This window comes from Melanostigma gelatinosum (genome assembly GCF_949748355.1).
Source record: "Melanostigma gelatinosum genome assembly, chromosome: 18".
Taxonomy (NCBI): domain Eukaryota; kingdom Metazoa; phylum Chordata; class Actinopteri; order Perciformes; family Zoarcidae; genus Melanostigma; species Melanostigma gelatinosum.
In genome coordinates this window covers 20619605-20763783 of record NC_136651.1, presented here as the reverse complement: position 1 = coordinate 20763783, position 144179 = coordinate 20619605, and the positions used below count along the sequence as shown (strand labels likewise).

General features: G+C 42.8%; 6 protein-coding genes across 11 annotated transcripts in view; 5 read left to right on the top strand and 1 right to left on the bottom strand.

Moving 5' to 3' along the window:
* megf10 (multiple EGF-like-domains 10) overlaps positions 1-14373 on the top strand; it is a gene marked incomplete at its 3' end in the record, with an annotated part of 68524 nt that extends 54151 nt beyond the window's left edge. For all 3 annotated transcript variants that reach the window (XM_079289094.1, XM_079289095.1, XM_079289093.1), the window contains exons 20-24: positions 10819-10934; positions 11076-11199; positions 13377-13421; positions 13521-13727; positions 14210-14373. In XM_079289094.1, the coding sequence (XP_079145220.1) occupies positions 10819-10934; positions 11076-11199; positions 13377-13421; positions 13521-13727; positions 14210-14373 (656 nt within the window). The remainder of the gene's footprint in view (positions 1-10818; positions 10935-11075; positions 11200-13376; positions 13422-13520; positions 13728-14209) is intronic.
* Positions 14374-25857: 11484 nt separating this feature from the next.
* Positions 25858-43752, top strand: LOC306791937 (long-chain fatty acid transport protein 6). The gene is made up of 10 exons (XM_079288858.1): positions 25858-26371; positions 28352-28555; positions 29987-30145; positions 30455-30579; positions 31130-31324; positions 39227-39317; positions 39400-39598; positions 40864-40961; positions 41455-41585; positions 41676-43752. The coding sequence occupies exons 1-10, from the start codon at positions 25894-25896 to the stop codon at positions 41850-41852; spliced, it is 1857 nt and encodes a 618-aa protein (XP_079144984.1). The 5' UTR covers positions 25858-25893; the 3' UTR covers positions 41853-43752.
* A 297-nt stretch (positions 43753-44049) lies between these two features.
* prrc1 (proline-rich coiled-coil 1) lies at positions 44050-55247 on the top strand. Of its 2 annotated transcripts, none has more exons than XM_079288861.1 (9): positions 44050-44088; positions 44976-45107; positions 45269-45640; positions 47688-47833; positions 48448-48550; positions 48631-48794; positions 49216-49319; positions 52943-53045; positions 53310-55247. In XM_079288861.1, the coding sequence occupies exons 2-9, from the start codon at positions 45014-45016 to the stop codon at positions 53517-53519; spliced, it is 1296 nt and encodes a 431-aa protein (XP_079144987.1). In that variant the 5' UTR covers positions 44050-44088; positions 44976-45013; the 3' UTR covers positions 53520-55247. The 2 variants fall into 2 exon arrangements, with proteins under 2 accessions (XP_079144987.1, XP_079144986.1); XM_079288860.1 differs by having other exon boundaries at positions 44064-44482.
* Positions 55248-63045: 7798 nt separating this feature from the next.
* Positions 63046-76069, top strand: lmnb1 (lamin B1). Its single transcript, XM_079288859.1, has 11 exons — positions 63046-63550; positions 69940-70096; positions 70352-70477; positions 70970-71140; positions 72167-72292; positions 73290-73510; positions 73596-73824; positions 74029-74133; positions 74363-74482; positions 74705-74806; positions 75306-76069. The coding sequence occupies exons 1-11, from the start codon at positions 63195-63197 to the stop codon at positions 75345-75347; spliced, it is 1755 nt and encodes a 584-aa protein (XP_079144985.1). The 5' UTR covers positions 63046-63194; the 3' UTR covers positions 75348-76069.
* Positions 76070-76578: 509 nt separating this feature from the next.
* LOC306791941 (E3 ubiquitin-protein ligase MARCHF3-like) lies at positions 76579-85213 on the bottom strand. Of its 3 annotated transcripts, XM_079288863.1 has the most exons (6): positions 84803-85213; positions 82860-82974; positions 79779-79979; positions 79146-79350; positions 78804-79019; positions 76579-77366 (listed from the first exon to the last, which is right to left on the bottom strand). In XM_079288863.1, exons 3-6 carry the CDS (start codon positions 79889-79891, stop codon positions 77220-77222), a joined length of 681 nt encoding a protein of 226 aa, XP_079144989.1. In that variant the 5' UTR covers positions 79892-79979; positions 82860-82974; positions 84803-85213; the 3' UTR covers positions 76579-77219. The 3 variants fall into 3 exon arrangements, with proteins under 3 accessions (XP_079144989.1, XP_079144991.1, XP_079144990.1); XM_079288865.1 differs by lacking the exon at positions 82860-82974; XM_079288864.1 differs by lacking the exon at positions 84803-85213 and having other exon boundaries at positions 82860-83090.
* Positions 85214-89702: 4489 nt separating this feature from the next.
* slc27a6 (solute carrier family 27 member 6) lies at positions 89703-127631 on the top strand (the record flags this gene model as incomplete). Its single annotated transcript, XM_079288857.1, has 10 exons — positions 89703-90189; positions 109054-109263; positions 110621-110779; positions 116173-116297; positions 118595-118789; positions 121704-121794; positions 121883-122081; positions 124096-124193; positions 124381-124511; positions 126623-127631. The coding sequence occupies 10 exons, from the start codon at positions 89703-89705 to the stop codon at positions 126797-126799; spliced, it is 1872 nt and encodes a 623-aa protein (XP_079144983.1). The 3' UTR covers positions 126800-127631.
* Between the last annotated feature and the right edge of the window lie 16548 nt (positions 127632-144179).

Below are 144179 nucleotides of genomic sequence, written 5' to 3'. Positions count from 1 at the left end.
TAGGATTATTGAACACTCTTAGTGATAAGAAAATTGAATATATTGTAGGTACGTGGAAACAAACAAGGAGGCGAGTATTCCCTTTGGCTGCACCTTGTGGCCGTTTATTTCCATCCATACAAAAACATACACACATTCACTTCCTGCCACCCTTTAACCCCCCCTGTCACCAGGGTTACGCCCCCTCGTCCCCTACATGCGCCCCCCCAGAATTCACTAACTCCCAAGATTAGTCCCAACCATTAATGTCTCGGGGCCCGGATCAACCGACCAGCCCGACTCCGTGTCTCTGGGGCCGGAAGCAGGACCACCGTTGAAGGCCCCCTCCGGGTCTTGTCGTGCTGAGGTGGGAGGGCCCGAGGCCGCCCCCGCCGTGGGGGTTCAGCCAACCGTACCGGTTGGTCCAGGTCCAGATGTGCTGGTTTCAGTGGCGGGCCGTGGATTTTATACCCGGGCCTTCAGATCTGTCCTACTACAGTTGAATTACCTCCTAATAACCTCATTATGAAGCATCAATCCAGCAAACCTGCAGCAGATCCAAGCATTCCACCACACAAGAGCACGAGCCATTCAAATATTATTTTTTAAAACGACACGATAGACAAATGAACAGTCGTAACGTTACTATGTAAAAAAACAAACGCAGTTTGTCACTTACCGAAATTAAAGAGTTTAATCCCAGTACATCGTTTCGGTTCCAGTAAGAAGTCCTTCTCGATTCATGGATACCAGTGACAGTCGAGCCTCCCCAGCTATATTTCTCCGGTCTGCTGCAGCAGGTTTGCAGCGGGCCGGATCCCACCTCCGCCGGCGCAGACCTCACGCCAGGCCGTGTTTGTGGAGCAGTTTCCCTGCGAACGTGCTCGTTGAGTTGTAGATCCACTTGAGTCTCTCCAAAAGTTTTCAAATGCTATGGCGTCCTCAGGTTAGCGTAGCTCCAAACACCAACAGCTCACTTAAAATGAAACGCATTCCCAGCCATACAATGTGCAACGCTTCTCCGACGCTGTCAGCAAGAAATACCGTTCATACAAATCCTTTTCCTGGCTGAGTCAGGCTGCTAGCTGTGGGGTTGAATCTACACCAGGCAAAACCCTAAAGATGTTATAATTTCTTCCATATCTTTCAATTTGAAGTCTTACTCCTCCAACTAAGCTCTGTTGGCAAGTTAAGTTTCGATTCACGATAGTCACGTGCCCGCCCACTGACCAATCACAGCACACTCTGCATCGCGGCAGCGCGTGCACCTGGACACGAGCGGCACGTAATGCTGGCGTCATTATAGCCAGCTAGCGGCCGCTGACACGTCAAAGAATAAGCCCAACATGTCAAACTAAAGATCTGATTGGTTGAACACTATGACAATCAACAATATCGTCCCCATGTACTTTAATCTGCACTGGCAGCAGAGCCGAGTCCGCAGGCCTCTGGCATAGACACACATAGAGGTGAGATCTGAGGCAAGGCAAGGCAAGGCAAGTTTATTTGTATAGCACATTTCAACAACAAGGTAATTCAAAGTGCTTCACATAAAACCATTAAAAGCATCAAAACATAAGGCAAAAGAAAAGGAGATTTAAAAACAATTAAAGAAACAGTGTAAGAAATAAAATTCAGTCGTAAAAAGTAAAGGAGATTTAAAACATACATTGAAACAATAATTGATGTCTCCCTGAGACATTACGCTGCACGCAATCAACCATACACTGCCGCAATTCTGCAATTACTCGCACACAAACCACGTCTCGAAAAGATCTCTGCCGATCTGCGTTTCATAGTGTACGCCTTGCACGAACGCGGTCCCGGAGGAAATGGCGATATATTGTGCAGTCCTTTTAAAACCATTAAAAGCATCAAAACATAAGGCAAAAGAAAAGGAGATTTAACAGCAATTAAGAACAGTGTAAGAAATAAAATACAGTAGTAAAATGCAGAAATGCAGGAAATTGATTAATATATTAATTGAATGTGGCTCAATTAAAGGCAGCAGCAAACAGAAAAGTCTTCAATCTTGATTTAAATGAGCTGAGGGTCTCAGCAGACCTGCAGCTTTCTGGGACTTTGTTCCAGATATGTGGAGCAGAAAAACTGAACGCTGCTTCTCCATGTTTAGTTCTGACTCTGGGAACAGATAGTAGACCGGTCCCAGACGACCTGAGGGGTCGGGATGGTTCATAAGATAGCAGCAGATCAGAGATGTATTTTGGCCCTAAACCATTCAGTGCTTTGTAAACCAACAGCAGGATTTTAAAGTCAGTTATTCTACAGGAAGCCAGTGCAAAGACATCAGAACTGGAGTGATGTGATCCACCCTCCTGGTCTTAGTGAGGACTCGAGCTGCAGCGTTCTGAATCAGCTGCAGCTTTCTGACGGACTTTTTACAGAGACCTGTAAACACACCGTTACAGTAGTCCAGTCTGCTGAAGATAAATGCGTGGACAAGTGTTTCCAAATCCTGTTGAGACATAAGTCCTCTAATCCTTGATATATTCTTCAGGTGATAGTAGGCTGATTTTGTAATTGTCTTGATATGGCTGTTCAGGTTGAGGTCTGAATCCATAACTACACCTAGATTTCTGGCTTGGTTTGTGGGTTTTAACATCAGTGACTGAAGCTGAGCGGTGATTTTCAATTGTTCATCCTTGGTACCAAAAACAATTACTTCTGTTTTATCTTTGTTTAATTGAAGAAAATTCTGGCACATCCAGTTGTTGGTTTGTTCAATGCAGTTACCCAGCCCTTGTATGGGATTATAGTCCCCTGGTGACATAGTTATGTAGATTTGTGTGTCGTCTGCATAATTATGATAACACACTTTGTTGCTTTCCATAATCTGAGCTAGTGGAAGCATGTAGATGTTGAACAGAAGAGGCCCCAGTATTGAACCTTGGGGAACACCACATGTCATTTTAGTCAGCTCTGATGTGTAATCAGCCACAGACACAAAGTATTCTCGGTCCTTCAAGTAGGATTCAAACCAGTTAAGTGCTGTGCCAGAGAGTCCCACCCAGATGTTTAGTCTTTCTAGGAGTATGGCATGGTCGACCGTGTCGAATGCAGCACTGAGATCCAGTAACACTAAGACTGAACTTCTGCCATTGTCTATGTTTAAGTGGATGTCGTTGAAAACCTTAACAAGAGCAGTTTCAGTACTGTGGTGCTGTCGAAAGCCTGACTGGAAAACATCAAAGCAGTTATTTACGGCCAAGAAGTTGGTCAGCTGTTGGAAAACCGCTTTTTCAATTATTTTACTTAAAAATGGGAGGTTTGATATTGGCCTATAATTTTTCATCGTTGCGGAGTCTAAACTAGCCTTCTTTAGGAGCGGTTTAATAACTGCAGTTTTTAGGGCTTGTGGGAAGACACCTGAGAGAAGGGATGTGTTTACAATTTGTAAAAGATCAGTGGTCATGCAGTTTGAAATATTTTTGAAAATGTGTGTTGGTAGAATATCCAAGCAGCAGGAGGATGACTTCAGATGTTGTATAATGTCTTCTAGGCTTCTACGGTCGATTGAATGAAATTGTGTCATGATATTTGAATGGATGTTATTCAGAGATCGGGACAACACATATCCTGTGGTTGGTGTGGAGGCACTGACTGCTTGTCTAATTTTCTGAATTTTGTCAGTAAAAAAGGAGGCAAATTGATTGCATGCCCAGGTGGATTGGAGCTCAGCAGCTACCGACACTGGAGGGTTTGTTAGCCTGTCGACGGTAGCAAATAAGGCGCGTGTATTGTTCTTGTTTTTGGTTATGATGTCAGAGAAGAATGACTGCCTTGCATTTCTAAGTTCCAAATTATAATTGTGAAGTCTCTCTTTATAGATGTCACAGTGAACCTGGAGATTAGTTTTTCGCCACCTGCGCTCAGCTTTCCGACACTCTCGTTTCTCTATTTTCACCAGCATAGCATTTCTCCAAGGAGATCTTTGCTTACCCGAGACAACCTTCACTTTAGTGGGTGCAATGGCATCAATAATATTTTTAACTTTAAAATTGATGCCATCTACAAGCTCATTGACAGAGAGGCAAGATAGGGCTGGTGTGGAGGAGAACTTCTGAATAAATAGTTCACTGGTGTTTTCAGAGATGTAACGCTTTGTCACAACCTTGGTTTGGACATTTGTGTGCAAGGAGATTGCACTCTCAAAGAAAACACAGAAATGATCAGAGAGTGCAACATCAGTCACAGCAACCTTGGAAATGTTTACACCTTTGGTGATGATTAGGTCCAGAGTGTACCCCCTGTTGTGGGTGGGTCCTGTCACATGCTGAGTCAGATCATAGTTATCAAGGACACCACATAGTTCTATAGACTCTCTGTCCTGGGGATTATCAACATGGATATTAAAATCACCAACAATAACAACACAGTCAAAATCAATACAGATTACAGACAGCAGTTCAGTAAACTCATCAAAGAAGGTTGCACAGTATTTAGGCGGTCTGTAAATGTTTAGGAATAAAGCTTGAGAGGAATTCAGAGCCACATATTCAAAAGAACTAAAATGACCAAAGGACATCTGCTTGCATTGAAGAGAATCATTAAATAAAACCGCAACTCCACCTCCTTTCTTATGCGCTCTTGTTTCGCTCATGAAACTGAAGTTGGGAGGTGTTGATTCAATAAGAACAGCTGCACTGTTATCTTGATTTAACCAAGTTTCAGTTAAAAACAAAATGTCCAGTTTGTGCCCAACAATAAAATCATTGATTAAAAATGTTTTTCCTGACAGAGACCTGACATTTAACAAAGCTAAGTTTAATGTGGTTAAAGCTTTCTTTGCCCAATTTATTTGGACAGGCTGACGAGGAATGTATGCTAAGTTTGATAAGTTAGCATGTTTACTATTGTTTCTTCGCAGCCTCACCGTTCTTTTTCTATAAACTTGCAGGACAGGAATTGAAGCGGCTAGCTGCATACAGGGCCCCGACTTTTCCTGGAGAGAGTCATTGGTATCATTAGCCTTGTAGCCTGGACCCAGAAGATATCAATTATTTCCGTTATCAGGTAGGGGAGACAGAAGATGGTTGTGGAACCGTCGAGGAGTGTGGCGAGGAGTGTGTTTGGTCCCAGCAATGACCAGCTCTTTCATGTGGTCAGTGAACTCCAGGTGGGGGGAGGATGGGGAGAGTGTGAGAGAGGAAAGGGACCTGGATGGAATTTGGGGGGTGGAAGTAGGTGCTGGGGAGGGAGGTAACGACTCCTCGTCTCGGAAGGGTGGGGAAAGTGGGAGATCGGAGGCGAAGGCGGTCCCTGATGATGAGGTTGGAGACTCCTCCTTTTGACTTAGGCGTTAGGCGGGGGCATCCTTCCCGTAAGGTCTCCATGGCGATGCTGTGTGGTTATCTCTTGTTTCGACTCCTCTTGTATCTTGTCCTTGGCAGTAGGGACAGACGGGTGACGCAGGGAGAAAAACAGGTTTGAGGTAAACAGTTTTACCCTGACGTGTTCAGGCGAATTCCATGCGCTGCAAAAAGATGTCTGCGCTCCCAGAAAAGGTAGAAATTGTTGATAAAATGTACTGAATGGTCAGCACATGCAGTTGACAGCCATCTGTTCAGTGCAAACAGCCTGCTGAATCCTTCATCTCCTCCTCTGACTGGTGGAAGAGGGCCACTGATAAACACCTCAGTCTTGACAGAGCTGACCGTGTTTAACAGATCAATAAAGTCTCGCTTTAGAACTTCAGACTGTTGTTTCACAATGTCACAGCTTCCTGTATGCACGATGATGTTTTTCGCTGTTGCTGAGAGCAACTGAGGAAGACAGTAGCTGTGCAATGAGAAAATAAGATAATGGGAAAAATAATTTTATAAATTACAATACATGTAGTGCATTTAAGAAAAATTATTAAATTATAAAATAAATTATACATTTTATTTTTTTATTTTTTAATATAAATAGCTTTCAATCAGGAGAGACTTGTTTTATAATTTAACAATGATTTATTATACAAGCTTCAAATATGCAAAGTGCAAAGTCTTTGGCGATTGGACTCCATCCTGAAGTACTATCACCGAGGGTAGGGATACAGAGGTCCAACAGGCCTAATCCCCCCTGGAGTCCAGACACTGGTGGTGGTGGTGAAAGGAGTTGTTGCCATCTGATGATGAATCAGGAGCCTGACTGTGCTGCTGACTGGAGGCGACTGGGGTGGAGGCGGGTCGCATCTGCTTAACGCTGAAATGACAACTGACAGCAGCAGAGAAGAGAACACTTTAAAGTTTGACAGCAACGAGCTGATTGGCTAAAGGAAACTGTGTGCCGAATCTGGTTGGTTGCTTAACGTGCACGGCCCCAATCAGCTGATAGAGTAATTACAAGGAGAGGAGAGACAGCGATCACAAGCGAATGTCTTCCTGACTGAACTTGCGCATGAGCTACATTTGTGATTCTGTTTAGGTCAGCAGAGAAGGCCTTGCAGGCCCTGACGCCCCGCCACTGGCTGGTTTAAGGCGGTCAACCGACATGTACTCCAGCTTGCCGTCCATGTCGACCTTGCAGGTTTTGTCTCCGGTCTCCAGCACCCGAAACGGCCCGACGTAGGGGGGTTGAAAGGGTCCACGGTAGCCGTCCTGGCGAACGAACACATACTCTGCTGACCTGCGGCTAGACGGGACGTATGACTGTGGAGCATTTCCCGCTGCTGGGTTGCAGACCAAGGGTCTGTGACTTTGGGGATAAACTCCCCCGGGACCCACAGTGGCTGTCCATAAACCAGCTCAGCCGATGAAGCTTGCAGATCGTCTTTGGGGGCTGTCCTAAGCCCCAACATGACCCACCGAAGCCTGTCCACCCAACTGCTGTCTTTGAGGCTGGCACGGAGAGCAGCTTTCATCGACCGGTGGAACCGCTCGCATAACCATTAGCTTGCGGGTGGTAGGCGGTAGTGCGATGGAGCTTCACCCCTAGGCTTCCTGCAACTGCATTCCACAGCTCTGATGTAAACTGTGGGCCTCGGTCCGAGGAAACGTCAGCTGGGGCTCCGAACCTGGCGACCCAAGCCTGAATAAACGCCCGAGCCACCTCATCCGCCGTTGTTGATGACAACGGGACAGCTTCTGGCCAACGAGTGATTCGGTCTACCATCGTGAGGAGATGTGTGAAACCACGGGATGGGGGCAAAGGTTCTACCAAGTCCACATTTACGTGATCGAACCTCCTTTCTGGAACCGAAAACTGTGCTAAAGGGGTCTTTATGTGACGGTGCACCTTGGAGCGCTGGCACACCACACAAGTCCCGGCCCACTTCCGTATATCCTTTTTCAGCCCACGCCAGATGAACTTTGCTGAGACCAACTTCTGCGACGCCCTCTTGCCAGGGTGTGACATACCATGAATAGCATCAAAAACCTGCTGTCTCGATTCGTCGGGAACAACCGGCCGCGGCTGGCCTGTGGAGACGTCACACAGGAACGTAACGCCAGTTTTGCCAAACGGGACCTCCTCCAACCGCAGTTCCGTAACTGCCGTCCTCAACTCCTGGACGCCCGGGTCTGTAACTTGATCCTCTGCCATCTTGTTATAGTCCAAGCCTAACTGGACAGCCCCGGTGACAGCCCTGGAGAGACAGTCTGCGACCAGGTTTTCCTTACCCGCTACATGCTGTAGATCCGTGGTAAACTGATATGAAGTTCTGAAAGTGCTGTATTTCCGCTCATTCGGCCGCAACTGTCGACTGAAGAAAGGCAGCGGTTGCCACGCCCCTTTCACCCACTGCTCGTGCAACGCGCCCACCGCATAGTCCGAAGCGTCCGTGGTGATGGCAATCAGAGCCTTAGGTGACGGGTGTGCCAGCATTGTTGCGTTTGCCAGAGCTGTTTTCGCATCAACAAACGCAAGTTCCCTCTCTTCAGTCCAGTCCACAGGCTGTTTGATGGCCTTGCCTTTCAGGGCTTCGTACAGGGGCCGCATCACTTGCGCTGCTCGGGGAATAAAGCGATGGTAAACGTTCACCATGCCTAAAAACTCCTGCAGGGCCCTCACCGTGAGTGGGCGTGTAAAGTTAGTCACTGCCTCCACCTTTGCCGAGACGGGGAGCGCCCCGTCCTTTGTGATGCGGTGTCCCAGAAAGTCAATGGTGGTCAACCCAAACTGGCACTTAGCCGGGTTGATGATCAACCCGTGCTGGCTGAGTCGCTCAAATAGAGTCCGGAGGTGAGACCTATGGCCAATGACCTATGACCTTTGGCCTTTAGGCCAAACGGCATCCTCAAGAACTCAAACAGGCCGAATGGAGTGATCAGTGCAGTCTTGGGAATGTCCAGCGGGTGAACAGGCACTTGATGGTAACCTCGTACCAGGTCCATTTTCGAAAACACCACACTATCCGACAAGTGGGTAGAAAAGTCTTGAATATGTGGAACCGGATAGTGGTCTGGGATCGTTGCATCATTGAGCCGGCGATAATCTCCACACAGACGCCACCCACCCCCAGGCTTCGGGACCATGTGCAGGGGTGAAGCCCATGGACTGTCGGAGCGGCGAATGATGCCCAGGCGCTCCATGTTTTCAAACTCTATCTTGGCGATGGTGAGCTTTGCTGGATCTAGGCGCCGGGCCCGGGCATGTACCGGTGGGCCGGTGGTAGAGATGTGATGCTCCACCCCATGCTTGACCGTGGAGGAGGAGAAGGTGGGCTGCGAGAGGTCTGGGAACTCGGCCAGCAGACGCAGAAACTCATCAGCCACTGCAAGCATGTTAGTCAACCTGGTAGAGCCCGCTCCACTTAGTGTACATGGGTAAGAGCAGAAAGTCACAGCATTTATCAGGCGGCGGCCATTGACGTCCACCAATAGTCCATAAACGCATAGGAAATCTGCGCCAAGCAGGGGAATGGCAATTTTGGCAGTAACAACGTCCCAGCTGAAACGCTGCCCCATAAAACACAGCTCCAGGCACCGTGTCCCAAAAGTGCGTATGGGGGTACTGTTCGCGGCTTCCAGCAGGGGGCCCTGTCAGCATGTCCACCCGCGATGCAGGCACAACGCTCCTCTGCGCCCCCGTGTCGCAGAGAAAGTGCCGCCCGGAAACGTCGTCCCGGATGAACAGCAGCCTGCCTTCCCAACCGACGCTCATGGCAGTCACTGAGTGCCGGCCCTGGCATTTCCCGTCCTGCCAAAACTGCATGGTGAACGGCACCTTGTAGCCCGTGGCCCAAACCTTGCGTGGTAGTAGCACAGGCCGGTAGCTCCCCGCCATTGGCTCGCTGCTGCTGCTGCCGCTGTGGCGACGATCGTTGTCTCCCCCGGCCACGCCGTGGCTTGGGCCGTCCTCAACGCGGCCGTGTAGCTTTGTTGGCCCGCCAGGAAGAACTTATCGGCCTCCTCGGCCAACTCCCGACAATCGGTAATCCTGGTGTTGGCTAAAGAGGCCGGCACCTGCAGCGGGAGCTGCTGCAGAAAAAGTTCCGTAAACAGGAACTCCGGCTCGTGTTTACCTAGCAGAGCTAACATTTTGTCCATTAGCTCCGACGGCTTGCTGTCACCGAGGCCATTCAGAGCCAGCAACCGGCGAGCCCGCTCAGAGTCCGAAAGCCCGAAAATGTTCAACAGCCGGTCTTTCAGGGTATCGTACTTATCCCTCTCTGGCGGATTTTCAAGAATGCTCACCACTCTGCCTGCTGTCGAACTGCCAAGAGCTGCCATGACATAATAATATTTTGTCGCGTCCGCTGAAATGTCTCTGAGGGCAAACTGTGCCTCAGTTTGGGCAAACCACACCGCCGCTTGCGTCTCCCAGAACTCCGGTAGTTTCAGCAAAACTGCGTGCATCGACATCTTATCTTCTGGAAACGTCCAGGAGCGTCAGGGTCACCAATCTAGGTACGTGGAAACAAACAAGGAGGCGAGTATTCCCTTTGGCTGCACCTTGTGGCCGTTTATTTCCATCAATACAAAAACATACACACATTCACTTCCTGCCACCCTTTAACCCCCCCTGTCACCAGGGTTACGCCCCTTTCCTTAAAGGGGCCACGTGAATTCGGTCATCCCCTACAATATAGTTAATATTTAGTTCTATAGTATATAAAATTATAATACAGCAATGCAACTGCTGGTTCCGAAAATCAAAATTTTGCTTGACTCAGACCATTTCAGCATCAAAATGATTAAAATAGACCTTGTAGCTGTGGACTCTCTTGAGTATGGGTATGCAATTTTCGAGCAGAGGCCTAAAAATAGGGCTAGGGCTTAAGAGGTTGACCGGCTTCAAACTGCAAGGCATGTTAGGTTGGTCTTTCCAGGTATCAGTTGTTTCTTGAATGTATTGCTTCTATAACAGCACTTAACCGGGGCTGCTAATCACTTCCCACGGTGCTGGAAAGAGTAATTAATTGATTTTACAGGAAAAAGGGGATTAATGTTCCTCAAATTTAAAGGTTGTGTCCTTGCCATGGACAGACAATTGGTGAACTGAAGACAAGATCTTTTTTTCTCTTGACCACTCAAAAACATTTCTCTCTTACCGTACCTAAGAGAAGTGCCAAAATAAGATAACATTGTTGAATCTCAGAAATCAAAGGGTACTAACAAAATAAGAACAAATCATGGATGCAAATAAAAGTAAGAGGAAATTACGTAGTTGTTATATCACTTCCTGCATGAGGCCCAATGTTGTTGAAAGTAAATATAAGAAGGTAAATCTAGTGCACTTGTACACACATGAGGATGTGCAGGGATGAAGAGGACTGCTATTAAGCAAACCCAATGAACACTTGATTGTTGGGATTGAGATGCTTATAATATTGGGTTTCATGCTCTGAAAGCACTGACGAACTTCCTGGTTTCTTGTCACCATCTCATTTTTCAGATACTCACCCACCAGCATGCGAGGCCCACCCCAGCAGCTATTTTACCAACCCCAGCTACCATACTCTGACTCAGTGCACCAGCTCTCCACATGTTAACAATGGTCCATTTGGAAAGGTATGGAAGTGTACTTTGAGTCTATATAGAGGGTCAAAGAGATGGCAAAGTAAGAATGCCATGAGAAATGTTTCTATTTATTAATTTGTATAATTATATATATTCCAACTGATGTTTGTCCTTTTCACTTTCATTTTTCAGGCCAAGAGCAGCCAGCTGTTTGTGAACTTGAAGAATGTAGATCAGAGAAAAAGGGCTCCCCTAGCTGAGCACAACAGCACACTGCCTGCGGACTGGAAACAAGAAGACTGCTTCAATGAACTGGGTGAGACATAGAATACATTAAAGTGTAGTTAATGGAATTCTTATACGTTGGTAACGTGGTGGAGAGGTTTGTATGCCCCAGTGATCCTGGGAGCTGTGTTGTCCGGGCAATAGCTCCTAGTAGGGTCTTCCAAGGCAAAGTGGTCTCATGGGATAGGCCAAACCAAGAGAGATTCACTGACCTTATATGACTTTGTCACAGAGTTGTCGCAATTCGCCCTGAAAAAAGCAGAGGGTTGTGTGCAATGTGAGCCGGGCGGCAGGCAAAGGTTGGGACAGACTGTCTCTAGGGACATGGAATGTCACCTGTCTGGTGGGGAAGGAACCGGAGCTGGTGTGGGAGCGGTACCAACTATAGATAGATTTGAGAGCACCTCCATGTATAACACTGGTTCTGGAACCAAACACCTGGAGAGGGACCGGATTCTATCCTTTTCCTGAGTTGTCAGGGTGAGCGATGCCGGGCAGGTGTGAGAATACTCACAAACCCCGACCGAGCGCCGCTGTGTTGGAGCTTTCCACGTGCAATGAGAGGGTCGCCTCTATGCAAGTGCTAGTTGTTGTGAGGATGTCTCTGACTGTTGTTCGTGCTTTTGCAAGAAACAGCAGTTCAGAGTACCCGGCCTTCTTGGAATCTGTGGTTGGCGTTCTGGAAATGAGGACTGGGGACTCTATAGTTCTTTCAGGGGGCTTCAGCACTCTCGTGGGTAACAATGAATGGTGATTGGGAGGAACGGCCTGCCTGATCTGAACCAAAGTGATGCTTTGATGTTGGACTTTTGCCCTAATCCTGGATTGGTCCTAACAAACACCATGTGCACGCATAGGACGGTGTACTTGGTACCAGAACACCCTAGGCCAAAGATTTATGATCGACTTTATGGTCGTATCATCAGATCTGCAGCTGCATGTCTTGAACTCTTATGTGGAGAGAGGAACAGAGCTGTCAACTGATCACCACCTGGTGGTGACAGACTTGGTACACCCAGGCATGTAGCAAAGATGGACTGAGAATGTCTGGCTGAGGCCCCTGTCTTCAACTCCCACCTCCAGAAGTCCATACTGGGGGAGACTGGGGACATGGAATCCGAGTGGGCTATGTTCATATTCGTCATTGTGGAAACAGCTGCTAGGAGCTGTGGTCGGAAGGTCATTAGTGCTTATCGTAGCAGCAACGTAAGAACCCTCTGGTGGACACCAGCGGGATGAAGGAGGCCGTCAAGCTGAAGGGGGATCCAGGAGGAGCAATGTGGATTCTGTCCTGGTAGTTGAACAGTGGACCAGCTCTTTACCGTTGCAGGTCAGTTTGCCAATCCAGTCTACAGTCTACATTGTGGACTTGGAGAAGGCTTATGACCGTGACCGGAGTCTTGTGTGGGTACTGCGGGAGTACAGTGTACCAGGGTCGGAGCTACGAGCCATTCAGTCCTTCTATGACCAAAGTGAGAGCTTTGTCCCTATACCCAACATAAAGTCCATCACGTTTCTAGTGCGTGTTGTCCTTCATCAGGGTTTTAACACTGCAAGCAATCATGTATGTGATTTCATGGACAGGATTTCAAACTGGTTTGTGGACCTCATAATTTCGTCTCTGCTCTTTGCAGATGATGTGGTTCGTGATTTTCAGCAGACACTGGGGCGGTTTGCAGCCGAGTACACTTATATTTCTGTTTTAACAGATGACCCATTCCTCTGGAGGCTCTTTTTCCTGTCTTATGGATCAGTGTTGTATGAGTATCTAAATATTCGGGTTTGAAATAAATAACAAAGAAATAAAGCAACAATTTAAACAAATGCATGTTTTTTATCCGAGAAACATTATCGAAGGTCAAACACTGAAATGCTGATACATTTCTTAATCACAAGCCGATTCGATTATTGCAATAAAAGACTGTTACCTGATTTTGAGAGGTTTTAGAAACTCTTTATGTGACCGAGGTATCTGTTCCACTTCAGACTATATCTATCCAACTGATTGTTCATCCTAAAAGACAATTTTTCATAAGCCACTACCATTGTGGATGGAGATGTTTAGTTATGTTCTTAATCGAGAACATACAGTTCTTAATCGATCTGAGGAACACGTTCTTTAGCCTAATCTTGCCATAATAGTCTTTCACATAACTTTTGCTTCCACCATTCACTGACCTTTCTCATTTCTATTTTTCCTCATTCCAGGAGCCTACGGAGTTGACAGGAGATACATGGGGAAATCCTTACGAGGTAGGTCCTGTAAATACACATTACATACATATGAACTACTACAAATAAATGAACTGCTGGAATTCACATCTCACTGGCTCCTCTGTCTATGTCATCCAGATCTGAAGGGCACACACTATCATGCCAGCTCCTGCTCCCTCAACAGCTCTGAAAACCCATATGCTACGATAAAGGACCCTCCCCCGCTGACAGCCAAAAACACGGAGTGTGGTTACGTAGAAATGAAGTCACCGGCCAGACGGGATTCACCATACGCTGAGATCAGCAACAACAGCCCCACCAACAACCGCAATGTCTATGAAGTTGGTGAGTATTATGTTTACATTTGTTGTTGTCATTGTCAGTGCTTTATAGAGTATGCTTCAATTGCATTAACTACATCAGAATCAGATTCAGAACCGTTTATTTTGCCAGAGTATGTTGCACATACAAGGAATTTTTCATAGTGGATGGTGCATAACATTACACAAGTCAACGTTTGCCTCAAGGGGCTTCACAATCTGAATAGCTTACAACACCCTCTGGGTTTCCTTTTAGCCCCGCCTCCAACTTCGGTCTCGGGCTCATTAACATGAAGGAAGGAAAATAATTCTGGATTCAGCTATTAGTGCATTTTGGAACCTACATTTAAATAAGGGTTATTGAAGTGTACTTGTCAGTTGATTCACCTCAACTTAAACTGAGTTCAGTGCTACAAAATCTTTCAAAATGTCGGTCTGTTCCTTTAAGTTTACAGCGTTGTACTTTATTCTTCCTGCGACTCTCAACTTGCCTGTCTTTGATTTCAGAGCCTGTAAGTGCCATCCAGCTGACTGGAGACAGCAATGGCGACGTACAGTTTGGTCAAGATCCATACGATCTACCAAAAAATAGTCACATCCCCTGTCACTACGACCTCCTGCCAGCCAGAGAGAGTCCATCCCCAGAGCACAAGGAGCTGGACAGTAAATGATGCCACAGAGACTCAATACAGAGACCAGGTCTCACCTAAAGTCTGCAGCTTCGGCACTGGCTGTTCCACTTTATACCCGCAACATGCTTTCACTTGGTTTCTTGCTGTTATACTTTGACACTATCGTTGTAATTATGTATCATGGCTTCATTCTGAACAAAGTGGGTATGTAGAGTTCTGAGGTTAGTTTTGAGGTATAGCTGTTCTTTTTTACAGCCACTTGTGTACTGCGATGAAGTCTTCGTAGGTCATTCCACATGCCTGGGAGGTACAGTCTGTAAGTATACTTTGAACGAAGCTGTTCATATGAAGTGTGACCACTGCTCACGGCAAAACCTACCTGTTCCAAATGACCACACATAAAGGCAGACTAAGAAAGCATGCTGTCACAGCCTCCTTCTGACTGCCTCACCGATCTATCTCCAAGAATTCAATGTCTTTTGAGTGTCTTGTTGTCTCAATACGACAGATCATACAAATGGCAATACCACATTCAAATGGTGGCAAAGCATTTGTGGTGTTGCACTTGGTTACACCCTTAAAAAGTGACCTTTATATACCTCTGCACACCTGGTTACACCTTCCTTCTTAAAATAGGGCGTGATTGTTGAATTATTCCACAAGGTGGTTTCAGATATGTTTCAAGTATACTGAAGCCTTTATATTGTTTGCATATAACATTCAATACCAATCAAATCTCTATTTTTGTAACAACAGTATTAGAAAATGGATAATGTGATGGAATATTAGCAATTATATCAAAGATTGGATGTGTGTTAATGGTTTTTTTCATGAAGAAGAATAGTTGTCAAGCTGCTGACAATGTTTTTAATGTTGGAATAGTCAATGTTGGATTAGCTAACCAAAGGTACAAGTTCTATTTAAATGCTATTTTATTCAGCGTAGTTCAAATCTGTCTAATTGTTTCATCCAAGACATTCTGAGCTGTGCCTCTTCACATTGTAACAAAACTTGATTTTAGGTAATTTCCCACTAATTACAGATTGTTGTAGTTAATCAGCACACCATACAGGATAATATAGTAGATAGAAGACAGTTATTTCATTTAATCTGAAACAAAAAAAAACAATAATTCATGGATACTATAATTTATGAATATCATATTAGTCGTACATAATGCTCAGTGACCATTATCACCACTCAGTCCATATTACACATATTACTTATTTGTCCTGTTGATTGATTTATCCGTCTTGCTAAGCCATTGCGGTTCATTTAAAATAACCATCAACGGTGTGGGGAGTATTACATCAGGACAGCGGAACCAAGGCTGGATTTGAATCTGAGCAACTCTCCTTAGGCCTCACGTTCAGTGAGATCCTTACCCCCTTTCCACCTTGCATTAAAATGTCTCGTATCCAGATTGTAACTAGATATGATGTGATCTGATTACATTTACACCTAGTATGTGTCTCCAGTGTCCACATTGAGATCCTAATCTGTCCATCTCAAACAACCGAACGCCACATCCTCCTATCACTCGCATTGCAGTCACGACCAGTTGTAGCTATTCTCCAACATTTGCTTAGCCATTGCTTCATAAATCGCTTGATTGTGATATGAATTGGCAAGTTTTGCTTTTATTCTTTCTTGACTCAATCCACAAATGTCTTGAATATCCATTTTGACAAGTTCAGCTCGCCAACTGGCCAATGGCTGCAATTAAGTCGCGTGCAATTAAGTTTTTCTATTCACATTTTTGTATGTGGATTGAAAACACAATTGCATTTACACTTGTGTCCAGCGTGGTCACAATGCGTCCCTGACCACCACCAATGGTGGTTTGGCCGATCGGATCACGATCTGTCCTCAATATGTTTTGGATGCCTTTACACCTGTACTTTTATGAGGTCAAGCACTATCCAAACAGAATCTAATCACTCAAAAAGCATTTTAATTCAAGGTGTAAGGGGGTCCTTGTGTTAACATGTGATCGGTGTTTGGATATCTTATCTGTATCAGGTCAAATATATTGATGCAGGTGAAATTGCAAGCACATCGCAATCTGATTGGTTTTGGATTGGCCAGACCACACCTGAAGGTCATCTGACTTACACATTGATCAAATCTCCTGCACCAGCTTGTAGGAGACTTTTGGGGGACCACTATAATGAGCAATGTGTGAATCCTGTGACCAACTTTCTTCCAGCATAAGTAATGTTAGCCTAGTTTTAAAAAGCCTGCAGTAGCCTTCATCTGTCTCTCTCTGTCCCGTCACCCTTGCCTTGCATGTAGCTGTCCTGCATAGAGTATTCATCATTGCTTCAATCAAGGGTGCCTACCTAATTTGGATTTCAACATCCAATCGCAATGTTGGCCGAATCGAGATAGAATCAAAATAACAAAAACATCCATAAGAGTCCCAAATGTTCAAGCACAGTATTTACATTGAGTTTACTTTAAGAATTTTCTCAAAATAAATGCTTCAAATTGGTATTTGTAAAATGTGTCTGACAGAATACAGGCTACGGTCTCTGCCACTGAATGAATTGGTTACTTGTACCACATATACTGTAAAATGCTCATCACAATTTCCTATATTCTGTTATTTATTCCTTTAATTTGATAATATTGAAAATAATGCATTACATTTTGTTTGTTTGCTCATTGTGTTGATGTACTGAAGAATCTTATTTTATGCACGAATGGAGTGTTATTACCTAGCCACTAGATTTCACTAGATGGCAGCAAATGTACACCCAATGAGTTGATCAGCCCAGTACTGTTCAGGAAGCATTTGAAGCCCTTTCCCACTGCAGGGACCCATACGGGCTCTGTACTGACTAACTTGAACGTTTAAGAACCTTGTGAGCTTTGGTACACAGTTGTTCCTTTTGTCTCCACTGCATTTTACAAACCGCAATGTTTTGGTTAGCAAAAGTGAGACCCACTTCATCATTATTGTGTGACAGGCAACAATGGCCTTTTACTGCAAGTACTTGACAACCCCTGACCTGGTGCTTCCTCTAATCTAAACCTTTAAGAATCTTTTCAGGCTCACATAGAAGGCTCTTCTTGCATATCCACTGTTTTTAGATATACACTTCTGAATCGTAAAGCACAGAAGTAATTGAATGTGGGACAGACAATGAACAATGGACAGCTTCAATATCGACTTTCTCTCTTGTTTATATGAAGATGAAGACTCCATGGCACTGCTAGGGCCCACACAAGCTGGTCCAAAATAGGGTCCAGTGTATTGAAGTACTTTATCTTCTTTTGTTTGCTCCCCTGTGCACATTTGATCCTGTTTTATTATTTTGATGTTTCCCTGCACTGTTTGGCTGTGTATGTCTGGACATCATTTTGTTTTCAACTGCTGACTCTTTCTCCTTCTAAATTCCCCCCTTTTACCAAATACTATTGAGGGCCAGGGCCTGATGGTTTGGTACTTAATTTTTTGGTTGTCCAACTCCATACAGTAAAACCATGGAGGTTATGACACATGGGCTTGATAACACCTGGAAGTTCCTGAACCTTGCATTTAGTGTCCTCTCCTGAGCAATGCCTACATTTCGTTCCACAACCAACCACCAAAACCTTTGACAGTGGCTACACTTAAAGTAGCGTTACTTTATGTTTTTTGTGTTAACACATGTTAACTACCTTACATCACTGACTGAAAGTACCTGGAACTTTGTATCACCTGAGCAGAGCCCACATTTACTTCCAAGGACTAGTCCCCAAATCATTCCATCTTCATCTTGTGTCATCGTACCACTTCAGTAAACATCTTCATACCAACAAATGCACCCAGTCAACTGAACAATAAGACTAGACACAGTTGCTGATCTCAACTACTGTGCAATTTAAAGGGCTTATGAAACGCAAGCTTAAGCTGGACTTTGGCTTTTTGAAAGGATATTAGCAACAGGACCAGTTCACATTATTCATCTATAATGAGCATTGACATATATTGCAGGAAATGGTTTATTTTGAATGATTGTTTCTTTCTCTGTGTTTCCTATATTTTGAATTGCCTAAATAGCAAACAGTCTTAAGCTGTTCTGAGTTGATTTGAAATGTTTGTAATATATTGTACATAGTTTGATCAGTTCTGTGAAAATATTCACATCACCCAGCGATGTCCGGAATAAAAACTGGAACAAATGTGGCTTTTGGTTAGCACTGACTCTTATCCTCTACAAATACTGCATTTCTTTTGAAATGCTTCCTTCTGTAGAGATTATTGTGTATTAAAATTACCACTAAAGTGATTGCTCTGAAAGGAATGCTTGAGATTCACCCAAGATTAACAAATACATCAAATTGATTTGTTTCTCTTTAATCGTCAAACTCTAGAAGAAGAAGAATTTACACACACGCTACCAATGCACACTTGTTCCCCAACAAGGTGACAATGATTTAGCCACAACCACAATGGATTCTGTTTTGTTATGTTTTTGGGGATTTTTATTTTTCATTATAGTGCTATTTGTGCAAATGCTTTAGAATAAATTGACATAATATGATGAAATTATTTGGCGTCTTGTGGAATTTGTGAGTTTGGAGTTTTGATACTGTTATTAATAACGTATAAAGCCCTGAGAGGCCTCCCCCAAACTTATCTATCAGATCTCTTCTGCCCCATCCCTGGGTGATGAAAGAGCCTTTGCAGTCAGGGCTCCTATGACGTACCTGAGGAGATCAGGACTTCAAACTCTGTCTCATCTGTCAAATCACTTTTAAAAGGAGAGGGACTAGATTAGATGTACACAGGGAACAGTATTATATTTAACCGTAGTTTCAAGGAATTTAGCAGTGAGATGTGAGCGGTAGGTGTCAGATCATTAGTGAACAATTTCCAGTGTCATGTGGGCTATTAATGCAAAGAAATAAGAAACAAGGGGAAATATTGGGGCGGTGGCTATTTAGCGGTGCAAAACCAAACATTTTTACATAAATATGTGCAAGAGGAATATATAAAATACACCTAAATGAAGATATTGAGGAGATTGATACAACATTTAAAAATGAATACCAGATTGCTTGAAGCGGCTAACCAGTCCATTTCTAAAGGAAGAATGAAAGCGGTCAGGTGAGTGTGGTAAAGTAGTGAAAGAAAGGAATAAAGCTCTCAGGCTATTATGAAGAAGTTCTACATTCCGTAATTCAATTAAATATAATCAAACACAAGCTAAGGATAGGAAAATCATACAAAATTGAAAACAGCAAAGCTGGCAGACCTTTTGTGGTTCAATTGGTGGATCAACACCTGTGGGAGAACATTAGAGGAATCAGAGGGGAATGGCAGTATCCAGTTCTGAATATTGGAGAGGAAGCAGCAGTGTCTGACGACAAGTTTAGACACTACTGAGTAAGTCGTGCCCAATTGACTGTCTGTCTCTCTGACTTTCTGCCTGACTCTGTCTGTCTCTTTGACTTTCTGCCTGACTCTGGTTGACTCTGTCTGTCTCTCTGACCTTCTGTCTGTCGCTCAGATTTTTTGTCAAGGAGAGATTGATAGTTGATAAAGGGTTGCATATGACTCCCTATTAAGTCCCTAGATAAACTTCTATGAGCCTCTGGTGGTGGTAGGACCTAAAGAGGACTTTTGTAACTGTTTGATAAACGACCCAATGATTACAATCTCTCTGACTTTCTGCCTGACTATCTGTCTCTCTGACTTTCTGCCTGACTCTGTCTGTCTTTCTGATTCTGTCTGTCTGACTTTCTGTCAGCCGAAAGTGTTCACGGACCGCACGGACCCTGAAGGCCGCATCTGGGCACAGAGAGAGACCTCAAAGTAACCTGAAGCTGGAAAAGTGCATTCTCCTGAAATTTGAGGTAAATCAGGAAGGTACGGGAAGACAGTTACAAACTGAATACGAACACGAGTATGTGATGTTTAATTTGGTAATCTAAACAAGGTGGTTTGATGAGTAGTAGCTCTGCATGGTGATATTTGTGTGAGTGGTTGCTCTGAATTGTGCAGTCCAGGCGAGATAACAGAGCCTTGAGTGAGCTCAAATATACGGGAGGGAGTAAATTGAATAGTTCCAGAGGGTTTTGGCTAGAGTTCGCGCTGTTACCACCCTGTGTAGTTGACCAGCTGGGCTGGCCTATTAGGTGGGCCTTGTGAGAACTCTGCCCCGCGGGACATATTGACGAGCTTAGAAAGCCGAACAGAACAGTTACACTACAGAGTCAGAGCTCCGCTGGAAGGAGGCTGACTGCTACAAAGCGCTGGATTTAACTTGAGTTCTAGGGAATATAATCTGGGGTGGGTAGACAAGAAAGAAGGGGAACATAGTACATTGTATTAACGGTGTATTTTGCGATGAACGATTGTTGCAGTGCTGAAAGTTGTGTTGTAAAAAGGGTAATGTATGGTGTGAATGAATTGTTTGAAGCCGGGAGCTAAAGGCCTGCTCCGGTGCTTACTTGAGCTAGTTAGATAAAAGAGGAGATTATAGAAAAATAACCGGTACGTTGGTGGAAGGCCAAGGCCCGGTCTAGTTAAATAAAGAGTGTGTGGATGTGGCTTGATATTGCATTAAGATTTCAGTTGATAGTGTGGTCAACTTGATGAGGTTGGCCTAGCTTCATCTGTTAGCTTAGCTGCTTTGTTGGCTACAAAGCTCATGTGGTAAGCACATGTTCTCCGCCAACTAGTGGACAGGAGGAGCAATTGCTTGATAATTGCAGTAAACTCCTTCACATAGAGTCCCAGAGGTGTAAATACTTTAATTAATTTCCATTAACAGTTTTAGTTTTGATTCAACACTTTTAGTTTCCATTAACTGTTTTAATTTTAATTCAACATTTTAATATTTTTAGTTTGTTTCGTTTTATGTTTTGTTTTTTTTGTGTCAAAGTGGGATTTAAGGGTGGATCAAATTGGGGTTCCTTGAAAAAGGCAGTTTTTGCCGATTAAAATGTGATCAACTTGGAGTGTGCTTAGAGAAGAGAGAGAAGTGGAATGTATAATGAGAGTTTGTTGGGCAAAAAATACTGCTGTCTCTGTTTCTCTGTCTCCCACACAATCTGAGTTGTAAAAGGTGGAGATTGCACAAGTGTTCTGGTACGAGGACCAGGAATGGTGTGAAAGGACATGTTTGACTGGCAGCAAGTCAGACTCAATTCACTGACTTCAAAAGCACCGAGGATCCTGGCAGCAGAGCTGGTTACACCCACTGAGACAGCGGCTGCATTAACCCCCCTTCCCCCAAACCACTCCACAACCCCCAACCGGAAAGGACAAAGGCTCTGGCAAGCTGAGCGGTGTCATGGACAGTTCTCTTCACCACCTGTGAAGGCTATATCCACACTAGTCCAGTTTTCCTACGTTTACACTGAGCAGCCACACCACGCCGGAGTTTTGGAGCAGCCTTAACGGAGGAACCTGAAAACTCCGCCGAGGTTGGAGGTATTTGAAAACTCTGGGTTTTGGTTCAGTGTAGACGTCGGATATGGATGTCTATTAGAAAAAATTAGCCCACACCCGTGCTCGCTACTGGATTGGTTATTACCAGCCATGACGTCTCCGTCCCTGATTCGTCACACTCACGATCACGTGACCCGTACCCGGAAGAAAACAAAACAGCCGGGCGACCAGCAGCGATTCATTTCAACATGGATAATGGCAAGCCTTGCTTGCTTTGTTGTCTGTAGTAGCAGCTATTGTGGAGTTAAATTCGTCATTTTACAATGCTGCTAATGCCTACATGCGGAGGAGGTGAGCTGTTCTTCGAGCGATGAGCGAGCTGCTTGACCATCGGCGATCAGCCCCCACGGAGCGGCTGTCTGAAGCTACAGTTAGCAATAAATGCTATTCAGAGCTACAGCTACAAACAGAGGAAACGAGTGAGAGACGAGTGAGAGACGCTGATTCGTTTTACTTTTTCCGTTTGGTAGCCTTGAGAGACCTTAGTCTGCAAGTATTTGTTTTTGAAAATATGTAGTAAGATATGTTATATTCGCTAATGCTAATCGCGGTTAGCATTTCCCCATTGGCGGTAATGTTAAAATTAGCTTAGAAGCTAGCGAGTCGGACCTGTTTCATGATGTTGTGCCCTAAACGATGGAGCAAATGCCCTAAAGAATTGATAGAGGGCGAAGATGATGTCCCTGTTTTTTCTGCTGGGTGACACAGCTTATCCCCTGATGCCGTATCTCATGAAGGAATACCCCAATGGAGCTAACGTTACATTCATCAGCCCCCACGACAACAACAGACTACAACACAGAGGAAGCGAGTGATCGACGTGTGTTGACCATATTTATGGACCATAATCGTGTAAACGTTTCCGTGTAAGTGTTGATTTTAAAGTAAAGTTGATGTGAGAGAGAGAGAGAGACCCGCAGCGCTGTAACTACGTCTGAAAAATAAAACTTCTAAAACTTTCCATGAACTGTGTCTGTTTGAGTTTATAGAGGTAGATCTTAAGTATCAAATATAACCTTTCATTATTAAAGACTACTTCATTACTCTGTCATATTTTTTTTAACTAAGCAAGCAATCCACTTCCTGTTTACACCATCACGCGCATGCCCAGTGTACGTTAATGGTCACGTGCTGTCCGCCTTCGAAGGCTGCCGTGTGGATGCTCCAATAATGCTGAAAACTCCTGTGTGGACGGAGATCGGTTCTATTTGAGAACTCTGCATCCAACGAGACACGGCCTAGTGTGGATGTGGCCTGAGATGGGGTTTGAGGAATGTGCTGGAGTGGGGGTGGTGTGAAAGTGGCAGGGAGAGGTGTGAAGTTTAGGACAATGGGGCATAGGCCCAGGTGGGTCTTGTTGGACTTCAGCCAATCAGTGAGCTGATCAATGAGCTGAGGAATGCAACTTGAGGGGACAAAGGGTTTGAAGCTCTGGGGGGTTTTCAGATCTTCTGCTGGCCACCGAGGAGGCAGACCAGCCTTCTGGGTGGCTCGGATTGGATCTCACATTTGATTTTATATATAGGTTTGTTTTGTTAATAATTGTGTGATTCGGTTTGTAACTGTTTGTATCTGTTTTTATGCTTCTTGGATAATAAATCCATTTGATTTTTACTTTAACCTGCTGTTGTGTTTTGGAGGCGATAGAGACAGCATGGCTGCAATTGGGGGGGGGGGGGGGGGGATTTCTCCCTGTGTCCAGAAGTTGTGGCCTTAACACTATCCATCCATCCTTTCAATCTGTCTCTCTTTCTTTCTGTGATGAGTTGCTTTGCCTCAAACTGCTCCTCTATAGAGATCACAGTGGGCTACACTTGAGGCATATTTACATGACATGAATCCGCTGATCAGCTTGAAAAATTTGTGTTCGAAAAATAACCAACAAACTGTTTATTTTTACGTGTCTTAACAATTACATTCTTGCCTCTGAAGGTGCTCAGTGGGTTTTTGTGAATGTGTGTAACTGTGTGAATGTGTACCAGGGCCCAGCATGCTCAGGCAGCTTTGTCTGGATAGATCAGGGTTAAAAACAAAACAACAAGCCATGCACCTTCATGTCTCTGTGTGCAGGAGTGCACCCCGTTCGCTGTGATCGGCAGTAACACAGTGGTGGAGGCTCGAGGGCAGAGAGTGAGAGGGAGACTGTGCCCCTGGGGAATCGTTGAAGGTATGTCTGGACGTCACCCGCCTGTTATTGGAGTTTGAACGTCGTATACGTCGGATTATTCATTCGTTCTACATTTGTCTTTCCTCAGTGGAGAACCAGTCGCACTGTGACTTTGTGAAATTGAGGAACATGCTGATTCGTTCACACATGCACAACCTCAAAGACGTGACCTGCGACATCCACTACAAGAACTACAGGACGCAGTGCATCCAGGAGATGACCAGGTATGTGAAGACGGGAGAGAGAGAGAATATTTAGGAAACATCTACTGATGTTTTCAGATTTCTGTACAGATATGTCTGCTTCACCTCTCCTCCTATTTTTCTTCTTCTTCTTCCTCCACTTCCTCCTCCTCAGTAAACTGGCTCAGGACAACCGTATGGAGCGTCCCATCCCCATCATGCTGCTGTCCACTCCAGATGTTGAGACCGAGAAACTAATCAAAATGAAAGATGAAGAGGTAAGAAGCAACTTTTGCTGTTTTGTGTTGATTTCTGTTTTTATTTTTCATGAATGTATCCCAAGAGTCAAAGATCTTTGGAGATGAAGGTGTTGTACGATGTCCCCGTCTCAGATCGTGACTAACTTCACTGAGCAACGATTGAATGAAGCGCATTCACCACTGAGAGAATATTTAATGTCACTTTAAAGTAATTTAATGGTCCAACTAGTAACACATGTTGTGTGACCAAAAGGATCTTACTTGAACTTAATGTCTGAAGTTGTTCAATGATTTATTCTTAAAAAAGAACGAAAGAAATACACTAAGTCATCATGTCCGTTTCTTACTACAACCTGCATGTATATGTACACATTTTATACAGTTCATTTACACACAATACCATACTTTCCCCATTTCAACTCTTCATCAGTAACATCCTGAATGAATTCCAGTATTTCTGAATTATTGGTCAGCTCCATATCATATATGTTTTGCCTCCACATATTTAAATCCACAGCAGTGATTTTTACCTTTTAAATTAGAGTCTTCATGATCTTTAATCTATTTTAGGATTAAACACACACCAGCACAGATTCAGGAGTTTACCCAAACGTCCTCTCTGTATGCAGCTGAAGAGGATGCAGGAGATGCTGAATAAGATACAGCAGCAGATGCACGACGAAGACCAGTGATCGTCCCCCGGAGCAGAGCTGGTCTGCAGCGCCACCTGCTGTTTCTCCCCAGAACGGCAGCGAGACCTTCAGACAACATGGGTCTCACGTGTCAAGTGGCAACTCTGGCTGTACATTTATCCTCAGTTTGGTGCTTTGTATAGTTTGTCAGCCTGGACGGTTGTTTGTATGAGACGTTTTTTGGTTTTTGGTCTCTGAAACTTTTGAATCCAGTTTGCCCACTTTGATCCCCTCGCTGTGGTCTTAACATATATAATATAAATGCATAATTTAAATTACTACTCAGTGTATCTAATTTATAAATGCAATGCTCAACTTTTTGGGGATATTTTGACAGGGTATGATGTGTGCTACCAGATGTTTTGTAAAGAGATTTAGGTTGTTGGTAATGTTAAGATTTGTGTGTGTGTGTGTGTGTGTGTGTGTGTGTGTGTGTGTGTGTGTGTGTGTGTGTGTGTGTGTGTGTGTGTGTGTGTGTGTGTGTGTGTGTGTATACATTTTTGGTTCATTTGTTTATTCATTAACTGACAGACTTATTGAACAAATGTGAAATGTGTCTATCACGTTCACCGGAACATCGCTTTTATTTTGAAGTCAGCGCTCTCAGTAACGCCAAACAACACGGGGGCGGGGCCACTCTGAGCGTATTCTGTCGGAGTGGGAGCTCGAGGCTGCACACAGTAGTGCTCATTGGCTGTCATCGCGCTACTGTGGAATTGCATAATGAGTGGGCCACCAGCTTGACCGCAGGTTTCTCTGAAGTGTCGGAGGGGTGTTGTGTGGACGCGGGCTGTGGTGGCTTCCCGTTACGATGATCACGGTGGTGTTGAGCAGCGTCCTCGCAGGACTGCTGGCTCTCGTTCTCTACCAGAGGAGGACTTATCCCTTCTTCTGGGTGGATTTGATTTATTACTTGAAACTTCGGAGCTACGGCAAGACGCTGCGGGCTCGTATGCAGCAAGGGATCGTCACGTACCTCGACTGTTTCCTCCACCAGGTGAAGAAGAACCCGAACAAACCCTTCATCGTCTTCGAAAACCAGACCCTAACGTACCGGGATGTGGACAGGAGAAGTAACCGGTTCGCGAACGCGTTCAGGACGGAGGGCTCTCTGAAACAAGGGGACATTGTTGCTCTGCTGATGTTCAACGAACCGGACTTCATTTGCGTGTGGTTGGGGCTGTGCAAACTGGGCTGCGAAGTGGCCTTTCTCAACGTCAACATTAAAGCCAAGTCTCTGCTTCACTGCTTCCACAGTTGCGGGGCCAGGACGCTTGTTGTCGGCGCAGGTATTGCACGTTTGCCCCTCACGTAAACGATCAACCCTGCTCACTGGGCTGTGATTAAGAAGCTCGAGTCCGACTACAGCATGTCTCATTATGGGGGGATTCAAATAATCACGGACACAGTTTTCTACAGCCACTCCCCACAGAAATGGAAGTAGTTTGCACACACACACACACACGTCAGAAATCTGTTGTCATTATGATACACACGGGACGTTAAACCCACGTATGGCTCTAGCAGGGCCGGACAACGACTTGGGGTCCAGTTAAGGTTCCCAGAATTAGAGCAGCACAGTGTTCTGGGTGGTTTTCTTCTTATTCAAGTACATGTGTGCGATACAAATACATAACAAATATTCCTTCCATATACCTTCTATAGTTGAACTTTAATTTATAACAAGTATTTACCATTGGCCCTTTGGTTGCATTCACACCATGTCAGTAGAACGGGAAGAGTAAAGGGAACACTCCCCATTATTTTGACTCCTTCCATCAGATAAATTGAAATAAAAAGAAATACCCCCAACATGATCATTTGTTTATCAATCCCCCTGCGTCACCTTGTATTCTTGAAGAAAGCGTAGTTTTTCTCTCATACCTCCACAGTGAACGAAGAATCTAATTAAGGAGAAACGTCCTGTTGAATGAAGTAAATAGTGGCCACAGCAGCAAAACTATATGAAAGCATCTCTTTACAAACTCTCTCACAACTCGTGCAGTACAATCACACTACTCATTTTAAACAGTGAGCATACGACTGGATCAATGAGACTCTGGTTGTACTGCAAGAGTCGCATGAGAGTGTGTGTATGGCAAAGAGAGAGAGAAAAGTTTACAGTACAGTCATTGATCCACAAATGATCATTTTGTCTGAATTAGGTCATGTTCACTGCAGTACGTAGTAGAATGTAGGTCACTAATCAGAAAGTAAATGTGGAACAACATATAAGATGAAATTGTGTGGAATAAAATGTGAATAAGACAGGGGAGGAAGAAGTACGACGAAATACCTCAAAAATACCACACTGTAAAAAGTCCTACATTTCATATTTTACTTGAGTGAAAGCACAAAACTATTATCAGCAAAATGCACTCAGTGGATCAGAAGTAGAACATACTTGCTGTGCAGGAGGCATCACTCTGCTTGTCACTTTTTCTTTTGTATCTAAATGATTTTTGAGGCGATAGTTTAAGTAAAACCAGGTACAAACAAGCAGTGGATAGCTTTTTTAAATGGATAGCATTAGCGGTAGATTTTTTTTGTATGTATTGGTGAAACAATTAGATAAATTGATGAGTCTGTCAACAGAAAACAAATTGGATCAAACCCATTTTGCCGTAACGTAATAATTAGACTAAAGTTGTTTTATGTAAATGATAATGACCAACTTACCCTTGCGTGAGCTTGTAGCTCTCATGTTCTCCGGTTTAACAGAAGTTCACCACACTAGTTTTCCCTTCCTAATTGAACGTTGAATGAATGGGATGATGGCAGCAGGATCAGTGGGTTATCTGGAGAAAGCCACTGTTGTAACATTGCTATCTGTCCTTTATTGTACAGTAAAGGTTGACATATTTCATGTTAGGCCCCCCTATGGAAGTTTCCCCACATGAGAGATGCTATCAGTGCTGATAGTTGACAGGGAGAGAGCGAAGTACCATGCCGGGACTTCTCCGTCAATAAACACGCCCACGTTTGAATCCCTGAATACCACGATTATGATTATGTTCACTATTTACCTCACTACTTTCTGTGTCGTGGAAGGTGTTATGTTGACCCCAACCTAACATCCATTATCACATCTGTGTGTAGGGAAGGACAAACTAACAGCTTAGAGTATAATTCAGTCCAATACAACACCACAAACTGGCTCTAAAATGAGCAGAGTGGAATGAACCGCTCTGCATGTGCTCGTTTGTTTACTGGCTTTGGTTGTCTGATGAATTAACAGTGAGACATCCCGTTGTGTCTGTTTTCTCCAGATTTGGTGCGTTTGGTGGAGGAGGTGTTGCCTGATCTGAAGAAGGACCACATGGCCCTGTGGGTGGTGGATCACACGTCACCTTCTGAGGAATTTAGCACTTTACTCGATAAGGTGGAACACATGTCTGGAGACAACTTAAGTGATCTTCCCAAAGTTGACAGCATGTCGAACTTCCTGTTCATTTTTACTTCAGGCACCACAGGTACTGCATGAGTGTTGTTTTCTTCAGTTATTACATATTCATTCACAACACTGCACATAGCCTGCCACAATAACAACTTTTGTTGGGCGATATATTGTCCCAGAATTTATTTCCATTAACAATATCTTTGTCATTTTAAGACCATTTAAAACCACTGATATTGATAATATAACTTATCTATAACTTATAAAACTATTGATATATAAGACATTGGAATTTGAATGTGAAAAATATGAAAATAGCCACACAGCAAAAGAAAATATAAAAATACAGTCTTGGGCTCCGTCCCATATATCGCCTGCCGATATTTTATAAATGTTCAAGGTCATGTCCATATATCGTGCAATAAGTCGTTAACGTAAAAATGATCACGTCATGTAGCGCCATATAATGTACGGTAAGTCGACAATGTACAATTATTTGAGGTCATGTCAATAAATCGTCATAAGATAAAGAAATATCGTGACAGACCTTAATGCGCCAAAATCCCAGCTTTAACTACGCTACACTAACTACAGTCGTAGAGACATTCTAACTATATATATAACCAACTATGACAAAACAATGGAGGAAGTGCTGCTTGGACCTGACAGAAGTTGACAAAACAATCTCATCACAAGGTCCATTTAGTAGCTGTTCTGGAGCTTTCAACAGCATCACATGATCTTTTTCAGCAGGTGGAGTATTCATGATATTATATTAACATTATACTTGTTCAAATGACCTGTAAGATGCAGCAGCAGACGAGGAAGATCATGTAATATGCATTATATATATCTATATATATATATATAGATATATATACACGCAATATATTTAAAACTTTTTATACTCTCAAAATGTGCATATATACTGTAAATATATATATTTCATTCAAATTGCAGCATCTCTATAACCTGTTGGATCAATATATTCTACAGATCTTAAAGGCCACAGTCTTGAATAGATTACCAACAATACTGAAATACTTACTAAATATTATAAATACAATGAAAAACTGTAAATTGAGATTGACTTGATTGTAGTGGCTGACTTATCAGTTAAAGTGAGATCTGTGCATTTTTAGCTCAACGTAAGTCACTTGGCCTCGTGCAACAACACATTCTAGCCATGTGGAACATTGGTCAGTTGTTCCGCCGCGTTGGTCCAGACTGAAATATCTGAACGGAAATTGGATGGATTTCCATTTAAATTAGTTGCAGACAAACATTCATGTTCCCCTCAGGATCAAATGTAATAACTTTGCTGATCCTCTGGTGTCTGATCCAGGGCAATCATCCTCTTTGAATTTATTCACTGTTCATGGCAGTTTGGCCATAGACTGATTTAAAAAAAAAAAAAAAAAACTGGTATAAAATGCAATTAGTGCTTTAAATATGTTGGTGATGACTCCATCAAGTGTCTTCAGTGACTGCTGCTGTTCTCTTCCAGGTCTCTCTAAGGCAGCCCGTGTAGGTCATATGAAAGCCATTGGGAGCATGGCCTTCCTTCATATGTGTGGAGCCACATCCGATGACGTCATCTACATCACTCTCCCTCTTTACCACATGTCCGCGTCCCTGTTGGGGATCGGAGGTTGCATACACCTCGGTGAGAACAGTACTTTGTGACAAATGTACACAATTCCTGGAAGATTTGTTGTTTATATGCAGTACATTGTAAGCTTCTGGAGCAAGCGCTGGAGGAAACCAACATCCTTTTCATTGGCCTGTAAGGAATTGTCACTTCCTCACATACCGGGAGAAAAGGCTGAAACAAAGCAGAGGAAATGTGTCACTCCAGCTCCAGCTATAAATAATTTGTATTGACATTGTTAGTCATGCAGTATGTTTTTGGCACGATATAGTCTTGCACTGTTTGCCCTGCCATTTTCTCTCTGCCTCCTCCTTTGGATCACAGGTGCAACGTGTGTGTTGAAAAAGAAGTTTTCTGCCAGTCAGTTTTGGAAGGACTGTGTGAAACACAATGTGACGGTGGTGCAGTACATAGGAGAGCTCTGTCGATACCTGTTCAACCATACGCCGGTAAGACTGCCAACATTCGAAACAAAGCCCATCTTGTAAGATTTGACTACTCGACATTTAAAGACACAGCAGCTGCCGTGTTCATTGCAACTAATGACAATGATATTGTGATCGCATTGGGTGGTACAAATCTTTTTTTCTATCAGTAGAGGGGCTGGGTGGGCTGGCAGCTAAAGGTAAGGTATGGGAGTCACTTCAGAGGACCATGAACACTAGTGGTGGGTGGATGTAACCTTATGAAGCTTTGGGGCTTACTTCCTATTTGTGTGTTGGTGCCTTGGTATTGTGTGTCCATCACCAAGGAATCTAAAGCTTTCTATCAGTAGATAGCTTTGGACTTGTTAAAAGTATTTTTTAACTTTTACAATCTCCGTACAGTTTCTCCATTGCTTCCAGTCTGTCCATGTCTGTACAGGACACACACACATTCATAAATCTTTGCATGTTACTCTGGAAGAGCCCGTACATAAGCATATTTTCCAAGAGGTAGGACTGTTCCTTTAAAAACGTGAAACGCTGTTTCTTAATCCACGTCTCATCCTGCCTCCAGGTTCCAGAGGAGAGGACTCACCGTGTTCGGCTGGCAGCAGGAAGTGGTCTCAGGTCAGATGTTTGGAGGGAGTTTGTCCAACGCTTCGGTAGGATCAAGATCAGAGAGGGTTACGGCTTGACTGAGGCCAGTATCGGCTTCCTCAACTACACCGATGAGGTCGGACCAATCGGGAGGGCGAGCTATTTCAACAAGGTCAGGCATCACACAGTTAGGGATGTTTTCTCTGGGCCTTGCCACACTATTCCATTAGATCTTGTGATTTTGGAGATGCAACAGAATTTAGATGCGTTGTCATGTTGGCAACATTTCATCCTTATTTACAAAGGTGGTTGTTCAGTAGGGGTGTAACGGTTCACAAAACTCACAGTTCGGTTGGGTACGATACAGTGGAGCCACGGTTCGGTACGTTTCGGTACAGTAGAAAACTATAAATGCCAGAGAAATGTACTTGATTTAAAAATATATTTATTCATTACAACTAACATCATGAAGTTATTCTTTGACTTTGAACAATGATGGAACTATACCTGAGTGACCCATCTTCTGGGGTGTCTTCTTAGCAACACATAAGCATCAAAAACAAAAACTGCTCCTTAATGTTATGTAGTATTGTTACTTACATCTTGTATTGTTACTTACATCTTGCAAAAGGGATTTTTAATCTCAATGGGACTACCTGGTTAAATAAAGGTTTTTAAAAAAAAATTTTTTATTCAAACGTATTGTTCGGTTCGTCATGCGTACCGAACCGTGAGCCTCGTACCGAACGGTTCAATACGAATACGCGTATTGTTACACCACTATTAGTGTTTTACTCGTACTAGGGACTAACAGTTGGAGAACCCCGGTTGACGATAATAAAGCCACTTGATATTTTGTCTTGTGATTAGAAAAAGTCCATAACCTACATGCTTTGCTGAAAAGATATTGCAGTCCCATCCAGATGTTATTTGGGCATCGATAGACTTTTTTTCTACTTTGGCTCCTACACAGCCCTGATGATTTAAAAAGGATGCTTTGTGAACGACGTTGATGAGAGCGCAGAGAATGGACCCAAACCGTAGAGCTGTGAGCCATAAGACCCAAACAAATATGAAACATGCACTAATAAGTATACGATTGACAATGACTCTAACAATAAGTAAGGTCAACAAATATAACATTGTAGGAAAATGTTACAAAGCGTAAGTACTAGTATTTCAAAATGGAGAAGTGACAAGGATTCAAGGATCATTTATTGTCATTTACTGCCGCATTCATCCCCTACAAGCAACAATAGCCCCCCCTGGCGGCATGGAGGGTCTCCTACTACTCTCTCCCCAGCCTCTACCGTAACTTCCACTCCACGACCCATGAGCATTCGCGTGAGAATCACAGACTCGCGCTCACGCCCTAGTTATGGTCGGGTTCGAGGTGCTGCACGAGTGATCCGTCCTATTGCACATACCCCCAAAGCTTCCTGTGCTGATGACGACACAGTGTCTTCCCCCATCAAAATGTGTCTGATTAATGCACGCTCTGTAACAAACAAGGCTCACATTTTAAATGACTTGTTCACAAGTCATAATTTGGCTTTTTTATTTCTGACCGAGACCTGGCAACGGAATATTTCTGACGGAACTTTCTGACCTCTATTATCAAGCTAGACAAAGTGCTTCTGGTTGGTGATTTTAATCTGCATATCAATGATACCACAGACTGTATTGCCACTGAGTTTCTCAATATTACTGAATCTTTTAATTTCACGCAACATGTTTCTGGCGCCACTCACAGGTAGGGTTGGGTATCGTTTGGGTTTTTTCCGATACCGGTGCTAAAACGATACTTTTAAAACGATACCGGTGCCTAAACGGTGCGTGAACCGATACTTTTTTCTTCAAATTGAACAATATATTAACTGTTTAAAGCAGGGGTGTCCAAACCTTTTTCAAAGAGGGCCAGATTTGATAATGTGAAAATGCCCAAGGGCCAACAGTCCCTGCTGACATTATTTTAAACAATACAAGTAGCCTATACATACATTGTTATTTAATCATTTTATTTGCAATGACAGCAAATAGCAATGTAACCAAATGTAAGCATTCATGTATGAACAAATCTCAACAACTATTCTGCCTTTCTTTCACATCTTGAAAGTCAGATAACAAAGAACAAGCCATCTAAAAGCTAATTACATAGGAACCGATCAATATTCTCACCTCAAGACAATCTTAAATATGACTTAGTGAGGGTGATGAAAAGTTCTCACATTTAAGTTCAACACACATGAAACAGGCTAACGAAAAAAATCAAGTTGTCTCTTAGTATCTGATGATCACTCTTCAGTGTTACGAGCCAGGCAACCATTAGCAAACTCTGTCTTCTTCTCGGGGCAATTATGTTTTCTGCTGTGTCATAACACCGTCTTTGATAAACTCACCTTCCGTAAAAGGTTTCTCATGTTTAGCAATTACCACGGCCACTTGTAGCTTACTTTGATGATGTTTTCATATGAAAAGCACCGCTCGTCGTGTCTCTTTACGTTATATTCCTTAAACAAGGCAACAGTCTCATGACAAATTAGGGAGACACAGTTGTTTTGGTTTTCGGTGAAAAAATATTGCGATCTCCACCTCCTGGAATCGGTGGCCCTCATTATCCACTTTCCTTTTTTACTTGCCGTAGCCATGACAGTTCAAGGGTCAGAGTAAATTTCAAACAGACAGACAGTTACAGAGTGGTGCTGCCACCATGAGGTAAAAAGAGGTATTGCATGTTGAATTTGTATGATTTATTCATTCCGTTTTGACTGTGCTGGCAGGCCATAAATAATGCATTTTAAGACAGACGGTGCGGGCCATATAAAATCTGACCTCGGGCCGTTATTGGCCCGCGGGCCGGACTTTGGACATGCCTGGTTTAAAGTATACTATAAATATAAATAAATACAAAACACTTGACTTCAAACTACAGCTTCAAACTTTTTAACTATGAACAATATGTTAACTGTTAACAGTTTACAGTATACTTAAATAAATATAAATAAATACAAAACACACACACACTCTGTACACACACACATTACAGCTTCGACTTCATCAATTATTTTGCAGAAATATGAGCATATTTTCCTTCTCTGGCAAAATACGACACGTCTCATGACTTATTTTATTTTACCAGTTGGTGGCGGTAATGCGCCAATTCGTCGTTTGCCAACCGCCAGTACACCGCAAAGGAGGAGAAGAAGAAGCTTTCGCGTGCCTGTGTTGTTGTGCTTATGAGCGGCAGCGCTACGTACCCCGTTGTAATAATACTATGAGTGAGGAGTCCTGCTGCCAGGACGGAGTCATCAGAGTACTGTAAAAAAAGTATTTCAATCGGCTCAAGCACCAAAAGGAGGCACCGAAATCTGCGTTACGTTTCGGTCCGGTAGATACCGGACGTATAGGAACCGGTTCCATATTGGCACAGAGTTTCGGTACCCAACCCTACTCACAGGGGTGGTCACACCTTGGACCTTGTGTTTTCTCTGGGTCTTGATATTGATAATACCCGTTGTGAGGACCTACTGATCAGTGACCATAAATGTATTTTCTTTGATCTTTCTGTCAATGCTGACCCCTTGTGTCTGAAACAAACATTCCACTCCCGCATTATTACTCAGAGTACAGCTGATCAGTTCTCTATGCACTTCTGCTGTGATATTAACACAAATCTCAATGATGTTGAACTCTTGATACAGTCATTTAATGAACATTGCACCACTTTGCTGGATAAAGTGGCACCTCTTAAGGAAAGGACCAGGGCTGCCTAGAACACTACTCTGTGGATGACAGACGCTGTGTGCAGCCTGAGACAGAAGTGTCACAGGACAGAGCAGCTCTGGAAAGCCACTGGGCTAGAAGTGCATCGCTCATATCTCAAAGACCTCAGAGTTTCATTTAATACTGGAGTAAAGGAAGCTAGAACTGCTTATTTTGCCAACCTAATCTCTTCCTCAAAGAGAAATCCCAAGATTCTGTTTGACACAATTAAGAGAATTGTTTCACCGTCTGTCTCTACATTACCATGCTGTTCTGTTGACGATTGCAACAAATTCCTTACCTATTTTAATAATAAGGTAACGGGTATTAGGTCTGGCATTCAGCCTGGGATTTGTTCATCTACATGTAGCTCCTCGCAATCTCCTGCTGTTCTGGACTCTTTCCAGCCTATCAGCCTTCAAGACCTGATGGACTTAATTAACAAAACAAAGCCATCATCTTGCCCTCTGGATATAATACCATCCTCTATTTAAGAAAGTTCTACTAACTATTGGCCCTGCAGTAACATCTATTGTCAATTCCTCATTGTCTACAGGAATTGTCCCTTCCTATTTCAAACATGCCACTATCCAGCCCTTATTAAAGAAACCTAACTTAGATCCAGCTTTGCCCATGAACTACAGGCCCATATCAAAACTGCCTTTCCTGTCCAAAATTTTAGAGAAAGTGGTGGCCAAACAACTTACTGCTGCACCGGAGAGGCACAACATGTACGACAAGTTCCAGTCTGGGTTTCGTAAGCAACACTCTCTGAAACCGCTCTCCTGAGGGTTTCAAATGACATTCTCATGTGTGCTGATGCAGGTGACTGCTCTGTGTTAGTTCTTCTGGACCTCAGTTCTGCATTTGACACTGTAGACCAGGGATTCCCAAAGTGGGGTGCGCGCACCCCTGGGGGTGCGCGAGCTGCCTCTAGGGGGTGCGCGAGAGGAAAAGTGTAATGGCGGTCTGATGGTGTAATAATATTAAATATAAAAAAAAAATGTAATTTTAATTTAAAAACTGTCAGGTGGGACATCTGAAGCTATCAGTCGTAAAAGAGGAGAGGGACAGAGAGAGAGAGAGGAATCGGAGGCGAGGGGAACGGAGAGGTGCAGCACAGACAAATCGGGAGCACATCGGCCCATCGCGGAGTCAAGGTGAAAAAAGAGGAAACGAGAGTGAGCATCAGACTGGGAAAACAAGAGGGAATATGATGAAAAGTATGTGTGTCTGGGCTTCACTTGGATTGGCAACGCAGATTGCCCAAAGCCACAGTGCGTGGTGTGCAGTGAGGTTCTGGCTAACAGTCTGAAGCCTGGTCGGGATGTAGAAGGGGGTGCGCGGCCTAAAAAGTTTGGGAACCGCTGCTGTAGACCATAACATCCTGATTAAGAGGCTACGTGATTGGGTGGGCATATCTGGCATAGCGTTAGACTGGTTTACATCTTACCTCAATGACAGAAGTTTCAATGTCTCTGTGGGTGACTTTGTGTCTGTTACCTCTCCACTGTCTTGTGGTGTACCGCAGGGCTTGATTCTGGGGCCTCTGTTATTTTCCCTTTATCTGTTACCTTTGGGGCCGATTATAAAAAGTTATAATGTGTCCTATCATTTATATGCAGATGATATCCAACTCCATCTGTCATTCAAACCCAGCGAGGCATTCACATTAACTAGGCTCCTGGACTGTGTCAATGCCATCAGAGACTGGACGGCAGAAAACTGCTTGCAACACAACGACTCTAAGACGGAGGTCCTAGTTATTACTCCAGATGGGTTTGTCCCCATGATCAGGCAGCATATTGGTCCACTCTCCTCTGCTGCCCATTGCAACCTGCGCAATCTAGGGATTTTCTTTGATCGATCCATGTCGTTTGACCCTCATGTTAAGCAGCTGTCCAGATCATGTTTCTTCCATCTAAGAAATATCAGTAAACTGAGATCTGTAGTATCAACACCTGAATTAGAGATGATCATACACACATTTATCTCTTCTCGCATTGACTACTGTAACTCACTTTTCACATCACTCAGTGTATCTGCTCTTAACCGTCTGCAGGTCATCCAAAACGCTGCCACCAGATTGCTCACCAGGACAAATCGACGGTCTCACATCACCCCCGTACTCCGATCTCTCCACTGGCTCCCTGTAGCATCTAGGATACACTTCAAAATTCTCACCATCACTTACAGAGCACTTCACGGTCAGGCTCCGACTTATGTAGCTGATCTACTTCGCCCCTATTCACCCGCCCGCACTCTCAGGTCAAACGCTCTAGGTTTTCTGTCAGTCCCACGCACACGATTTAAGACCCGTGGTGACCGAGCCTTTGAGGCAGTGGCCCCCGAGGCTCTGGAATGCTCTGCCTGCAACTCTACGCCTCGCAGATACTGTGGATACTTTTAAGAACCAGCTCAAAACCCACCTGTTTAGGTTGGCGTTTGAGTAAAAACCCATGTCCTAGACCTGCTCTTAAAATATGTTTTATTTTTATTTTTTATTATTTTTTATTTTAATTTTAATTTTTTGTTTTTCTCTGTGTATGTAATTGATTGACCCTAGGGCAGGGGTCTCCAACTGGCGGACCGCAGTCCGGATCCGGACTCAGACGCAGTTGTATCCGGACCCAGGACCTAAAGTCGATAGTTTGGAATCATATATAGCGAGTTCGTACTTTAACCGGCGCACTTTATTCAGACGTTACGGTACTTGTTCAGTGGTGCAGGTCACACCGACCAATGCGGTGTAAATCACATCACGTGATAGAGCTCAGCCAATGAGTAGTCTGACAAGTTTCCTGACTCGAGCGAGGTTTACACACACCGTGATACACTGGGGAGAGACGAGGAGATAGAAAGAAGAGCAGGAATATTGGGCCGATCAGAGAAGTTATCTCACATGACGTTCTCCAAAAAGAGAAACGTGTTCACAGAGAACAGAATTTATAAGCATGAATGAACACTCTTCTATGTTAATTCTTCCGACCAGTTAAAACCAGCATGTCTCATATGTCCAGAAACCGTAACCATTGATAAAAGCGGCAAATGAAGCGACACTGCGAGGCAAAGCACAACTCTTTTGAGCAAACGTACCCACTCACATCTAAATGAAGACAGAAAATAAACATAAGGGCCTAATATGATCAGAATCGAACACGTTAATTCACTGACTAATGATGTTACCAGAGAGTATAGAGCTGAAACAAGTGGTTTAATAACCACACATAAAGTCCATGCTCACTGATTTATCTTTTTAGATGACAAAATATAATATTGTGGCTTTTTTATTGACATCACTTCACACCTGAATGAACTGAATTTAAAGTTGCAGGACAATTCAGTGAAATTCATTTTTGTAAAATGAATTACTTTATTTTAAGATGCACATTTTTGAAAAGCGTTCTGTTATGTCAGTTATTCTTTAATCCAGCTTTACTTGAAATGAGAAGAACATTTATTTATGTATTTCTATGTATTATTTATAATCCATCCAGTTAGATTTGAAAACTGAGAATAATAATTGTTAAAATATAATTGATGTGTACTTTCTTTATTTGATTTGACAGTTGTTGACTACACAGAGACGTTGTTACTACGACTAGGCTTCTTGAATATATATGGCACTAAATAGCGCAAGTTAGATATTATTGTAATGTTTCGGACCTTTGCCCGAGGAGATTTTCTCAATCTGGACCTTTTGGAATTTTAGTTGAAGACACCTGCCCTCGGGTCACATTGTGGTTTTTATGCTTTTAAATGTCTGCTCTGTTTAGCACTTTGTGATGTTATGTCTGTGAAAAGCGCTCTATAAATGAATTTCATTCATTCATTATGCAACACAAGGATGCTCAATGAAATTCAGTTTTATTACATTTATAACACAACAAACATATGACAAACAAAACAAAACCAGCAGTACATTCCTGTTGTGAATTTTTTATTTATTTTCCTCATAAGGAACATAAACAGCATCAACAAAAACAATCCTCTGGTCAGACAATATGGCCGACATCTTCACATTAAAAACTCAACATGTGGAAAACATCGTCCATCAACTCTGACTGTTTGAGCACCAAGCATCAAGATGTAGACACAGAGTCCTCCTCCTCTGGTCCCACCTCATAAATATCTGAAATATGAAATGCATTGTACAGATCACTGAATATGGATGCAGTAAGATGAAATGAATATGAAGACGTTGCTGACTGTATGGCGTATAACAATGATTTAGTGAAGCCTATTAGTCAGACGGTCACTGCTAAATCAGTGGCTCATCAAGTCACAACTGTTGTCGTTTCCTCCTTTGCAGCTTGCTATGCCCTTTGAGCTCCTGAGATATGATCCACAAACATACGAGCCAGTCCGCACCGACTCTGGAAGATGCATACGAGCACCAATAGGTAAGTGAATAACATGACAAGTCCTTTATGATATGAACGGCTGTAGTTCATAGCTGAATGCACTTCCTGTTTCCATGCACAGGAGAGGCAGGGATCCTGGTGTCTCCTCTGACTGCTATGAACCAGTTCTTGGGTTACGCTGGGAACCAGGTCCAGTCTGAGAAGAAGCTGCTCAGGGCCGTGTTTAAAGCTGGGGATGTCTATTTCAACACAGGGGACCTCCTGCTCCACGATGACAGGGGCTTTCTGTACTTCCGTGACCGCATCGGAGACACCTTCAGGTGCCGTTGCTGTTTGTAGCTTGTAAGACTGTGCTAATGCAACCTTGCAAGGGAAGTTGTATTTCATTTAGAAAGCGTGTTGAGAATGAGGATACACAATTGAAATGTTTAGTTGGTATCTTATTCAACAGAAACCCTTTACCAGTGTTGTGAAATATCCAACACACTGTCAACACCAAACATGCTTCAGCTGTTACCGATGCTCTTGCCAAAGCCATTGAAAAGAAACAGGGATTTTACCATGCGCAACAGGGGGTTGCTGGTTAAAATCTGCCTCAATTGGTTAGTTTGTTTGTGTTATTGTGTAACTTCAGTGTTTTAAAGGGTTAGTTCTGAATCACCTTTAAGGTAAAAACAAAACAAAAAAGTGTCAATGGAGTCTATTGGCTTTTGCGAGAGGATAGATGGATACGATGGGTTCAGTTGTCGTGGCAAAATGAACAGGATGAGATGGCAAACTGGGGTTGCAATCCAGTGGGTAGTGTTTTAATAAGATCAAGCCAACATCAACAAGTTCAGTATATTGAAAACAACTCCCAATGTACTGCTCTTCACAGATCACTCTTATAGTCAAAATTCACGCCCCCTTTTGCTACGTTCCACCAATCAAACCAGTCTGTTGAATCAAGGGTCAGGTCACATCTGGACTCCTAATTAGGGCATGTTCTTATTTTGTCCTGGGCCCACAGAACACAGCTCCATGTACGGAAATGTTTTGGTACACTTGAGAGATGAATTACTTTTTTGCCTGGCCCTGATAGTCATTTCCCAAAAACGATGCTGAGAACCAGAATAACACGTTGTGTAACTTGTGTTCAGTTCAATTCAAGTTCAATTCAAAGTTCAATTCAAAGTTATATGATGATTTTCTTCTACACAGTTTCCAAAATATTCAAAATTGAGTGCATACAAAGGATATTGAGTGTTGAGTAAACCAGCATCTCCCGTGCTCTGCAAGTTAAAGAATAATCTGAAGTTCGCCCAACAGTATATAAAATGTGATGTGAGCACAATGTGAAAGGGGTCGCTCATAGTGATGGACCTACAGAGAATTGTCACCTGAGTCAGCAGTTCCCCACAGATTTACAGAGCTTTATAGTGAGTTCAGCTCGTTGTTTGGCTGTCAGGCTGCAACTTTACTCATTTGGTTCACTCTTCACTTATTGTTATTGTTGACATATTATGTTAATGTTCATAATTGTTTCCTATGCCCCATCAAAATGAGTTATTGCAGGATTAACTGCATCTAACCTCTTGTCCTGCAGGTGGAAAGGCGAGAACGTATCCACCACAGAGGTGTCAGAGGTTTTAGGTCTTCTTGATTTTATCCAGGAGGCCAACATCTACGGAGTCACCATCCCAGGTCTGTGGAATCTATGTGTTCAGGTCTTCGCACACCAACTCCCTGTTTCTGTGGTTTCATACCAGTGACCAAGTTGAGCCACATTTCTCGCTGCAAGGTCCCAAGATCAAATTTCCAGACTAGATCCCATAAGACTTTGACAAATTAAATAGACAACATACTTGTTGCTCGGTTCACAATGTAACCTCCACAGCAGTACATAGCTTTGCTCCAGTGGTCGTACTTGTTTTTGCTTCTCTAAACTACATCTACTGTAGGTAATAATACGCTGACGATGGATGAGTACCCCACTTCAAAACACCCAAACTACCCTTTTAACAGAAGCCTTTATAGAGCAGGGTACATTATTCCACTGTTATTATGTTGAGAAACATTGAAGATATCAAATGGGGGGGAAAATACCAACAGTGCCTTCTACTTTGCAAATGTAGTGTTTGTAAAGTATGACTTTTCCCAAATCAGTGTGTGACTCTTTTCCAATGTGTGTGTGCAGGATATGAAGGTCGGGCAGGTATGGCTGCAATCGTCTTAAAACAGGATCTCAAATTGGATGGAACAAAACTTTACAACCATTTAATAAAAACACTTCCTGCATACGCCTGGCCGTGGTTTCTCAGAGTACAGGTAGGTCATGCAGCTAGCTATTCATTACCTGCCGTTTGTATTTTGAAGTGTAAAGTGTTGCTCATCTGTATCCCTGCCCTGTGTTTGTAGACCTCTCTGGATGTGACAGAGACCTTCAAGCAGCAGAAGGTGAAGCTGGTCCAGGAGGGTTTTAATCCGGATGTCGCCAAGGATCTTCTGTATTTCTTAGATGTCTCTCAGAAGGACTATATTCCTCTGACTGCATGTCTGTATCATGACATTGTGACTGGAAAGATCAATTTATAAACACTCACCACAGGCACAGCTACAGGAGCAATTTGGGGTTAAGTGTCTTGCCCAAGGACACGTCGACATGCTGCAACCGATCCTCTGATCGAAGGACGACCCTGCTCTCCACTGAGCCGCAGTCGCAGTGCTTTTTGCATAACTCACAGGGAAAGCAAAAAGTCACCACAGCGATGACTTTCGGGAAGCTGGAGAGTTTTCCACTGCACCTGCAGGCTACCGGCAAGCTACACTCTGTTTATTTACTTGGATGCGAGGATGGAGCAGAAAAAGATCCACTGGGAGAATCTGCGATCCTGCTTTCAGTTTGAAGGTCGAATTTGAAATCTCGTTTTGATTGATTTTCGATTAACAATCCAAATCGTGACACAATCCATTTTGTAACCATTTGTCACTTAGAACCCTGTTTGAGATCAGTGCCACAGTGAGGAGTCCCCAACTGTTTTATACTGCAACCTTAAAAATACAGCTGTATCTCCCCTCTCCTCACAGTTTGCATTGGTCAAGGAGATAGTTTTATCTTTTTCAATGATTCAACCATGACAGATAACAGCTCTAAGCATCAGCTCTTCACGAATGTAGATAACAAGTGACTATAGTTAGTTTATTGTTTTATAAATAAGGAAAGAGGATAACTGTTGATGCAAACTCAACTCTTGCGTGTTTACGTTTTGTTAAGTTCAGTACTATTTATCATATGTACATTTTCACAACATAGGTCCATCAGTCATGACATGTAACCACTCTGATGCTCTCACTTTCTCTTTTCAACAGAAATGTTGTTTTTAATACGTATTTCCACCGTAACTGTTTTTATAATCACTGGTTTGTTACTGTCATTAGACCTCAACGCTACCTGTACGTTTCACATTGAAGAACAATGTGCATGTTGAAATTCTTAATGAATTTATCGCTAACGTTGTCTGGATATAATGATTTGACAAGTTCATTTATGGTTTTCTATGGTATTTTTCACAAGCGATCAGGGCAGGAATTCAGATCAAATGTATGCATTATGGGGAAAAAAATACATATTTTTTTCACATTGTGTCAGATGATGTCCCATAGGAGTGAGTTTCCCTGCCTGGTGACAGTACACTCCATGTGCAGTTGTGGTTCTGGGCAGTTGTCATATATACATACGCACAAATATACATACACACACACCGGCGATCAAAGATTCGAAGTTTGGAATTGCCTGCCACAAATGATGGATTGGGTCACAATCTGTCTGAGAGGACAAGAAGAGTGTCAAGAGTGATAACTGATATTTAAAAAAATGTAATATTGATCTGTTAATAATACAATAATAAACATTGTGTAAAAAAAATCCTGCCTTAAAGTCTGGTTACAGACTCTCTCTCCACTTGTCTTTTGACTTAAATTAGTTTGCCAAAAATGTAACACAGATGCAAGAATTCATAATTGTCTCTTCAATGCCTGACGGAAATTGAGTTTTCTTCCAAGAATGGGTTAGAATTAGATACATTAATACGTCTTAAGTATAAAGGAGCATGAAAGTATGAATTATATCTAAGTTTAAAGCGATAACAGGATTAAGAGTGAAACTGTTCTCCACATAAAAGCGTTAGGTTAAAAACTTTGAATCGTTATGAAAGAAAATCACTCTACATACAACAAAGTTGATACACTCCAACCTGGTGGAAAGGTTTTTTTCTTTTTTGGGATATGAGTAATTTACCACCTTGTGGTAAGTAATTATTCAGTTGAATCTGGATATCCATGTATATTTGTTCATAGGACAGTAAAATCTGATACTGTAAACAATATCCATAATAGAAATGATAATATTTTTCTATGAATGCAAATTTTATCGGACAGATGGATTGCTGTATATGAATTTGATATTTAGACAAAAATGAAATAAACTTCTAATCATGGCACATCGTATGTCTGTAAAATATGAATCCTTTTTATACACATTATTGCCCCGAATAAACAAAATGTATTTTCAACTTCACAAATGTGTTATTTGTCAATAGTTTCTGATGGATTATGTCCAGATCTGTATCGACTCAAACAGCCCAGCACACGGGACAGCTCGCGGCCTTTGGTGGTCACGTGGTTTGGGTTTCAACAAAGCGCTCTGGCCCTCAGGTCCGGGCGCTCCCGGTGATGGGAGGAGTCAACTGTCGAGCAGACGTGGCAACACATGACGTCATCACAAAGGGTCGGTGGTTTGTTCATGGAAGTGCAGAGCCAGTACTGCTAGCAGGTGAGTGGCCAAGATACTTCTCCTACTTGTCAAAAGAGGGGCGTGATATCCACTGCTGCTTGCTGCTGGATAATTAGATACAAATGTAACATTACACGTCACTTTTCCTATACCTACGTCTGTCTTTTGCTAGAGCCGAGTGTGTTTGTAGACGTGTAACGTTACAACCGCAGCGCGCGCTACGTTTGAGGAAGCTAGCAAACGCAGAATTAAGTCCAAAACAGTTTGATGTGGCGTCGCTTATAAACACTGTCAGATACAGGGTGAAGCGACACTTCTAGAACGTCTCAGTTAGATAGGCCCACCACTGTGTGAAACGAAGGTAGCGTTAACCCAGGACAGCTTGATACAGAGCTGCGAACACTGAACAAAAAGTTGGATCCAGTTGAACCAGGTGAGTGACGTGGTTGTTTCAATGCGACTTAAAGGTGATCGGATGAACTGTGTCTGCATGTGTGTCCCCAATTCATATTTGAATGCGACCTACCTGATCGTTTATAACAAGCGGCTAAATTCTTCCCAATTAAAGTTTAACGTTATTCTTACTGCACAGCGCTTTCATTTTTCATTAAAATACATTGCACATGTTTTTGTAGTAATATTTAGTATATTCAAGTCTCTTCTGTATAGCTTTTATTTGATTTCAGATATATTGTACATATTTGTTATAGTGTCTATCTAGTATATAGTAGTATTCATATGGTATTTTAAAGTCGTATTTTTATTATAATTTTCTTCCCTACCATAATTATTTTTATTGATTTTTGTACGTACTTTTTAAATTAATTTTACTGTTTTTATGTTATGCACCAAGACAACAAAGCCAATTCCTTGTATGTGAAATATACTACTCTACAATAATTCTGATTCATCACATCTTATTGCAGCTATATTGTGGGCTGAAGTGTAGTACAAGGCAGAGAAGATGATGGAAGAGAGTGGGATTGAGACTACACCTCCTGCCAGCCCTACACCTCTGACTGTGGTGGCGACAGTCAGCGCCCCTCCAATGACCATAGGTAAGACCTGATCCATGAGGTGTTGCTATGTGAGCAGAGTGTACCAGAGGGGTGTACTACCAAGCGCGTTGGACAGAGACATGGATGACCTGAACTGCATATTGAGCTGTTGACAAAAGAGCCAGTGAGAAGTGTCTCTGACGTGTAACTTTGTGTTCCAGGTCTGTCCAGCCCTCTGTCCCTTCCTGGCACCATCGGTTCCCCCTCGGTCTCCACCACTCTCGCCCCTATTCCTTCCCTCCCTGCGTTCAGCAGCCCCCTAGCCGCACACCCCTCACTGTCCTCTCACTTCCCCCCTTCCTCCACCCTCGCCTCCCCCTTCACGAGCAGCTCTCACTTTCCTCCCTCCACCTCCCCCTCTCTGCCTCCTCTGCCCTCCTCCGTTGGACCGCCTCCCCTGTCGGCCCCTCCCTCGGGCCCGCCCATGTCCACCTTCTCCATGAGTGCAGGATATGACATCACGCGGGGCCATGCCGGTCGAACGCCACAGACTCCATTGATGCCAACATTCTCCGGTCCTACCGCCATGCCAGGTAAGAGCTTGTCTTCTTCTGTAACACACATGAAGCAAGATTACAGTTAAGCCAGTCTTACTCCGTGTGTTTTCAAAACAGGTATTCCAATATATATAAATTCGTGCTGGGCAACGATTACAATTTTTTATCTCGATTAATCGCATGGATTTTTTTGCGATTAATTGCATTGTTATGGCAAAGTTCAATAATGAATTCAAAAGTAGTGTATTGCGCACTTTTATTTGAAAAGTACTGCTGTATGAACAAAAGGGCAATAACATTTGGTTTGTAAACACTTTAAACAAATAAGGTTCTTTTAAACAGCAGTATTCCCTTTACACAGTATAGCAGTTCTATCTCTTCACTATCTGTGCTCAGTGTGTGACTGTATGTGAAACGTTCCACTGCTGTGCAACAGGAATAAAATGTTTCAGCACGTTTCAGCAAAAATGTCTGTCTTCATGACAGTCAGAGCGTGTGAATGCAGCTCTACTGGTCATCAATATAATGCTGTAACTCCGAGGTGATGATGGTTACCCAGCGATCAAAGAATAAAGACACTTTACCCACAATTTAGGTGTAGTTTCCCTTTAACTCACGAGATGCAGCATGTTTTATACTTAATGTGAATATAATTCATACTTTGTTGGCATCTTATTCTGAAAACCGGATGTTGTCTCACGTTAATCTTTCTGCTAACAAAGTCCTTCGCTCCCGATCTGTGCCGTTTAAATGTGTTTCTGTGAATTTCAGCATATAGGTGCACTAAAGTAAGTGTCTGCAGCAGGGTAGGAAATTTACATATTTTTTGGGGGGCAATTTTTGCCCCCACTAACTGAAATCCAGGGGCATTTAAAAAAAAGTTGGGGGCACTTTTTGAAACTTGTGAAACAACATTTAACCTTTGTTCAAAATAATAAATATACTTATTTAGGCTTACAATATATGAGCAATTGTCATCAAATGGCAATAATAAGACTATTAGGCAGTAGCCTACAGATTCAAAGTGTTTTCTTTGATTTTTTTAACAGATTCTTAGATTCTTATTTCTTTGTGGTTATTTATTGTTATTAAATGTTTTAAACAACTATTAACAATTATTAAGTCAACGATGCCTTGATTACATATACATCAGTCATTGTATGGAATTATTGAGAAAAAATATTTTTGTAGCACCTCAAATATTGTGATATTACTCATTTTTGTCCTGAACTTATGAATTAGTTATTGTGTGGAGTTTTTGAGAAAAACATTTTTATAGCACCTTAAAAATTAAAATAAATGTGCCATTTGAAGGTACAAATTCAGTTCAGAGTTTTTACTTACGGTAGTAAAATATCTTAATTGACTGTCAGTCAGGTGTTATTCATTTCCAGCAACCTTCAAATCAAAGAATAAAGACACTTTACGCACAATTTAGGTGTATTTTCCCTTTAACTCACGAGATGCAGGTAGCATGTTTCATACTTAATGTGAATATAATTCATACTTTGTTGGCATCTTATTCTGAAAACCTGATGTTCGTCTGAAGAAACCGGATGTTGTCTCTCGTTAATCTCTCCATTAACTTTCAAAGTCCTTCGATCGCTCCCGATCTGTGCCGTTTGAATGAGTTTACCGTGAATGTCAGCATATAGGTGCACTAACATGTAAGTGTCTGCTGAGTTGACCGCAGTCACAGGTCTGATTTAAGAAGCGCTCCATTTTTTTATTCGTTTAGAAAGTTCGGGGGCATTTTTTGCCCCTCTCCTAGTGATATCAGGGGCAAAATTATATTTCTTAGGGGCAGTTTTGCCCTTTGCCGTCGTGTATTTCCGACGCTGGTCTGCTGAGTTGACTTTACCGCAGCGATGTCCAGTAGTCTCCATTCCTCCACCGCTGCCAGTGAGCAACGGACTTTCAAAAATAAAAAAAATGCGTTAACGCACTATAAAATAATTGCGATAACGCTTTAACTTGCCCAGCACTAATATAAATATGTAGTTATATAATACACACACACACACACGGTACAATTATATTTGTTATGTAGTTAAAAAAAAAAAATGCAAATGATATCTTCCAGGTGTAGTGCCAAACCCCATGGTGCAGCAGCCAGCCATGACGGGAGGATTAGATACGGGATCTCCCATCACTTTCCCCATGGAGCCGGAGGACCCCAGGGGGCCTGAACACACCAACACTGGTGGAGGCATCTGGGGCTTTTTCAAGGTAATGCCGCTCCAATCAAGAGGGGTTTGACATAACTTTAAAGCCCTTTGCAGACCGGGGGGTGTGGGTGCTACGTCTCCGCGACAACGCTGTCAGCATTATCAGCTGTAACCGGATTACCACATGCACAGAGGGAGAGTGACTTCAATACATCACTCCACTATATCTTTACACAGCTAATAGTTGTTAGCGGCTACCATAGACTGTCATCGTGACGCCGCCCATTGGTTTGTGGACTGATGTTTTGAAGCAGGAGATTCAGCAGGTACTGTGTGGGCGGGGATGGTCCTGTTGCAGATGAACCCCATAGGACATCATGTCCTGCAGCAGGTCGTTAGTACACACATTTTACTGATCGGTGGGGCAGGAGAGAAAGAGAGAGGACGGTCTATTCTTATACACATTTATTTTACAAAGCCACGAACAAGTGCATGTTGCATAATATATCACCTTTTAAAAGAAATATAAACGATTAGACGTGATGTGAGCTGTGTGGAAATGCGATTGATCTGAATGAATGTGTCCCAGTAGCACTATCTATGAGATGTTTCATCAGTCGGGCCCTGCACAGTGCTCTGACCGTCATGTCCTGTGTTTTGTCTGCATGTCCTCAGGGAGTAGCAGGTAACCCTGTGGTGAAGACGGTCCTGGACAAAACCAAGCACTCTGTGGAGTCCATGATCACCACTCTGGATCCCGGCATGGCTCCATACATCAGTGAGTCGGCCTGCTCTCTCCTCACCACTGCATTACCCTCATGATGAGAAACACTGATGCATGTTTGTATTGTTCTCCAGAGTCTGGCGGGGACATCGACATAGTGGTGACTTCAGATAAGGAGGTCAATGTGGAGGCAGTCAGAGACGCCTTCCAGGAGGTTTTTGGGATGGCCTTGGTCACCGGAGAGCCCGGTCAGTCCAACATCGCCCCGCAGCCTGTGGGCTACGCAGCCGGTGTCAAGGTCAGTTCACTGCTGCTTCTCCAACCTGCTTCTTAATAAATGCAAAGTAACAGAGAAGGCAGAACTCCATTTTCTTACAGGATCATTTTTCATCATACTTTTCCTTCGTACTCATCAGTTCTGCACAAAATGTTGGAAATAACAGGGGCGAGGTGTCCGTGTGTTCTGTGCAACCCATTCTTCACGTCTGAGCAACTGGAACCAAAAAATTCATTATCAAAATCCCACAGTTGTTGCTGATTAATTTTCTTTTGATTAACTATTAAATTAATCAATTAAGTGTCAACTTTCAGTCGTAGACTTCCATTGGCTGACAATTCCAGTTTTCTGTTCTAAATATTGAAAGAAATGCAAGTTCACTTTTTGAGGATGACAGTGTTTCATAGAGGAATCGTGTGTGTGTGTGTGTGTGCGTGTGCAGGGGGCTCAGGAGCGCATCGACAGCCTGCGTCGAGCCGGTGTGATCCATGAGAAGCAGCCAGTGGTCTCTTTGGAAAACTTCATCGCTGAGCTGTTTCCCGACAGGTAAGAACAAGAACCCTGACACACACACACGTGTGATTCCTCTATGCAACACTGTTGTCCTCAAAAAGTGGACTTGCATAGACACCAGGGGTGTAACTGTTCACAAAAGTCACGGTTGGGTTGGGTACGATACAGTGGAGCCACGTTTCGGTACAGTAGAAAACTATAAATGCCAGAGAAATGTACTTGATTTTAAAATATATTTATTCATTACAACTAACATCATGAAGTTATTCTTTGACTTTGAACAATGATGGAACTATACCTGAGTGACTCATCTTCTGGGGTGTCTTCTTAGCAACACATAAGCATCAAAAACTAAAACTGCTCCTTAATGTTATGTAGTATTGTTACTTACATCTTGTATTGTTACTTACATCTTGCAAAAGAGATTTTTAATCTCAATGGGACTACCTGGTTAAATAATATATATATTTTTTTATTCTTTTTTTTTATTCAAACGTATTCGGTTCGTCATGCGTACTGAACCGTGAGCCTCGTACCGAACGGTTCAATACGCATATCGTTACACCCCTGATAGACACACATGTCTATAATAATGTTGCACGATGTATCGATACTAATAGTAGCGATCAGAGCGCACTCGCTGCTCCGCTCCCTGTCATGCTGCCTGCAGGCATTGACTGCAAGGGGGTGGGGCTGCCCAGCGCTCACACAGCAACAGGCAGCACACACTCACAGCGAGTGATCGCTGGGGAGACATGCATCAAGGTCTGTGTACGTTTTTATAGTCTTTTTTACCGGTCAGTCGAAAAAACGACAATACACGGGTATTCTCGTTTTTCGTTTCAAACCAAAAACGGAAATGGAGGTCCGTGTATTGTCCCGACTGACATACAGAGACCCGTCTGCGAAACATGTTTCAAAGCCACACAGACAAAGTGAGGCAACACGTCTAACACGGCAAAGCACCTTTCAGACAGACACCGTGAACTTTTTAAAGAGTTCAAAGAACGAGGGGTAAGCATGAACACCCCCAAGCTCACCCATAGACAGCTAACACGAGCAGCCTTAGCCTAGTTAGACAACAAGCCGATATGATCTTGAGGTCACAATGCACACAAACGTGTACTAAATGAAACACAATTGATGCAAAATGGCGACATGCTGGCGGAGCCTGAGGGTGGATCTTCAGCTTATTCTTTTTATTTTTAGTTCAGGAAAAATAATTATTCCATGAATTCAGATAAAATATGAAGTGAAAATATCAAACTCACGATGCAAGTAAATGAAGCATTGTTTACCCACCCACTCCCACAGACAGTCAGACAGATGCCAGCAGAGTCAGCAGCAATCATGGCACCTTGTAGTTTTCATTAATATCTTGCTGTAGGCTAATACTAATATTAATGCCATTTGTTAAGTGTTCAAAAAGCTGGGCAGGAACAAGCTGGTAAAAAAGGGAACCGTACAGATGTTTTATTTATTACAAGTATAGATAAATATACCAGTATCTTATTTGTGGTACTGTATCGAATTCTGGTGTCGTGTATCATGATACTTATGGCAGGTCATTTACATTATATTAGAATGTAAAGAAGTTACAATCTAATAGAATGTAACTTCTTTACATTCTGATAGAATTGTCTTCTGAAGATGAACAGGACATTTTTCAGTTTCAAGTAATGACTGGGTTGTTCCTTTGGGTGCTGCTTTAGTATTGATCATGTTTTGATATTTGAGTCATGTTGTGGATGATCAGATGGAGTTATGATGTAGCAGTCGCCCAATTGCAGATTCAGCTTGAGCAAAACCTTTGTCTATTGTGTTCAAATCAGACCCATAGGAGTTTACAAGGCAGGCGTCCTTTCTCTAAGCACTGACCTGATGCATCAAGTGGATATGTTTTGCTGAACATAATATTATGCATTGGTCCTCTACATCCTCTAGTCTAATGAGCAGACTTATAAACGCACTGTTACAACTCCTTCATAGTGTCATATTGCTTTTCGGAGAATTATGATGATAAGTTCATAGCAGATGCAAAAGTATACTTATGTACAATATATTATGTTGAACATTGTTGCTCCTGAATGGATCACAGCCAACCCAATTATGTTCAACACAGCTCCATGTCCTTGGTCATGGTGCCACAGCACTGAAAAGAATAAACTTCATCATTCTCAAAATTCTGACCCTTTGCTTTTTTATTAACAGAATTAACTTGTACTTTTACTTTCAATGCTTAAGTACAATAAATATCAGATACTTTAAGACTTTTACTCAAGTAGTATTCTAATAGGTGACTTTTACTTTTACTGGAGTCATTTTCCAGTAAGATATCTTTACCTTTACTCAAGTATGGCTTTTGGGTACTTTATACACCACTGGTAAATAGCCACACCGCTTTATAACAAAAATCATAACACATTATCAAGCCTTTTACAATGACGTATACGGTCAAGTATAATATTACTTCATAACTGCTGGTCACTCACTTGCAAGGACCCGAGTGTATTATAATTCCCAGAGCTGTAATACATTATAATCTTTTGATCATTTGTTGGAATGTGAATATAAGTCACTCTAAGTGGTCATTGTTTCTTTAACCCTCTGAACCCCAAACACACCACCAGGTTCTGGAGGGTCTGCTGCTGCCAGAACACTGTCAAATGAAAAAATCATCCTCTGCATGTTTATTTTGGGATGCCGTTTGCGCTGTTGAAAACATAACTGCCCCCAACGACGTCACGGTGATGTCGTTGGGGGCCAGGAAGAAAAAACCCTGGAGACACGGAGAACATCGGTAACAACCGCTGGTGTCTTTCACAGTACGTCCCTAAAGCTTAGTTTATTCTCTCTGTAGTAAAGCGAGAAAACAACGTCATCACGGCCTGGGCGTCGTGCGTAAAGGGTCCGCAAGTCGTCGAGGCGCCTTCTTAATTTTACAATTTTAAGTTGACAGGATGTTCTTTATAATGCTTGTGCTGCTTGACTTGTTTCTTTACAGGGCTTGTATAAAGGCGATAAAGTAGTCCCTTAATATGAGTTTACAGATACTTACAATCCCTCCTCGACATTGTGGAGGATGGTTTGTGGCGTTTTGCACTCGTCTTTTTGCTTCTAGAGTATAAATGCCTCCATACATGCTCGGATCTGCAGAGGATCACACTACTGCGCCAAGCGCGAGTATGAACAAAGCTCCGATAGATAGAGATAAGATTGAATCTTCTCTTTAACTTGACAATGGCCACTTTACAGTGACTTATAATCAGCTTGTAATATACGGTACTATCTGCCAATACCTCAGGAATTGTATTCGATGCCGTCATATCGGTGGATATAATGAACTGCTCCTCAATAAAGGGAGACAAAATATAATTCTATGCACCCTATTTTGCACTCCTTCAGTGTTTTGTTCTTTAGATAAAATAAAGAACTGTTAATATGACTTCTGAGGGTGAAATACAAAGAGAAACTCTTGATGTGATACAGAGTCGTGTGTTCACACTGCAGATGTAGGCTGAGCATTGGACGTTTCAGAGAATAGTTGTCCATGCAGCAGCTCTGAATGGCCCATGGATCACATCTATTCAGTGGGAGGAGATGATGATGATGATGAATGCAGACATTTAAAAGCAGAATCGTTTTGTTGTATCAAGGTGGTTTGACATCGGCTGTCTGATCCTGGAGGACCCCGGTCACAGCATTCACATTGAGGTCTTCACTCAGGCAACTCCTCTGGCTCTGGATCATGTCCAACAGGTACAGATCAGCACTGTGGCTCACTTCAATAACCTAATGTCTCTATTATTATTATTATTATTATTATTATTATTATTATTATTATTATTATTATTATTATTATTATTATTATTATAATAATAATAATAATAATAATAATAATAATCATAATAATAATAATAATAACAACAACAACAACAACAACAATAGTTGCAGCTTGGTTTTCCTCAATATCACTCGCCTCCAGCAACTCACCCCACTGTTTGTGTTTCCTCTGCTGTGCAGGCTCAGTCCTTGACCCCTCCTGACTACAGCCTGCGCTGGTCAGGTCTCATTGTTACAGTGGGCGAGGTTCTGGAGCGCAACGTACCCAACATCAACAGAACAGACTGGCACCGGGCTGTGACAGGCATGACCCAGCGGCAAATGATCCAGAGCGCTGCCAAAGCTCTGGCTGGACTCTACAAACAGCAGCTGCCACCCAGGACTGTGTGAGGCTGACTGGTTCCAGTGTCGGTCACGTACTGGGAGCAGGTGGAGACGCGCCGGAAGAAGAAACCAGCTGATGGACCAGCAGGGTTCCTCGTGTCTCCCCATGCATCCTCCGCCTGTCCTTGCAGGGCAAAGCCAAATGCACATTTCTTTTGAAGATGTTACCGTTTCTGCTCACAGATGTTTCCTGACATTCCAACATGTCAGCAGGGTTAAGGCCGTCAGATATCAGGTCAATACTCGCCTACTCGGGCTTCAAAGAACCAACTAATCATCTCGTCACCCTCCCTAAAAGATTACACATTGTGAATATTCATATAGACAACCTTAACACACCTAGTTTTCTCCTTTCTGTTTCTGAACGCTCATGGTTATTGAAGAGACTATTACATGGACTGTGTTCTATATACTAGAGGTCATCACAGATCCAACAGTTCACTACTAATTCTACAGACCTGAACACAGAGAGAACACCAACACTTGTAGAGACGTGTAGAAAACACACCCTGACCCAATTACTCTGAATATAATGTGGACCGGGCCTTAGGTTGGCCCATGGATACTAGGTACTGACGTCCTCATTATATTCTGTAAGGCCCCGATTCCACCGAGAAACCTGACGCCTGCAGAACCATTGTTTTTCTATTGACCTGGCGTGCGCTCCTCTCTCCTAGCATTATAAAAATGTAAGTGTTCTAAACTTTTCAGCGCCCAGCTCAGAGTCTCAGTGCACGTCAATGTCACACTTGGCCCAGGCAGCCAATAATATCGAGCAAGAGGCGGGCTTTACTACTTTACCACTGCCTTCCTGTTTTGATGCCGGTAGATTCTGTAGGAACAGACAAATGCAGATGGAAGGTTGATATTAATGTTTTTTTATTGACAGTGAATTGTATAATTGTTCCCCTCTCCTCATACAACAGCAAGAGCTCAACGTCTGCTTGAATCCTTTTTTTAACCCCTCCCCCCCTCCCGAGGCTCATTCGAGTTTTTTCGAAGAGGCATTTTTGGAAGCGGCTGCACCTGTTGCGTGTCACGGTGTGACCGGGGCCGAACACTGTAAACTCTACTTTGTACTAAAGTTGTGGTCGTTTGTGTTCATGAAACTATGTTTGTACAGGAAATGATGCAAGGTATTTGCTGATATCCTGACACTACTGCCAATTTTACGTTTCAGAACCGTAAAGGGTGCATATTATGAAACATGTTCTCAGTGCTTGTGAACACACATTTGGGTAACTGGAGTGGCAACCAACCCACAAACTGAACTAACAACCCGGTCACTTTTTGTGGGCAGCCTTTGCAAAGGAGCACCTTTTTATTTATTTTTCTCGCAAGCCAGTCGGAGCAGACCGAGTGTTTCAGACTGAATACAGGCAAACAAAAACAAAACGTTCCTTAAAGAATGTAAACATGTTCGTGTAGAAACCCAAAATATAAGTATGAACCTGAAAATGAGTGTGATGTGTCCCCTTTAAATAGCTGGTACAAATGTTATTCTAAGGATCTTATGGTTTTTATTTCTTGCTGTAAATAACTTCTCTCAGCCATGGCCACCTTAACTTCTAGAGGGCCCTGGGGCTGAAATGAGCAGCCCTGTTGACCTGTTCCTACGCTTATTGCCTTTGCCAAATTCATGTAATAATTTGCTGTGTGGTAATTTGATTAAATGCTAATTAATTTGCTAATATGCTAACTGTAAAACAATGAAATAAAGGTGTTTAAACTAGATCTAGAGTTTGGGGGCCTGGGACTGTTTTCAGTAGAGGCTTTTTAAACACTGACTTGATATGAAGCACTAGTGCTGAAAGTGGTTCATTGTTTTGAAGCTTTTGATCCAGTCTACTGAAAAATATGGATGGGAATAGAAGTAGCGTCTTTTTGGTGGATGCAAACGCCTCGTCATCAGTGCTTTGCTCTCTTCGTAACGCGGCATTGCCTTCAGCTCCTCACTCTGAAGTCTGCATGCTGCTCTTTCTTTATGCTTACTTCAGTCATTTCCAGTGTCAATCCACTAAATTCATTTAGTATATAGTGTGCAACTGGGACACCGCTTGAATGGTCTGATGGGCTATATAACACGTTTTATATATTATGTATTAGTTTTAAGCATTCATTGATTCTTGCTTGTTTCCCCGTTGTCTGTATGCATTAGTTTGGTAACGACACATTTTGACCCCTGATTAATTGTAGCAGGATGATAATAGTACATGTGATTGGATAAGAAGGATACATTCATTTATTTCCTGCTCCTTCAGACAGTTGGCACACTGTCACAAACAGACGTCACTCACACAGCAGCTAAACGCTGTTGATGAAGTTTGAGGTGAAAGAATGTTCTGTGTATGTTGTAAATGTGCCTTTTACACAAATAAAATGAATCTCTTCATGCTGCTTGGTATCAATACTACATTCATGTTCCACGTGAACTTTCGAGGCAGGTTAATGTAAAGAGAGAATTTTGGGTCTTTAGTAACCTGGAAGGGGACGTTCTACAGTTGAAAATGTAAACAAAGAGTTGAGGTGGCCAAACTACGGCCCGTGGGCCAACTGCAGCCCGCAGATCGCTTTTTAAAAGATAAACCAGAATATGGATTGAGCATATTTCTAATTTCCTTGCGCTGTATGTACATCACACATCCTAGTTTCAAACACTAAATGACGACTAAATTCCTTGAAGAGCCGGTGTGTAGCATTTTGGGGATCTATCAGCAGAAATTAAACATAATATTCATAACTATGTTTACCTTCATGTATAATCACCTGAGACACAGAATTGCTTAGAATGAGCCTTTCATAAGGAGCAGGTCCTCTTTACTGAGTCTGCCATGTTGCTCTGCTTTATGGTCTGTGTGACTCTAAATGGATCATAATGTACTAAATGAACATCATGCTGTATTGAAGAAGACTTGAAACTAGAGATTGAGACATAAACTCATGTTTACAATGTTTACTGAGGGAATAAATCAAGAGAGAAGTAGAGTCATTTTCTCATAGACTTCTAAACAACCAGAGGAGTCGCCCCCTGGTGGTCGGTAGAGAGAATGCAGCTTTTAGTTTAGATTAGTAGGTTTTTTGGACAAGTATCTCACATATGTTCCATCCACATAACACCAATATGATCTATTTCATGTACAGGAGCTCCTCCTCATCCTCCAACTCTTTTGGCCATCCCATCTCCATGGCTGGAAGAAAGAATTATAGAACAATTGGATGATGATGAGCTTATATGCCTCGAATCAATAAGGTTGTAGTTGTTGTAACGGAGGTACTTGTCCAGAAGTCATATTCATCTTTTTACATTTCACAAAATATATGCTGAAAACTTATTCAAGGACCATAGCAGGTTAACTCTGTAAGGCCATCAAAAGTTCTCTGCTACATGTTAACAAATAATCTATCTTTCCATGGGAACAGAAACTCCTTGGCAGCTCCTTACTAAAAAGACTAACTGTGGAAGATACCAACTTATTTTTTCCATCCATATCAGCTTTAGCTGGTCTTTAGAATGTATTTGTACAGTGAACAGGGACTGTGGATTGTGTCCTCCATATCTCACAGTGAAATCACACCATGGAGAGAAGGAATACCTACAGATATCTCTTTCTAAATGGGGTGTAAATATCATCAATCAATTTGATTTGGCCTCTTTGTGTCATGAATTACAAATCAACAGTTAGGAACACGCTCTATTGTCTTTCTCAGCGCCTAATGTATTCTCAAAGTACTTCCCCTTTCGGGGTTTCTGTGCTCTAACTCTTTACTCTAGATGACTGAGCATGCGGTACACCATCGGGCATACTTTAACATGTTTTCCATTCTGTCAACATAGCACAAAGAAACCACGTTCATTCATCCATTCATGTCATAAGAACCACATTGTACTAAATTATGTGAGCACCACAAACCTCCACAAGGCTGGAGGCAGAAATCTGAAAACACCTGGGTAAATACAACCAGAACCATCTGCATGGATAGATACCACAAGAGGTCAGTGAGTAACCATTTGGATGAACAGACCCTTAAACAGAGATGGGCAGTATTTATATTACTTGTATTTGAAATACGTATTTCAATTACTTTGAGTATTTTGTAATTTGTATTTGATGGGGCTGATGAAAAATCGAATGTAATTTGTAACAAAATACTTTAGAGTGGAGTCATTTTGTATTTAAAATACTAAAAATACTTTCTCCACCAATCAAAAAACAGTTCACGAGTTCAGTCTTCAGATCTTCCAGTTCAATGTATTGTCTGTCAAGGTAAATATTTTATCTGAGTGTGACAGATGTCAACTAGCTTAATGTATAATTTATGTCTGGGTCTGGCTACACAGCCTATTGTATATACATGGTGATGGTTATAATATCAAGCTAGCGATGTATGCTAACATGCTAATGACGCTAGCATGCTGTCTATATACATGCTGATGGTTATATCAAGCTAGCGATTTATGCTAACATGCTACTGACGCTAGCATGCTGTCTATATACATGGTGAAGTGTTTATAATATCAAGCTAGCAATCGATGCTAACATGCTAATGACGCTAGCATGCTGTCTAGGCTAGTGCATAGCCAGGGTTTAGCAAGTTAACTTATCAGTCGAGTAGCTAGCTATAGGAAGAGGGAGATTGGGAGCTTGTATGTTCATGATAACCTTATCAAGAGACGTCTGACCATCTAATCTTGCACTGAATTACAAGTTATGCTGTATCTTCTCAATGTGGATGTCATAATGCCATATCAATTACTGGCAGATAATATAGTTCACAGTTAGCCAGGCTATGACAGTAGATGTCCATTTGTATATATATATATATATATATATATATATATATATATATATATATATATATATATATATATATATATATATATATATACACACACACACACACAACATTAAATATCCATTTTATTTTATTTAAAAGGCATATTATGAAAGTATTCTTCGTTTTATTATTTCATACATTCTACAGTTGGCCAGGTGGACAACATGTCTCAGCAAGATGATGTTCAAGAAGGACCATCAACAAGCACAGATGGAACCAATGTGTCTGCAATCTTGGATGGGACGTTCTTCAGTATTGTCTCTCAAACACCAGATGGGAAGATCCAGGCAGAGTGTAAACTCTGCACCAAAAAGAAGGCAGTAATATCTGGAACTCTTTTAGCCACATCAAATTTCAAAACTCACCTGAAGAGACTTCACCCTGACAGTCTTGATGATTTTGAAAGGCACAAGACAGTGTAGGCCTAATTATAGTGGCAAAAAGACAAACACCCCCTATAGGCAGACCCGCCTTTTTGAACACACAGTAACACAGGGTAAACTTGATTCTCTCATTACTTCGTACATAGTGAAGGGAATGCATCCTTTGTCTACAGTTGAACAAACTGAATTTGTTGAATTGATTCATGGATTAAACACCAATCTGACAGTGATTTCCAGACGTACACTGCGAAGGAGAATAGAAGCAGATTTCAATGCCAAAAAAAGTGATCTGAAAGAGAAACTGAAGACGGTGCAATATGTTTGCACCACTGCTGACATCTGGTCCACGCGTAAGACTAGCTTCATGGGTGTAACAGCTCACTGGATCAAGCCAGATTCAACTGAACGTGAATCAGTCGCATGCAGACATTTCCCAAGTCCACACAACTACAACCGCATTGCTGAGATATTAGAGGAAATCCACTGAGAATTTGGCCTGTCAAATGAAAACATCATTGCAACAGTGACTGACAATGGGTCAACTTTTGTAAAGGCCTTTAAGGAGTTCAACATATCTGTTGTTGCAGATGAAGACGAGAATGATGACACAGAAGAGAATGGACTATCCTTTGTAACCATCAATGCTTCAGAAGAAGAAGTGTCTGAAGGTGCAATCATCCTACCACCTCATGTGAGATGTGCCACTCATACACTGAGCTTAGTGTGTACCACTGATGCGAAGCAGGCGATGAAGGACTCTCCCACACTCTCCCGTCTGAACCACACAGCCATGGGAAAGTGCTCAGCTTTGTGGAATGCATCAAAAAGACCCAAGACGACAGAGCTCCTGTCAGAAGTGACAAAAGAACAGTTGAAAACACCATGCCCAACACGTTGGAATTCTATGTATGACAGTCTGAATCAGCTGGCCACTTTAAGAGACAAACTACCTGAAATGATGCAAATAATTCAGCTCCCTCCATTCAAAGAGGTGGAGCTTGACTACCTGGCAGAGTACTGCAAAATCCCTCCCCTCTTCACCTCCGGTTGAGAGACTGTTCTCATCTGCAGGAATAATATTCCATCCGCACAGGAGGCGGTTAACGCCAGAAATATTTGAAAAGTTAGTTGTTCTGAAAGGCAACTAAACTGGCTGTGATGCTATTCATATGTGATGAATATGTTCTTTTTTCACACTTTATTTTTCGGCTTTTCACCACAGACATTCAGATAACCTCCTTGGGTTCGTAGACTGATTTGTAATTGATTTGTAACCGTATCCCTGATCTTATGGATTGTCCTTTCTGCCTGTTGTTTTTGCAGTCTTTTTGCCAGTAGTTTATTTGCTTTGGGTCCCACCTCAAAGATGAATATGTTCTTGTTGATGCAAAGCCAAAGTTTATGGGCTGTTAAGTCCCATTAATAAAAATATATATGTACATAATCAATCAAGTTGTTGTCTTTTAATAGCTTTGCTTCGTTACACTGACATTCTGTGACTGTTCTTCCTTTTTGTGGGGTTCACCAGAGCTTTGTGTACGTTATATAGACCAAACCGTGAGAAAATGGAAAATCCAGAAAAAAGTATTTTCTGTATTTTAAATACAAAATACATGTATTGTATTTTGTTACATTTTCTGGCACCAGTATTTAGTATTTCATTTTGATACATTTATTTGAGGGGTATTTTGTATTTTGTATCAAAATACATTTTGATGTATCTTCGCCCATCTCTGCCCTTAAACACTCATCAACGGAGGAATCCTATCTGTCATACCTCACAGCTGCTGTATTCTGTTATTCCACTTTTTCATGACTGGCAATAACGTTGTTACTAATGACTTCCTATGAATTGTTTTCTGTTTAAATTAGTGCTTCTTGAAAATACAAATATTGGGGTCCTGGGGGTCCCCAGTTAAAAGCACCCAATTGCAGCTTATCCTGTTTAAATAGACAGATTTCCTAGAATTTAGATTTTAAAAATCAGAACGTCTGGCTTCCAGTATACACAATCACAATACAATATATCACAATATACTGTAACCCCTGTATCATGATACGTATCGTCAGATACTTTCCAACACTCATAATGATAGGAGAGATTTATTTCTTTTGTGGTGCACAGGACAAGTGCAAAAACTTTCTGAAAAAAATCACGTAAATAATCAGACCATCAGCTGAGTCTTCCTAAATGTTATACATTGATCCATGGCTGCAAACAGGGTTACAATCCTCCTATAATAGGAATTAAATCAGAGCAACAATCCAATGTTTTGTCAATTTTGAATCATGCTTGGGCGCTGCTGGACTGTATAGGCAGCAGAATTACATACATAAATGATGACATTGATGAGAAAACATGTAGGGAGAGAGGGGGGGGGGGTCAGCCTCCAAGGACTGATAATGGTCGTCAATCGACTCATGGAGATAAACATTTAACTGCAGAACTACATCAGTGATGTCGTCTGTGAGAGAACTGAAGACACTCTTCGTCCGTGATGCGATTATTTTCCAACTAGTCTCCTCACTCCGGCAGGGCTGCAAGCATGGACAAAAGAAAAGAAAGCGTTCATCAGATGCCGAATATTTGTATTATTTCAGAAGCTTTTCATCCTGCCTATAACAGTCCGGACCAGTTTGAATAGAGACAATATAGAATATGTGTGTGCTGTGGACCGGTTTAATAGTTTGTCTTTGTGACAGTATCACAGCTAGAGTGTCTTTTACTCCACTCAGTGGTGGTGAGAGAGGTGGAGTCACATGACAAAGTAATGTGTTAACAAGACTTCTTACACAAGAACACGTCTAGCTTCTCGTGCATGTTATCACAGAAGATCTTAACATTTTTACATTAATATAGAATCTAAATAGGCAATCCTCTGGCATGTGAACACATTAAAAGCACATTAATAAGTTGAATTGTGCTGTGTTATCACTCCAGTGTTGACTGATGCTTCCACGCCATTGGCTTGCACGGCTGGGCCAACTCCCATGAAATGTAAGGGCTGACCCATGCTTACAGCTGCTGTCATATGTGACCTCTTCAATGGCTCTGTGTCACGTGACCTCAGGTTTTGGACTGTGCTGATGTGGATCCCTGACACATGACAATTATTTTTTCATTATTATTACTTGCATGTGGACATGCTGGGTTGACCTGAGGAGAGATGGATCTGCAGCCTGATCACGTTTGGTAGAATAATTTAACGTGATTCACCAAAGTGATGAACAATAACACTCACAACTGAATAACTGTCAAACTCTTTTCTTATCGACCAAGGTCTTTAACATTATATTGTCAAATCATTTTTTTTATTATAATCAGAAATGTATGAGCGGTGTTTAAAAAGAGAAATGCTGCATTGAAGGGAATTAAGAGCAGTAATACAATGTGGATGTGAGTACAGGGAACGCATTAAAATGCTATGAATGAATGTGTAAACACACTTTTACTGCTAAATATTCCAGATGTTAAATTGTTATAACTTAGCACACAAAGACCTAGAAATCTATCGCACAAGCTTATGTGAACAAAGGATCATAGCAGCGGTACAGCCAGATAATATTAACAAAAATACACCGATTTAAAGAATAAATAATTGAAGTAACATTTTAATAGAATAAAAAACACTTTGTGCATTTATGTTATTTAGCCAAATACGTACATTTTCCACAACTTTGCTGTTTCTAACATATCTATTTGGGGTGTCATGATCTTAACAAAAATGTTAGTCAGCCCATTTATTTTCGTGTATGAGGAATTTCCCTCTTAATTCAACCAAATGTCAGAAACTCCATCTCGATGCCTTCAAAACAAAGAGGGTTCCATATTTCAGTTTCATCTTTTGTTCAGTTTTTCTTATGCAGGATAGTTTGTTTGTTTTCAGCACTGCCGTTAGGCTTTAAGAGAGTAGTAGGATCCTATCTGTAAATTGAATTACTATATTTTCACTGTGTCTTTATCGTTATCTTGTCAGCCTTCGATAGTGAACGTGCCATTACGGGGAGAAATTATTTCAAACGCAGCCGTTATCAGAGGAGTCAGACAGCGCTTGTTATTGACGCCGGGACACTCGGATTCAACAAACCAGGTCAGCCCATGATGGTCAGCCGCTAAACCCAAGGTTTTGAACGCCTAGTCGACTCCGCCTACTCCGGACTATTTCGGCATATGTTGGTCCCAATTCCAAGTGAACCCAAAAGTTAAAACTGAGAGAACGCATTGCGTCGAGCTTCGCCATTGGCTAGTGGTACACAACGTGAAATATCCAATGAGCTGCCATATTAGGAAGCCAAACCCCTCTTTCATTCGGATAAGAAAAGACAGGACATACTTCCAAGATAGTTTTTCTGGCGTGCCGGTTGTTGTTGAGCGCCTCGATCAAAATCGGTGACCCCGCACGATCCGTATCTCGCTTTGGTTTGGTTACCGCCTTTGATTCGGGTTATTTAGTCTTCTACAATGGCGACTGCGCCTGGAACTCCGACCGGGCAGAGAAGCACGTGCGGCAGCGGCACTCCGCTGAGCCCGAACAGGATAACCCGACTGCAGGAGAAACAACAGCTTCGGGACCTCAACGACCGCCTGGCCGTTTACATTGACAAAGTCCGTAGTTTGGAGTCTGAAAACGATGTACTCCACCTGCAAATTAACGAGAAGGAAGACGTGAGAAACCGGGAGGTAACCGGACTGAAAGCCCTGTACGAGACCGAGCTAGCCGATGCCAGAAGGTGTTTGGATGAGTCCTCCAAGGAGCGGGCCTGGCTGCAGATTGAGCTGGGAAAGATCAAATCCGACCATGAGCAGCTTCAACACAAGTAAGACGTTAACCATGGAATCGTGTTGAACGGTCAAATACGGTCAGGCAATTTGAATCATTATCTAAAGGCTAACGTTTTTATGCTGCTCACTTTGATTTTCGAGCCAATTTTGCAACATTAACGTACGCACGTAAACCCGTGTAGTGGGGGCTAACGTTACGTTTTATCGTCCGGTGAGCGCGAGACTCAAACTCTGCTTTTATTTTTATATATATATATATTTTTATATATATATATATTTATATATATATATATATATTTTTATATATATATATATATATATATATATATATGTTGTCTCTTCGTTCGTTTTGCAGCTAGTATGAAGCCATTATTTGATGGCATTACAATCAGTGAAATTAGTTAATAATAATTATAAACAATATAAAAAAATGAATGACCTCACCCGCCCACCATTGTCTGTTACTGAAAGAGAATACATGTCAACCCGGATTTTAAAATGTAACTTTTACCACGTCTTTTGTTAAGTGTACACATGACTAAATGCGTTTAACGTTACTAACCTGAACAAACAGTTTATTTGGGGAAATGTACCCGTTGGTTAATGAGACAGAGGGGGGGGGGGGGGGGGCATTTTCAAAAAATTGGGGGCATTTTTTTGAAACTTGTGAAATAACGTTTAACCTTTGTTCAAAATAATACATATAAAGTTACTTATTTAGGCTTACAATATATGAGCAAATGGCCATAATAAGACTATTGGGCAGTAGTCTACAGATTCAAAGTGTTTTCTTAGATTTATTTAACAAACATAAATCAGACAATCATATTCAATTTTATTCTTATTTTTTTGTGGTTATTTATTATTAAAAGTTTTAAACAACTATTAACAATTATTAAGTCAACGATGCCTTGATTACATAAACATCAGTCATTGTGTGGAATGTTTGAGAAAAACATTATTACAATTTTTTTAAATGTTCCATTTGAAGGTACAAATTCAGTTCAGAGTTTTTACTTGGTAAAATATCTTAATTGACTGTCAAGTCAGGTTTTATTAATTTCCAGCAAACCTCAAATCAAAGAATAAAGACACTTTACGCACAATTTAGGTGTATTTTCCCTTTAACTCACGAGATGCAGGTAGCATGTTCATTGTGAATATAATTCATTTAATCTAATTTCCATTATTTCCATTCCATTAACATTCCCACAAATACATTGCCTGTTAGTTGTTGTTGTTGTTGTTTTATTAGAGAATGTTAGTTTTGTCCCCTAATGAATAATCGCGTGGCGCGATAGCCTATCAGCGTTGAGTTGCTCCCCCTGTCATCACTGGCTTCCTGCTGTTGTTGAATCGGGAAATAAATCCTGTAGCCATCTGTGTTCACCCAGAGCTCTACGATACCTCATATCAACAGAGACCGGACCAAACTCTGTGTGTGTGTGTAAACCATACGGTACAAACAATGAATAGACGCTGCCGTATTTACGTCTACATGACGTTGTTGAGTGCTGGTGGAGCTGCTACGATGTTAGCATAGCCTAGCACCGATCCATCAGAGCTCCATTGAGAAGACCAGTCACCTACAAATCGGCATCATTACGTAGTTATTTCGGAGTCCCTTTTTGTTAGAGAAGACAAGTACAAATCGGCATCATTATGTAGTTATTTCAGAGTCTCCTTTTGTCGGTTTATTTTCCGTAGACTCACAGCCAAATCAGTTTATTTTGTGTTCCTACAGCTGTAGTAAACAGCGACCGGTGGCTTGCTAGACAGTGAATACAGCTCGATACAATCCACGGAGCTCCTCTGAACAATATTATGAACCAGACATGACGGCGTTTGGCATTCCGATGTTTGAGGGACTTCCACAACACGTACAAAGCAGCAATTGTCCTTATTCCTTTCATGGTTGATAGCGGAAAGAAATTACTGCCAGGTGAACGGCTTCCAGTCGATAAACCACGCCCCCTCTCCGGCGCTACGCGATTTTGCAGTGTTTGGTGTGAACACAACCGGTGGCGCGTTGGACGTGATTTTGCAGTGCGTCAAAAAATCAACGCGACCGGTGTGAACGCAGCATTACACACAACTGTGTGTGTGTGTGTGGGGGGGGGGGGCCCAGCCCAGCCCAGCCCTCTGACAGTCGATCACAGGTGGCTGTCACCGCCTGGGGGGTAGGGGCAGAGATGGGCAAAGATACATCAAAATGTATCTTGATACAAAATAGCCCTCACATAAATGTATCAAAATAAAATACTGGTGCCAGAAAATGTAACAAAATACAATACATGTATTTTGTATTTAAAATATAGGAAATGCTTTTTCTGGATTTTCCGTTTTCTCACAATTTGGTATACCAGGGCATTCAGGTTTGGGCTATATAATGTACACAAAGCTCTGGTGAACCACACAAGAAGGAAGAACAGTCACAGACTGTCAGTGTAACTAAGCACATCTGTGCTTGTTTATTGTCCTCCTTGAACATCATCTTGCTGAGACATGTTGTCCACCTGGCCAACTGTAAAATGTATGAAATAATAAAACTAAGAATACTTTCATAATATGCCTTTTAAATAAAATAAATTGGATATTTCGTGTGTGTGTGTGTGTGTGTGTGTGTGTGTGTATACACACACACACATGTTCTTCTCATGTCAAGTACAATAAGAGCTGGATTAAAGAATAACGGAAAGCTTTTGAAAAATGTGTATCTTAAAAAAAAAAGTAATTCATTTTAGAAACATTCATTTCACTGAATTGTCCTCCAGCTTTAAATTCAGTTCATTCAGGTGTGAAGTGATGTCAATAAAAAAAGCCACAATATAATATTTTTGTCTTCTAAAAAGATAAATCAGTGAGCATGGACTTTATGTGTGGTTATTAAACCACTTGTTTCAGCTCTATACTCTCTGGTAACATCATTAGTCAGTGAATTAATGTGTTAGGATTCTGATCATATTGGGCTCTTATGTTTATTTTCTGTGTCTTCATTTAGATGTGAGTGGGTAAGTTTGTTCAAGAGAGTTGTGATTTGTCTCATAGTGTCTCTTCATTTGCCACTTTTATCAATAGTTACGGTTTCTGAACATATGAGACATGCTGGTTTTAACTGCCTGCGGGAAGAATTAACATGAGTCTGTTCATTCATGCTTGTAAATGATATTCTCTCTGAACACGTTTCTCTTATTGGAGAACGTCATGTGAGATAACCTCTCTGATTCGTGCAATGTTCCTGCTCTTGTTTCTATTTCCTCGTCCCTCCCAGTGTGTCACGGTGTGCGTAAACCTCGCTCAGTCAGGAAACTTGTCAGAATACTCACATTTGATTGGCTGAGCTTTACAACGCATTGGTCGGTGTCTCCTGCACCGCTGAACAAGTACCGTAACGGCTGTATAAGATGCGCCGCTTAAAAGTAAAAACTCGCTGCCTAATATGTATGATTCCGAAATATCGATTTTAGGTCCTGGGTCCGGATGCAACTGTGTCTGGGTCCGGACCGCGGTCCGCCAGTTAGAGAACCCTGCAATATGCTATGTAGCCAGACCCAGACATAAATTATACATTAAGCTAGTTGACAGCAGTCACATTCAGATAAAATATTTACCTTGACAGACAATCCATTGAACTGGAAGATCTGAAGACTGAACTCGTGAACTGTTTTTTGATTGGTGGAGAAAGTATTTTGAGTATTTTAAATACAAAATGACTCCACTCTAAAGTATTTTGTTAGAAATTACGTTTGATTTTTGTCGGCCCTATCAAATACAAATTACAAAATACTTAAAAGTAATTGAAATACGTATTTCAAATACAAGTAATAGAAATACTGCCCATCTCTGGGTGGGGGGGGGGGGGGGGTGAGAACAGAGTGGTGACTACAGTCAGACTCTCTGCTGCATCAGAGCAAAAGTAGCACATTTTTCAATTCATTTATTTAATCGTCAAAAAGAAGGAAAATTAAAAAAGCTATTCCAATAATCCCAACAGTGCTGAATTATAATTGAGCTAATTAGAAGATCCCTGGTATCTATGATGCAGTGACTACAGACTCTGGCGTCAAATGGCTTATTGTGTCTAATCATTGATCTAACACGTTAGGCCTCCCTTTAACTGTCTTAAGGCAAGGCAAGTTTATTTGTATACCACATTTCAACAACAAGGTAATTCAAAGTGCTTCACATAAAACCATTAAAAGCATCAAAACATAAGGCAAAAGAAAATGAGATTTAAAAACAATTAAGAACATTCATTAAAACATTAATAAACAGTGCAAGAAATAAAATGCAGTAGTGAAATGCAGGAAATTGATTAATATATTAATTGAACGTGGTTCAATTAAAGGCAGCAGCAAACAGAAAAGTCTTCAATCTTGATTTAAATGAGCTGAGGGTCTCAGCAGACCTGCAGCTTTCTGGGACTTTGTTCCAGATATGTGGAGCAGAAAAACTGAACGCTGCTTCTCCATGTTTAGTTCTGACTCTGGGAACAGAAAGTAGACCGGTCCCAGACGACCTGAGGGGTCGGGATGGTTCATAAGGTAGCAGCAGATCAGAGATGTATTTTGGCCCTAAACCATTCAGTGCTTTGTAAACCAACAGCAGGATTTTTAAGTAAATTCTTTGTTGGACAGGAAGCCAGTGCAAAGACCTCAGAACTGGAGTGATGTGATCCACCCTCCTGGTCTTAGTGAGGACTCGAGCTGCAGCGTTCTGAATCAGCTGCAGCTTTCTGACGGATTTTTTACAGAGACCTGTAAACACACCGTTACAGTAGTCCAGTCTGCTGAAGATAAATGCGTGGACAAGTTTTTCCAAATCTTGTTGAGACATAAGTCCTCTAATCCTTGATATATTCTTCAGGTGATAGGAGGCTGATTTTGTAATTGTCTTGATATGGCTGTTCAGGTTGAGGTCTGAATACATAACTACACCTAGATTTCTGGCTTGGTTTGTGGGTTTTAACATCAGTGACTGAAGCAGAGCGGTGATTTTCAATTGTTCGTCCTTGGTACCGAAAACAATTACTTCTGTTTTATCTTTGTTTCATTGAAGAAAATTCTGGCACATCCAGTTGTTTTTGTTCAATGCAGTTACCTAGTCTTAACATAATAATGGTAACATATTTTCTTCTCAAAGTATTTGTTGTGTACTGGTGTGGTCCTACTGAGTGTTCCTGTGACGTGAGAGCCTGTCGGTCAGTGGTTTTGCCTCTTCGCTAATGTTTCTCAGTAAACCGTGAAAAGCAAGCATACTGCTCTGCATTCCACTCATAGTTTGTCCACTTCAGCCCCACCCGCCCACCCTAACCCTCAGGCACACCATGAGCAAAAAGCCGCCCTCTGTCCCAGCAGAGAGACGGCTTAACTCACAAACCCAATGACACTGATCCACTGTTGACTTATTAACCCCGCCTCAAAGCTGGGAAACAGACGTCCAGCATGTTTTTTCGAGAGTGAAATATGTGGCTTTCATCTATATTCCAGATATAATATATATAATTTTTGTTTATTTTTTTCCTTATAGAATTCATGACAAAGTACATTTATTTTGAATAATCAAAACAGGAAAAATCTGATAATTGGGCTAAAGTAAAATATTTTTGCAGTTCATATAAGAAATAACAATATTTTCTCTTTCACTCTCCTGCTTGTGAGCCGTTGTGGCCACCAGAGGACGCTGTTTACTCATGTGAAGTTCCTGAAGGGCAGGTGACGCCACTGTTCTGCTCTCACTGATTGAGTGAACAAAATATATAAAACGGCTCAGCATCTCGATTTATTTTGGGGCTGCACACTCTGCACCAATTATGCCTCTACCTTAGTTTTAGCCAGGTGTACCTAATAATAAATTGGCTGATGTATGTTGCACTGCATGGGCCGCCATAGCGTATAAACGGAGTAAAGCATATTGATCAATGAAGCACACAGGGTTCAATAATGGTGCAGAAAAAGGGAACGCAAGCTAAAGGGCAAAGCTTTAGTATGTGGTCCGCTGACGGGACAACACTAGAGGACCGACTCAGCAAAATAAGTCTGTCATCCATAAACGTACTGTGTCCATCATCTCATCTACTTGTGTGCCTGATGCCTTCTGGGAAGTGTAAAGTTGAGGCTTGCAGTGGAACAAATTAATATAATTGTTACACTTTTAATTGTGCATCTTCAGTGAGCAGAGCTTCTCTTCATTGCTCCGCCGCTGCCCGCTGAGAGCAAACACCGACTCAACGCTGCTGGAGGCCATATTGTGCAAAAGACGGTGATAAAGTGCAAAGAATTCAAATAAGAAGAAAAACGGGAACAAAGAGTTTGTGGAGGTGGCTCACCACCCCCTGTGCTTGGCTTGTCAAAAGCGTAGTGTTGCAATGTAGCGGTTATTGAGACGGCTCTAATGCTCTCATGTCTTGTCACCCTCCTTCCAGCTACAACAAGAAGGACTCTGAGGCAGCAGGAGCTCAGGCCAGGCTGAAGGACCTGGATGCTCAGCTGAACTCTAAAGATGCCATGCTGGCTACGGCGCTGTCTGAGAACAGAGGCCTGGAGGCCACGCTGGCCGACCTGAGAGAACAGCTGCAGGAGGTGAATATGGTGTCTGGAAAGATTCCCTTATTTGTGTCTGTTACTTAGGAGTAAAGGAGTGATGCAGAGGGATCAATTGTGCGTATTAAAAACAAAAGTATGTTTTTGATTATGCCTTTTACATCAACAAAATGTTATTTGTGATTGGTTCTCTCGTTTTCTCTTGAGAGCTGTTCCGTACTCGCTAAACTTAATAACCCTTTTCTGTTCATCGAGACTTGTTTTCATAGCGTGACCTGTTTTGTGCGTTGTCAGCTGGATTCAGATCTGGCTCAGGCCAAGAAGCACCTTGCAGATGAGATGCTGATGCGAGTTGACTTGGAAAACCGCTGCCAGAGTCTGACAGAGGAAATGATCTTCCGTAAGAGCATGCAAGAGGAGGTGAGAATTCTTCTGAAGTAAACAAGACTGTCACCGAGGGTATGGCCTAGTGTAATGGTACTGATGCAGAACGCTTGTATGGCTGAGCATGTCTGACTGAGTTATCGGTCATCTGAAATGTAACGTACGGTCTCAATCCTGCTGAATGGTGTGCACTACTTTGATCATTCTCTATTCTACATTAGCCATTCTGGAGAGCAAACTCTTTATTTTTATTTTTATTCTTTTGACCAGAGTGAAAATGTTGTTTTTAAAAGTGTAAATGCCCACAAATATGGATTGAAGCAGACTATTTTGTTAAATAAAAACATTAATTTGGGAAATTACATCGATCTTTTTCAATAAATGTTTGACTTTCCAACTCAAGACTTATTGGAAATGTTTGGATCACATGATATTAATTTGATGAATCACTTTCCCAACCCGTGTTGATTAGGACCGGATCAGACTTGAGAGGACTGTCTGAATGACTGTGTGCTGACTGTGTTACAGGAAGTGAAGGAGGCCCAGCAGCGGTACACCACCCAGCTGGTGGAGGTGGACTCTGGCCGGAAAGTAGAGTATGACTATAAACTGACTCAGGCCTTGACTGACATGAGGACTCAGAACGAGGAGCAGATCAGGCTCTACAAGGACAACATGGAGAGCACCTACGTCACCAAAGTATGAACTCACACTCTCAGAATAATGCAGTCCAGGTGAAAGAGTGTGTGCCAGCTGTGACAGGAGGAGGAATATGTGGCTCTTGAAGTGAATTTCTAAATATCACAATATAAACTGTGTCTGAGGTGTCTCAATAAGATTTAATCAAAATGCAGCCGACCAATCAGAGATAAGCTATTTCCGTGGACATGGTGCGTGTGCGTGTCTGTATTGTGCCTTGGGATGGGTATCGTTAGGATTTGAACCATCTTAGACTTTGAGCTCGGCCTTACGAGTGTTCCAGTTCAGCCCAAAGGTTCTGGACAGGGTTCAGTCCAGTTCAACCATTGTTTCTATAGACCTGGCTTTGTGGGTGAGGACGTTGTCATATTGAAACAGGACAGAGACGAGCACAAACTGTTGCTACAAAGTTGTCAGAACACTGTTTGGAATCTCATTGTATGCTGGAGTAATAGGGCCCAGACCAAACTCACACAAACATATTTGGACAAAGTTATCTTCTTACAACTTCAAATGTTTCAAAACAACTCTTGGTTTCTCTTGTTTTTGCAGCACTTTTAAAAGTGCAGATTTCACCCGAGAGTCTTCTGCTCACAGTTTTACACGACAAGCAGAGTAATCCACATCCACTGGGCCTTTTTATGTGATTTAGTAAAAGCTACTTTAGGATCAGATGACGTGGAATTAATTTGGCAGCAATCAAACCAGAAAAACACAGCTGGTCCTACTGCATGTAATACTGACACATAATAAATGATGTAAATGTCAAAATCCACTCGCACGCTTTCTGTAGTTGGTTGACCGACCTGTTTAAATCCTCCTACACAATATGCAAGTAATTGAGTTTTTTGTTTTTTTCCAATCTAGTGAACCTATAAGTAGACTGTCAACATACCAAGCAACACATAGCTAACTTAACTTCCTGTGTGTCAGGAAGTGACTGACACTGCTCAGTTCCTCTTTAGGGTGCGATGAGAAGGAAACTGTGTTGCTGTCGTTTCTCAACCCCCCCGTGTCTGTCTCCAGCTGGAGGACCTGCACCGGCTGTCTGAGATGAATGGAGCGTCGGCCAGCATGTCCCGAGAGGAGCTCAGAGAGTCCAGCCTGAGGATCGACAGCCTCACTGCCCAGCTGGCAGGAATGCAGAAGGAGGTCGGCATTTTATTTTACTCAACTTTTTAATTCTTTTAAAATTAGAACTTGTGTCCAAAGCGGTGGTCTTTGATAGAAGCCGGCCACTTTTATCTCAGTGTCTCATCTTACCTCATGCAGCTAAACCAAGTTTATTTTCCAGAGCGGCGACTCTGCCGCTCTGTTTATTCAGTTCATCAGAATCTCCTCGTGAGGTTGTGGCTGCAGTTGGATTAAATGTTCTCGCCATGATGTTGTGTGACATCACAATGTGAGGTTAAACTGTGCCTCCAGGCCTCTTTAGTGCTTACTAAGCACTGTTCTGAACCCACAGTGAAAATGGTCTACTGGGCTTTAGAACTGTCCCTTTTGTAAAATGTTTGGTCCATCATTCATCAACTTTCATCCAACATCCAACTTCCTGTACACATTGTTTGCAGACATGGACAATTTAGCCTAAATGAGAAGTTACAGATGAAACTATCGCATCACCCGTAGTATGTTTTTAAAGGGATGCGTTCACATTGGAGGGATTAAAATACCACGTGCACAGCAGTGCATGTAATTCTCAGCTCTACATGGCTGTAACTGTTCTCACGCATTGACACATTTTGAATCCCTCAGACATGAAATGAATACATGTTATCCTTCAGAGGTTTGCTAAATGTAGCAGTCCAGGTTGGATTTATTTTGGTCTGATCCGGTCATAGTGGAAGTACAGAGAAAGAGAGAATAATAAGCCAAATGGCGTAATAAACTTCTTTTTTAAAAGCGCAGCGATTAAAGCACAGGTACAATTATTTTTTTTTTTTTTTTTTTTTTTTTTAGCACGTCATTTTTAAGGTTGCATGTAAACAGAAAACAGTATTTTGAGCCCTGCATGGTTTTCATTTTCATCCGACCAACGATTTTAACTGAAGCTGGTATCAAAGCTTTTAAATGATGATGATGATGATGATGATGAAGTGTTGGCCCGCTCTGACGCCTCAGACTCTGACCTCCCTGTGTCTGTATTCAGACCCGTGGTTGGCGCGACCGTATCGTGGAGCTGGAGGCGGCGTTGTCTCAGGAGAAAGACCGGCGCCGCAAGCTGCTGGCAGACAAAGACCGTGTCCTGGCCGAGATCCATGCCAAGATGCAGCAGCAGCTGAACGACTACGAGCAGCTGCTGGATGTCAAACTGGCGCTGGACATGGAGATCAATGCCTACCGCAAACTTCTGGAGGGAGAAGAAGAAAGGTGAGTGACCAGAAAGTTTGCGAGAAGTGATGGCGCCGTTTCCATTTGTGACACCTGCTGAGCCTAACTGCCCCCCCCCCCCCAGGCTGAAGCTGTCTCCCAGTCCTTCAGCTCGCGTCACGGTGTCTCGAGCCTCGTCCAGCAGCCGCAGCGTGCAGACCACCATGGGGAAGAGGAAGCGCATCGACGTGGAGGAACAGGAAGCCAGCAGCTCGGTGTCCATCGCGCACTCCGCCTTGGCCACGGGACCCGTCTGCATTGATGAGATCGACACCGACGGCAAGTTCATCTGCCTCCACAACACTGGAGACGAGGTGAGCTTCTTAGATGGTGCATGTTCCTTACACTACCAGAGCACGACGTATATTTAGAATTCATGAATGTCCAGACGATCAGATGAGACTCTGTATAATGTTAGTGGGGGACGCCCCTAGTGGAGATACAGCTGAACATCTTCTATTGAGAGATCCGGCAGAACTAACTGACTTCTTCATTATGTCAATGACTGTCTGTCTCAGGACGAGGCAATGGGCAGTTATGAGATGATTAAAACTATTGGAAATGCCGCAGCCACCTACAAGTTCACACCCAAGTATGTCCTGAAGGCGGGCCAGAAAGTCACGGTAAGAGTTGGTCTTCAGTTCACTTCGAATCATTTTCTGTTCAGGAGTGATGTTGTCCTCACCAATGTGGTGCCGCCCTAGTCTCCAGTAGCTTACTGTTCAGTCTTTGGGTCTGGTTGTGTCTCAAAGGTGTGTGCGGTGTTAAACAGTGGGGCTGTATCCTTGCCATTATACACGTGTGTGAATACTGTGTTGAATATGAGGAGGACTTTGTGGCTGCTTTGCTCAGGTCTGGGCGTCTGATGCTGGTGTGAGCTCCAAACCTCCTACAGATCTGGTGTGGAAGAACCAGTCCTCCTGGGGTTCAGGGGTGGACGTCCAAGTGGCGCTTATCAACACTCAGGGAGAGGTGAGACCACACACACACACTGATCGATCCACCATCTCCATCTATGAACTCTCATCAACCCCGTGTGTTCAGTCTTTACACGCTGGCTGCTTTTCTTTACCGTCTCTAGGCCAGAGTGATGGTCACCATCATCCTCACTTCTGTTCTGTGTAACCAAGTACTGTTGGATTGGATTCTTGTTGGTGGAGATGTAATGCTGAGGGACGTGTGTGTGTGTGGCAGGAGGTGGCAAAGAGAACCACAACATACAAGACAACAATAGAAGAAGAGGAGGAGGAGGATGATGGAGTGGAGGCGACTGATGAAGGACTCTTTCACCAGCAGGTGAGAACATCAGCCAGATAAAGGGGCCGTTCACATGTTGTGTGGAGAACACCAGCCGGGGTCGATGTGAAAGCTTGAAGCACATCAAATATTCTGAGATGGAACGGTAACTTGTGCTCTCTTCATTTACTGTCGACGTTTTTTTACGGAAGAAAAAAAGATGTCTACCAGCTCTTGATTGGTTGTTTCTCGTCACATGACGCGCAGCGCGTGCAGCAGCATCTACTTTGATAACAGTGCGTTTGAGGGCACAAAAAAATATGACATGTGAATAAAGTCAAACTACTAAATGTGCATATGATTACAAATATTAATATAAGGTCCGTGCCACACAGCTAGGATAGAAGGTGAAATAGGAACGTAGCTCTGATGCACAGACAAGAAGCTGCCGCTTATCTTCTGACCTTTCGGAACATTTCGGCTCTCCTTCTAACCCGCCATGGGGATTGTTTTGCTGAAGTTGTCAGCCAAACATGTGAGTGTTTGTGTTTGTGTGCAGGGGGACCCTCGCACTGCAAAGAGAGGCTGCGCCATCATGTGATCGCACTGCACCAACCGCCCAGCCAGTCTGCTGCCAACTGTAATACTAGAACTATTTTTCTATCTTTTGTAGCGCATTCCATTAAATAAATGGTTTTATTTCTCATTTAAAAAATGCAAAACTGCTTTTGGTAGATGTATTTTCCCCTGAAAATGCTAAACATGGTGAATGAACAGTTTGTAGTTCAGATTGTTTTTAAACTGTGAAACAAATAGCTAAACTCCAGGACCGACTTGTGTCTTTTAAGAAAACAAGTGATTTTGTTTTTTAAATGGAGTTTAATTTTGTTTTCTTTTGTATCTTGTTATTGATGCTATATTTTAGGCTACAAGAAAAGCCACGGGATGTTGGAGACTCGATTAGGTGTAATATTTACAAAAATAGTGATTTTTAAAAGTGGACAGAATAAGGACAAGACAAAACGAGGACAAACTATTTGGCATTCTTCTAGTATCTTTAGGAAAAAGAAAATGTTGTTTGATTGTATTCAGAAGAGGCAGTTTGAGTTTGTCAGCAGTTGTTGGGTTCTCTTCTTTAATGTATAAGATAATTAAACACCAACTGATATTCTACTCCCAGCTGTGAGTTCACTCCACTAATGGAGAAGTGTTGATTGTGTTCTTTACTTTTGATATTTGAAGTACTTTTTGTGTGTTTGTGTGTTACTATGCATGCTGTGCCTGTAATCATCATAGTTTAATGATTAAACAAGTTTTCTTGTACTTGTGTTTCTTATTTCATGCATCAATGTAACGTTCTATGGAGAACACGGCACAGGATCCTTAAGAATGGGGTTCTAAGAGAACCGGTTATCATTTTTACTTCTCACACGGGTTTAGCTAATCTGCAAAACTAAAAGGTTACAGATGGCTCCTCGCTGCCCACATGGAGCTGCAATGAATTATGGGATCAGTTTTCTCAAACACCTTCATGTGAAGCGTCCATGTGACTCATTTAAAATCCATGTTTACATTCATATTTTATATTCAGTTTTCAAAAATACGCTTCATGTAGGACGCCTTCTGAATCTTTTATTCAACTTGTTGTGTGAAGCATCTCTTAAAGTATTTCATATGAATATAATTGAGATTACTCTACATGAAGACCTATTTGCTCAATAAAATGCCAGGCTTTGTAATATGTACTGTGGACTGGAAAATATATTGTGTGGAGAGCTAATATATGAATGATTATAGATTCATGTCAGACAACATACATGGGCCACACCAGCTCAACTGTACACTATTTTATTTCATCACACATGAAACAGACCAATAACCAAATGTTTCAAATTAAAAATAACCTTTGGTTTAAGTGTGTCACTCCTAAGAGCCAAAACCGTCCATCAGACCGACTGTGCACGAATGTGGAGCAGCAGAGGACTTTAAGGCTGAGCTGGACTTCAGTAGCCTCACATGAGCCTCACAGACTAGAACCGGTGACTAATTTCACATCAAACTCCTCGTCCATCTTTAGTAGCTGCTGCAATACAGCACCACTCCGTCCCTTCTTGTTTCCAGTGGCTCAACGGTCTGGGAAACTGATATTCCACTTCTCACCGACATGGGAAACTGGACCATTTCCAAAAAACGTTCCTTTGAGGCAATACGAGAGCCATGACGTCTTCATCATGGGTACGGTGCTGTTGCTGCAAGTTCCACTCAGTGTTTCACCGCCTGTCCTTTGATTGTCCAAAACACTGCAGCCCATTGTTATTTTGTGCACAGGTCCTTTACGAGTTTCCCCATGAGTTTGGAGGATTAAGTGCTTCTTACTCGCGGCCAGTCACACATGTGATGTCGGCTCTGGCAGAGCGTCTCAGAGCGCTGCTATAAAGTGCAGAGAGCGTCCGTGTCCTGATGAGAGCCCGTCTCAGACCACAGAGTCTGTGGCTGGCTGCTTCCCTCGCTGTGAGTCCCTCGCTGTGGATGCTTCGCTGCGTGACCGGGGGAGGAGGACCACTATCTGATTGGACCGTCTCCACTCACTGTACAGTCGACAGTGATACCTGAGAGACACCTGCAGACGACACAACGATGTAACTGTGAACCTTTTTTTTTATTGCCATAATATTACAGAAGGAAGTCACCTATTGGTACAGGAAATATGTTGTGTACAGCACAATACTGCCTATTAGAAGCATTCAAAATATAATTAACTGTTCCTTAAATGCTCTTATTATTAATCAAATTCCAGTAAAACTATTTTGTATAGTGCTTAATTTATCGAAGCCCAACATCAGCCACGGTTGTGGTTCTGCTCTCCATCAGTATGACGTCATCTTTTAGATCGGTGAACTGTGGACTCTGGCTGTAATCGTGTGCTTGGAAGGAGAGAAATGACGCAGCGGTCGATGTTCTTTGGGCCGTGGCGGAAGCACCGAGAAAGATGGACAAGTACACCAGATGCTGCACTAAAAACATGTTGGTGCATGTCATGTGACAGGTACACAGAATAAAGTATTTCCTAGCCCTGCTAGCGGTGTATGCAACCATGTGGTCCAGCAGCCTAGACCGGCACACACAAGGAGACATTGAGCTTGATGTGCCTCGTCCTGACGTGTTTTTTGCAGGTTCAGATCAAACTGGATGATGTCAAACTGTCTAAACACAGCTGTGCAGGCTTATGGAAATATAAGGTATGTGCCCCACTCCCCTCGTTACAGGAAATATACACCACCCGCCTCACCCGGAAAGCCACTCAAATCGCAAGCGACACCAGTCACCCTGCACATAGTCTGTTCAGCCTCCTACCCTCTGGAAGAAGGTACAGGAGCCTCCGCTGCCGCACCACCAGACTAAAGAACAGCTTCACCCACCAAGCTGTCAGGACACTGAACTCTCTCCCCTCACTCCCCCCAATCATATCCTCCAGCCTGACGGGAAGCTGAAGCTGACCCCCCCCCCCCACCCAGGAATACTCTCAGGACTAACCCCCCCCCACCTAAAAAAAACAAACTCTCAGGACTTTGAATTGAATGAACTGTCTTAGCACCAGCTCACTTTATTATCTTATATTAATTGCCCCTACAATATTAATTATTATATTAATTGCCCACTTTTCACACACACACACACACACACACACACACACACACACACATTATTATATTAATTGCCCATTTTTTCCCATTATTATATTAATTGCCCACTTGCCCCTACATTATTAATTATTATATTAATTGCCCACTTTTCCCGTTTTTATGTGTATTGAACGTTCCTATGTGTATTGAATGTTTTATTGTAGTATAGTATATGTTTTAACTAGGATATCTGTCTTTACCTAGCCTAGGAAGTGTTTTATGTGTCGTGCTTGCACTTTTATGTTCCACCGTGGGAGAGTGGGAAACGTAATTTCGATTCCTTATATGTCCTGACATGCAAGAAATTGACAATAAAAGCTACTTTGACTTTGTAATAAACACTGCATGACACCCACATGCCTCAGCCTACTAACCAGGGTCCAGAAGAGGTAAATGGCAAAGAGGGCAACGGTCAGCGCGATGAGTCCCACGGCCTCCAGCCGGCTGGAGAAGTGAAGGTGATCTATGGCGCCGCGAAGGCAGAGCCAGCCAGAGATGGTGGCCAGAGGGGTGATGAGCAGGAAACACACCATGTCGCCAAACAGGGTGCGCCGGGTCTGGGTCTGACGGAGACCCGGGTGCTGCAGCCACTACTCCCCCAACAACAATGAAAGCACAGTCAGGTTGGTAAAGAATCAGCAAACTGAGCTCTTCTCATACTGCGGCTAATGCGAGCGGCTCCTGTGAGCGGCTCCTGTGTGAGCGGCTCCTCGTACCTCGAGCAGTGGCCTGGACTTCCTCTGCACCGTGAACTGGAAGTGGCAGAGCTCACAGAAGCTGGTTCCTGAGGCAGACAGCCAGTGCTCCAGACAGTTGCGGTGGATGAGAGCCAAGCTCCCGGAACAGTCACAGGGCGACAGCAGCTCCTCCTGGGCCCCGCTGTCGTGACAGATACGACACATGGAGGTCTCCGGACCGGCACTGAGGAGAAGAGGAGCCGGGTGAGATACTCTGATTTCGTTTGGTTTGACCATGAGAAGATGTCATTTATGGCTAAAGATATTCAGGAAAGGTTTCCTCTGGTAGGAAACCCTGCCGTTTATTCTGCCACCATGTTGCTTAAATATTGGTGACATTCTAATGTAAACAAACACAACGAGCAATATGGAGGTCAGCAAAAATGATGACGGTCATGTCCATTTGTTGTACGATAAGTCATTAATGTAAAAATGATCCAGATCGTGTCCATATAACGTTGATAAGTCGATGACGTAACTACCGTGACGGGCCTGAATGGGCCTTCTGGTCCCGGCTGGTGTTGGGTGCTATAAGAAGGGTTACTCGCCTCAAGTTGACAGAAAATGTACAAACAGAATTCAAAACAGAATAAAATTCCGGCCATGACCTACCACTGTTTGACGTATGCGTCCAGCCCCGGAGACGTGAGCTGAGCCTCCAGCTTGGTGGACAGCGGTGTGTAGTGCTGAGGCTGCTTGCTGCTGGACGCGCTGCATTCTTCCATGGTCTGTCCTGGGAGAGGAGGCTCATCAGAGCCCACACATGAGCTCAGAGTGCGGCTCCGGTCGGTAGCTCTCGTGGGCCAACAGGCACTGGTTTGACAAAAAATGTACAGTGATGGCACCATGTTTTCTTTGGCAACCATATCATCTGCTCACAGAATTGTTTCAGTTGCTGCTGTGTTCCTTGTGGTGCAAATCTAAAAAAATGCGCTACAGGAATGTTCTACTGCATTTGTTTTGTTTGTCATGTGTTTATTGTGGTACAAATGGGCTACAACAGCATCTCGTTGTGCATCTCTGTGCTGCATGATGACAGTAAATGATCCTTGAAGACAGTAGAATGCTGGACACAGACCAAAGGTCATACTGGGCCCCTATAGAAACCAGAGCAACCTGATCACAGAGTACAAAGCACTCTTTATTACTCAAGCATTCATCTCACGCCAGTCTTTTCTATTGCAGAAAAATGAGTTAGGCAGTCAAGCAGACAGAGTGCTGTCATACATGTAGCACGATGCACCAGAAACACTGAACTGATTCTAGTTGGTCCTGTGTACAGATTGTAAAGCCCTCAGACTAATTTGTGATTTTGGGCTGTACAAAATAAACTGAATTGAATATTACAGTCTACATAGTCCAATCCCACTGACTCTACCAGAGACAACTCAGCTCCGTCTAGTGGAATGAAAAAGCAATAGTTATCAAAAGGCTGAATTTGTATTTGAAATATGAATAGTTTATAGAATAAAAGTGCAATACTTGCCGTCCATGTGTCGGTACAATATTAACACGCAAAATATCACCATCCTATGCTGTATCTCAATGCATCAGAGTTAAAAAGAACTGTCTGAATTAAATATGGTATGAAACTTTCCTGAGGTATAAATGAGGTACTATGAGATGAAGTATTAAGTAAACAAACATTGTGAAACTGTCAGCAATGGCCCAAAGTCATACAAAACCAGGGAAGCTGTTCATGAAGAATTACATTTTGAGAATATGGAACACAACATTATTTCAACCCCTAAGATTGAATATATAACATTTTGGCCAGTGTATATGTGGCCCAATGTCATACTGTAATAAAACAAAACTCAGCTGCTTCTAAAGGCGGGAAAATAATCCATCCCCAGCACCTGACACAACTTAAAATAATCACTTATTACTCTCACTGAACACAGCAGCAGTAAATACAGTGTAGTTCACAGCAGAAGCAGGAAGCTGGTCTGTAAACTTTGATTGACCAGTTGGGTAATAATTAACACACTCATCAGTTCCTCTTCCAAATAAGTTGGTTTCACCAGATCCTGGGTTCAGGTCTGACTCCACCCTAGTCATAAAAAGTGAGCTTTTTTTTAACTTATGCTCTTATTGGCAGTGTCTACTGTAATTGCTGCATGTTTTATATCATTCTCACTCTATGTATCATAGCATATTCATATCTTGTTTTTTATTCTACATTCTGTATTGATTCTAAATATAGCTGTTCATTCTGTGTATACTCTATACACTTTACTTTATTGCACTTGTGGTTAGATCAGTGGTGGGCCGTCAGGGCCAGCTAAGCCTTCTCTGCTGGCCTAAACAGAATCACAAAGTTATAGCTGTTTTATCATTTTTCACAAATTCACTACATGTATTATAATTGTTTTTCCCATTAGCTTATTTTGTCATTGCACAGCTCCTGTCTTCCTCTGCTGCTCTGCTTCCAGCACAGCTTGTTTCAAGGAGAGCTCTTATCCAATCAGATTCAGCCCCTATGTCTCTATGTAAGGAGAGAGGCCCGATGCCCGCTAGAGAGCCTTTGTAGTTTAAGTAAATGGGGACGATATTGTTGATTGTTATAGTCTTCAACCAATCAGAGCTTTAGTTTGACATGTTGGGCGTATTCTTTGACGTGCCATTGGCACCGAGGCAGCCTCCAAAGTAAGTCTGCATTAACGTGCACCATGATTGGTCAGTGGGCCAGCGTGTGACTAATGTGAAATTTAAGGAAGCTGGCAGAAGTTAGTTGGAGTAGTAAGAGTTCAAATTGAAAGATATGGGTCGCGCCGGCGGAGGTGGGATCCCGGCCCCGCTGCGAATCCGCTGCGAATCCGTGGATCCGCTGCAGGTTTGCTGGATTGATGTGTCATGCTTTGTTATATAAATATTAGTGTTGGGCAATGATTAAAATATTTAATCGCGATTAAATATTTTAATCGCATGGATTAATCGCATGGATTTTTTGCGATTCATCACGATTAATCGCATTGTTATGGCAAAGTTCAACAATGAATTATAAAGTAGTGTATTGCGCACTTTTATTTTAAAAGTACTGCTACATGAACAAAAGGGCAATAACATTTGGTTCACGAGATGCAGGTAGCATGTTTCATACTTCATGTGAATATAATTCATACTTTCCTGGCATCTTATTCTGAAAACCGGATGCTCGTCTAAAGAAACCGGATGTTGTGTCACGTTAATCTTTCCGCTGACTTTCAAAGTCCTTCGCTCGCTCCGGATCTGTGCCGTTTAAATGCGTTTACCGTGAATTTCAGCATATAGGTGCTGTAAGAGCCATTTTGTTGTTTTTGTTTATGTACAACCTCCCACCACATGGGGCCGTAGTGGCGCTGTGAGTCAGGCCACAGGTAATAGAATCAGTGGGATCATTGGACACAGGTGTTGCTCATAGGTGGAAGCAAACTGTTTTTGAGCGTGCAGATGTAACAAAGGCAAGTGTTATGATTTATTGGTTTAATGGAGAAATGCATAACTGGAAGAGAAAGTGGTGAACTCTGATTATGTGAGGAATAAAATACCTATATTCGAAACTGGATGTTCGAAACATGTTATTTATGGCACGCGTCAGAACAAGCATTACAGCAACCATAGTGACTTTTTTATTGGGAAGCAACGGTCACTACAGGTGCACGAACATGTAAGTGTCTGCTGACTTTAGATCTGAGTGTCTGCTGACTTTACCGCAGCGATGTCCAGTAGTATGCAGGGAGAGCAACAGCTGGTGCAGCTTCTCTCTTTATTTCTCCCCCCCCCCCCCTCGACCAGAAGCGGAAGTTGCCTTTTCTCTACGGCAACCCTGAAGGGACATATCATCTCAATACAAAACGATAAACATTAGACAGTCTAATAATAATAAATTCAAAATACATACCTGTTTTTTTGTTGTTTTTTAATTGTTATTATTATTTTTTTTCCCCCAATCTCAAAAGGCTCAAGGACATACACACACGTTCATTCTCACACACACACACACACACACACACACACACACACACACACACACACACACACACACACACACACACACACACACACACACACACACACACACACACACACACACACACACACACACACACAGTTTGCTGGCTTTTATCCCACTGTTGTTCATCCTCTTGTTGTTATATATATATATATATATATATATATATATATATATATATATATATATATATATATATATATATATATATATATATATATATATATATATATATATATATATATATATATAAGACAAGAGACATATATATATATATATATATATATAAGACAAGAGACATATATATATATATATATATAAGACAAGAGACAAAACATATATATATATATATATATATATGTTTTGTCTCTTGTCTTTCAATTAAAAAAAAAAAGATTTTTTATTTATTTCTAATAAATTAAAAAAATGAGTTAACGCGCGATAAAATAATTGTCGGCGTTAATTAATGAATGCGTTAAAGCGTTTCGCGTTAACTTCCCCAGCACTAATACAAATATATGTGACTGGTTGTTATGACTTTGTTGTTGTCATTGTGTTAATTACGTTGGTTTGACTGTGCATTGTCCGTTAATGACGCAGCGTCCCATCATGCACGGATTCATGTATCTGCACCGTAGTAGGACAGCACAGAAGGCCCAGGCATAAAATGCACGGCCGGAACTGGGTAAGATGCTAAACTGCTTTTAGTGACGTAGATACTCTGTATAAGTCTCTGGTAGCGGCAGTGGCCTGTCAATCACAGTAACCCTGCCCGAAATCATACCCTGCTTTATGGTCTATTTGACTCTAAATGGACCATAATTTACTAAATGAACATCATGCTGTATTGAAGAAGACTTGAAACTAGAGATTGAGACCATAAACTCATGTTGAGGGAGAGGAAAAGGCAGACCTGGTTCAACGAGGGTGCAAAAGCATGCATTGCACCCTCAGTTTAATATTTTTAATTGAAATTTGAATAATAAATGGCAAGCTTTAGCTGGTAGGCGCATGCTTTAACCACATTAAAGGCCATTTCCTGTGCCAGTTTTGGTTGGAGGAGAGGAAATGGGAAGTAATAGAGTCACTAATTACCTTCTGTTATGTAGTGACTGTTTTGAATGTTATGGTAGTCAGACCAATAGAGGGCTCTCCTGCTATTTGCCTCGTGGGAGGCTAGAGTGGCCTGCATAGTGTTGCCACCCAGCCAGGAGAGGCAGCACTATTACCAGGATGCTCATGTTGTAACGTTGAGTAGTGTTACCTGAAGATCAAGTCTCTGCATCTAATAATTGATATCCGAAGATATCACACGTTTGATACAAAGTGATAAGTAAAGTGCTATTATTACTTTTTCAAGAAGTAACGTTAATAAGTAAAAAGTAACTTGTATCAGGGTCACAATGAGCGACACATTACAGGGTGCAGCTTTAAAATATGAAGGCTAATTCACAACAGACATGTCATTAATGTAGCAATAATGGCGACATTCAGTTTCATAAAATATGTTGAAGTTCGGTCTTCAGTGTCCTCATCATTCACTTCCTTAGTATCATAGCGCAGGTAAAGTAGCACGGCCACCAACAGTGCTAGCTAACTAACCTAGTTTAGTACAGGAGATCAGACAAACACAATTACTTACAGTGTTATGAAGATGTCCGGTTATGACTGGCACAACAACAGCGGAGGAATGCACCGACAGTGACTAACGTTAATCAACAAGTTGGGGAGTTTGGTCTCTATAGCGACGTCTGCTGTGTCTCACGCGGACTCTCGTCACGTTCTGGTTCTGATGTTTACCGTTAGCTACCGCCGTGGGACACGCGGAGAGTCTTCACATCAAAGCAGTGAGCCGCTCTGTTTTGGTGACAGCGCACATGGGAACATTAACGTTACAGCGGGCCCAACTGTTAGCTAACAAGCCACACCTTTCCGCTATTTATTTCTTCTTTAAGTCCCACACACTTGCCTTCAGTCGCCGTCCTGAGTCCACACTGCCGCCCGGCTGATTGGTAAAGAATTATATTAACTGACAAGTTCCCCTCCTCGCTTTGTACCGTTATGAAGTCGCTCTGAACTTCCGCTTTGAGCTAAAAATGTGTTGTTCGACTGAGCTATAAACGACATTTTGCCGTTATTTAATCCTGATAGGCAGACTTTCTCTTTAGGCGCCGTACACATTCCCTCTGGATGTCTTCTTATAAGAGCTCTTAACAGTTAGTTATCTTAAAATACACATTATTGTATTCCTTAAGCATTTGAATGGTGGAGGAGTTGTGGACAAACCACAGACTGTGAATAGAGACGTACAGGGTCTAAAGGGATGTCTTGCCTGTGAGGCGAGACTTAGGGCACCTCACACATCTAGCCGGCTGCTGTCCAATCTCACCATTAGCATCCCTGGCTGCATCCTTCGGAGGCTGCATTTGTAGACCGGTTGCGTCACAGCGGCTGCGACTAGGCTGTCCTATTTGGAAGACCCCTTTAAATGCAGCCTTCTGCTCCCAGATTCAGGAGCTTATAACATCACATGTTTGTTAATAGTAGAAGTAGCTGACAAACTAGCTAATGTTACCGGCAGCTCGTCTGCCTACATCCTACCGCAGTTAGACTTGGAAAGTAACTTTTAATGCCTTCGCTTTCAAACCTCAGAGGTTGACTAATATCTTACTGAGATTGTGACGATTTTACAGATATTTATACTTCATATTATGTCCATAAACTGACCAACAGGAGCTCAGGTAGACAAGTTGTAACCCTGAAATATTACTTTAAGTCTGGTAACGTTACAAACGCTGAGATTAATTACGCGGATAAACTGAATTTGAGTATTTTTCTCCTTTTGTTTTGCGGTGTGAAATAAAACTAACTCTACATTTTGTTTTGTTATAGCGAGCCAGGAGCTGAGGGGGGAGAATGATGGCCTCTTCACCGGGGACAAACATTCAGCAACCGTAGCTTGGAATTTAGACATTAGTCCTTTTGTAATATCTCCATTTGACCATCCTGTACTTAAGGTTACAGTTACATTAGCTCTAATCATATATTACAGTAAAATTAGCTCTTATCCTAAATAAAGTTTTTACTAATACGACAACCAGTAGAGAGGACAATACCCTTCTAATTTGTTATTGTTGCTGTCACAGAGATGACACTTTATATATATTAGTGCTGGGCAAGTTTACCATTACATGTTGACTTAATTTGTAGGGTGGTGCTATCGGACACAATTAAGACATCATGAGGTTTGAACATTTGAACAGGAAAGAACTTGAAGTCTTCAGTATACATACTGTACTGTATTCTACAGAGAAGGAAAAGTGAACAGACCAGTGAACCAGTTCTCTTTGTATGGCTGCTTTTATTTGTTTGTCAAGGGACAAACCTCAGGGCTCAGCAGTTCAGCCGGTAGCTGTCAGTGCAGGTTCTAGTACTTGTTCATAGATGAAAACTAAATATGAAAATAATACAGATCATTTGATACCATCACAGCGAAAGTGTAGAAGGTGAGGGATACGGATGGTTCTGAACTCCATAAAATGAGCAAGACATTTATATCGGTGACATGGATGACTTGCTATAGTGCAGACATTCATTTTGCACTGCTCTCCCAGTGGGCCTGACATTTTTTAAATGTTTCCAACGTGAATGTAGGAAACATTCTCTCGTCGTTGTCGACGAGGCCCTTTGGTGAATATAAGGAAGTAGAGCCTTTGTGGGATGTTTGGAATGTTAACGTTGACATAGAATCATGATACAAAAGAGTTGTGAAAAATGTATTGTGAACCTTAGTTCCTTTGACACTTCTGGTTTGTGACTGTGAGTCAACTTGTGCACACTTGACAGTTGCATGCCAGCAAATTGAATGTATTCTAGAGACTTGCCGAAATGACTCTTGCTCAGAGGATCACTCCACCAGACTTTGGACAAAAACGACAAAATATCACAACCAATGGCCAGACAGACAGGAATTTTCTGGAATCTCAAAGGCTGTTTCCAAATGATATCGGTGTCCCCGTCCTGTCCTCTAGTACCGCTGTCAGGTGAAAAACTTCCCTTTGTACAGCGAAGGGTGTTTATGTTGGGGTGGTTCTAATGCAATAATAGTAATGATCTACTTTATTTATAAAATACTTTTCTTTACAAGGTTCCAAAGTGATTTACAGAAAAAACAGCAGATGAACAACACAACCAACAGTCAAATACAAATGAAAACAACATAGGGATTATGAAAACATAAAAATACAGGATAAAATGAAGATAAAAAATATGTTTAGAATAACAAGTGAGGGATGGCAAAATCCAGCAATGAAATATTCATTAATGCTTTTCTATAAAAGAAAGATGTAAGAGGGGATTTAAAAACACAAACGATTGGCTGAATATTTTAGATTATGTTTTATATATTACATTATATATTATTTCAGAGAAACATGAGTTAGACACAAGTTAGAGCTTTATCCTCTGCCTTTAGAGTGCTTCATTTGATCAAAGAAACCTTTTTCTGTTGCTACTTTGCCTTGTGCTCAAGAAGACTGGAAGTTTCAGCTGAGAAACATCTCAGTGACAGTACAGTAGCTTCTCCTCGGACCCAGTGTGTACTGTCTCTGGTGGAGGTGGAGCACACAGACAGCATTAACCCGCCACAATGCACTCCCTCTGTTATCTGACTGGTAAACAGAGGAGGGGCTCCTCAGCACGCACACCCACTCACTGCAACTGTAGCTGTCGCGTGATTTCACTTCCAGAGAAGCGCCTGACAAGTTGCCTCAAGAAATCAGTCATACAGGAAGTGTGGCGAATTTGCCCTTCAAAATAAAAAACCGCTCGCGCTACACAACTTCTATCGCAGGCTCAAAACAGAGTCATATTTTTTACGTTTGTGATACAGGACTGTGATTTTAGTCTGCATTAATACAATTAACAAGACGCATCTAATTTTGTAAGACAATTTGCTTTGAAGGATCAGAATCAGAACCGTTTATTTGCCAATGTATGTTGACCATACAAGGAATTTGACATGGTGGATAGTGCATAACATCACACAATCAACACAGTGGAAAATACAAGACAAGATTTAAAAATAGAAACATATAGACATTTACAATAAAATATAAAAATATGGTAAATAAACAAACAGATAAGAGTATATTAAAACAAGTATATTATTAAAGTGTCAAGTGTATATTAATAGGGAAAGGAGTGCAAGGGTGTTTAAGAATCTAAAATGAAAGAAATAGAGGCAGGTTCCCAAAAATGTCAATGTTTTTTAAATGAACTCGGTTACGTCACTGTATCTTAACTTTTAGTTTATTTTAACTTGTCTTGAAAAAGAGATTTTTAATCTCAATGGGACTCACCTGGTTAAATAAAGGTTTAAATAACAAATAAAAAAGAAGAAATTGTCATGTAAGTGTCAGAGTCAGCGGGGGTCCCAGGCTTTATTGATGAGCCCAACTGCAGAAGGGCAGGAATTGTTTTTGTGGTGTGAGGTCTTGGTCCTGATGGACCGCAGCCTCCTGACAGAGGGAAGGGACTCACAGAGTTTGTGTCCAAGGTGAGAGGTTCAGGAGGTGAACAAGTCGTGGAGGGACGGCAGATTGACCTTCTCTCAGCACAGCGAATGATACGCTATCATAGCATATATTCAACAATGTATATTAAAAATGGCCCTGTAGTCGTGGTGTTCTAGTGACAAAATTAGTCCACATTTTGTCTGGTACTTTTCTAATTTGTGGAATGTACCTTCCAGACTGTTTTCAATTCAATCAGTTGTCCTTTTGCTGCCTGCAACTGCTATTATCTATTATTATCATGGAGGATTAGATTTCAATTTATAATTATTATTTCTTGTTGGGAAGTTTTAAGGCTCAGTCAAAAATGTCCCGATCATTTTTTTCATGTTACCAGTAACTTTTAATGCTGAGTATCTGCTGAGGCTGGCCACCCACTCATTCACCTGCTCCCCATTCCCCCGTCAGTCCAGCAGCATAGATACAGGCTACCAGACCACATCCATCCATTTGCCACATTGTCTAGTTTGCATCCGTTAGCTTTCCAGCATTGTCTCTCTCTCTGCCTGAACCCTTGCCCCCCTGCCTGTTAAGTTTGTATTCTCAGACTGATCTCCTGGTTTTGAACCTTGCCTGTCTTCGGAATAAAAGCTTCAAACTCTGCTCTTACTTTCTGTGTTTGAGTATACCGTTTTGTGCCACCACTTTCACACTCATTCATGATTATAGCTTTCTGTTTATAATTCTGTCTGTTAATGTTATTTTACTTCTTGTTTGTAATTATTTCATAATCTACACTTTTTTTCCTGCACTGGTGATATTTTGTTATTCTCTGACCCTCAAATTGTCTTCATTTATTTTGAAGCCAGGATTTCTCATGCAACGGTCACACGTCGTGTGGCTTAGCGCCTGTAAACATCACGCTTACATCACGCAGACAGTGTTTGTCACCTGGACTGGAAAGAGTAGCAGAGTATGAAGTGAGCGGCGCGTGTCCCCCCTCCCTTTCACTGTCTCACAGCCGCAGACATGACTCTGTCTATGGGATGGCTCTCGGCCCTGGCCGCGGGTTTTTTCTCCGCTCACGTCTTGCAGATGCTCTGCTTCCCGTACTTTTGGAGGGACCTGACCTTCCTGCTGAAGCTGGTCAGGTACGGTGTGAGGCTGGAGCTGTCCAAGCTGACTTCCAGCGTGCGCACGGTGCTGGACCGGTTCATCCAGCAGGCGCAGCGCATCCCCGACAAGCCGTTCGTCATCTACGACGGACGCGTCCACACGTACCGGGAGGTCGAGCTGCGCAGCAACAGACTCGCCAACGTTTTCCTCGACAGCGTGAAGCTGAGGAAAGGAGACTGCGTCGCTTTGCTCATGAACAACGAGCCTGACTTCCTGTGCGCTTGGTTCGGGTTGGCGAAGGTCGGCTGCTCGGTCGCGTTCCTCAACACCAACATCAAGTCCAGGTCTCTGCTGCACTGCTTCAACTGCTGTGGAGCCAAAACTCTGATCGTTGGTTCAGGTAAAGCTGTGACCTTCGCTTGTGATCACTGGGGGGTTCATCCCCATTCCTCCTGTCTGCTCCATAAGAGCACATCCATACTTTTACATTTCACTTCATTTAACTTCCCTCAAACTGTTATTCATATCTCTGTATCATCAGGTATGTTTAGACTCCTCAACTTCCCAGACTGCCTCTGTTATCCAGACACTGAGCTGCAGGTATTGAGTATGTGGCTTTCACTTATGGCGGTTCTGACCAAGTTTTATCATTCAGTATTTATTTGAATTCTATTTTTTGGACATCTTGAGCCCTGCATGATAATTAGTTCATAATTTTTCTACAGTTCAATAGCTCTGCATTGCAAAATACATCACCTTCTTGGTTCCTATATTATATATATATATATATATATATATATATATATATATATATATATATATATATATATATATATATATATATATATATATATATATATATATATATATATATATATTATATATAATATATATATATTAGTGCTGGGCAACGATTAAAATATTTAACAGCGATTAATCGCATGTATTTCTTGCGATTAATCGCATTGTTATGGCAAAGTTCAACAATGAATTATAAAGTAGTGTATTGCGTACTTTTATTTTAAAAGTACTGCTATATGAACAAAAGGGCAATACTATTTGGTTCACGAGATGCAGGTAGCATGTTTTATACTTCATGTGAATATAATTCATACTTTGTTGGCATCTTATTCTGAAAACCGGATGTTCGTCTGAAGAAACCGGATGTTGTCTCATGTTAATCTTTCCGTGAATCTTTCAACTTTCTTCGCTCGCTCCCGATCTGTGCCGTTTAAATGCGTTAAGGTGAATGTCAGCATATAGGTGCACTAACATGTAAGTGTCTGCTGAGTTGACCACGGAGATCGGAGTGTCTGCTGACTTTACCGCAGCGATGTCCAACTGACTATAGAATGTTTGCTGGCTTTTATCCCACTGCTCTTGTCCTCCTCTTGTTGTTATGTATATGTATTGTCTCTTGTCTTTCAATTTTAAAAAAAGAAAAAAAAAAAAATTATAATAATAAATATATATATATATATATTAGGGCTGTAACTAACGATTATTTTAATAATCGATTAATCGGGTGATTATTTTTTAGATTAATCGATGAATCGGAACAAAAAACAAAAAGCATTCATTTCCAACCCTTTATTCAAAAACAGAACTGATCTTCAGAAAGTGCACAAACAGCTTGCTCCTTGAACATCCCTGAGCTGTTAAAGTAATAATTAAAAAACAAAAAAACAAATGGACCCACACAAAAAACATACACACGTGCACAAAAATATGTATATTTTTGTTTAAAGGGACCTGAGCTGTCAGAACAATAAATAATTTATAAAAAAAATAAAGAATACAAATCAGAAAACAGGATTTGTTTGAACGTCAGAACTTGTTCTCTACACTACACGCACAAACTGAATCATCACCGTGGTGCTCCCGTACTATAGCCCGTACTTTGATGTTCAGTGGTGTTATAAGCATACAGCAGCTCCGGAAGGTACTCAACCCACCTCCTTTTCTGCTCCGGGCGCAGGGTACGCAACAGATCATGCAGCGTCCTATTAAAACGCTCACACTGTCCGTTCCCCTAGGCATGATAGGGGGTTGTGCGACTTTTTTTCATTCCATACAACCCACAGAGACACTGGACAACCCCAGCCTCAAAGCATTTCCCCTGGTCAGAGTGCAACCTTGAAGGGACCCCATAGGGCTGAATCCAATATTTCACCAGTGTCTTTTGCGACCGTTATGGCACGCTGGTCTTTGGTTGGTACCGCAACCGTAAACTTAGAGAACACATCGGTAAAAACTAAGACATTCTCTCGTCCATCGGACGACGGTTCCAGCACGGTGAAGTCCATTGCAACTACTTCCAGTGGCCTAACAGCCAACAAACTCCCCAATGCTGCAACCACCCTTGGCTGTGGTGCTTTGGCAACAATACAACGTTCACAAGTCTTGCAAAAAGCCTCAATGTCTGCAAACATTCCCGGCCAATAGCACCGACTTCGAACCAACTTGAATGTTCTTTCCACTCCTTGGTGCCCATGGTCAGAGTGCATGCGAGCAAGCACCTCCCGGTGCAATACTGCTGGCAACAAAAGCTGCTTAATCTCTCCCTCCTTCTGATCACACAGAGTCCGGTACAGCACACCCCCAAGCTCCACAATCCTTCCCCATTGTCTCAGAAGTCCAATTGTTTTGTCACATTCCTGTAACCTCTCGTCCCTACCAGGTTTCACACCCCTCACCCAGTATGTTCGAAAAGCTGATATTACGGAATCTACCTGCTGCAGACTAGCCAAGGCCGACATGTCAAATGAGGGAAAGCTAGACATAGAAGCTTGCTGGGGGCTGGCACTGGTTTCCTGACACAGAGCCGTTCGATGGGGTTTGGACAGAACACTACGTGTGTCCTGAAAACTTTGTGCCACTCCTCCCCACTCTGTCCCCTTCTGCAGATTAGCAGGATGTTGGCGGCGCGAGCGGTCGCAGCGGCCACTCGCGGTCCCGGAAAAACAGTGTTTTCGTCTTTTTCGTCTAGTTTGTCTAGTCTGCCGCTGTGTTCGTCATGCCCGACGGACTTATATCGCAAAACACAACAATACAGCCGTGAGTTTCTTCTTGGAAAAAGTACAACTTTCTTCAACTTGGAAGCCAAACTCTCCGTGGATCTTAGCAGCCTGGGACTTCTCTGCTCCCCCCATTGTGTCAACCCCCACCCGGTAAGGAGACCGCGCAAGCGGTGCGAAAGGAAGCAAAAGCGGGGGAAGCGTGGAGGTATCCGGGCTAGGCTAGCGGCTAGCCCACACAAGCCGGCAATTCCAACATTACTCATGGCAAATGTCCGTTCACTGGACAACAAGATGGACAATATACGGCTACTCAGAACCAAGCGTGAGGTGAGGGACTGCTGTGTTTACGTGTTCACGGAAACATGGCTCCACCACAACATCCCGGACTCCGCTATTCAACTGGACAAGCTAACATGCTACCGAGCAGACAGAGACATAGTTAGCGTGGGAAAGTCCCGCGGCGGCGGTGTGTGTGTTTACATCAGTGATGCTTGGTGTCGAGACGCTATTGTTGTTAACCAACACTGTTCCCCGCTGGTGGAGTTTATGGTTTTAAAGTGCCGTCCTTTTTACCTGCCGAGGGAGTTTTCAGCCATTCTACTGGTGGCTGTTTATATACCTCCGAGCCCCAACATCAAGGACAGAGAGGAGGCACTCAGTGAACTTTACAGAGCCATCAGTGAGCAACAGACAGCACACCCAGACGGCATTCTCATCGTTGCTGGAGACTTCAACCATGCTAACCTAAAAACTGTTCTGCCTAAAATATACCAGCATGTTGATTTTCCAACCAGGGAAAACAACAAATTAGACCTAGTCTACACATCGATCAAGGGAGCGTACAAGGCGTCCCCCCTCCCCCACATTGGCCTCTCCGACCACCTCACGGTCTTGCTGAAACCGGCCTACAGAGCAAGGGTAAAGGTTACCAAACCGGTTTCAAAACAGGTACGGGTGTGGCCAGAGGACAGTACAGCTGCACTTCAGGACTGCTTTGGTACCACAGACTGGGACATGTTCAAGCAGGCAGCCACCTACAACCATCACATTAACATTCAAGAATACACAGAGACAGTCACAGGTTACATCACCAAGTGCATTGATGATGTAACTACCACCAGAGCCATCACCATCCGAGCCAACCAGAAGCCATGGCTGACAGGGGAGGTCCGCACACTGCTCAAGGCTCGCGACACCGCCTTCAGAGCTGGAGACCCAGCTGGGCTGGGAGCAGCCAGGGCTGACCTGTGCCGTGGCATCAGGAAAGCTAAACGACTGTACACCAGGAAAATCACAGGACATTTCAAAGACAGCAGGGACTCACGGAGCCTGTGGCAGGGCATTAGGACCATAACGGACTACAAACTACCGCCACAGACCTGTGACAGTCACACCTCCCTGCTTAACAACCTCAATGGCTTCTTTGCACGCTTCGAAGCACAGAACAACACACCTGCGCAGAAAACCACCCCCCCCACCGACGACCAGGCTCTGTGCCTGTCCCCAGCCAGTGTGAGGAGCACACTGCTGAGGATTAATACCCGCAAGGCTGCGGGACCTGACAACATTCCTGGTCGTGTGCTGAGGGACTGCGCAGAGGAGCTCACGGATGTCCTCACCGACATCTTTAACACCTCCCTGAGCCAGGCTGTTGTTCCCACGTGCTTCAAGGAAACCACCATCATTCCTGTGCCGAAGAAGTCATCTCCAGCCTGCTTCAACGACTACCGCCCCGTCGCATTGACTTCTACCATCATGAAGTGTTTCGAAAGGCTGGTCATGAAGCAGATCAAATCCACCCTTCCTCCCTCCCTGGACCCGTTTCAGTTTGCTTACCGAACTAAACGGTCCACAGAGGATGCAATCTCCTCCGCTCTACACCCAGCCCTCACACACCTGGACACTAAGAACTCCTACGTCAGAATGCTGTTCATAGATTTCAGCTCAGCATTCAATACAATCATCCCCCAGCAGCTTGTGTGTAAACTTACAGACCTGGGCCTCAGCCCCTCTCTCTGCAACTGGTTGTTGGACTTCCTCACAGAGAGACCACAAGCTGTTCGGGTCAACAACAACACTTCGAACACACTAACACTGAGTACGGGGGCCCCCCAAGGTTGTGTGCTCAGCCCCCTTCTCTTCACCCTGCTGACCCATGACTGTAAACCCAACTACAGCTCCAACCACATCGTGAAGTTCGCTGACGACACTACCGTGGTAGGTCTCATCAGCCACAACGATGAGACTAACTACAGGAAGGAAGTGAACCAGCTGGTCCGTTGGTGCCAAAATAACAATCTCTTCCTCAATGTGGGGAAAACAAAGGAGATTGTTGTTGACTTCAGGAGAACCCACTCCCAACCCCCCCTCCCTCTGACCATCAATGGTGCTGCTGTGGAACAGGTGAGCAGCACCAAATTCCTGGGTGTGACAATCACAGATGACCTCACCTGGAACAGCAACACCACTGCACTGGCAAAGAAGGCCCAGCAACGCCTGTACTTCATCAGGAAGCTCAAGCGAGCAGGAGCCCCCCCCCCCCATCATGCTCTCATTCTACCGAGGCGCCACTGAGAGCATCCTCAGCAGCTGCATCACGCTGTGGTTCGGAAGCTGCACCGCCTCCAACCGCAAGAGCCTGCAGCGCATTGTGAACTCTGCCCAGAGGATCATCGGAGTCTCACTCCCTACACTACAGGACATTTACAACACCCGCCTCACCCGCAAAGCACTCGGCATTGCGGGTGACCCCACCCACCCCTCCAACAGCCTCTTCAGCCTCCTGCCTTCAGGGAGAAGGTTCCGCAGTCTCCGTTCGAGCTCTACCCGGCTGAGGAACAGCTTCTTCCACCAGGCGGTCAGGATGCTGAACTCTCTCCCTCCCTCTCTCCTCTCGCTCCCCCTCTCTCCCCCCCTGCCATCTCTCCCCTGACCTCTCTACCCTCCCCCTCACCCACCTTTCCCCTTTGCCTCAAATGGAACATACCAGGACATCTACTCCCCCTCACACCCCTTCCCTCATCCAGCACCAGTCACTTTTTATCAGCACCAGTCACTTTTTATCAGCACCAGTCACTTTTTATTCTCTGCTGCTACTTGTTTAATCCTTTATCTAGGCCCTTATGTTCTTAACTTTATTCTATTTTATTCTATTATATGTTATATGTTCATGTCTATATTACACTGTGGGACTGCGAGAAACGGCATTTCGAAATTTCTGTATGCATAACACATGTGGAAACTTTGACAATAAAGTGAACTTTGAACTTTGAACTTTGAACTCTACATACTGCCTAGAGAGAGCATCCGCCCCCGCATTCTGGCTACCTGGCCGATACACCAACTGAAAGTCAAACTGAGCCAGTTCAGACACCCATCTCTGTTCTACAGCTCCAAGCTTTGCGGTGTTCAAATGGCTTAGCGGATTGTTATCAGTAAACACTGTAAACTTGGTCCCAATCAGATAATCCTTAAATTGATCCATAACAGCCCACTTCAACCCCAACAGCTCCAGTTTCATGGCGCTATAGTTCTCCATATTCCGCTCCGACGACCGGAGGCCCCGACTTGCATATGCAACCGGCCGTCGCTGTCCCTCCCCCTCTTGCGACAACACAGCCCCCAACCCTTGATGGCTAGCGTCAATCTCCAGGAAGAATGGCTTGCTAAAATCTGCATACCCCAACACGGGAGCGGAAATTAACTTTTGTTTTAATGTTTCAAAAGCATCTTCACAGGTTGCATCCCACAACTGGCCAAACACGGGGCGCGAAGAGGCTTTCCTCCCCCCTTTAGCTGACAGCAGTGTGAACAGAGCGTGGAGGGGGACTGCCAATTTAGCAAAGTTTGTCACAAACCTCCTGTAGAAACTAGCGAAACCCAGGAATGATTTCAACTCCGCCACACTCTGCGGTCGACGCCACTCTGCAACTGCCCGAATCTTCTCCGGATCAGTAGCCACTCCAGTAGCTGAAATGACATGTCCCAGGTAAACAACTTCGGACTGAAAGAATGAGCACTTACTCAACTTGACCTTGAGATTAAACTGCCCCAACCGGGACAACACCAAATCTAGGCGCTCAAGGTGCTGCTCAATGGTAGATGAAAACACCACAATGTCATCCAGATACAGGAGGAGCGACTGGAACCTCTGATCCCCCAAAATTCGTTCCATCAACCGCTGAAAGGTACCTGGCGCATTACAGAGCCCAAACGGCATCCGTGTAAATTCATACAAGCCAAAAGGAGTGCAGAATGCGGTCTTACTGCAATCTTTCTCAGCCACTCCCACTTGATGGTAACCACTCGCCAGGTCCAGGGTGGTAAACCACCTTGCCCCGCTCAAAGCATCCAAGGACTCTTCGATACGTGGAAGAGGGAATGCATCTCGCCGTGTTCTCGCATTAAGCTGCCTGTAATCCACACAGAGCCTTAGCGACCCATCTTTCTTCCTCACTATCACCAAGGGGGAGGAGTAGGGACTACTGCTTTCCCTGATAATGCCCTGCTGCAACAGCTGTGAAATATGCGTTTTGACTTCCTCATACTGACTTGGGGGTATACGCCGGTAGCGCTGCCTCACTTCGGCTTCATCCAGGACTGGAATCTCATGCTCTATCACGTTTGTAAATCCCAAATCCATGTCTGACTTTGGGAAGACCCCAGAATGTTTACTCAGGAGCTGCCTCACTTTCCGTACCTGTTCAACAGTCAGCCCTGGAAATTCCTGTGCGGCTACCTCCGGGCAGCTGCTGCCGCTCCGCTACCCCACCAGTCTGTTCGCACAAAAATACTCTCTTCCTGCGGCCCTACTCGTTCAAATGCTACAGGGGCATTACCCCCTGACACCACTTCCACTGAATGTATTGCGCAAAGACAGGTCTGAGATGCAATGTTCGCATCCACATGTCCTACATTCATGACCGGCACCGCAACCTGTCCATTCGCCACTGGAACCACTGCATTGGAAACGAGTAACTCCCCCGGGAGGCTCCCTTCCCCCGCCCCCAATGACTTCACACACACAAATGAGCCTAACAAAGTCTGCCCAGGTGGCACTGACACGGGTACAAAACACATGGATCCCGCCGGAACACAGAAAGGTACGGTGGAATAGCCAACCCCTATAGGTGAAACAGCCTGCGCCTGCTGGCAAACCGAGAATGCCAAACCCCACACTTCATCCGAATCAGACGCCGAATCCTGCTCAACATCTGATGCCAACTGCTCCATTTCATAAAACCGCTTGATTACGTTCATGCCCAATATGCAAGGAACAGCTATTTTCCGATGGAATGTCGCGGTGTCCGTCGGGTCCCGAACAACCAGAATGCCCCTCCCACTTGCCACCTGGCCCAAGGCACAGACATCCCTCTCGAAATACCCCAGGTAAGGAATGCCCAACCCATTTGCAGACGACAGGGAAAGCCACTCACAGGTTTTAAGAGTTGGCCTAAAATGCTGCTCAAAAAATGTCTCTGTAATAGTTGACATGTTAGACCCAGTGTCTAGGAGGCATTTAACCTTCACATCACCCAACTAAATTTCCACAGTTGGACATTTGCCGACCAAACATTCATATTCCTGCTTTGGAACTTCAAAGTGTGAGCCCGACTGAACCTCACCTGTAGCTGGACTCATTACCACAGGGGGGGAGAGTTTCCCTGCTGCTCAGCTACCTGGGCAAGCCTGTCACGGGAGACCTCATGGCGCAACACCGGAGCTGCCCCTCTGTTTGGTGCTCGTACCCGACACTGTCGCGCCATGTGACCCGCAACCCGACATTTAAAACAAATAGGCTGACCATCAGCGTCAAACCTCGGCTGATCCCCACGTACCCCCTGCCAGCTAATCCCTAGACCGGACAAATCAGACACTTTCCGTGCCAAATCAAAAATCTGAGCCTGCTGTTTCTTAAGCGTGCTCTCAACCTGGACCTGCTGTTGCTTTAAAGTTTGCAGAATTTCCACCAGCAGTGGGTCAGGTTCGGGGAGGGCAGCCGCAACAATTGTATTGGACTCAACAGCTCCCATCTCACATGAGTTTGTCACCCGCCGACTCTGACCACCCGCTGGCTCTCCATCGTCCCACCTCAACGCCTCCTCGCGTAACCCAAAGAAAGTGATTTTATTATTCTGCCGAATCACCTTCTTTAGCTCTCTACGGAGCGCTAAATCCCGAACATTCTCGGCAAATTGGTCACGTAACGCAAAGTCACTACACCAGGCCTGCTTGATGTCACAATGATTAATATCATCAATAATAGCCATCAGCCCGTGCGAATACTCCCTGACAGATTCCCTTTCTCGCTGCCTCCGGTCGAAAAATTGTTTTTGCAATCTGGTCAGGGAATCAGGCTGCCCATATACTTCCTTCAGGATATCCAGAATGCGCCTAGGGTCTCTCCTCTCACTCTGAGACCAATAACGTACCTCCTGTCTGGCTTCCCCACCCAAATGGTCATAAATGTACATCGCCTTCTCAGTATCCTCAAAATGACGATAACCCAAAACTGCATTTATCTCATCCAACCACTCGTAAAACTCAGCACAGGACCCTTCATTGAAAACCGGACACTTCTTTTCCTTTGGTACGTAAATGACACGCTCTCTACCCCTCGGCCCAGCAGCACCATCCCCCAGTACTCCTGTTTCCTCCGGTTGTGGGGAAGACAGGGCGCGGGATGTAACGGGAGAACCCTGTCGTTGCAACTGTTCATTCAAGGAGTCATTAATGTCTTTTAAGGCCGCCATAGCTGCCACCACCCTCTCTTTCAGGGCCTGTAGCTGCTCTTGAAGTTCGTCCATCTTCACCGTTCGCACCGTCCTCACCAGCTGACGACCCCGGCTCTTGTAGCTGTGTAGACTTCGTGAGACCCACTGCCTTGGTCTAAAATCGTTTGCCTTCACCCCAGTCCTGCCCCTCCAGCCCTAGGCCCAACCAAACTGTCACTGCCTAATTGTACCCTACTCACAGCGCCAAACTGTAGCACCTAGTTACCACAGAGATCCGGTTCACAACACCGTAAAGGCACATACACACAGGAAGCAGTGTTATAAAAATATAAATGCTTTATTGGTACAACCTATGTGGAGTAACCAGTGACAGCTGGTTTAGCAGGCAGGAGGAGTTCACAGACCAGGCGATCAGATAGATATCAAACCATTTAAAGCCAAATAAACAAAACAAAAAGACCAAGGCAGCGTCCCACTAACTAGAAAAGAAATGAAAACAAAAACATAAGTACTCACCAATAACTGCCAATAACCAGAAAACCAACACAAAAGATTATCCTTCCACCCACCTGTTCAGCAACCCAGCCACCCCCACTTGGATTCCCCCCCAGCTACCATTGGGTGCACTGCTCAGGAAACTCTAAAATAACACAAATACACCATTACATATCCCTTAATTATACAGAATTTCCCCAGCACATGAAATACATAAAAGGATATATACCTGACACAGCCATCCCCCAAACACACGCTGTCCCCTCCGTAACTGACGCCTCTCAGACACTGCGCTACTGACGCAACGTATGCGGCCTCACCATACGGCTCCGCTTGTTGTGGGAGAGAAAGCAGGTTGACTCGCCCCCCCCCCCCACTTGTGGCGGAGACCGAGAGCAGATTCAGCACAGCCGCTCGCGACGGCGGAGAGAAAGACACAGGACGCGAGTTGCCCGCAGGTGCCTCTTTTCACCTAATCAGGACCGTGCACCTCATTACTGGTCCGACGGACCCACTAGTTACACCGTCAGTTCCACTTGGTTACAATATCATGTCGCTTTTGCATATCTTGCAATGAACACACCTTTTCAATGTATTAAGTGTGAAATGCTCCCACACCTTGGCCGACTTAGGTCGTACTGATTCCTCTGCCTCCGCCATGTTTCAGAACAACGTTACGGGTCAGATGGTCTTTCCTCTGTTGTAAATTGTTTGATCGCATGTTTACTTTTATTGTGAAGAGCATGAAAACGGAAGTGATTTTACTGTGAAGAGACAGGAAGTAGCATGTGTTGAACACGGTGGAGATTTTGCGAAGTAGTGATGTCTCTACCAGCAAAGCCGTTGTTTAAATCAGGCATATGACTCTGAGGCTCTTATAATATTGCACCGGGTAGACAGACAGGTTTGTGTTGTGCAAAACCCCTGTTGCACTGATGTGTACGGGTGGGCGCACACACATACACACACACACACACACACACACACCCACCCTCTCAGGCGGGCTCCTCAGTTCAAGGGAAGTCCAAGAGCTGATGCAGCAAGATCACACAAAGAAGGAGGACTGAGACGCCACCTAGTCTAGAGAAGACAGAAGGGAAATTCCCAGACAAAGTGAAAAAGACGGAGTCAGCGGTTTCAGGAAGAACCTATGAGGCGGTCAGATCAGTAAGAGTAGCCTCGGGGGCAAGCATAAATAACTTAGCCTTGACAGTGGCGTCGCTAAAAATGCTGAGGAGCTCATATGGACCACGAAGGCAGACCTGGCTTTCAAGGATTACGCTGAAGTAAGGGTTTTTGTGTCATCAATCAAGTGATGTGAAGGGTAGGAATCCGTTTGAAGTCAGACATCTGAAGCCCGTATTAGTATAAATACCAGCAGTTTTGAAACAGCAGACACACTTGGAGCAGAACCTTGGAAGCAGCTTTGGAGAAGGAGTTGAAGGAGTCTCGAACCCCGTGCGGCCTCCTGCCTGCACGGGGTGAAACTTTAACTTTTTACAGAATCTCCGGACTTTGAGAGTCGGAGGTTTTTAAGAAAACTTAGAAGGTTTTTTGAAGTCTAGTCAGGAGAGAAGGCTCACTCTGTCCAGTCCTGCGCTGGGTGAATCATTAACTTTTTCCTCCTTAGGCTAAACAGCCAGCCCGTCTGCTGGCTGAGTCAGCTTTTTACAGATCCTTTGTCTGTAAACTGCTCTGAAGGGGTTTTTGAATACTTAGGTGATTTTTTCTTATATTTTTCAGTTAACGATTTTCCTCTGCATTTTGGACCAAGAGACTATACTTTGATTTAAATGCAAATAAATAAATAACGAATTAGTTTCTTCGACCAAGTCCTTTTGATCATATTTTCCTGAGAAGTCAGCCCTGGAGAGGGGTCACACCTCAGATGTTCCCCTTCATCCCCTGAGGTAAGTTGTGTTTGATCCAGCTCGGTACATTACTGATGGCATTCTTGAAATGCCCAAACCACACTGATACTTATTCGAATAATAAAAAAATAAAAAAATTAATAATTATTAATTTTTCAATTTTTTTATTATCGGATTAAAAAATCGTGAGGGGTCACCCCCCAGATATCACGTAACATGGCGCCCGAATAGGGACCCGTGAGGGATTAGATCCTAGAAACACTAGAACGTGTAATATGGGAAGAACAGAGGTTCCCTCTCGGGTTAAAGTACACGGATCCTCCCGAGGATAAAAGAACAGTGATGCAACCTTCCCTACCAATTGTTGTTCGTAATAATATCACTGTTATATTATCGCATGGCTAGTGTGGGGTAGTATTACAGTGTTGATTTTAGTTAATATTTATTGCTGCAAAATTTAGAAAGCCCCCCTCCTTGCTCCGAGCAGAGGGAGCAGGCAGAGGAGGGGAGGCAGCTCCCCCCCTCCTTTTTGTTCAGAGCAGAGGGAGCAGGCAAAGGAGGGGCGGCCCCCTCCTTTTTGCTCCTAGTAGAGAGAGCAGGCAGGGGAGGGGAGGCAGCTCCCCCCCTCTTTGTTCAGAGGTTAAGTTCCAGCGAAAATCTAACGGAAGTACTCGGTCCTTCGTCATCAGCTGTGGCTGCTCTGGTCGCTGCCTCTGGTTGACGTGGGCGGGCTCTTGTGAACTCATGACAATGTCACAGGTGACAGCTAGTTTGGAAGGTGTCTTGACTGCAAAGAAAGAAAAAAGCAGAGACTCAAGAGAGATTAGGCCCTAAAACACGAGAATGTGTAACATAGGGGATCAGATTTTCTCTCTCGCGTTAAAATCGTAATAATATCACTGTTATATTATTGCATGGCTGGATACCTGAGAGGCCTTAGGCCCTAAAACACTAAAGGTGTGAAATAGGGGATCAGATTGTGTGTCTCTCAGGTTAAAGTCAAAAACGCTCCCTCCTTGTTCAGAGGAGAGGGAGCGATCAGGGGAGGAGGGGCAGCCCCTCCTTCCCTTTCTTTCAAGGCAGCTCAGAATGAGCTAGAATAGTGGTGGCAAAGAGACTTCACTAAGGAAAAAAGCAAACCGCTCGCCCACGACAAGCCACGACAAGCAGACTAAATGGCCCAAGCCAGTCCGAAAATGGCTGAACCTTCCCTTATCTTTCCTTCAGGGTGGAGAGGGAATGATGCACTCACTGAGGTCCTGCTTGAACAAGCCTCTCAAATAGGGACCAATATGCATGAGGGATTACGAAATGAGGGACACGACAAGGTCAATAGGTTTTTTTAAACAAAATCTAGTTCCTCTTCCTAACCTTAGAACACATCCAACACAAAGTGAGGTCACGGGTCAACAGTGAACGATGGTTGATGGCTTCAAGACAGCTACACCAGGAAAAAAGGGAAAAAGGCAAGCCAGTATCCCAGCAAGCATGAGCCTCACGTTGACTTCTGTGACCTCACAATTTACATTCCACAAGCCGGCTGGATCCTCAACGCCTCAGGGGACATGATTTTGCCTAGAATGAGCCTGGACAGCCATCTATTGGCATTCAGGGGAACTCCAAAATCACCGTTGCTCTAAATATAGTTTGGGTCTTTAATCCTTTAAAAGTATATCATTTTTTGTTTGTTACTTTACCAGTTCAATTCTTATCAGCCGTATATTTTACACGAGCTTCTCTGATTTTTCAGTTTCTCCTGTGAGGACATTTTGTTCATTTCTTATTTTATATTTTTTACGATCTTATCCTTTATATTAAGTAGGGATTATATACACATCGTTTGAGTGTTTTATGCAGTTGTTACGGACTGAGCATTTATTTTTAGTTTTAAAACTTTTTCAAACTTTTAAGTTGAATATTCTAGTTAAGGAAGGAGAGAGCCTTTTCAGATTTTTATGTTTTGATTTCTACACGATTTCTACCCTGGTCATTATGTGAAAATGAATCTTGGACCAGATGACTGGCCCAGCCCAACGATCTATGATCCTGATCTGTGCTTTCGTATGGCATACAGAAGGGCGAGGGCAACAGCAGCTAACAATATCCTTCACGATTGTATAAAACTTAATCGGCTGCGAGATAGCACGCCTCAGTCTAGAAAGGACAGGTTGAAACAGGTAGTCATTTAAGGTTTTCTCTTTCTTTGATACTTTACTGCTATTTTTGTTGAATACTTTTATCCTCATCCCCTGGATATATTGGGTTTAACCTCTCATCCCTGAGGTCTCCAGGTTAACCACACCGAATCTCCAAGCTCGGGGCAGGTCCAGTTGGACCGGCGGGTTGTACCACTGTCGGACTCGCCAGAATCACCCACTGCTATCTCTCCCTCTCTGTCTCCCAACGTCAACATGACCCTGACCTCTGTCCACTCTGTGGACGAAGAAATCGATCCCCGAAACGTGTACGGGCCCTTACGTGATGCAACGGACCTGATGGACCATCAGCCCATCGGGGGAGAACCGGCCTACGCTGACCTGGGTCCTTATCAGTATCCAAATACTGAAACTGGACTTTCCGTGGGCCCGGGGGCCTGCATCGACTCTAACGACCAGGGTGTAGAGGAATATGTCCTCTGGGACAGAAAGCGGGCTGAGACAGGTGGCGTCTCGGACGGGAGATGCTGAACTATCGACAGTGACGTCTGCTGGCGTGGCTCGCATGTGACTCTGGACATTGACTTTTCTGCTCTAGGAGAGAGAAGAAAAGAAAAAATACAAAAACAAAGAGGTTGTGGGGGTATTTTGTATTTTCTGATATGTTCAACGTTTTGTATCCTGTACTTTTATGATATCTTTGAGAGGTGGATTTTGTTTTTGGGGATGGGGAGTGTTTTACTTTTTAGCGTTGCTTTTTCTTCTTTTAAACTATGTTTTCAGATAGGATTCATTTTCCTTTTCCTGTCTTTATTTCAATGATATAATTTCATGTGTTGTGTTTCAATATGATTCAGATTCCCATTGTTTTTCTGGGAATACCTGCTTTTGTGCATTTTTGACGATACAGAAGTTATGATGGACCTCTACTGTGAGAGTATGAGATGTTCTATTTTTCGTGTATCTGGTGCCATTCGAGAGAGGGTGTTAGGCGATGTGGCGAATTGGCCCAGATCGCAAAGAAAATGGTTGATCTTCCGTTCACTGAGATAGACATTGTCAAAGGTTTTAGCCTCAATTAATCCTGGTAGCTACCTTTTGTGTGATACAAGAACGGAGGTAGAGACAAGTCACGATTCGCAAGAGAGGGTGTTGAACACGGTGGAGATTTTGCGAAGTAGTGATGTCTCTACCAGCAAAGCCGTTGTTTAAATCAGGCATATGACTCTGAGGCTCTTATAATATTGCACCGGGTAGACAGACAGGTTTGTGTTGTGCAAAACCCCTGTTGCACTGATGTGTACGGGTGGGCGCACACACATACACACACACACACACACACACACCCCCACCCTCTCAGGCGGGCTCCTCAGTTCAAGGGAAGTCCAAGAGCTGATGCAGCAAGATCACACAAAGAAGGAGGACTGAGACGCCACCTAGTCTAGAGAAGACAGAAGGGAAATTCCCAGACAAAGTGAAAAAGACGGAGTCAGCGGTTTCAGGAAGAACCTATGAGGCGGTCAGATCAGTAAGAGTAGCCTCGGGGGCAAGCATAAATAACTTAGCCTTGACAGTGGCGTCGCTAAAAATGCTGAGGAGCTCATATGGACCACGAAGGCAGACCTGGCTTTCAAGGATTACGCTGAAGTAAGGGTTTTTGTGTCATCAATCAAGTGATGTGAAGGGTAGGAATCCGTTTGAAGTCAGACATCTGAAGCCCATATTAGTATAAATACCAGCAGTTTTGAAACAGCAGACACACTTGGAGCAGAACCTTGGAAGCAGCTTTGGAGAAGGAGTTGAAGGAGTCTCGAACCCCGTGCGGCCTCCTGCCTGCACGGGGTGAAACTTTAACTTTTTACAGAATCTCCGGACTTTGAGAGTCGGAGGTTTTTAAGAAAACTTAGAAGGTTTTTTGAAGTCTAGTCAGGAGAGAAGGTTCACTCTGTCCAGTCCTGCGCTGGGTGAATCATTAACTTTTCCCTCCTTAGGCTAAACAGCCAGCCCGTCTGCTGGCTGAGTCAGCTTTTTACAGATCCTTTGTCTGTAAACTGCTCTGAAGGGGTTTTTGAATACTTAGGTGATTTTTTCTTATATTTTTCAGTTAACGATTTTCCTCTGCATTTTGGACCAAGAGACTATACTTTGATTTAAATGCAAATAAATAAATAACGAATTAGTTTCTTCGACCAAGTCCTTTTGATCATATTTTCCTGAGAAGTCAGCCCTGGAGAGGGGTCACACCTCAGATGTTCCCCTTCATCCCCTGAGGTAAGTTGTGTTTGATCCAGCTCGGTACATTACTGATGGCATTCTTGAAATGCCCAAACCACACTGATACTTATTCGAATAATAAAAAATAAAAAAAATTAATAATTATTAATTTTTCAATTTTTTTATTATCGGATTAAAAAATCGTGAGGGGTCACCCCCCAGATATCACGTAACACATGATACTTGCTTATTCACGACAACAATGATAACGATAAGTGAAAACCTAACATATATATGTCGGGTGCAAGAGCGCGGTGTGTTCACTGCAACAGTTGTTAAACTGCAGTTTTCAGGAAGTAAAGTGTTCCGTAAAGTGTTCCGTCTTGGTCGTCATTAGAAGCTCCACTTCACACAACAACTGCTGTGCTCCGCTCTTTTTTTCCTTTTTTTTTCTCAAACATCTCCGCGACTTATTGAGTGGCATAATAATCGCGCGACACAACGAATCGATAATGAAATTTGATAATCTATAAACTTGATAAACTATTTTAATAATCGATTATTATCGATTTGTTGTTGCAGCCCTAATATATATATATATATATATATATATATATATATATATTAGTTAGTTATATATATATATATATATATATATATATATTAATTAGTGCTGGGCAACGATTCAAATATTTAATCGCGATTAATCACATGGATTTTTTGCGATTAATCGCGATTAATCGCATTGTTATGGCAAAGTTCAACAATGAATTATAAAGTAGTGTATTGCGTACTTTTATTTTAAAAGTACTGCTATATGAACAAAAGGGCAATAACATTTGGTTCATGAGATGCAGGTAGCATGTTTCATACTTAATGTGAATATAATTCATACTTTGTTGGCATCTTATTCTGAAAACCGGATGTTCGTCTGAAGAAACCGGATGTTGTCTCATGTTAATCTTTCAGCTAACTTTCAAAGTCCTTCGCTCGCTCCCGATCTGTGCCGTTTAAATGCGTTTACCGTGAATTTCAGCATATAGGTGCACTAAAATGACTGACTATATGATGTTAGCTGGCTTTTATCCCACTGTTCTTGTCATCCTCTTGTTGTTATGTATAATGTATTGTCTCTTGTCTTTCAATAAAAAACAAAAAACAAAACAAATTATAACTAATTTTAAAAATGCAGTAACATCAAAAGTAAAAGTACGTAAATTATTATTATTGATGTATTAACATGCAAGCAGTAGTAGCAGGTCAGGGCGGAGCTCGTTTGTAACTGATTTATATTTATAACAAATTGATCAAAGATGTCAAAGTGTCTCCAAGCGGAGGAGCTTACTCTCACTGTCTGACAGAGCAACACATTTCGAGATGTCCCCTTGGACTGAGAAACTGATTGACATTTTTCTGACATTTTAAGGAAATAGCTAATAATTGATTTTAAATTAAATAATTATTTTTGAATACTTTCTTTTTAATTCATGGGCTAAAGGCTCATTTATTGTCATTATGCAAGGACAAGGATGCACAATGAAATTCAGTTGTAGCCCATTTATAACACAACAGACACATGACAAAAAAAACAAAACCAGTAGTACATTCCTGTCGTGTATTCTTTTAATTTTTCATCATAAGGATGAAAACAGCATCAACAAAAACAATCCTCTGGTCAGACAATATGGCCGACATCTTCACATTAAAAACTCAACATGTGGAAAACATCGTCCATCAACTCTGACTGTTTGAGCACCAAGCATCAAGATGTAGACACAGAGTCCTCCTCCTCTGGTCCACCAGCATCCTGATGTCCGCCCGTCAAGTGCAGCTTGATCCTGGACCACGATGCATCCAGGTCTCTGTGAAGATGCAGGCTCCACAGTCACCGACCTCCTGCTGCTTTCATCCATCTTATTTTCCAGGAGCATGCTGGGTAGTGGAGTAGCCTCAGGTCCTGGCTGGGTTAGCTTAGCTTCCATCACGGCGCTCCTCTCTCTCGTCTCTGGGGCAGTTTGGTGGCGTTTGGTCCAGCAGGTCTGGTTTGTTGGTTGGCCGTGGAGCGGTGATCGTCTCAAAGTCTGCTGCACTTAAACCCCACGCCTACTTTCCAGATGTTGATGAATGTGTTCTGTTAAATGCCATTAGTGATAAACACAAATGAACAAAACAAACAACGACAAAAATGTAGCGATATTCATGGGAGCTGTACATGTACATGCAGCAATCAGTGATCAGAGGCAGCTTGTCATATAATTAAAGTAGCATAAAACTCCCTTACAAATGCACTTGTGTATTTGACCTGAATAAATGTACTTTGTTACTTTCATCCACTAGTTCATCGTCAACACTTTAACAGAAATGCCTGCATTAGCCCTGATCTCACTCCTGTGAACAAAAGATAAAATTCCAATCCGAATCCAGGAGAATAAATTTCCCCACTGCGGGACAAACAAGGGATTGATTATTTGTATTGTTATATATGACAATCAGATCATGAATATAACAGCAAACAACCTCTATGTAAATGTGGAATAATGTCTACCTGAGCAGAGAATGATGTGTGTGTGTTGTAATCTCTTTTTTCCTCTCTTTGTTGACATGGCCGTAAGCCTTTAGTTAAATTTCTTAAATTTCTTAAATGCAATTCCATGCCCCCCCCCCCCCCAAGACAAAAATGGGTCAATGTGGGTCTCTTAGAGTTCAATAAAAATTCAAACCATATTCAAAGTATCCTTGTTATGAAATATGGCTTTGCCGTCTCGATCTCCCAGGTTTAGTGGAATGTCTGGACGGCATCCTCAGCAGCCTGCTGGAGGACAACATTCAGGTGTGGGCCATGAAGAGCCAGAGCGAGCACCCGCAGGTGCACACTCTGTTGGATAAGATGGATGCTGCCTCCGACCAGCCTGTACCAGCGGTGTTACGTGCCACCACCTCCCTCAAATCCCCCACCCTCTACATCTTCACCTCTGGAACAACTGGTGAGTGTGTGTTGTTTCTACAGCTCACCAGTGACCAGTGAGGAGTGACATTTGATATCATAGTGCTCCACAAATATTCTGTATGTAACTAACTGTGTTGGAGTGCTGCTGAACAACAGATTATAGACCTACCCTCCGACCGTTTGAGCACAGAGCCACCCTTCAGCTATGTGGGACTTGACTGGTTCCGTCTTTGTGCTGTTACCACAAGATGGCTAAAGGCAAAACATGGGCTATACTCTCTTTATACTTTTATTTCAGGCGACAACCTCCGGTTCTGAAAAGTGAAGCCAATGCGGAAGTGTCTTAAAACCTGCATTCTCTTTACTGACCAGCAGGGGGTGTCTCCTCTGGTTGTATAGAAGTCTATGAGAAAATGACTGCTTCTCTCTTGATTTATTACCTCAGTAAACATTGTAAACATGAGTTTATGTCTCAAGCTCTAGTTTCAAGTCTTCTTCAATACAACATGATGTTCATTTGGTAAATGATGGTCCATTTAGAGTCAAACAGACCATAAAGCAGAGTATTATTTAGGGCGGGCTTACTGTGATTGACAGGTCTCTGCCACTACCAGAGACGTATACGTCGTCTCTGCGTCACTTCTCTGCATTCCCAAATATGGTCACTTCAGTTCATTGGTTGCCAAAAAAACTAAATCGAAAAATCACCAAACTTGAGGCTTTATGACATCATATTGACTACGTCCACTTCTTATATACGGTTATGGTTTATTGACATGTGAACACTGCCAATAACTGAACTAGCTCTGAGTAGCAATGGTGCTTCATTTTTATAGCTATTTCATAGCTTTCCTGCTCGGTTATGCCAGTACTGTTTATGTTAGTGTTATTTAAGCCTGTGAAGTTATGTACATTATGTACAAGATTTACAAGACATGTTTTGTAGAGCTATTCACAGTCATTTAAATGAGGCCTTTGCGCGCTATAATTTTGTCATTTCCACCATTTTGTGTCTGAGGACATGTTATATTGAAATAGCATTCAGTTATTGGGGCTATCCTTCTGTGACATTTCAGTTTACAAAAAAAAAACTAAACTTATCACGACCCTTAGAAAAAAAACTGTTAGTTACATTTTGGGTTTGGGTTGGATATTTGCGTCACGGTTTTTGATCGATGTCTCACTTATCTGAACATTAATGAAGTCAGAAACAATTGAATGCAGCATTGCATGACATTTTGTTGCGTTGTCATGCAGGTATCACATGGCTATGTACTCCCTCCCCATGCTAACGCTGGATTCAGCAGGGCGGCAATGCAGTTGAAATGATTATTTTGCAATATCATGTAATCATTACATTGTAATGCATAATTATGTATTTTCCTTTCCACAAGGGCTCCCTAAGGCTGCAGTGATCACTCACCTCCAGAGCTTGAAGGCAGCAGCAGGCTTTTGGGCGTTTGGAGCTACTGAAGATGACGTGGTGTACATCCCTCTGCCGCTCTACCACAGCGCAGCTTCCTTGATCGGTATCGGAGGAACCATAGAGCTGGGTAGGCCTCAGAATGTCTACACCGCTAATTCTTTCAGATTCACTGTACAGTATTTTGTAAGTGTTTCTCTTATAGTAGCTTGTCACATGATGTGTTGGTCTTACAATAAGCGTGGTCAGGCGCATTGAGCAGCGAGAGATATTGTGCCATTGACCAACAAAAAACTACCGGTAGTCTAAAGTCAGTCATCAATATTTTCCAGCTATTTAATGGGCACATTATTCATATAGTAAGAAGAACCTGCATTAGCGGGTTCACAATGGAAAAGTTTGAGCGTCAGGCACTTAGTTTCCTGGCTTTTAAATTGAATGAGAGATGACACTTTGATTGGTTTGATGATGATTAAAGTGAAATCAGCTGCAAAAAAGCGTAATATCCGTAAATTTGCAAAAATGTGGATGCATATTATGAAAATCAGGGTTTTATGAGCGTTTTTTCAGAGCACCCAAGCGGAATGAACAAAAAAACTATGCTACTATGTTTTGGTTTCATCTACGGGCATGCTGCTGCTCTCCTCTGCTCTCTGTGGCGGTGTTTCACCGCCAGCAAGGCTCAGCTCCTCACAGAATTCAAAAGTTTAAGAGAAAACAAAGAACTTGGATCTAAATAATTAAAAAGAATCTAGAAAACAAAACTGACTTCATAGGGCTTACTTTTAACTTGCAGAAGCTGAGTTGGACAAGCCCTTAATGCATTGGCATCATTCACTTTAGACCAGAGGTCTTCAACAGGGGGTCCACGGAGGTACTGCAGGGGGTCCGCGAAATCTTTGGTTGATTAGAAAATAAAAAAATATATATATATATATTTTTTTTTTCTCTAAACATGAATCTGTCCATTGTTTTAATAGTTCAGTATTGTATGAAGGATAACAGGTATCTTTATGCATGGCAGTGGCACTAATAGGCCATCACTCATTTTTCGTTTCCACATTTATGTTTAAAATGACACTGTGTGACATCAATTTGAATAGCTTGTGTGCATGATTATCATGCAATTGACAGACAATGTTGATATTGGCATTGGTATCAGCTGACACGGTGTGTTTATAAAAGGCAGTGGCACGGCCTCCCTACTCACTGTACCTGTTTAAAATGAAAACATGAATATATGAACCTGTGTATTATTTGAATAGCTTAGTATTGAATGCACAATAAAGAGGTATGTTTATACACGGTACTAGGCCCATTTAATATAAAACACAATTTTATACAACATATAAAGTTGGGGGTCCCTGCTCCATCTCTCTATCAGTTTGGGGGTCCTTGGCCTGAAAAACGTTGAAGACCCCTGCTTTAGAGCATGCGCTACAGTTCCTTTAAATAGGACCTATAACTACAACCAAAATTGAGCACTTGATCTGCTGGTGGAAGTTTTCACCTCAAAATCTGCGTTAATCGGCCAACCAGTAAATTAAAGAAGCAGAAGGACTTCTTTTTCAGATCTTACCATGTACACAGCTTGTACATGGTAAGATGTACAAGCTGTGTACATGGTATGAATGTATCTCAGTAGTGACAGTAGTGGTATTATTGTGGCAGCTAAATCTTCGAGGCCGTTGGTGCTGTGCATCAGGGTTTGAAGGTTTTTGCCTTAAAACTATACAATGTTACATCATTTTGGACCCTTATTACTAAAAATGACACCCAAAAAGCTGAAAGACAAAACTTTCTATAATTCATTATTTTATTATTTAAACATATCACTTGACTTCGTCTCAGCAGGACTCGAGCATTGAATAGATAAATTACAGCACCCTCGGTGTATATTGAATCGGCCTACTGGTGTCAAACAATTAGTCTGAAAGATTGTGATGATGATATGAAAACAAAACAAATAGCCTTTTCCTAGAGGCGCTTTTTGAAAGTAGTGTGGCCATGTGCATTATTGAGCTGACACTTTGCTGAGTCACAGTGAAAATAAAGGATCATATTAGTAAAGTAGGGTTATTTTTAATAATATAAAATATTGGGTTCCTTATGGCTGTATACATGCATATACAGCCACAGACAAATAATTATCTACTTTCAAATCTAAAACGGCCCAGCACCAGGAAATCCGGCACACTACCAGAAAGCATTAGGCAACATTTTGGTGGTCTTCGTTACATAATAGGGACAGGAGATAGACCACAGTGTAACTGACAAACAACAGTGAACCATTTGAGGACCCACTGTTCCATAACTAGTGGCTTAATGAGAGGATTTAGAGCAAGAAGTGGACACTGAAGACTATTATGGAGAATACTTTTGTTTTTGGTCATGGTTGCTGTGTTTGCCCTCTTCATAGAATGGTCCACTGTGTGAGCCTTGCTTTTGGAAAAGCAGCAAATTCTTATCAGCTATCCTATTGATGAATCTTTGGCTTCTGCATTGGATCCAACTGCTACAAAAGTTCAAAGCTCAACGTCCTTCACTGGTAGAGATAAACATCCCGACAGGTTGTGCTAACAAACCTTGGTGAGGCCGGTGTCCTGGCAGATTTATGTTGAATAGTATGTAGACACATTGGGCTGGCATTGTCAGGCCAGACGTACACCTGCCTGGACTCACAAGTCAGCCTCTGAAAAGCTTCGCTAAGCTAGAGTCTGAAGACAGTGTACCTGGTTTCATTGCTAAAACTGTGTGGAAGTGATTATAGAGTTTTTTAAAAACTTGATAGAACCAATACAACGTCTTGTGGTGGACCCAGTGACATGCAGAAGTTGTGTGCTTGTAAACACTGTTGTAGCAGAACCACTTGCACAGAACAGTTGCAGCGGCAGCTGCTCTGCTAACGAGCTAACAAACACACACAGACAGTTCACGCACTGTAGCGGCTGTTCAAAGTTTAAAAAATAGAATTAATCTCGGAGCTCTCCCACCAGTAATTGGCTCCTGAATGTACACCCTGTATGTCCCCGCTCATGTAGATAAACGATTAGCCTTTCTGAATCTAGGACATGTAAGGGGTGTAGGTTTGTTAGCGGCTGTTCTTCCCGCTGTTCTAGCAACAACTTTGCATTTAGTAATCCCCAGATATTTGCGATTTGGTCCCCGATTGTCTGGTATTGCAAGACTAACACCAGCCAAGACGATACTAAACCCCAAACATTCGCCCTCTCAGTTTATGTATATATATCATGGAATAACCCAAGGCTGTCCTTTAAGAGGTGGCTGTTTGGTACCAATGGCTAAGACTTTTAAAACTGGGAATTGTCGAAAGAGTTATGTAGTATACAAAATAAAAGTTGTAGAACAAGCTAGCTAACAAATTAGCTTGCAATTTCTGCCTCCAAATACAAGACTGTGTTAAAAAGTTAGCTGGCTAGCCTTCACTTTTACTTTGTTAATAGAACACAAAACACAGTCAACAATGTTATATTGTAATGTTGGAGAGGAAGACTGCCCTCTTAAGACTGAGATGAGCTGGTAGGACTGAAAGTCAGCTAAATAACATCAAGCTGTCTGTGAACCACAAGGTAACATTGGCAGACACTGTGCGTGTTATTTGTAATAGATTAGCTTAGTAAGCCAAAGAGAATGTCACACTGGATACTTTGTACCTAAGTTTCAAAATACATAAGCCAATCATTATTTGTTCTGTTTAAGGTATCCTCCCCACTGCAAATAGGCTAGACAGTGGCTGAATTGCACCACAAGTTGTAAAGTCACGACAATCTTTATCAAGAACCATGACATTTTATACACCCTCAAATAAGGTGACTCATGTCTGTCATGGCTGCTGTGACATTTCCAATTACCTGTCGCTATGAAACTGCCAGCACATTTACTGATGTAAACAACAAAAGTGTTCCTTGAGTAAAGAACTGAACAAACGTCTGTATTTATGGTCCGTTTGTGATGAAATGTCATGCCCTCATCTCCTGATCCGATAATAATACCAATCAAACGTGATCACAAAACATGACAGACATATTATACTCTGATCTACAACAATAAGTAAAGACATTCTTTGCTTGTTGTCTCCTATATTATATGTTGTGATTTTGCAAATAAATCAGCAAATTAGACATGCATGGATCATGTCTACAATGTCGAAAAGTAAATATAGAGTGTGTCAACATTTTGCAGTGTCATTAAACTTTGATCTTTCCATTATAGATAAGTCCCAAGTCCCAGTTTCCATCAGACAGCCACAGATCATATCCAGGTCTCTCTAATCATATATGACGACAATCAGTTAACCAGCTTTTTCCAGTAAACTGGTTTCTTAACTGTATGTCCACCCCTCTGCCAGAGAGCCCCACCAGATTGCAGCCAATCCCCCTCTCAGCAGAGCGAATGATACGCTGATGGTGATGGAGGAGCAGAGGATGGACTCGATGATGGCAGTGTAGAAGTGCACCATTATTGTCTTTGGCAGGTTGAACTTCTTCAGTTGCCTCAGGAAGTACATCCTCTGCTGAGCCTTCTTGGTGATGGAGCTGATGTTAAGCCCCCACTTGAGGTCCTGGGTTATGGTGGAGCCCAGGAAGCGGAAGATAGGGACAGGTGGGAATGCATTCTTGGGAAATCCACAACAATCTCCACTGTCTTTAGAGCGTTGAGTTCTAAGTTGTTAAGTCCGCACCAGGTCACCAGATGGTCACTCTCCCACCTGTAGGCGGACTCATCCCCACCAGAGATGAGTCCAATGAGGGTGGTGTCATCCGAGAACTTCAGGAGCTAGAGGGTCACCAGTTCCAGTCCCCGTATGAATCGAGCATGGAGTGTGGCCACTTTGCCTCACTGCAGAGTTGCCCCTTGAGCAAGCCACCGAACCCCACCGTACCATCCTGATGGATTGGTTAAATGCAGAGATAAATTTAATTTCTGCTGGGTACAATTGTGTGTGACATAAGTTGATTTACATTTGCATACAGGTAACCAGGTTTCTAATCCCTTTTTACAAGTTTGCATGTGCAGGACAAGAGAGCTCATTACACGAACATGAATTAAGTTGTTTTTTAACTGCTCATTTTCTATTTATTTTTTGATAAATTCACACGTCTGCCCTCCTGTCCTCTCTGTGCTGTCAGTCTGCTCCAAACACAGACACCAAAAAACATACAGTATATACACTTTTACCTTTTAAACATGTCAGAAGACGCTTGCATGTCTTTCACCTTTAGCATTGTGTTGTGAGTGCATCTTCGCAAAAGAACAAGAGATTTAAACAGTACATGGACCTGCATAGTAACACAACGCTCTACAGCACCTCTTGTTACGCTCTGTCAGCAAAATAATTCAAACATATTTTACATCGTACATTGTATATGGGAAATAAATACCAATCTATAAATATGATTCAAGCTTCTTATTTGCATTGATGAACACTTGGAGTGGATAAAGCTGGTATTTAAAATAGGAGAATATGAGAATTGAATGTCATTGGTATCTGTTCTACCACAGGTGCGACCTGCGTCTTAAAGAAGAAGTTCTCAGCCTCCCAGTTCTGGAATGACTGTAGAAAACACAACGTTACTGTTTTCCAGTATATCGGTGAACTCTGTAGATACCTCTGCAACCGGCCCAAGGTAATGTGCTGTTTGGCATTCAACTTGAAAGTGTTAATAACCTCTTGCAAAAATAATATCAGGCATGTCTCTGCTCGGGCACACTGACGGCACCAAAACGCTTAATTTCTGGTTCAGTTTGGATAACATTTCTGTTAACCACCGAAATGAAAATATACTCTGTGGAAAACTTTCTGGTTTGCTATGAAACAAATAAAGTACCTTTAGTAGTGTGCCCCCATTCTGGCAACGTATCTTGATAGTAATTCCCTCCTTTCTGTGTGATTGTTGAATATGAATTTGAAGTCAAGTTTAGAAAGTGCTTTGTCTTCTTTCTGATGGACTGACACCTAAACCATTGATCTTCAAAGTACCTCAAAGTTTTCGTCTTTCCTAAACTGTTTATTCTGTACTTACTGCTGTTATCATCTCAACAGGACCTTCCACCATGTTATTCACATTTGACACCGGGCTAGAAAACAGAATGACGGAGCAAGTGAGTTAGAGTAGAGCAACGGGGAACAAAGCGTCAATGCTTTACACTCCTTTACAGTCACTGCCACTTGTGAATCCGATAAGTAAAATTGTGCACAACTGTAGCAGGAAGACAAGCGGGGCCTTTGTTTTGTGCTGTTTGCATCCTCCCATTGGTGGACGCTCAGACATGCACGCACACACAGTGTGAGGGCCGATCTCATTGCCACTTGAGGCTGGACTCAAAGTCCCCTTTGTCCACTCTCTCTCTGTTATTCGGCTGCGTGGGTGGAAGGCTGGCAATGACTGTCCTCGCTGCTGATTGGCAAATTAAAAATGTGGACACGCAAGCGTAAGTACCATTTACCGCCGGCATGCTGTCTTATGCAGTGACCATTGAGCAATCATGGCAGATACCATGCACGCATTTTCTGTTATTTTTCCAATTTTGTTTTTCATGATCAGGTGTGCAGAAGTGTTTATGGTATACTTTTTGCATTTCACATGCCAATGTAGTCGTTATTCTTTAATTCTAATGAAATCGAATTATTCAATAAGTAATGCGATGAAACCATTCTCAGTGCATATTTCCCAGTTTGTACATCCTCGATTCCTTTCCTTGCCTCTTCTCACGTCTTAGTCCCCGCCTACGGGAGATGCGAGGGTGGAGCCTCGGAGCCGCCAATTTAAAGATACGTCAATTAAATATCACGTGATGCAGATGTCATTTGTTTTGTTATAATTTATTAATTAATGATCTCTATCAGATGAGCATAGCAGTGTTCATTTCAACTAATATATTTACTATTAATTTCATTCATGAAAAGAATGTTCAGATGCTATACATTTACACACACACACACACACACACACACACACACACACACACACACACACACACACACACACACACACATATATATAAGGGCTGTAATGAATATATAATAAAGCTTTTGTTTCATTGTGTGAAGCCCTACAAATGTTTGTGTGAAAAGTGCTGTACATAGAAAGTGACTTATTGTGTATATAATTGAGTCATATTTATATTATATATATCTTGTCTATCTATTTATGACAACATGAAATACAGCAAATTAGTGCTGAAGGCAAGAGAATGTTGCCACTGATATAATAATTTGACGACAGCAGCTGTTTGCCCTTGTAAACATCATGTCAGGATTATAGCAGGTGAATTGGATGCATACATTCAACATAATAACAGAAGTGATGTCATTAAGGTCAGGCCTCTTTTGTTTGTTTACGGATGCCCAAAAGACTTCCGTAAAGGCTACACAGTTGTATCTTCGCTTATAGCTCCTACAAAAGCCTCCTCGCTCCTCCAGATGAATTTTAGGAACTGGGATGTACTTCAAGATGCAGCACTGAGATTGATTTCCGGATCACAAGCCGGAGGAGCGAGAAGACAAGGAGGCAGAAAATTGGGAAATTAGAAAAGGCCCTATGTCTGGCCACGCTGTTAATAGATACGCCAGTTATTCTTCTTCTGTTATCTGACAGAGTAGTTGCTTAAGGTGTGTTGGCCGCCTCTGGTGGTCAATACACGCAGGGCTGGATTACCAACCAAGAAAAGTCAGGCAACTGCCCCTCTGCTCCAGACCCTCAGGGGCCCCAAAGGCCCCATGCTGATTGTCATTCAGTTAGTGTGTTGTTAAGTCATTTTGTTTGTGTGTTCCCATCATTGCTTTGCTTGTTACACACACACTAGATTATTTTTCTCGAGGGCTACAGTTTAACAGCTCGTTGCCTAATGTCATGGAGAAATGATAAGTTGTCAACCGTCAGATCTACTTGCTCATGTCATCTCTTCCCTCTCTCCCCGTCAGACGGCAGCGGATCAAGTTCACAAGGTGCGGATGGGAGTCGGGAACGGGCTGCGGCAGGACGTGTGGCGGGAGTTCCAGAGTCGCTTTGGAAACATTAAAATGTGCGAGGTGTACGGCTCCACCGAGGGAAACCTGTGTTTCATGAACCACATCGGCAAGATCGGAACCGTGGGCCGCTCCCACTTCTTCTACAGGGTGAGTACTCGGTGACCTTAAAGGAATGCTTCGCCCACAAAATGACCGTTCTCTCATTTACTCACCCCCTTAAATTCTTTAAGGAAACAAGAGTTTTTCTCGCATGCCGTTTTTTGTGAGGTCTGCAAGATGTGAAGATTCCACAGAAGTAGTAATTGTGAGCACAAAACCAAAAGCCCCACAATGTCACACCCACTGATCTCAGAAGTGAAGATGCTACTCCACCAAAAAGATGGAGATGTTGTTAGTATAGTTAGGTAGTTAGTTAGTAGCAGGCTTTAAGAAACAGCAACCCATTCAGCTCCCTCTATTCCACCATATCGGCTGAATAAAACATTGCGAGGTATTCATTAAAACCAGTGGTGTATAGTAACGAAGTAGAAATACTTTGTTACTGTACTTAAGTCATTTTTTGGGGTATCTGTACTTTACTTTACTACTTATATTTCTGTTGACTTTTACTTTTACTTCACTACATTTTGCAAAGAAAACTGATACTTTTACTCCGATACATTTCCCCTGAAACCTTCGTTACTCGCTACAAAATCAAATCTATCTTTAGAAACAAAATGAATCATGAGAGCAGCGTCGGGGACTGCGGTGGAACACAGACTGCAAGCAAGCAGGTTTGGTGAATCAGTGGTCCTAGCAGCAAGTTAAATCATTGGTTAATCACATTAATGCACAATTGCAAACAAGTGCTCTCAAAGCCGCGGCGTTTTGATTCCCAGTGATGCCAGGATGCTACATGCTATAAGCTAGCGGGCGACTACCTGAGTATAATTCCACTCTACGATGACTGATTTCATGATGGAAGCAGAAATGGAAGCACATGCTACTCCCGAAACAAACGACGGTGGTGACGAAGACCAACACCAGTGGATCGCTAGCGAGTTAGTGAGCTGAGGAAGTGTTGACAGTTGTGCAGCACTAGTTGGCTAACGTTAGCTATAGCTAGCCACCACACCATAGGATTGACGGGAGCCGAGAGAGCGCAGCGTTAGCGTTAGCATTAGCGTTAGCATTAGGGAAATCCTTCGCAGCTGTGTGCAAGCTGTCTGTGACGCTGAACACACCTCTACCCGCCTCAGCGGCCTGTGAAAGGCTATTTAGCATTGCAGGACTAGTCTTCAGCCCAAGAAGAGCGAGACTGAATTCAAACCATTTTGAAAACCAACTTCTTTTGAAGATGAACAGGACATTTTTCAGTTTCAAGTAATGACTGGGTTGCTGCTTTAGTATTGATCATGTTTTGATATTGGCATCATGTTGTGGATGATCAGATGGAGTTATGATGGTAGCAGTCGCCCAATTGCAGATTCAGCTTGAGCAAAACCTTTGCCTATTGTGTTCAAATCAGGCCCATAGGAGTTTACAAGGCAGGTGTCCTTTCTCACAACACTAACCTGATGCATCAAGAAAATTAAGAACGCGTTTGGAGTCTCTCACATGCAAACTCAGTGTTTCTGAAAACTTGCTAGATTTTAAAGGAATATCTTTCAATAAGAGAAAAGTTCATTCTCGAGTAGTTTCGTATAAAACATTAAAAGAATACTTCCACCGCTATTTTTGGGCCTTTCAGTTGCATCTCACGTTCTAATCTCGGTGAGAACTGAGCAAACGCCATTCACTGATAAAGACCCTGAGATGAATATATCCTATAAAACAAGGTCCCTGAACTCAAGTATTCAAGTATTCCACATGATATGGATGTAATCTTTGTTTTCCTTTGTCATCAATAACCAACCATCAACCGTGTCAGGAGGGCTAACGTTAGCCAGCTCTCTCCATAATGTTTCCTAATACTACCAGGAGGTGGTGCCAAATTCTATATGCTTCTATAAATCTGGACCATTATAAAGGTTCCTGGATGAGATTTAGAAAATAGTTACATTTTCAGCCTGCTACTACCATTAGAACAAAACAGTTTTGCAGTTGCTCAGACACTTGTCACAGCAGACATGTTGACATGTTACAGCAGGAAAGACACCACTGTAAATAATAACTTCAGTAATAATAATACATTTTATTTGTATAGCGCTTTAAAAGGTACTCAAAGACACTTTACATGGTAAAAACAGAAACAATATAATTAATTACAGTAAAAACAACATAGATGTAAGAAATAACACGAGAAAAAATAGAAAAACATACATAACTGACTTTACAGGTTAAAAGCAGTTGAAATAGATGAGTTTTAAGTGCAGTTTTTAAAGTGGCGAGTGACGGAGAATGTCTAAGGTGCTGGGAGAGAGTTCCAGAGGGAGGGGGCAGTGATGGAGAAGGCCCTGTCCCCCCAGACGGGCAGCTGAGTTCTGGATGTATTGTAGTTTGTTGATGATTTTGGTGGGTGAGCCGTACAGGATGCTGTTGCAGTAGTCCAGTCGAGAGGTGATGAAGGCGTGGATGAGTGATGGTGCGCGTGAGTTTGGGTTCTGGGATGAGGATGTCGATCTCCATGATGACGGCTAGGTGGTCGGAGACGGTGAGGTCAGAGCAGGAGAGGTGGTGGATGGTGATTCCAGGTCCACTATGTCCAGGATGTGACCGCGGTTGTGGGTGGGGAAGTCGATGTGTTGAGTGAAAATGAAGCATATAAGCATGTCCAGAAATTCTGTGGTTTTACAGTCTGAGGAGTCGATGTGGATGTTGAAATCACCGAGCAGCAGGATGGAAGGTGAGATGGAGCAGAGCTGGGTAAGGAATTCAGATAGGTCGGAGAGGAAGGCAGGGTTGGGTTTGGGGGGGGGGGGGGAAGATAATAAAGGCTTATTTTCCAGTTCGTGTCAGAATGCCTGCTGTCAAAAGTATCTGATTTTGAGTCTGAAGTTTTTTGTGGGTGATTCCATTCATCACTTTAGATTTGAATGCCTCTGGGAAATGTAATGATATTTTCTCTTTATTTTGTGTGCAGCTCTTGTTCAAGTACGATATGGTGAAGTACGACATGGTGAAAGATGAAGCAGTGAAAGATGCGTATGGCTTCTGTCAGCGAGTGGAAAAGGGTAAGAGAGATCTGCACAAAAGATCTGTCCTTTAAGATTGTTCATTCTTTGAAAGTTGAATCCACCTGACCTTCTGTCCTGTTCCCAGGTGAGACGGGGCTTTTACTGTCCAAGGTGAGCACCTTGAGCCCGTTCTTTGGCTACGCTGGAAGCAAGCAGCTGACAGAAAATAAGCTGATGAGAAACGTGTTTGTGAAGGGAGACGCCTACTTCAACACGGGCGACCTCATGGCTGAAGACCAGGAGGGCTTCATCTGCTTCAGAGATAGAGTGGGAGACACCTTCAGGTACAGTGGGACGGGATGTATGGAGATGTCTTTTCTGCAGGTACCAACCGAACACCGAGGCCTTCGTAGTCTTTCATTGGTCTTTAAAGGGTAACTTCTGTATTTTTTAACCTGGACCCGATGATCCCATGTTTTTTTGTCTAAGTGATACTGGGGACAACAACCATTTTTTAAATTGGTCCAGAATTGAGCATTGAGTGAGAAGAGCGCTGCAGCCACTAAACATGGTGCAATGAAATCATACTGGACAATTCCTCACCGTCGGTTTACATCCACTTACAGTGCTTGTTTTTGCCACTGACACGCTCAGATTGTTATTATAAGTGTCTTATTATAAGAGGCACAACATGGGGAAATATGATTCAGGTTTAGAAATACCAAAGCTACCCTTTAAAGCTGAGTATAAACGCCCTGTACGTGCTCGTAGCTTACGCAGCTCTGTCCACATGTTGAAGTGTCCTTGAAGGAAACACTCAAAATTGCATTCTAATTTCTGTATATGTGGGCAATGTTTATGTTCTAAATGTGTGAATGTGAATATGAGTGCAGTATTAATACTATTTCAGTTTGATGACATTAAGGTGTGCTGCATGTGATGTCTTTGAGTGAGAAGCAGTTGTTACATGCGGTAGTGTGTCGAAGAAGAATCCTTGTTGTTTTTTTGTTCGAGTTTTGTCTGAGTTCAGACAGACTTCAAACGGACGGCATCTCCGGTTCTGAAAAGTGAAGCCAATGCTTCATGTCTTAAACTTGCATTCTCTCTACTGACCACCAGGGGGCGACTCCTCTCGTTGAATAGAAGTCTATGAGAAAATTACTCTACTTCTCTCTTGATTTATTACCTCAGTAAACATTGTAAACATGAGTTTATGGTCTACATCTCTAGATTCAAGTCTTCTTCAATACAGCATGATGTTCATTTTGTACATTATGTCCATTTACAGTCAAATAGACCAGTGATTCTTAACCATAGCGCCACCTAGAGGGCCGCGAAAAACTTTCAGTTTTGCACCTGTGGGCCGCGAGGGCCGCGGGACCGCATAGGTTATCAATTGAAGACACCAGAGATATTACTGTTATCCATGAGACGCTCAGTTACAATACAGCTTCCCACCACCTGGTGGCGGTAATGCGTCAGTCAGTTGTTTAACAAGCTGCAATAAGCAGAAGAAGACACTCAGCTAGCCGCTAGCCTGTAGCGACAGTTATGGATAAGTTATTAAAAAGAAAAAATGAAGACGACAGTGGTGCCATACCCCCCAAAAGTCTAAATGTGTGTGCAAGTACAACCCTGACTTTCTTAAGTACGGCTTTGTGAACGGAGGCAACGAGGCAGAGCCGAGGGCTCAGTGTGTGGAATGTGAGCTAATGCTATCAAACGAAGCTCTGAAGCCTTCAAAAATAAAGCGACACCAAGCGACGAAACATCCAACGCTCGTGGGAAAGTCTGTTGGGCTTCTTGTTGTGTATGCAGGTTTACATACACATGATAATAAATGTCTTTGTGATCATCACATTCTATCATCTCATTTATTTAACAAGGGTTTTGCCTGTTCAACACCGGCGTCCTCCATCCCCTCCCCTTCCGGTCCTACGGCTTGTTTGCGCAAATACGTCACAAAACATGTCCGTGTTTGGTATCCCAGCATGCCCAAAATCCTCTTCTTTGCAAAGAAATCATCGATTTTCTTTCATTTCTTATGGGTTCTCCACAAACTGCAAAATGAACCCTGAAGCTGTAGAACATATTGGTATTTTTGGCTTACTGAATTTGACACAGTATGTATTGGGACACACTAAACCTTTTTCTGGCACACTAAGTATTATGGGTATTGAAACATACAGGTAGTTTCCCAGTACAACATGCTGGTTTGTCTTTGTTGAATACAGAAATAAAACCATGCTACAGCGTCCACCTGTGTTTCTGGATCTTAAAAACAATATATTTGACTTTCAAATTTTCAGTTTCATATGCAGGGTCTATTTTTTAACCGTCCTGTTTCCCTGATTTCAGGTGGAAGGGTGAGAATGTAGCGACGACGGAGGTAACGGAGATGCTCGGGCTGGTGGATTTCATCCAGGAAGTGAATGTGTATGGAGTGGAAGTGCAAGGTATGTCATAGACGCCTTTGAAAACTTCCAGCACAGATGTTTTCAGAATAGTGCCACATTTACTATTAAATTTAGTACTGCAGTAATTTGCAGCTAAGTGAGCCGTGCTGTTTCTCGTACCGGTCCTGAGAATAATGACAAACACAGAGCTGGAGAGCGATGACATTGAACTGTGTTGTCCACACAGGGCACGAGGGGAGAGCGGGTATGGCCGCCGTGATTGTGAGACCGGGCCTCGCGTTCGACGGCAAGAAGCTGTTTGAGCATGTGATGAGCGACGTCCCGGCTTACGCTCGCCCGCTGTTCATCAGGCTCCAGGTAACGAGCACGCCGACACACTGGATCTGCACCTGGAGTATGTTGATGAGTGTTCTTCATAAAAGGGACTGTAGGGGAGTTTACATTCATTCTGGTTTATTAGAGGCTTATTAGACACCTGATCTCAGGCAGGTACGCCTTCAGGGGGGTCAAAGGGTTCAGATGAACCCAGTAGTAAGTACATTATTTCCCTCTGAATTGCAGTCGCGGAGTAGAAGTATAAAGTAGCACAGTACTTTTTCACGGAAATTCTCTTGAAACACTAGAAGCAAACATAAATAGAAGCTTGGACACTGATGGACAAAGTCGGCAGCGACCGTCTCCTCGGACAGAAGGAAAGCTGACCCTTACGGCTTTTCAGAAAACAAAGAAACTCGTTTCCATTGGCTAGCACAGCTCAATCTACAGCTCTTTCAACCCTCTGACTATTGTGAATGTGCTATTTCACAAAAGCACATTCCTTCCATGATGCGTATGTCTTAAACCAACCAACTCAGATATTTGATGAATTCTACGCTTACAACTTGAGGAAATGTACTTTGTAAAGTGTTAAGTCCTACCCGGGTTAAACTGACTGTATGAATGCAGTCCGTTCACACTGTGCAGGGCAGCAGCATGTCATGTGCTTGGTCAGTGTGCGTGTTACGCCCTCTAGTGTCCATTAGATGCCAGTACCCTGAAAAGAATTGTGAATAAGACCGAATGAATGCAATGAACACTGTGAGGTGGGACATTGTTATTGAGCTCACGGTTGTTTGTCACATCCATCTTTGAAGACAACAAACATCACTGTTTTTTACAATGACTTTAAATTGATAGAACATTCACATTATTCTCAATCAGTGTTTCATTAATTGGTGATTGAACCAGACAGTACAAACAAGAGCGAGAGCAATCAAGGTTCAAGTTAGTGAACCTATGTGGACTTTATAACTGTTTATATTACGTCACATGACTTCCTCCTTTGCTTCCATCATAATTATTACAGCCACAAGTTTTTTTTGTATGCGTATCAGTTATCAACTGGCCCATATCTATTAGGCTAATATCTGCTGATGAAGCCCATTCAGTCAGCTGGGACTCGTTAGTGTGTTAACTAGGAATCTTAACTGTAACTGTAGATGTGATTCTGCTATCAGCACTCGTCCTGTCATGTCTGAATCTACACACACATGAAATTTCACATCTGCATTTAACGTTAGGAGCAGTGAGCTGCTGGAAAGAGCCCGGGGAGCAACTTGGGGTTCAGTGTCTCATTTAAGGACACGTTGACATTCAGACAGGAGGAAACGGGATCAAACTGTGGTTGAAGGAGCACCCGCTCCAGCCCCTGCACCACAGCCACACCTTTAAAAAAAAAAGGAGCAGAAACCCCACCTCTTTTTTAATAGTTTATTCTCTGCAGTCGATATATATATATATATATATATATATATATATATATATATATATACACACACATTCATTAATACATGGTTAGGGAAATTTAAAATGTCATCATACAGTTTGCATAACCTTTCAATCATATTTCGGTGTTCACGTTGTTCCCCATTGTCATTAATAATGTCCTATCAACAGTGCTGCTGCTGTTTGGCAGTTTAAAAAAAATTTAAGACAGAGTCTATGCCATCCTTAATTAGGATTAGTTAGTCAGGACGATTTAATAATAGCATAATTCCCAAGAGAAGATGGGATTTCTTCCTAAATGCAATTAGGAAACATGTTTCTGTAAATCCCGAATGAAGTTTCTGTATCGAGCCCCCTGAACTCTATCGCTCATGTCTCGAGCTGCAACTGCGACAACTATTCGCATTCATCTTTTATTAAATCCTCAATTATTTTCTCAGTTAATGAATTAACTTCCTGTGTCACAATGTCAACCAAAAGTCTATATTTTTCAAACTAGCCTAAACAATTTACCAGTTATGAAAATTGTTGCCGATTAATGTTTTGTTGATCAACTAATCGTGCGCATGGCAGTAAAATACGTCAGCAGTGATGCATCACTAAGTGTATCACTGTGGATCCCAACTAAAGTTCCAAACATTGGACAGTTCATGCTCTATAGAGAACGTATTGAAATGACACTGATTGTTGTATTTTGTCCTCAGGAGGTCATGGAGATGACGAGCACCTTCAAGCAGCAGAAGTTCCAGCTGGTGCAGAGCGGCTTCAACCCCTCTACGATCTCTGACCTCCTCTATGTGTTGGACTACCAGCAGGAGAGCTACATTCCTTTGACGGACAGCGTCTACCGGAGCATCCTCATCGGAGAACGCAAGCTGTAGAACTCTTAGTACGGCCGTGAAGCCCAGCGAGGGATGAAGGCAGCGCTGCCAGCTGCAGCACGTTGTGTCCCACGGAACCAGTGAGCCCACAATCATGTTCAGTGAAGTACTGCGGTCTGAAGGGAAAGCCTTCGTCTAGTTAGTGTTCATGAATTCATGAAGTCAGTACATTTGAATGGGGATAAGAATTTGCCCTTCATTTACATATTAAATGGAAATATTTGACAGATTTGTTAATGATAAGTTAGAGTTGTTATTAAGGTTGAGATGTTGGTTTACACTATGGGTCTTTATTAATGATTATTGAATTCATAATTGTTGGAAGGATTATTCTTCAGTATTCAAGTGTTTAATCGTTTTACTCACATATGGGCTAAATTTATGGATAGATTAATAATAATAATAATAATTATAAATGAATGGACTGTAATATATACAGTTATTTTTAATGGTCTTGCTGCATGGATTAAGAGGGTACATTGTCATTTCATAATTCCCATAAAATCCATTTAAAGTGCCTTAATTGCTTCAGTACTAAAGGATACATTGATGGTCCAACATTTTGAGAAGTAAAATTCATGAATGTGTTTTTTTTAACTTACAAACAAATAAATTGTTCACAGACGTTTTTGCTACTTGGCAAATATATAGTTTTAACATCTGTCGAATTATTTAAAATGTCTTTGTGAATCTTTCCAACAAAATCAACATTTTTATCCAGAGATATTTTTTTCACTAATTTTACTGATTTAGCAAATTCCGACGTTCCGTTGACCGATCACAGCAAGAATGTGTTTATTTATGAAACAGAAGTTGAATATTGTCTTGACTGAGAGATATTTTGAATATGAAGAGCCCAAAAGTGGCCAGATATTCAGCCATATCAAATGTTTTCTTTTAATTCTGTCAATTAAAAGCCTGTATTTACTCTTTTCTTCTTGTTTTGCTGTGTTTGGCTCCTGGGAATCAGCAAAGAGCCTTCGGCACAGTTCAAGGGGCAGCTGTGCAGAAACCGGTACATAGAGGATCATAAAACAAGATTGAAATAAAAGGCCAGGCCATTAAGTACCTTAAACACAAAGAGAAGCACTTTAAACTTCTAAAAGATACGGGTATCCAGAACACGAGTTATATCATCTCTCATTTGAGTTTTGATTAAATTCCTGGCAGCAGCAACCTGACTGGTCCTTAACCGTGATCCTTTGTACAGCTGTTCAGAACACCCTCCAACAAACACCTCAGTGGGGACCAAAGCTGTGGACCGACCCACATCCGTAGACGCATGGCTCTAACATGGCTAAAAATATGACAATACATGACATGATAACATTGTCTTATGTTAACAACCTTATTAATTATACTGCATAGTACATGCAAGAAATTGATAGACAAGCCTCTGGTTATAGTAAATCATCCAAATGTATTTACTGAATCAATATGTACTGTGAAGGGAAGCTTGGTCCCAGCTGAATGTCCCCATGAGGAGCTATGTCACATGAATATAAAGCTATGAAAAGAAGAGTTTTTTTGGGGGGAGGATGGGCTGCATTGATTTACAGCAGTGAATACATCAGTATGCTTCAAACCAAGTGCCTGTCGGAGCTGAAAGCGCCTGAAAAGCCTTTGGTGGTCACAATTTGTTTTTACGTTCCAAAGTAGAAGAATGACAATCAAGGTCTTGGTACAGATGAAGTTGGTAGAATGAAGCCGGAGATAGACTTTAACGCATTCACGAGCGTATAAAGCTGTCTCGCGTATCCTGCTGCCGTTTGAAGCATACTGAGGCCTTGAACAGGAGGAGGGGACTGTTCACGAGAACCAGGGGGTTATGGGAGTAAAACAGTCCTGTGTCATTTCAATCAGGAGAGACTTGTTTCATAATTTAACAATGATTTATTATACAAGCGTCAAATATGAAAAGTGCAAAGTCTTTGGCGATTGGACTCCATCCTGAAGTACGATCACCGAGGGTAGGGATACTGAGGTCCAACAGGCCTAACCCCCCCTGGAGTCCAGACACTGGTGGTGGTGATGACAGGAGTCGCTGCTATCTGATGATGAATCAGGAGCCTGACTGTGATGCTGGCTGGAGGCGACTGGGGTGGAGGCGGGTTGCATCTGCTTAGCTGCAATGACACCTGACAGCAGCAGAGAGGAGAACACTATTTAAAGATTGACAGCAACGATATGATTGGCTTGAGGACCCGGTGTGCCGAATCTGGTTGGTTACTTAAAAGTGCACGCCCCCAATCAGCTGATAGAGTACTTACAAGGAGAGGAAAGACAGCGATTACTAGTGAGTGTCTTCCTGATTGAACTTGCGCTTGAGCTACATTTAAATGTGGGGAGAGCGTTTAACCTGCGGACATCAGGAAGGAGAGGTGGAGGTCAGGACCTGCTGGACTGTCAAGTATGTTATCTGAGAGAGACATCTACACACGTGATTGTTCTTCGTCCATTCCATAACGCATACATGTGGCATACAGCGGCAATACTTTCAGCACCTGACATCTACGTCAGCCATCTGAACAAACATCTCTTCAGATTTGGATTCCTGTGGTCTATGACAATCCAACCAGTGGGAACAAGTCTTTCACAGCACTACATCCAGAGGTGACTGTTTTTAAGTAATCAGAGCTACAGGTGAACATCAACCCACGTGATTTATAGTTTAAACAAATGAAACCTTCAGAAACATCATTATTTACAGTGAAGAGCTGCAGGAATAAAACACAGAAATGAATTCTTGCACTTCAATGTTTTTTTTAATGGGTTTTTGATTCGATGCCTGAAATGAGGTACATTCAACATAAACTCCAAGACATTTACATGTTTTATTCTATGACATATGTTGAACACGGTGGAGATTTTGCGAAGTCGTGATGTTTCTACCAGCAAAACCGTTGTTTAAATCAGGCATATGACTCTGAGGCTCTGAGGCGGTTGTCCAAAACCCCTGTGATGTGTACGGGTGGGCGCACACTCATTCTCCTATACACACACACACACACACACCCCCACCCCATCAGGCGGGCTTCTCGGTTCAGGGGAAGTCCAAGAGCTGAGCCAGCAAATTCACACAAAGAAGGAAGATGGCGGCTTGGAGTTCCCCGGGAGAAGGAGGGGGGGGGGGGCAGCCATCGCACCCCCGTGAAGTCCGGGGAGCCGGAGGCGGTGTGAGGCATGAGAATATAGGTCATTAGTCTAGAGAAGAAAGAAGGGAAAACCCCGGACGGAGTCATAAGGACCGAGTCAGCGGTTTCAGGGAAAAGCTATAGGGCGGTCAGATCAGTAAGATTAGCCTGGGGGAAGCATAAATAAACTTAGCCTTGACAGTGGCGGCATTAAGTCTGCGGGGGAGCTCTTTTCGACACACGAAGGCAGACCTGGCTTTCAAAGATTACGCTGAAGTAAGGGTTTTTGTGTCATCAATCAAGTGATGTGAAGGGTAGGAATCCGTTTGAAGTCAGACATCTGAGGCCCGGACGAGTATATAGGGGCAGTTTTGAAACAGCAGAAAGACCTTGAAGCAGCTTTGGAGAAGGAGTTGGAAGGAGTCTCTAATCCCGTGCGGGCTCCGGCCTGCACGGAGGAGAACTTTAACTTTTTGCAGAGTCTCCGAACTTTGAGAGTCGGAGTTTTTAAGAAAACTTAGAAGGTTTTTTGAAGTCGAAACAGGAGAGAAAGCTCACTCTGTCCAGTCCTGCGCTGGGTGAATCATTAACTTTTTCCTCCGTAAGCTACACAGCAAGCCCGTCTGCTGGCTGAGTCAGTGTTTTTAAGATCCTTTGTCTGTAAACTACTCTGAAGGGGTTTTTGAATACTTAGGTGATTTTTTCTTATATTTTTCAGTTAACGATTTTTTCTCTGTATTTTGGACCAAGAGACTACACTTTGATTTAAATGCAAATAAATAAATAACGAATTAGTTTCTTCGACCAAGTCCTTTTCTTCATATTGTCTTGAGAAGCCAGCCCAGAGAAGGGGTTACGCCTCAGATGATCCCCTTCAGCCCCTGAGGTAAGTTGTGTTTGATCCAGCTCGGTACATTACTGATGGCATTCTTTACATGCCCAAACCACACTGATACTTATTCTAATAATAAAAAATAAAAAAATTTAATAATTATTCATTTTTCAATTTTTTATTATCGGATTAAAAAATCGTGAGGGGTCACCCCCCAGAAATCACGTAACATGGCGCCCAACGTGGGGCTCGAGAGGGATTAGATCCCAGAAACACTAGAACGTGTAATATGGGTAGAACAGAGGTTCCCTCTCGGGTTAAAGTACACGAATCCTCCCAAGGAGAAACAGAAAAGTGATGTGAATTCAACCAGCGAACTCAAGCTGAGGTGATATATTGAACTCTGCCAGAAGTGGTAAAAAAATCGACAATCCTTGACCGACGTTCGCAACACTCGTCCGTCAGTACCGGCAGTCAAGGAAAAGATTTTATCACTCTGCTCTCTCTATTAGGAATCGGTACCATGGATCGAGGCAGTCAATAAATCCTTTAAAAAACTTGACCGTCCTTCTCACAGGAGAAGGAGTCGTTCAGTTAAAACGGGACAAATAGACAGATCCTTAGTGTTAAAAAACTTAGAACCAAGTAGAGAGGAAACCCTTAAATTAAAAGTACTTCACGGGAGGGCATTTAAGAGATTTAGTGGACAGAGATATTGATCGCTGCGCATAGGTTTAAAGGATACCTAGCTTGTCGACACAGAGGCCCGGCGAGAGCATACGATTTTAAATAAAATAGTATAGTTTCCTCCCCCGTCTAAAAACAGGGTGCCCTTTTTAGCACACCGCTGTAACACAGAGAAGGTCTAGTTGGGCTGATCACTCAATGCAATTAACGACTCAGGCACTGAAGAGATGAAAAAGGGCAAAATCCTTCCCTAGTCAATATATTGGAAGATTATATCATAGTTATATAATAGAGAAGTTCCATGTATTGTTCGTAGTAATATTACAGTAATATTATTGCAGGGCTTAATGGTATTATCAGTATATGATTCTAGCATTTAGCAGAGACCTGAGAGAATGAGGCTCTGAAACACCAAAACGTGTGGAACAGGGGAACTGATTGATTTATCTCAGGATAGAATCAGGGTGTAGGATATTACCGCAGTGGTATCGCAGCACCTTGGATTTTATTGCTGTTATATATTAAAATAATAGTATTTCGAAAATGGAGGAGGAAGGAACGGAATGGGGTTCAGATAGTGAGGACCCTCCTCATGGGGGTTTATCTCCCCCCCACTTTGAGCAACCGCGGAGGACATTATGTCCAGATCCCCGTAAATACGCTGATCCGGGTAGTAATTGCAGGGAATTAAGGAAAGCCCTGGAGCCCAGTGCTCCGCCACCATATAATCAGGAATGCACAGTATATACCATGAATACAAGATATCGGTTTAGAACATCCGTGTTTAAAACACTAAAAACAATTTATAAATTTGCAGTGTGGGGTAGTATTACAGTGTTGATTTTGGTTAATATTGATAAGTGCAAAATTTAAAAAGCCCCCCTCCTTGCTCCGAGCAGAGGGAGCAGGCAAGGGAGGGGCGGCCCCCTCCTTTTTGCTCCGAGCAGAGGGAGCAGGCAAAGGAGGGGCGGCCCCCTCCTTTTTGCTCAGAGGAGAGAGAGCGAGCAGGGGAGGAGGGGCAGCCCCCTCCCCTTGCTTCCCTTGCTTTCAAGGCCGCTCCGAATGAGCTAGAATAGTGGAAGCAAAGAGACTTCACTAAGGGAAAAAAGCAAACCGCTCGCCCACACAAGTGGACTAAATGGCCCAAAGCCAGGCCGAAAAACGGCTAAACTTTCCCTAACTCCTTCCACCAGGTTGGAGAGGGAAAGATGCACTCACTGAGGTCCTGATTGAGCAAGCCTCTCCAATAAGGACCAATGTGCATGAGGGATTACGAAATGAGGGACACGACAAGGTCAATAGGTTTTTTGAAACAGAATCTAGTTCCTCTTCCTAACCTTAGAACACATCCAACACAAAGTGAGGTCACGGGTCAACAGTGAACGATGGTTGATGGCTTCAAGACAGCTACGCCAGGAAAAAATAAAAATAAAAAAGGCAAGCCAGTATCCCATCAAGCATGGGCCTCACGTTGACTTCTGTGACCTCACACGTTACATTCCACAAGCCGTCTGGATCCTCAACGCCTCAGGGGACATGATTTTGCCTAGAATGAGCCTGGACAGCCATCTATTGGCATTCAGGGGAACTCCAAAATCACCGTTTCTCTAAATATAGTTCGGGTCTTTAATCCTTTAAAAGTATATCATTTTTTGTTTGTTACTTTACCAGTTCCATTCTTATCAGCTGTATATTTTACACGAGCTTCTCTGATTTTTCAGTTTCTCCTGCGAGGACATTTTGTTCATTTCTTATTTTATATTTTTTACGATCTTATCCTTTAGATTAAGTAGGGATTATATACACATCGTTTGAGTGTTTTATGCAGTTGTTACGGACTGAGCATTTATTCTTAGTTTTAAAACTTTTTCAAACTTTTAAGTTGAATATTCTAGTTAAGGAAGGAGAGAGCCTTTTCAGATTTTTATGTTTTGATTTCTACACGATTTCTACCCTGGTCATTATGTGAAAATGAATCTTGGACCAGATGACTGGCCCAGCCCAACGATCTATGATCCTGATCTGTGCTTTCATATGGCATACAGAAGGGCGAGGGAAACAGCAGCTAACAATATCCTTCACGATTGTATAAAACTTAATCGGCTGCGAGATAGCACGCCTCAGTCTAGAAAGGACAGGTTGAAATAGGTAGTCATTTAAGGTTTTCTCTTTCTTTGATACTTTACTGCTATTTTTGTTGAATACTTTTATCCTCATCCCCTGGATATATTGGGTTTAACCTCTCATCCCTGAGGTCTCCAGGTTAACCACACCGAATCTCCAAGATCGGGGCAGGTCCAGTTGGACCGGCGGGTTGTACCACTGTCGGACTCGCCAGAATCACCCACTGCTATCTCTCCCTCTCTGTCTCCCAATGTCAACATGACCCTGACCTCTGTCCACTCTGTGGACGAAGAAATCGATCCCCGAAACGTGTACGGGCCCTTACGTGATGCAACGGACCTGATGGACCATCAGCCCATCGGGGGAGAACCGGCCTACGCGGACCTGGGTCCTTATCAGTATCCAAATACTGAAACTGGACTTTCCGTGGGCCCGGGGGCATGCATCGACTAACGACCAGGGTGTAGAGGAATATGTCCTCTGGGACAGAAAGCGGGCTGAGACAGGTGGCGTCTCGGACGGGAGATGCTGAACTATCGACAGTGACGGGTACTGGCGTGGCTCGCATGTGACTCTGGACATTGACTTTTCTGCTCTGGGAGAGAGGAGAAAGGAAAAAACACAAAAACAAAGAGGTTGTGGGGGTATTTTGTATTTTCTGATATGTTCAACGTTTTGTATCCTGTACTTTTATGATATCTTTGAGAGGTGGATTTTGTTTTTGGGGATGGGGAGTGTTTTACTTTTTAGCGTTGCTTTTTCTTCTTTTAAACTATGTTTTCAGATAGGATTCATTTTCTTTTTCCTGTCTTTATTTCAATGATATAATTTCATGTGTTGTGTTTCAATATGATTCAGATTCCCATTGTTTTTCTGGGAATACCTGCTTTTGTGCATTTTTTTTGACGATACAGAAGTTATGATGGACCTCTACTGTGAGAGTATGAGATGTTCTATTTTTCGTGTATCTGGTGCCATTCGAGAGAGGGTGTTAGGCGATGTGGCGAATTGGCCCAGATCGCAAAGAAAATGGTTGATCTTCCGTTCACTGAGATAGACATTGTCAAAGGTTTTAGCCTCAATTAATCCTGGTAGCTACCTTTTGTGTGATACAAGAACGGAGGTAGAGACAAGTCACGATTCGCAAGAGAGGGTGTTGAACACGGTGGAGATTTTGCGAAGTCGTGATGTTTCTACCAGCAAAACCGTTGTTTAAATCAGGCATATGACTCTGAGGCTCTGAGGCGGTTGTCCAAAACCCCTGTGATGTGTACGGGTGGGCGCACACTCATTCTCCTATACACACACACACACACACACCCCCACCCCATCAGGCGGGCTTCTCGGTTCAGGGGAAGTCCAAGAGCTGAGCCAGCAAATTCACACAAAGAAGGAAGATGGCGGCTTGGAGTTCCCCGGGAGAAGGAGGGGGGGGGGGCAGCCATCGCACCCCCGTGAAGTCCGGGGAGCCGGAGGCGGTGTGAGGCATGAGAATATAGGTCATTAGTCTAGAGAAGAAAGAAGGGAAAACCCCGGACGGAGTCATAAGGACCGAGTCAGCGGTTTCAGGGAAAAGCTATAGGGCGGTCAGATCAGTAAGATTAGCCTGGGGGAAGCATAAATAAACTTAGCCTTGACAGTGGCGGCATTAAGTCTGCGGGGGAGCTCTTTTCGACACACGAAGGCAGACCTGGCTTTCAAAGATTACGCTGAAGTAAGGGTTTTTGTGTCATCAATCAAGTGATGTGAAGGGTAGGAATCCGTTTGAAGTCAGACATCTGAGGCCCGGACGAGTATATAGGGGCAGTTTTGAAACAGCAGAAAGACCTTGAAGCAGCTTTGGAGAAGGAGTTGGAAGGAGTCTCTAATCCCGTGCGGGCTCCGGCCTGCACGGAGGAGAACTTTAACTTTTTGCAGAGTCTCCGAACTTTGAGAGTCGGAGTTTTTAAGAAAACTTAGAAGGTTTTTTGAAGTCGAAACAGGAGAGAAAGCTCACTCTGTCCAGTCCTGCGCTGGGTGAATCATTAACTTTTTCCTCCGTAAGCTACACAGCAAGCCCGTCTGCTGGCTGAGTCAGTGTTTTTAAGATCCTTTGTCTGTAAACTACTCTGAAGGGGTTTTTGAATACTTAGGTGATTTTTTCTTATATTTTTCAGTTAACGATTTTTTCTCTGTATTTTGGACCAAGAGACTACACTTTGATTTAAATGCAAATAAATAAATAACGAATTAGTTTCTTCGACCAAGTCCTTTTCTTCATATTTTCCTGACGAGCCAGCCCAGAGGAGGGGTTACGCCTCAGCGGATCCCCCTCAGCCCCTGAGGTAAGTTGTGTTTGATCCAGCTCGGTACATTACTGATGGCATTCCTGACATGCTCCGAACATCCTAATACCAATTCAAATTATTTTCGCTCTAGTTTAAGAGAAGTCGCCCGGGAGAGACCGGCTTGCATTTGAAAGAGCTTTATATCTGTTTGGGCTCTGAAGCAGGATCTTATCAATTACGAAAGGATTAAGAAAAATCTAAACAAAAGAAATAAAAAGAGTCAAGTGAATACTGGACTCTTATAAAACCAAATAATCGTCCGAGCGACAGACTACACTGTCTATGTGAGTGGCTGCGGGTCACGTCAGATAAGACAGAAATCCAGCTTTGGACCAGGCTGGTGGTCCAGTAATTAAAGAATATTCGGTACAATATTATAACCCGGTAAAGATCAATCTTAAGGTACAGCAGTGCGCGAGGCAAAACCAGGGAGGATTGGGGAGCTTTCTCTCATCCCCATGTCTCCCGACCGGTCAGATGTGAGAATCATATAGGGGACGGAGTAAAACCCACCCCCCCTTCTCGCCACCTCTCACGGCAATAAGGGGTTCACACAGGGAGGGGCCGCTTCCACCGGGCATGAGTCACGTGGAGTCTGGCTCCCTCTGGTGCATCGCAAGGGTTGATGTATCACCAGCTGGCCCTCCTGTCATCTGTGCATCAATGATTGACACGGAGATCAGTCGGCTCAATCTTTCATGCGTTTCACATGAAAGGCCTCCTATTTGCTTATTACTAACTATTTCCAGATGAATTGAAAAGATTTACATAAGGAATCTAGTTTTAATAACCCAAATAGAAATAATAAAAAAAAAAAAATAATTAATAATTATTAATTTTTCAATTTTTTATTATCGGATTAAAAAATCGTGAGGGGTCACCCCCCAGAAATCACGTAACACATAAAATAAGTCAATAACAGCTATTTACTTCTGCCGATTGCATTCACGCTTCAAAGGTCATAAAAAGAGCAACTTAACATGGAGCTCCTGTAAATACAGACCTGTGGTTCCCAACGAGGGGCTCCAGCCCCAACGAAGGGCCACAAGGTAGACCTGACAGGCTGAGATGGTTAATGAGGTTGAAAAGAAGAAACAAAGTTCTGTATTTATTTTTTTTATTTTTGGTCTTGATTTAGATTTGGTGTGAAACATTATATAAGCCCCTTTGGGCTTAGAAGAGTTATTTAAATGGCCATCAGAGAAGTTCAGAGGAAAAAGTCCATCAAGTCAGATGGAGATTTAGTTGTTGTTGTATTCATGGTTGGAAACATGCGCCTTGTGGGAGAATAAACCACTTATGAAGATGTTATTGTTCTTATGAGTCTTTGGATTATAAAGATATGGCACAAAAATAGCATTCATTCATATAAAAAACTATGATGACTGCAGCCTTAGAGGGAAGAATACATATTCCAAAGCAATTATTTGACGATGTACTTGTTACTATGTGATTTTAAGGGAAAACAAACAGATACACAGAAAACAAATGGTGCTTTAGAAGCAGGAGTCCTAGTGCACAAGTGTGGGAGCAGAGTGGATGTGATGAATGAAACAACTGAGTTCACAAACAGCCTGAGGGTGAAGTGGCTGAATTTAAAAGCTTCAACTGAGTCAGTCGGACGTCTGAGTGACATCAGACTGGTCCAGAGCAGCAGGTATAGAGCTACTGGTCCAGAGCGGCATGTACAGAGCCGCTGGTCCAGAGCGGCACGTACAGAGCCGCTGGTCCAGAGCGGCACGTACAGAGCCGCTGGATCAGAGCGGCTCTGTACATGCCGCTGGATCAGAGCGGCACGTACAGAGCCGCTGACAGATGTGTGAGGTGCAGTCTCACAATGTCCTGCTGTATTTAATGTGGATCGGTCACATCATGGCCCTAATGATACCTGATATATCTAAAAATGATTCCTATTATTTTCTACAGTTACAGTTTTAGGGCTTAATTATCTCCTTTTCATTTCCCGGACAGTGTTTCCTTGCTGAGCCGTGATAGTTTGAAAGCAACACAGAAAAGGAATTAAGCACTAAAAATAGTGTAACTTAAGATATACATTGATTTGACGTCGGACTGCTGAAGCGTCACATTTGCGTCATCTAATTCTTATTTTATACAGAACGAGGACAGTGGATTTTGTCCCCCCCTTCACTTATACTGGAATCATACTAAAGAGGGATCTCTTTAAGCCCAGTGACCAATAATACTTCAATGTACATATGTGAGAATGTCAGTATTGTTGGCTCTTAAATATTCAATTTCTACTAAGATAGCCCATGTCAAATAAATGGGCTGCAACCATTGATTTTAATCAGCGAACAATCAAATTGTTATTCTTCAAGTAATCATGTAAAAAAAAAAAGTCAGTATTAGTGTATACAGAAGTGGTGTCACAGTTTCCCAAAGACCAACTCAATATCCCAGTCGTTTCAGCACTTACTTAGATGACCATAATTTACTTGCACTTCTTTCTGCTACAACTGATATGCAGTAAATCAGATGATATATTCTGTGTAAATTGTGTTTTCGTCCCTCTTGTTTTTCTCTTTCATTTGTATCCATTTGTTTCCACGTGTCCCTGTATGGTGTCTTGACCGTCTGCCTCTCTATCCCTCCTTCAGCGCTGCCCCCCGGTATGGGTGTCGCAGTCTATGCTGGTCTGGTGGGGGCCCTGGTGCTGTGTGTGATTCTGGTGTTATGCGTGGGAGTCTCCATGGAGACATCACCGATTCGTCGTCTGCTCTCACTGCCGCCTTCCACCCTGGCAACTACAAGCCTCCCAGACAGGGTGAGTTCAAACACACACACACACACACACACACATAGGCAAGGCAAGGCAAGGCAAGGCAAGGCAAGTTTATTTGTAGAGCACATTTCAACAACAAGGTAATTCAAAATGCTTCACATAAAACCATTAAAAGCATCAAAACATAAGGCAAAAGAAAAGGAGATTTAAAAACAATTAAGAACATTCATTAAAACATTAAAAAACATTGCAAGAAATAAAATGCAGTAGTAAAATGCAGAAATGCAGGAAATTGATTAATATATGAATTGAATGTGGTTCAATTAAAGGCAGCAGCAAACAGAAAAGTCTTCAATCTTGATTTAAATGAGCTGAGGGTCTCAGCAGACCTGCAGCTTTCTGGGACTTTGTTCCAGATATGTGGAGCAGAAAAACTGAACGCTGCTTCTCCATGTTTAGTTCTGACTCTGGGAACAGATAGTAGACCGGTCCCAGACGACCTGAGGGGTCGGGATGGTTCATAAGGTAGCAGCAGATCAGAGATGTATTTTGGCCCTAAACCATTCAGTGCTTTGTAAACCAACAGCAGGATTTTAAAGTCAATTCTTTGTTGGACAGGAAGCCAGTGCAAAGACATCAGAACTGGAGTGATATGATCCACCCTCCTGGTCTTAGTGAGGACTCGAGCTGCAGCGTTCTGAATCAGCTGCAGCTTTCTGACGGACTTTTTACAGAGACCTGTAAACACACCGTTACAGTAGTCCAGTCTGCTGAAGATAAATGCGTGGACAAGTTTTTCCAAATCCTGTTGAGACATAAGTCCTCTAATCCTTGATATATTCTTCAGGTGATAGTAGGCTGATTTTGTAATTGTCTTGATATGGCTGTTCAGGTTGAGGTCTGAATCCATAACTACACCTAGATTTCTGGCTTGGTTTGTGGGTTTTAACATCAGTGACTGAAGCTGAGCGGTGATTTTCAATTGTTCGTCCTTGGTACCAAAAACAATTACTTCTGTTTTATCTTTGTTTAATTGAAGAAAATTCTGGCACATCCAGTTGTTGATTTGTTCAATGCAGTTACCCAGCCCTTGTATGGGATTATAGTCCCCTGGTGACATAGTTATGTAGATTTGTGTGTCGTCTGCATAATTATGATAACACACTTTGTTGTTTTCCATAATCTGAGCTAGTGGAAGCATGTAGATGTTGAACAGAAGAGGCCCCAGTATTGAACCTTGGGGAACACCACATGTCATTTTAGTCAGCTCTGATGTGTAATGAGCTACAGACACAAAGTATTCTCGGTCCTTCAAGTAGGATTCAAACCAGTTAAGTGCTGTGCCAGAGAGTCCCACCCAGATGTTTAGTCTTTCTAGGAGTATGGCATGGTCGACCGTGTCGAATGCAGCACTGAGATCTAGTAAGACTAAGACTGAACTGCCATTGTCTATATTTAAGTGGATGTCGTTGAAAACCTTAACAAGAGCAGTTTCAGTGCTGTGGTGCTGTCGAAAGCCTGACTGGAAAACATCAAAGCAGTTATTTACGGTCAAGAAGTTGGTCAGCTGTTGGAAAACTGCTTTTTCAATTATTTTACTCAAAAATGGGAGGTTTGATATTGGCCTATAATTTTTCATCGTTGCGGAGTCTAAACTAACCTTCTTTAGGAGTGGTTTAATAACTGCAGTTTTTAGGGCTTGTGGGAAGACACCTGAGAGAAGGGATGTGTTTACAATTTGTAAAAGATCAGTGGTCATGCAGTTTGAAATATTTTTGAAAAAGTGTGTTGGTAGAATATCCAAGCAGCAGGAGGATGACTTCAGATGTTGTATAATGTCTTCTAGGCTTCTACGGTCGATTGAATGAAATTGTGTCATGATATTTGAATGGATGTTAGATCGGGACAACACATCCTGTAGTTGATGTGTTGGAAACCGCTTGGACTGCTTGTCTAATTTTCTGAATTTTGTCAGTAAAAAAGGAGGCAAATTGATTGCATGCCCAGGTGGATTGGAGTTCAGCAGCCACCGACACTGGAGGGTTTGTTAGCCTGTCGACGGTAGCAAATAAGGTGCGTGTATTGTTCTTGTTTTTGGTTATGATGTCAGAGAAGAATGACTGCCTTGCATTTCTAAGTTCCAAATTATAATTGCGAAGTCTCTCTTTATAGATGTCACAGTGAACCTGGAGATTAGTTTTTCGCCACCTGCGCTCAGCTTTCAGACACTCTCATTTCTCCATTTTGACCAACGTAGCGTTTCTCCAAGGAGATCTTTGCTTACCCGAGACAACCTTCACTTTAGTTGGTGCAATGGCATCAATAATATTTTTTACTTTAAAATTGAAGCCATCTACAAGCTCATTGACTGAGAGGCAAGAGAGGGCTGGTGTGGAGGAGAACTTCTGAATAAATAGTTCACTGGTGTTTTCAGAGATGTAACGCTTTGTCACAACCTTGGTTTGGACATTTGTGTGCAAGGAGATTGCACTCTCAAAGAAAACACAGAAATGATGAGAGAGTGCAACATCAGTCACAGCAACCTTGGAAATGCTTCTCCTTGCAGCAGGGGGTCAATGACAGCCCCCACAAAATCCCCATGACCACCTCTCCCTTGCTGGACCCATTGCCGAGTCTCAAAATCAAGGTGTATAATGGCTCCACCCTTTCCTCGCTGAAGCTGCCCGCGGACATGTGTTTAGGTGATGGGGAGATCCTCCGCCTGAAGTCAGTGGGCACTATGGGTAGAGAGCGAGATTACCACAGCCACACCCTCTCCAGAGAGCCTGGGCTGAGCACCAGCGCCACCCTGGGTAATCTGGGAGGACGCCTTACCATCCCAAACACAGGTAATATATATTGCCTGCAGCTATCACATGTCATTGGTTCACACCCAGCGTGTATGACCCATAGGATAAGATAAGTCATGACATCTTCTCCCTTAGGTGTGAGTCTGCTGATCGCCCCTGGCACAATACCCCAGGGGAAGTTCTATGAGATGTACCTTATTATCAACAAATGGGACAAAACGACGTGAGTGCCCTTCATCTCCAATCCTCTATTTCATTCATCTCCTTCACAACCACAAGACAGAACAGACCTCATGCTCACCTCAATCAGAATTTGTGTTTCCCATGCACGGCCATACTGCGAACCACTCGATGTTTGTTTGAAAGTTCTATCATTTTTTTTCTGAGCATAAAAAATGTATCAACCTATCTTTACTTCTTCACTGAAACTGGAGTATATTCATTTTTTTGCCAATTTTCTGGAAGTTTCACATTCAGTTTTTCTCATGTACGTCAATACCAGCATGTTCCAAACTGTGTCGTGGCCGTGATGTTCTTTTATCGTGTGATGTTTTGGCAACTGTTGCAAACACCTGATGTTCTCCCTCTGTGTGTGTGCGTGTGTGTGTGTGTGTGTGTGTGTGTGTGACATTTACAGGCTACCCGAGGGAAGTCAGACTGTACTAAGTCCCGTGGTGAGCTGTGGCCCATCCGGTATGCTGCTGAATCGTCCTGTGGTTCTTACTTTGCCGCACTGTGCCCAGCGAGACACACCTACACCTGACTGGTCCCTCACACTCAAGACACAGACTCACCAGAGGGCATGGGAGGTGAGACATCCTCCGACTGGTACAATATAACGGGCAGCTCGTTAGACGATGTTACATCATTGAACCCTACTTGCATCTGTTTTCAGAAGGTGCTGACAGTAGGAGAGGAGACTTTGTCATCTCCGTGCTACTTGCAGCTGGAGGAGGAGTGTTGTCATGTTCTCATGGGGCAGCTGGGAACATACGGTCTTGTGGGCCAGTCCTGCCCTCCGCAGCCCGCCTGCAAACGCCTGCAGTTGGCACTGTTCGCCCCTCGAGCACCCTGCCTCTCCCTGGACTACAGCCTTCGTATCTACTGCATCCATGACACCCCACATGCATTCAAGGTGCTGCTTGTGTGTTTGTCATTCTGTTAAAATGTCTGCATTCGTCTGGTCACCTCTCTCCTTCATTGTCCACTTTTCTTCCTCTTGACATGTGAGTCGATTTGGCATTACTGTACTTTTGGTGTGAGTATTATTAAGTGCTTTACTGGTCATTTATTTCAAGCTGCAATAGACTAGATGTTTTAAAAAAATGTAAATACATCTATCAAGTCGGCTAAAATAGAGCTTTGTTTGGTCATAAAGAACATTTAACACACTTTTCTAAATATTCACAAAATAGAAATCAAAACAAAATGTCCCATCCTGTTTGCCCAAATCAAATTCTGGTATTACATTGAATCTCCCTTATCCACTAGAAACAACAACTCTAAATAGTACATCACAATACAAACCCCCAAGTAAACAGCAAGTGCGCACTCCATCCAGAGAAATTTGGACTCGCTAATTTTCTCCCTCTCTCAGTCCCTTATGTATAAAGTGTTCACACACCAGCCGGGGTAGTAAACATGAGCATGCTGTGTGCATTTTACTGTTCCTAGTTCCTACTGTCAAGTGATAACTCAGATTTGTGTATAAGAAGGCTTGAAGCCATTCTCTGTCTGAGGTTAGATGTATGGGGTTATGTTTTAAATGTTGTTTATGTAGACAGGCAACTGTGAAAAACATCAGGTCGTACCCTTGTCATACTGATAAGAATCTGGAAAACAAGACTTGAATATTAACTTCAGGGATATGATTTAGCCGTGCATGTTATACATGGCTTAATACAAATACATTGAGAAGATATTTCACATTGCTAATTAGCTAATCCTGATTTGTAAAATATGGTATATAATATGGTCACTGGGTTCTTTATTTTGGACTGTCAAAAAGAAGTAGTACCAGCAGTATTTGCGACATACAATTTTAATGACTTAAAAATGTCTATAATCAATAACGGAGAGCTTCCTTTACTCTTCTTACAACTTGCCTTTCTTTCCCTCAGGTACTTGAACTACTTTGCAACAAAGCCCAGCCCCACAGGTGTTCTACTGGACTTATGGGAAGCTTGTCACCAAGCTGACGCAGACCTGGTCTCTCTGGCGACTGTGCTGGAAGAAATGGGCAAAAGTGAGGTGCTAGTTGTCATGACAACAGATGGGGATTGTTGATTGGTCAAGGACCAAGAGAGCAAGCCAGACTTTTTTCTTTTTTTTCTCTCCACCGTGATGAAAATAAGAACACCTGCCGATGAATATGCGCAAACCATAAGCCCACAGAGCATTTTGGTTCCGTCACATGCAATGTATTACCTCTGCCTCATCTTCCTTTTCACTGACCCCCGATCAGCCACTGTAGCGACATACCCACCGTAACCCATTCCTATGATACAGATTGGCCCCGTCATATGCAACGACGGGGCCAGGTCCGGCAACCTACCATGGGAGGTAGCAGAAGAAGCGGGCATGAGGATTATGCGCCTCCTGATGAAAGCTCCCCACGGTTGGAGCAATATCCAAGAGTTGGTGATAGTCACCTCGGTGGCCCAATACCACGAGCGAAAAGAGAAAATACTGAGACCCCTCTACAAGACTGAGGGGCCAAACAA

Excerpts from the sequence above, each read along its gene's own strand:
- LOC306791937 (XM_079288858.1), top strand. The coding sequence starts at position 25,894 with ATGATCACGGTGGTGTTGAGCAGCGTCCTCGCAGGACTGCTGGCTCTC. Across the intron at positions 30,146-30,454 it reads CGGAGGTTGCATACACCTCG|GTGCAACGTGTGTGTTGAAA; the intron begins GTGAGAACAGTA and ends TTTGGATCACAG. Across the intron at positions 31,325-39,226 it reads GGGCGAGCTATTTCAACAAG|CTTGCTATGCCCTTTGAGCT; the intron begins GTCAGGCATCAC and ends CCTCCTTTGCAG.
- prrc1 (XM_079288861.1), top strand. The coding sequence starts at position 45,014 with ATGATGGAAGAGAGTGGGATTGAGACTACACCTCCTGCCAGCCCTACA. Across the intron at positions 47,834-48,447 it reads GCATCTGGGGCTTTTTCAAG|GGAGTAGCAGGTAACCCTGT; the intron begins GTAATGCCGCTC and ends GCATGTCCTCAG. Across the intron at positions 48,551-48,630 it reads CGGCATGGCTCCATACATCA|AGTCTGGCGGGGACATCGAC; the intron begins GTGAGTCGGCCT and ends ATTGTTCTCCAG.
- LOC306791941 (XM_079288863.1), bottom strand. The coding sequence starts at position 79,891 with ATGGAAGAATGCAGCGCGTCCAGCAGCAAGCAGCCTCAGCACTACACA. Across the intron at positions 79,351-79,778 it reads GACGCATACGTCAAACAGTG|TGCCGGTCCGGAGACCTCCA; the intron begins GTAGGTCATGGC and ends TCTTCTCCTCAG. Across the intron at positions 77,367-78,803 it reads TTTACCTCTTCTGGACCCTG|GTGTCTCTCAGGTATCACTG; the intron begins GTTAGTAGGCTG and ends TGTCGTCTGCAG.
- lmnb1 (XM_079288859.1), top strand. The coding sequence starts at position 63,195 with ATGGCGACTGCGCCTGGAACTCCGACCGGGCAGAGAAGCACGTGCGGC. Across the intron at positions 71,141-72,166 it reads AGAGCACCTACGTCACCAAA|CTGGAGGACCTGCACCGGCT; the intron begins GTATGAACTCAC and ends GTCTGTCTCCAG. Across the intron at positions 73,825-74,028 it reads TCCACAACACTGGAGACGAG|GACGAGGCAATGGGCAGTTA; the intron begins GTGAGCTTCTTA and ends TGTCTGTCTCAG.